Genomic DNA, 130,493 nt, shown 5'->3' with positions numbered 1-130,493 from the left:
GTCAAAGCGTCTCACTAAGCGCCCAGCAGGGCGCCTCTCTACAGGCACCAGGCCTACCAAGTGTTCCACATGCACTGTGGAAAGTATCGTAGGATACTAGACGCACATCAGACCAGCACCATTACTGCGCTTTCACCGTCAGACAGGACCAATGAATATATCCGTAACGCTTCCTGTTGTTCCCGGATTGATTTAGAGTTTCCATTATTGACGGTAGGAAATACAACCTGTAGAAGGAAAGGGCTGCAGCGGAGAAGCGTGGCGTGCTTATCTGGAAAGACCCCTCAGGAAGTCAATCACAACCCGACAACAGCTTGTTGGCGCACGCAACGCGTTCTCTGAATGCAATCTGCCACGTTGAGACGGTGTCTTTGATTCCGCACAGAAGCGCGTCCGGCTTATCAGCTGCTCGCGGGAATTTCCACCGCGCGGCCAATTCTTCTCAAGGAAAGAAGAACCACAGGTTCTGCCACAGGTTCCTATTTTAGCCCAACGCTAGCCAGGCGTGTGCGATAATGTTAACAGCTAAATCCATCACGAGTGAATCATGTTACAAAGCCGCACAATTATGTTAGAGAACTAACTGATTAGGCAAGAGATTACATCGATTTAATTAGGCTGTTTTTCACACACACACCTTTAGATTCTCCTCAGATTAACTTGCTGAGCGCAAACCTACAACAAAAACTAAGTAAATAACTTATTAAAACACGCATTCATCCCGTACTATATCAACACAGTGTGCGACTCATTTACACAATGTGTATTTGAGACATTTCCATTAAGCTTTCATCCGTTCATCTCTGCAACAAGCGTTGTGTTTGGTAGGGCGACGCGTCTCTTGGCGATCTGTGATTGTAGCAGCCGAGCTAAAAGGTTCCCCCATCCCGCTCATTCTGGTCTAACTGCTGACGGGCTGAGGGGCCCGAGGGGAGCCGAGTCTGAGGGGCCCGAGGGGAGCCGAGTCAGGCCGGCTAAGAGGAGCACACGCATGCTGAGTCAGGAGCTCCACTGAACCAGCCACATGAGAAACGTCTCTCATCTCTGGCAGGAACACGCACGCACACCGCGTCTTTCTCCAGCCTTGGTAGGAACAACACCGATAAACAGATTTAGAAATTGCTTAGAAATAAAACCATTGACCATCAATGGCAGGTGGTTTACTGAAGCACACGGTGCATATTAACCTGTTATTGTTCCTGCTGACACTTCTAACACTGTTATTAGTGCCACAACTATTACGGTCTAAATTAATGCGCATCACTAACTGACAACTGCTGCTGTGATTAGTATCACATTACCATTACTGTCACCGCAAACCAACGGCACCGCTTCTTTCCTCAAGTCTGTGCTTTCCCTCCCCACAGGTTTCTGTGGACGGTGGGTGCGCCTGACGGTGGTTGCGCCTGACGGTGGTTACGCCTGACGGTGGTTACGCCTGACGGTGGTTGTATCTGACGGTGGTGGTGGTTACGCCTGACGGTGGTTGTGCCTGACGGTGGTTACGCCTGACGGTGGTGGTATCTGACGGTGGTGGTGGTTACGCCTGACGGTGGTTGTATCTGACGGTGGTTGTGCCTGACGGTGGTTGTGCCTGACGGTGGTTGCGCCTGACGGTGGTTGCGCCTGACGGTGGTTGCGCCTGACGGTGGTTGCGCCTGACGGTGGTTGCGCCTGACGGTGGTGGTGGTTACGCCTGACGGTGGTTGTATCTGACGGTGGTTGTGCCTGACGGTGGGTGCGCCTGACGGTGGGTGCGCCTGACGGTGGTTACGCCTGACGGTGGTTGTATCTGACGGTGGTGGTGGTTACGCCTGACGGTGGTTGTCTCTGACGGTGGTTGTGCCTGACGGTGGGTGCGCCTGACGGTGGGTGCGCCTGACGGTGGTTACGCCTGACGGTGGTGGTATCTGACGGTGGTGGTGGTTACGCCTGACGGTGGGTGCGCCTGACGGTGGTGGTATCTGACGGTGGTGGTGGTTACGCCTGACGGTGGGTGCGCCTGACGGTGGTGGTATCTGACGGTGGTGGTGGTTACGCCTGACGGTGGGTGCGCCTGACGGTGGTGGTGGGTGCGCCTGACGGTGGTTACGGGTGCGCCTGACGGTGGTTACGCCTGACTGTGGGTGCGCCTGACGGTGGTTACGCCTGACGGTGGTTACGCCTGACGGTGGGTGCGCCTGACGGTGGGTGCGCCTGACGGTGGGTGCGCCTGACGGTGGTTACGCCTGACGGTGGGTGCGCCTGACGGTGGGTGTGCCTGACGGTGGGTGTGCCTGACGGTGGGTGTGCCTGACGGTGGTCCTGCCGTACACCTGGCTTACTCCACTGAATATTTGAATGATGTGTGACATAATTGAATGTATTGTACTTTGATGCGGTTCATTCCATAGACATCACATCCATTGCCGTCCGTCCATCCCGGTTGAGGGATCCTCCTGTGCCGTTCTCCCTTTTTCCCCCCACAAAAGGGTTTTTCATTTTTTGCCGATGTGAGCGTTTTGGGACGAAGGATGTTGCACGTGTACAGACTGTAAAGCCTCCCGAGGCACATTTGTGATTTTGTGCTGTATAAAATAAAATGAAGATGCAGTATGAAACACTGGAACCACCACGGGCTGTGCTGCCTGAGCCCGCCCCACGTTTACCCAGGGACCAACGCGTCACGCTGCAGATACATTCACAGCAGCGTGCTGCATCCCTTTACAACACAGGAGGAAGAAATAAATACCACATAGCGGTGTCATACATTCTTACTCACTGGCAAAATACGCAGGTAGGCCCAAACATAGCAACCGTTGCTACGACAAGGTGGGGGAGGAAACCCCGGGCCTCGCTAGGGGAGGTAACTATCTGAGCCATAGCATGACTGTAGGTCTTTGTCTGTTTTGCGATGTGCTGGGAAGATGGGCCAAGAACAATGCTTTGGGCCAGCGAATGAGTTTGACACACACGTTGGGCAGCGTGGGCCCGAGGATGCAGGGAAACTGGAAAAACACGAGTGACACCAGCTAATCCGCATAGCCAGACTGGTTTAGCTCAGAAGCGCTGAGGACTTATCGGGCCCATCTTGCTCCGTACCGGCTGAGCCGCTCGTGTGTGAAACTCGACAACTGCGGGTAATTGTGTTCACTCAGCAGCCGGCCCGAGGCCGACGCGCTCGGACCTCTTCCGTGCTGCGCCTCCAGGGCGGGGGGGCGCTGGTCACACCCGTTTGTGACTCTGGGCGGAACTACGCTGTTTATTTGGAATATTCTATATTCTTCTTGTTTCAAAGAAGCTGAATTTAACCACTTTTCCCACCTTTGTCATTTTAAGAACAGTGCAAATGGGAAGCACTGCCATACACTGCAAACATAGCACGAGGCAGTTGTCATGTTCTGTGTTCTTAAGTGCACGATGGCCAGCAGGAAAATAAAGCAGTTGACCTGAGGTCACAGAGCCAATACATCGTCTGTCACACAAGGCCTTCAAATCATCTCCTCAGAGACTGTAGACCCAACTTCAGTCTTAGCAAAGGAACCACAGCGTGTGCCTGTGCATTAGGGAGGAACTGCTGGCGTGCGGCTGTCAGCCGATCAGTGCGTGCTAGCAGAGGCCTGTACTTATCTACAAAGTACATGTATTATTCCTGCAGAAGACAATGCAAATTCAGTAGTGAATCCACCACGAAAGATGAGAAGAGACATAAATAAATGAACGGGGAGTCCCAGGTGGAGGCCGAGGACCATCCAGCTGGACAAAGAGTGACACGAGGGCTAAAGGTCAATCCACACACATTGATTTTTTAGGTTCTTGGAGCTTTTTAGCCTCCATTACACTCAACACTCAATTCATATTCTACTTTATAAATCCACAACAACGCAGAAGAAATTCTCTTTCAGGAACGTTAGTTTGAGAAATTGAACCCGTTGGAATGAACTTGCTCCCCTAAACAGAATATCAAGTGACTTCTTCTGACTCGCTTATTTCAGTCCTCTTGGTCAGACCATTGGATTTATTGAATGTTGGTATGACAACACCTTTTATAAAATACTAAAAAACGGACCGATGTCTGGTGTGAAAGTCTTTTAGCTGAATGAATCTGAATTGGACCTGAATACAGCTGTAGTCCAGATGAAACGGGCTGGATGATATTAGATCGGAATCGGTCTGACCGATGCTGCACATCCACTCTCCAGGAATTGAGATGACACGAGAAGGAGAAGTGGAAAATGTGAACCAAATCAAATGCAGCTCGTGGGAACTGGGCGGGACGGAGAGACGGCGAAGGCTTCACATACTTGGACCCGGTCAGCAGCTGAGCCCGTTACAGTAAGTGTCCAACCCTTACAAACGCTCAGAAGCCGGGCCTGCTTCCAGAGCGGGACGCAGGGACATCTGGAAGCCATAACGGGGATTATTTACAACCACAGTGAGGTAACGACACAAAAATGCCGCTTGCGAGAAGGAAAGAGGAGACGGGAGGAGGGGCGGGGTGACGTGAAGGAGGAGACCGGCAGAGACAGAGTAGAAACCCCGTGATGGCCTTTGCTTCCATGCGACCGCCTCATCAGCAGGCCGGGGACGTGAGGAGATGCTTGGCAGCACAACGAGGCGGCAGATCAGTTCGGAATAACCTTCGTGTGACAACCAACGGAAAAAGCAGATGGTAACCAAAGGAAATCCGCGGTGTAAATGACAACTAGACTTATTGAATATATTGGTAGTCAAGTAAAGGCAGTGACATCACGTGGTTGCAGTGTGACCCGATTAAAGGCTTTTCCGCGTCTCGCTCCATCTCACCACTCGTGCACAGCTGTGTGATGCCCGCAGGCGGCGCCGGAGGGATCTGGCAGAACCCGCCGTGTTACTTTATCTACAGACAATTGGGGTAAACGTGGAACATTTGGGCTTGGAGGCGAATGAGAGGAGAGCCGAGGGTTTAAGAACGGTGGCAACGGAAACACAACTAAACCAACAACCACCCGCCCGTCTTTCAGCCTCAACTAGGGTCGGTTCCTCCGGACTGCTCGTCCCCCGCTTTGCCCGGGGAGGAGCGGGGACGTCCCGGGCCGGCCGATTGTTAGCGGGACCGAGCTCAGTCTCTCCGGCAGCGCGTCGCCCGGCCGGCGGTTGAAGAGTCAAGCTTTTCCGCTACTCGTTGTTCTCGAAAAATCAGCACCAAGCCCGGCGCTTCGCCTGCTCCGCGTCCCTTGCACTTATATATATATATATATATATATATATATAAGAAAAAAAAAAAATAATAATATATATATATCACGTTCCAATTTTAATGTCTAACTATTCTGACAAATAAAACGTTATTTGTTCTTTAAAAGAGTACTTGTATCACTATGCTATTATATTGTCATTGTTATCAGTGACTTAAAGTGGTCTGAAATTGCAATAACATCTCAATAAATGTTGGTGCAATAATCGCACAACTGACGGCCCTCCTGACAGACATCGGTGAGAGGACCAACAGGGAATCACATCGTGCTTCAACTGCACACCAGCATCACCAGAACTCCCAACACAGTGTGCAATGACGTCCCCCCCCAACCACAGCCAGCCTCAGTGCCGTTTTCCTTTCCCCCTCCTCCCCACCCATCTCTCTCTCTCTCTCCATCACTCCCTCGGCCTTTGCCCCCTCCTGGCTGCTCTCAGCCCCCCCGCCGTCCTCTGGGTGGTTCTTCTTCTGTCCTGGTCGCTGCTTTGGTCCCATTGCATTAATAAGAAGGCCTGAGTGGTCAGAAGCCTTTAAACTAAACAATCTGTGCACACAAACAGGATGTTCCCAAAATATTAAAGGAACCACAAACACCCAAACCAAGAGGAGGGGGGGGAGGCAGGCCTTGCAAAACAATAGGTCAGCGGTAGTAGAGAGCACACACACACCGGGGGGCCGGGCTGCACCACGTGCTGCTTTCTGCACAGGAAGTGTTCCCAGTACTTCAAAGGCTCCCGTTCAGGTCGATTTACACAACTTCAAGCATCAAGACGGCATCCCGATGCCATCTGCAGATAAAGAGGAACGCGGCCTGCTGGGGGCCGTAGGTGGCCGGCGCAGGTGCTGCATTGTTCCTCTGCTGCGTATTCATAGGAACACACGGACGCAGGGGTGGAAGATGGCACGGTGCCGCACGACTCAAGTCACGGGGATCATCCTGAATGTGTGTTGCTGGGTGAACTGCAGAATCATTTCAACACAATATGAAGTGGCCGATGTAAAAAAAAAAAATATTAAAACAGATCATTTTTCTTTTAAATGGAGAAAAAGCTGCTCTTAGTCTCAGACCGGTCCGTATTTGTAAAATACCGGAAAAAAGTCCAAATCTGTGAATATCTTGCCAACTTTCAATACGGATCGACTTTTTGGAAAATCGAAATTATGAGGTAAGATGTGCACAGACTCCTCCATAGTGCGGTAAAGTTATTAGATATTCAGATTCAGACTGACGCATTGCTCTTAATGCGCCGGTAATGATGGTTGTAGCTGGTTGTCGTCTACGGTCCACTACGGTTACCGAAGGGGGGCGTTTGTTTTTTGACAACGTTTTATCTCATAATTTAGACTTTCTACCCCCTTTCTTCAGTGCGGAAATGAGCTTCTATAGTTGTGTGGAGGCATCACTCCAGCCAATCCAAAGACGAGGTTTCTAACCAATCAGGTGCCATTGGTGACTGGCTCCGCCCCCTCACTGTCAGAAAGAGCGAGCGCGTAGAAAACACCTTCGAGCGCGAGCTGAGACTAACCTCGCGAGCGAGGAAGTTCACGCTCCGCGAGCGAGCAAATATCTCGCGCGAGACGGACTTAATACAAAGTAAGTCATATTCCATCTGATAGTAAAACACACTAAATGTACATTTGAACACACCGTGGCAGTACTTATTTTCCAAATAATCATTTTTACTGACAGGACCTTGAATGCAATTCAATGGAACCTCTGTTATCAGCCCGTGTGTTCTATTGTACATATCACATTTCAGTGGAAGTCACAATTAAAAATATTGCTATGCGTTTAGACGGGCGTAAGATATTAAAGGCACAAAGTGAACTGTGTATTCTGCGTGATTACACTTAACATGCAACATTTGTCCACCTCCATCCTGGAAGGAGGTGCAGCCTCTGGAGGGGCCCACCAGGGAAACGGACACCGACAGCTGTGTGAATCTTGGATTTTACTGCCAGCCGAAACACTCGGCTCCATCCAAGAGGCAAATGGCTGGATATGCGGCCCCTCCGAGTGCCTTTGGGGGCCACGCTGCGGTTACAAAAACCAGAGCTAGCCGGGCGTTGTGCGCTACGGGAATGTTCCGCAACCCGGACAATATTTTCCAGCGGCGCGCGGAACAATCCTGAGCTGGCACAGCGCTCACACAAGAATGCAGGCGCTCAGCGGCACCTCGTCAGCTTCCAGCAGCGCCCGACCGGTCACATGAAAAAGGCACCGGCCACTTAAACAAAAGTAAGACTTTACTGCCAGTGTTGCTCCGGCACCAACCTGTCACAACACCCCGACAGATATAACAAAGCAGGGCCCTGCTGCCTTTTCTGGGCTCGTCTTTTCTCATTTATTTTCCACTCTGGATGGAAAATGAGGGGGGGGGGTGGGGGGGGGTCACGAAGCTGCAGCCGCCTGCCGCTCCGCTGGTACGACGACACCGACGTTGCACCATGTAAGGGTTTGATCCCCACTGGGACCACCCATGCTATAAATGAATGAAAGCTTCCACCAGGCATCTGTTGAGGCCTTTAAAGCAAGTGGATAAGAATAATAAAGAAACTTGGACTTGGTTTTGAAGCTGTAATGTGGGAACAGAAAGAGAGAGAAGAGCCAATTAACGAACAGGCCGGTACGTCGACCATATTATGGCAACACAACGGTTCTGCCCCGCGTTCCTCCCGAGACGTCGCGTCTCTCCGTGCAGCCAGGGCTGCCCGGCTGCCGCGGCACACCTTTCCGGTAAAACCCATTTTCATCAGTGGCATAAAATGGTCTGAAAATTACAATAATATAGTTGTTAATATAGTTCATTTTGTTGCAATACGCGCGTTACAAAAAGTAGTTATTGTGACAGCCATAGGGCCGAGATGCTTAATTAATTAACCCTCGTGTAGCCCAACCCCATCACTCAGGGACAAAAGCCAGACCTGGACCAGGACAGTTGATCAGCACAGTACGGTTGACCCTCCCACACTAATCACTGCCCAAGTCAGTATTTGTCCCTTTATGTTTTTATATACGAATATGCATTACCCCAAAATTCAGATCTGCTCCCCCAGTACTCAAACACAGTGGAGCCGCTCCAACTAGAGAGTCTATGCTACGTACGTTCATCTATACGCCTACACAAGTGGATATTTGTTTTATGGGATTTTCATGTAATTGTGTGTTGTTTGTAGCGTTTATTTTGAATAAAAAAGGAAACCCATTATGTCCAGTTAAATGCAATATACGTAAATAATAACTGGTTTGTTGGTTCTTCATGCATCGTCTTTATTAGGCTTTACTACGAGGATTTTTTTCGTCTCTTTTGACTTATACACACATTGGACCAATATATGATGCGTGCCTTGTTGCATTTATACTGGATGACAAAATATGTATAATGGAGAATGACATATGAGTAGGAATCAAACAAGTACGAGAAAAACTACCACTAAAAACGTTTCTTTTCTGGTCCATTGGCCATCAATGCAGGGAAAAGATTCCAGGCAACAAATTATAACATGCAGAAGAAAGGTGTCAGTGCTGGGACTTGTTACCAAAAGCATCCTGAAAGTATGCATCTGGCAACAGCTGGGCGTGTTAGGACGGGCCTTCCCTTTACAGCAGGAGCGAGCTGCACAAAAGTCGGCAGTGATACAGTGATGGACAGCGTCTCCATGTTGTTACCATGGACACGCTCCCCGTGTTGATCTCCCAAACAGATCACAGAAGAAGCTGCTGCCTACAACGAACGTGACCACGAATGACAGCGCGCGTCGTCACAAACGTCCACGAGCCACCGTCCACACCCCACCCCCACGGCGGTCCGAGCGTTAACCGGCCGGGGCTTTGTGTGAGCTCAGGCCCGACGCGGTAAGCTGCAGGAGCCGGTGGACACCGAGGCAACAGCTGACGCCACTAATGGCCTCAGCGCTAAGCAGATTGAGGCAGCGTGGGACGGCCCGTGTTTTGACGAGGACCCGAGACTCCGAGGTGATCCCATTAACCCAGGTCGAACCTGGATGATAGACCCCGGGCTAGCGTGTGCTGGACCCTATGTACATTTGAACCAAGCGGCCCCCCCGAGTACAGGTGTACCAGAGCTTCACGCTATAAAGTTTTCCCGTACCGTCACACCGCTGTCTGCTGCCGTTACTCTTCGGCGGGCTGCAGGATTTATTTTTACACCTCTCAGCTCGGCGCGATGGGAACAGTTACGTGTGTTGAGTCATGGTTACGACAATAATGAGACCAGCGATGCACCAACACAACTTGTGACACAAGAGGGGAGCTGTGTGCGTTTGGAAAATGCCATGCAAGTTAACGGTAGATCGGAAAACCATTCATGCAAAGCTCGAGGCGCTGGTATGCACTAGCAGCCTCAACAGCTAACACGCTAACTAGCTAACGCTCTAATGAGCTAACACGCTAGCCAGGCGATTGCGAGCGCGTTGGCCAGCCAGTGGTGAACAACAGGCGACTGGCATCACATTGAAAACTAGACGTTTTACAGCAAAGTTCATTATCAGCAAATGACTGAATCTCAGTTTGTTAGTGACAGACCGTTGGGGCCATTTATATAATAATAAGAGGAATCAATACCAAATGGATTAAGTTACAATAGCACTCGTTATTCTTAGTCCAAACGCCTAAGGGGGGAACAAAATTGGATTTGGTAGTGATGAAATTTAGTCATTAACAAGGAGTCAAACTGTTGTGTCTGTAATGTGACCTTCAGCACAGGAAGGAAGGCGTTATTTATAGAGGGACAACAGTGACCAGTCGCTGGAAGACAATCGAGCCATCCCAGGATATCCCCCCACCAGAGGACGGAAAGACGACTGGGGGCTTCTCCTACTGCAGGACATTTCCTGAAAAGGTGTGGAGGCACTTTCATAAAACCCACAAACGGCTCTTACGCTGCGTCTCCGCTGTGCACATACGGAGACTCGCTGTCACACGCTCTCCCTTTGAAACAGACACCACGAAACCACAAAGACACCCTCAAGTAACTAGAGCGATGAAGAGGACACATCTCCCTGGGCGCTGCAGATTATCACCCACAATCCTCACAGATGACACTGATCTAGACCTTGGCTGAGGGGGGGGTGGACTACCCAATTGCTTGCGCACCAGAGGGACCTGCGTGAGCAGACCGCCATTCGGGTCCAGACGTGGAGGCCGGCACAGCGAGCAGGACAGACATGCACGTGTGCTGCAGCGTGCATGCAGACAGGGACCTGAAAATAGATCGGGTCACCGTCAAATTCGCCACCGCAACACGAGCCAAGGTCACGGCGCCGTCGGCGTCAGCTGTTGTGAGCGGCGCTGGAGGCAGAGGCCCGACTCTGTGCGGACTCTTCACATCCACCTCTGGCCGTGAGGTTACTACGCTCACATCTCATCCACTTCACTGGCAGCAGTATCGCGTCCTGCGTCAATTTCTGTCCCTCTGACGACGGCAACATGAGAAACAACTTAATCATTCAGCGGTTTACATCCGTGACCGTCGGAAATGTCATCAGCGCATCGGTTTATCCCAACGATCCTTTGTGAGAAGTGTTAGAATGTGTATTCATGAGTCATTCCCAAAGGACCGCGGTCTGTGAGGTCACTGTGATATCTGACCTCCAACTTCTAATTAGTTCAACCTTGAGTCAAAGTCAATGTTTGTGCCAGATATGAGATTCCTGCAAAGGGTTTTGAGGTCATGAGAAAGGAATGGACGGACGAGCCCAAAGGTCAGAGCTCTTCTGTCGCCGGGCAGAAGCATGACAACCTCCACTTAACACGTCACCTCTTTTGAATGCATATTTACATGAACTGATGAAGATTGGTGGACCCTCGCATCTAAGAGCTGCATCGGTGCGTCACTGCTGATGAGACCTCTTGTCCACATTTTATGGACAGGCTGCTGGTCCCAGTCTATTCAGCCCCTGGAGTGTGCACCCACTATTTAGCATCAACCAATTCAATAGGACCAATAACCGTCCTTTTCATTTGCCATGAAGGTCGCTTTACAAGAGTGTGTGTGTGTGTGTGTGTGTGTGTGTGTGTGTGTGTGTGTTTATTGCGGATGCAGCTCAGCTCTGTGTTGTAAGAACCAACTGAACTGTCAGATCGACTCTTTTTGCACACGTCAACGCAAAATACAGCATGTATGCACATACACTCACACACACCCCCCCGCACCCTAAAGCAACGACCTGCACCCAAGGCCGGCCTTCTCGGTCACGAGGCCAAAAGTGGGATACAACCGGAGCCAGTGAGGGGGCCGAGGGGCTGGAGAGGGAGGAGAGAACCGACCAAGGAAATAAAGGAAGGAGACAGAAAAGAGGTATTAAGACAGGAGTGACGCAACGAAAAATCATCATCTTTAAGTGCCGACTGAGTGAGTGGAGGAGACAGGAAATAAAACAATCACAGCGAGAAACTCGGCAGAAGCAGACAGACAGACGGGCTGAGTAGGGCGGCCGGCCCTAGTGGACAGACGGACAGGCAGACCTGGCCTCATCTAAACAGCTGCTGTTCTCTCCAACATTGCACCTCTGCTCCACATTCCACAGGCAGCCCGGCTACGACCGGCTACGAGGGACCCGGCTACGAGGGGACCGGGCCGGCTACGAGGGGACCGGGCCGGCTACGAGGGACCCGGGCCGGCTACGAGGGACCCGGGCCGGCTACGAGGGACCCGGGCCGGCTACGAGGGACCCGGGCCGGCTACGAGGGACCCGGCTACAAGGTGACCGAGCCGGGCCGGCTACAAGGTGACCGAGCCGGGCCGGCTACGAGGTGACCGGGCCGGCTACGAGGGACCGGGCTACGAGGGGACCGGGCCGGCTACGAGGTGACCGAGCCAGCTACGAGGGGCCGATTAGATTTACGCATTGAAACACAGCAGATTTCTTGCAACACAAAGAGGTTAGAGGTTAGACCACTAGACTGGATGCATTGCAGACAGACAAGAACCAGCATCCCTACGAATCCACCAGCAATGAGCCTCCAGTGCTCGGCCCGTGCTACAGCTCAGAACAGAAGCAAAAGATTCCAACAACATGAATCGTACGTCCAAACTACGGGATGACCCAACGTTACGGCCGCGCTAGAACAGCCAGCAAGCAGCAGAGAGAAGGCGACCTGGGCCCGCCGAGGACTTCGTCCCATGCCGATGGATTTTAACCAGCAGAAACGCAGACGTTAAAGAAACTCAACTTGCATGGAGTTTTATATTCTGGGTCGTCCGCCTGCCGGCCCCGCCCACTCTGTCCGTCCGCGCCCGACCCCGTTCATAAGTACGTCCCCCCCCCCCCGGAGCTGTAACGCCGCTCATCTCAACAAAGGTTAGCTAAATAATGTCGAAGTGAGTACACACGGTTTCAATTGGATTCTACGCGGTCAAAATTGTGTCTGTGGCTTCTGCCCAGAAGGTCTTACATTCCTTAATGCCCGGATTTAACTGTAGTTAAATAAGAAGCACACTACGGGTGAACCTCTGCGCCATACAAGACACACACATTGTCATTATACCGGCGACAACAGTTCTCCTGCTACTTACGACTGGTTGAGTAGCATCATCGAGAGGCTTCGTGTTATGATGAAACTGGACTATTCTGCTTCCTATGGACCCTGTTTCTTGGTTTCATTTCAAACCTGGAGCTACGGGTTGACTACATCAGAAATTCTCTAAAAAAGAAGAGAGTTACAACTTTTCCGCGCCACCTTGCGAGCCCAAAAACTGTTTTTGAAGAGACATTTGGATGTTGTTTGGTGCGTAAGCGGTGAAACGACACGATTACTACGGCGGGCCGAGTTTAGAGAAGCAGCACGGGAGCCAACCAATGGACTCCTGCAGCCTTATTGTACCTAAAACATCAGTAACGCAGTGTGCACTGGTTCCCACGCTGAGAGGCAGCTAATCGGTCCGCGTCTGACAGGGAAATAAAGTCATTACCGATGATGTCGCCGAAGCCTCCCGACTATCATGACAACACACCCTGTTCAGTGGGGTAGAATGAGTCAATGCTTGTTAAACTGACACCGTTCCTCCATCTAGTGCACCAGTACACAGAATAATGAGCAACCAGCCAATCAAAAACATCACAGCCGTGCCTCTCAAACATCTGGAGGCCTCGCGAGCCTTCAGGGGCCTCCTCAGCTGCTCAACGTGCTGCGACAAGAGTGACGAGTATGAATCATAAACACAAAGAACTGGTGAAGAGGAGTTGAGGGGAGCAGCGTTCCGAGGGCTCCTCGATGACAGGGAGACGTTTGGGTGACTTTAGGTTTTGAAATGTTACCGATTATAGTCGTTTTGAAGGTGGATTCTTTAATACGGGACGAGGCAAAAGTACGCAGCCCAGCACCAATTAGCCGCGGGACCAATTGGGCTGAGCGGGTGGAGTGGGAGCGCACCGTGCCAACATTCACCCTTTCACAACATAGGAACATTGTGAGAAATCGACGGCGCATTGTCTGTGTGTCTGTCTGTGTCTGTGTGAGGAAGACGTACTAATTGCTCATGTGATGTCATCGCAGAGACAGCACACGGTTTATTTCACTGTGCGCAGCGACACGCTCACCAGTGGTGCAACGCGTTACAAGTAGAAAAGCAAAGCCAACGGAGCAGGTTCATTTTGGTCTGACTGAGAGGTCACATGGACCACGGCTGAGGGACACGGTCCTGGGAGGCCGGCTGATGTCCTCTGGGGGACGGAGAGGAAGCGGAGGCCTCCCCTGGCACTTTGTGATGACACGGCACAACTGCCCGTGGGCATTTCTCTGCTCCAAACGTAGACGTCATCCGTTCGACGTACAGAATTCATATGAACTCCTAAAATAAAAAACCATATACAAGCAACGAAGTAAAAAACAAAAATGAACAGGAAAGTTAGTGTTTTTAATACAGCAACACAAGATTTGAGTGTATGATGTATTTATCATACAAACACATCATTTAACCGAGGCAGTATTGGTCCCATATGAGACATATATGGGGGGGGCAACTAATGAATAACCTCACACGAAAGCTTGGCGGCCGTTTTAACGTGACCATTTATTCCAATACTTATTTTACTCCAAAATGGCCTTTTGCATTGTGGGGGAAAGTGTGCCGTTAGCGGAGGTACGGACTTCTCACATGGAGGTGTATTCTTCACGTGGAGGACTTCTCAGCCCGTCCTACACAGCTCAAAGTGAGAGAAAAATAAACCACGGTGGTCGTCAATCATCTGACCTGTAGATGCTTGACGCGGTTAACAGCAGCCTGCATTATAAACCTGAGACGCGGCATCTGAGGAAGAGTGACCGGTCGCTCGAGAATCCTAAAAAGCCGTCCAGGCTTCTGGGTGATCTTCCGTTGGTTTCATGCTCTGGGCAGACCGGCTGCGCGTGACTCGGGTTGAGCGGGGAGACCACCACCGAGGACGTAAACAAGCTGGTGACCTTGCACCTTCCCGACGACACCAGACTGTTGGGACGGCGAGCGCACACAATGCTGTACGGCTGTCCCGCTTCCTCGTATGACATCACGTTGGGACCAGCGAGCGTCCTCGTGGTTCCTTCCTGCTCTCTGGGCCCCGCCGCAAGCACCGGACGGCTGAACAGCTCGAGGATGTCCTGATAGAATCCAGCACAAACTGGATTGTCAAGTCTCATCCTAATATCACTGACCAAGACTCACCTTTAACGCAAACATTTCCCCGAAACGCCTCACATTGGAGTTTGTAAACTATGCCGTTCGGTTAGCACGGGATGACTAAACGGTCCTACACTGTAACATCACCGTAGAATTATGAGAAATTATCAACAGTAATATAGTGTTGTTCCTAAATACAGTTGGATACTGTTAAATAGAGCAAAAGTAGACGTCTGTTTACAGCACACTACCGTTTAAAGTAGCAGTACATTGAAGTATTTTGAATTTTTGTTGAATATGTTTACATTGGTTGTAATGAATCCAATTTCAACTTTAAAAAGTGATTACTGTTAGGAGAGTTTGACACTGCTTTAACTTTAATAAAAGTATATTATTTAAAGGATATCGCTCGTTTGAGTCCTTTTCATGTCAGAAATTCGAAAGGGTTTATTTTGAAATGTAACTTTTAAAATCATTCAATTACAACAGTGCTATACTGTAAATATGCATTCCACAGTACTGTACAATATTTTACAGTAATTAACTGTTAAAGGGCATTTACGGTAGGAACGGTAAAATAACGGTATAATACTGTTATGCTTCCGTGTTTATCATCCACCGTTGCTTGACAAGAAAAAGAGAAAAAACGCACAAGAGGACACCTCCTGCTCGGGCGCCCGCTACATAACTCAGCAACATGACTGTATTTCTGCAGCTGCAAGCGTTGCCAGCCTTGCATACAGCCTGGCTGGTTCCTGGTGCAATGGCCTCTAAGCGGAATCTAAAGCCGTGACACAAACACTTGGAGGTGTGCTTTTATTTATGGCAGGAATAACCTCGCTCTGTGAACTATGAGACTAGCAAAGCCACAAAAATAAGAGAGTGTGTGTGTGTGTGTGTGTGTGTGTGGCATGCTGCCAATGAAAGCCTTGCAGGGTGGAGCACACATCAGCTGCAGCTGAACAGCTGGCCTCTGCAGTCTAAAACTGAGAAAAGGTTAGGCGTCCTCCCCCATGTTTGCCAAATGTGGGTTGGCATGGCCACCGATGTCATTCAGCTGTCCGGCAATCTGGTTCCAAAAACAGGGACGGAGATCGGGACAAAACAAAAAGCAGGAAACTATGGGAGAGATTACGGAATATCAAACACAATTAAACGTTGAATGCTTGCAACTTTTTGCAGCAATCATAGCTACAAAGACAATGAGGGTACAAACAAGGAGGATGTGTTGGTGGCGGTCTGAGCCGGTCACCTGTGGGGGGGTCAGAGTACCGAGTGCCTTGTTCATTTCTCCTGTGGCTGCAGGTCATGTCGAGGTCTCTAGTTCAGCTGAAATAAAGTCACCGCGCAAGAACAGAAAACAAACCCAATACAAATGTTTGTCTTCCTCTGCGGCTCATGTACATTCTGTGGGAGAAGAAAGGGGAAGGTGGAGGCGCGGCGGCACACAGGTGGGCTTCTTCCCTTCTGTAGCCGACGAAGGCAAATCCCTCACAAGTGGAAGAGGTCTTAGATTTCACGAGGCCATCTTGAACCGTTTTTCTGTGTGTAGGATTAAACTGTTTTAAGTACGCGTCTGATCCAACCCGGGGGGGGGGGGGGGGGGGGGTTATTATTATATCGTCAGCTAACCTTTAGCTACTAATCTACAAGATACTGGAAAAAGTGTTTATCGATTGCTTCACCACACAATAGCGACGTATCGCAACGCTAAAAACAGCCGGATTTCATCGGGACTCAAACGCTTCTGCTGAGATACGTTTTTATTATTAATCCAGCGTATATTGCATAGTAACGCAAAAGAATAACGGCTGCATTAAAGCAGCGGAGCAATTGTTCACTTTGATCGGATACTTATTGCAGAATCTGAATTCTAAGACCTCAAAGTGATCTTGACCAACAGCAATAAACATCTATACAAAAACAACAATACTTTTAAATCTCTTTGTTTGGCTCCTTGCCGTAGCAGCGGTTGCCACTTACGGCAACGGGAGGAATCAGTTACCAGCGAGAGGTGAGGAGTAAGGAGCGTGTTTCTCTTCACATGGAAGTCGGTTAAGTAGAAATGATCACGGTTGTGTCAATTTATCGTACAGTAAATCGATGAAGTAAAAAAAGAATCCATACGTTGTACAATAAGTTGCTGCCGAAGTTACATTGACAGCCGTAGTTTTACTCCCCAGAAGAAAAACTACTTTTTCATTTTTGTCCGCTAATAATGCTTTTCCACCCAAAAGTCAAAAGCTTAACATGTGTTTCAACAAACGATGCAGCAAATACGCGCGACGCTTGATTGGCACCTGGTTTAAAGTCAAAGGCAGCCAACAGAAATGGTGACACAACAGATGAGCGACGCTGACAGCAGAGACACCCGAGGACCTCTTCACGTCTCGCTGCTCGACCAGGAGCCACGACACGCCACGGCGGCCATCTTTCATTTGTCGCACAGAGGAATATGCGCATCCAGGTAAAAGGACACGAGTGAAGCACCGTGGTGCACCTGCTTGGGGGGGGGGGGGGGGGGGGGGGGGTGTATGCGTGCACGTGTCGGTACGCCGGGCGGGGCTGCTGTGCGCGGCGAGGAGTGGACAATGGTAGACTTTCTTGGGGGGGGCGGCGTGCCCCCCCCTTGTTCAACGGGAGGGGAAACACTGGAAATCTTGTGTTGGAGTACAAGACATTTGAAAGAAGATCAAAAGGATTTCTATCCGCCACCGGATCAACGATCCAGTAACTCTTGTTACTTTCAGCTGCGTTGCCCTTTAGCTCAATGAAGAACGCACACGGTGTGGAATCGCCAAACTGTTCCTCAGGCAGGAAAGTACCAACAATTCACCAAATTCCAGCCACTTCCGGTGTTTAACTAGCCGGCGTAGCTCCGGTTTTAGCTCCGATAGGTTGTCCAGATGGTGGAGTAAACCAACAGCAACCACAGCCAAACTTAAACACCATGGAACTGATTCGGTTTGTTCGGTTTGCCTGCCACTGCCTTTCTACAACGCGGGCTCAGGAAGGAATAAACACAGGATACAAGATGGCAGCAAACTGCTCCTTTCCGTGTCCGCACGCACTCAGCATCATGAGCGCGTGTGGTTTCAGGGGGGCGATGACTTGCTCCGGGACGGCCTCGGACAGCACGACTCTCAGCGCTTTGAGAGACGTGCAGCTCGCCGCCGGCAGCGAGCCGGCAGCGAGCCGGGCCTCTGCACCAGATAAAAAAAAAAAAAAAAAAGTGAGTTGTTCACATTCCTGCTTCATGCAGAGACCAAACCCCCAATGTCACACACACGCATAGTCCTTTTGCACAAATGATTGAGCTGCTTTTGTGTGTGTGTGTGTGTGTGTTTCCTGACTTTGTCTCAACCAGGGGAGTGGGGAAAGGTGACTAAACCCATGGAAACATTCGGGGTACGTGATCTCTAAGCTGCTGTGCTGGAAACACACCGATCATTGCCTAACGAAGAGACGAAGACATTAGAAACCTTACCTAGAAACCTAGAAACACACACACACACACACACACACACACACACACACACACACACACACACACACACACACACACACACACACACACACACACGAGCATAACACATGGAAACAATCTGGCATGTTATGTGGAGGCAAAGAAACAACAACAAAAAGCAGACGGGGCCCAGTGCTGACCGGCAGACGTCTCCTCGACGTAAGCGGCCGTTGTCACAAGAGCAAGTGGCATCTTAATGAAACCTTTGCTGGATCCGTATCGAACCGGAGTGTCTTAGATGCTCCTCACTGCAGTGCACGTGACGAGACGTGCAGTGCACGTGACGAGACGTGTCTACTGTTTACGGTGTATTTGGTGCAACTTGTGTTGTTGGTGTGATTGGTTTGCAAGGACAGAAGGACAAAGTGTCCCTGTTTCAGTCAGAGAGGAGCGAGCAGGCCGAGGAGCCCCACTACTACTATAAAAGGAATGTGATGGAGGGTGGAGGCCGCTGCACCACCACCACCAGCACCACCACCACCAGCAGCAGCCGATCATCTTACAGCCCAAAGAAGAGCCGGGGAGGCTGAAAGAAAGGACGCAGGCTTGCTCACCCCATTCCAGGAACTCCAGGATGTTCTTCTCCCTCCTGATGGGGGAGTTGTTGCACTCGTCGTAGAGACAGACCAGGACGTCCAGCAGCGTCTCCACGCTGAGACACTGCCCGCTGGAGCGCGCCGGCCCGTCCAGCACCAGCTTCTCCAGCTTCTTCAAGCGCACCTCCCCGGACATGCTTCCTCCGGCGGGTTTTCTACGCGATGCGGAGGACGGCGGTGGAGCTCCTGCTCGGCCTGTAGCTCAAGTTCTCTCCCCTTCAACGTCTCCAGGTGTAAAAGTTTATGTTGAGGACACGCCGGGGGCTAATTGCGCGTCGCCATGGGCCAGCTCATGGTCTCCCCAGATCCAGCAACTAGGACGCGCAGAACTTCCCCATTCTGCAAACAGGAAAACACGTCGCGTCGGTCGCAGGATCGAGAGGAAAATCCCGACGCGGGTTTCTGCTCTTCTCGTTTCGACGCGGCTCAACGGACCCGCCGGAGTTGTTGTGGCGGATATTTGGGATTCTCCATTCTTGCAGTACCCCCCCTCTCCTCCCCACCCCCCCAAAAAATGAAGGGCAGATCTGCAATGCTACAAAGCCCCAGGAATGGCTCGGCTCGGCTCGGCTCGGCTAGCTAGCCGGCGAGCTAACTAGCGTTAGCTAGCGCTACTTTCCCCCGATCCCACCGGCCATCCCGCCCGCCTTTTCCCGCAGGACAAACAGCACAAGCCGGCGGAGAAGCGTCCCGGTCGGCGGCGTCGGTCGTTTTCCGGGCGAGCGCAGAATCTCCCCCTCGTTGTCACAAGTCAGCGCGGGCAGACGCGTCCTTTAAATCCCATCCTCCGCCCGAGCGTCCCGACGTCCCCCTTCTAGCTTCTCCCGGTCCCCGCACGACGTCCGCTCGCGAGTTCCAACGCAGCGAGAACGAGCGCGCCTCCTCCCGCCTGAAGGTTAACGCGGAGCTCGTTCCACGTCACGCGCGGAGCCGCAGTCTGGTCGCGCTTATTCCGAATGCGGGACGCAGCCTGAACTCTCTCGCTCTCTCTCTCTCTCCCTCTCTCTCTCCCCCCCGCCGTCCCTCGCGTCGCCTCCTCGCCGTCTTTGCGCCGAACCAGCTCGCGGCAGCAGAGACTGTCCGCGGGGAGAGACAGCCGAGGAGACAGCGCTCTCTCTCTCTCTCCGCTGCGTCGCGAGGAATTGTGGGAAGAAGGGTCCTGCTATAAATTATGAATGAGTTACAAATGGACGCTCGGCGCGCGACGCTTACTTTGACCCCCCCCTAAAAGCGCGTGCGCGCTGCTTTACTCGGCACATAAGCTCCAAGCCGCAGAGCCTCGCGTCGCGAAACCACCTCGCGTCTGCTTTAACGGAGAATAGCGCACGTTTACGTAAACGTACGACTTTCGCGCACGCGCAGAGTGCTGAATCCTCAAGCGGCCATCTTTGATGGGCCGATCGGTGACGCGCCCTGTTGGTTTAGGGCTGGCGGCGCATCTCTCAGCCTCGTAGCATCTCTGGTTGCTGCTGCAGGCAAAATCCCAGATCATCATCATGGCGCCCGGCGTAGCATCTGCTGTGCGGGGGGGGGGGGGGGGGTCAGTGTTGTGAATGGAAACTGCGGGCTGTCTGTCACTCAGCTGCTGACGTCGGGCGGAGAGGACATGTCTTCTGCAGAAGTGGGACAACAGCGACTGCTGTCCCTTTGAATGCACCCACGCACCGGTGTGGTCTGCATCACCAACGAGTCCTGGTGGCCGTTGCAGTGGGACACATTCACACATTCTCCAGACAACACATGCCCGCCATGTGCGCGGGTATCCACACCAGTCTGGCTCCGCACAGCTGATCTTCTGCCCCTTGGGCCGTGCTCATTGGTCAGAGCAGACACCGAGAGCAAACTCTTTGCACATTAACACACGCGTGTAGCCTGGGGTTTTATTTTCTGCTGACCCTTTGTTCCTGCAGGTCGTCACGCTTCTGCTATGCACAGATTCGTACACGAGGATGAATCCTGCCGGACGCTTTTGAGAGACTACCAGTGACGTTATGAAGCACTGCAGTAAACAGTGACACTGTCAGCCATCAGCCCCAGTGTGTCGCTCTGACCGGCGTCCCATCCTTGTGAGGGCTTATCGCCAATCAAAGTACATCTATTAATGGCTAACGGCCTGCAGCCGGATGGGGGGTGGAAGCCGGGTGTCTGCGCTGCACACAGCACGCCGACTTAAGAGGCTTCTCTCTGCAGGAGAAACGCACAAACACACACAACTGTGGAGAGTGATTCTTTGTAAAATGAACACTATCCTGCTCTGTTGTTATTTAGTTTCATTTTGATATAAATAAATGGGATTTTTCATTCAATTTATCGTTAAGTGTAAGAATGTACATTATGCAAGACATTCAAATAGATTTACATTCACTCTGGAGACACCAGTGCTCACTTTACTGAGAGCAGGCAGACTAATCCACATAAATGTACCGTACTATTGTAGTCATTGGTCTTTTCCACATTCCTGCAGAGGGTTTAAAAATAGAAATGAAAATAGAGAAAAACATAGACCACAATACAAAGTTTCCTTTCTCGGAAATGTTATTTATATTTTGTGAACGCGTTTCTTCACTGACTCAGTTACACAAAGCACACAGTTGTTGAGCTGGACGTTCCCCTCGCGGCCGCTCGCAGAGCGCCCCCTGCCGGGCCGCCAGCCGCCGTGCAGCCGCTCACCGGCGCGTGCGGGCCGGAGGGGGGGGGGGGGTCTCATCTGTTTTACCTTGTGGAAGTCGATGCATTTCTACTATTAGTAGACTGTTTATTTCAGCTTAGAGCGCATACGGGTATTTAACTGATCCTCCTCCAGAAGCTTATTTAAACTTATTCAATTGTGTTTGAATCCGGTTCATGGTGAGTGTCCTGCACACCAACAGTCTCGCCTGTGTCGATTAATTACACGTTAATGAAAATATGAATTGTTGGTCCTATCTAATCACGTCTGATCCCATTTGGGTGGGTCTGCGCGGGGATTAACCCCTCTGTCTCCGGGCTGATTGTCCGCCATCAGCTGCGTGAAAAGGTGATTAGACTGAAGTCCGTCTGCGCGTCGCTGCCGCTGCTCCGGGCCGTCGCGTCCTCCCCTTCAGACGCGCGATGATTATTGGACCGATCCAGACTGCGCGCGTCTCTCGGACCATCTGCAGCTGCGCTGGAGACACAAAATCAAAATATAAAGGGGGGGGGGGGGGGGGGGGGGGTCCGGGGAGCATTAAGGTGCAAAATGCAGCGGGGGCTCGTGTCCCCAAATATTTGATATTGGGATGAAGCGGGCGACGGCGGATCAGGAAGTCGGAAACAACGCAGCCACGTGAATAATGGGGGAATTTGCGCTGACCACCAACACAAGTTCAATATTGACTCTGGCGCAGCCCCGCCCCGTTGCCCGGGAGACGCCGCGCGAGACGCGGGCGTCTGATGTCCAAACATCCAGTCTGAAGACAGCCTGTAATATTTGTCTCAAGCGGCCCCGGGTCTGCAAACAGCGGTCCCGGTGAGCAAAGGGGAGCCGTGTTTCACAAATGGAAGGGAATGAGCTATAAATTGGACCGCTTTTGAATGCAAATGCATGGATGTTAATTAACACCTGAGTTGTTGATTGTAGGAGCTTGTTGGCCTTTGATTGAAAAGAAATGGCACCTGGGAGCATCATATGGAGCTTTGAACTGGGCAACTAGTCTTTGATTGGCATGGGAAGGAAGAAAGACTGAGAAATATCACACAAAGGGCATCTTAATTTCCCAAATTAGGGGTTGTAATGTGATGGGGGGAGAATGACAGGGGGGGGGGCTCCCGTGGGGGGACAGGAACTTCGACTTGGCTGCTGGCTGGACTGGACAATGAGTGCGCTCTGAATTCACATGTCTGCACCAACCATTGTGAGGCCAGGCGGCCCGGTGGAGCGGTTTGGACCTGAGCTAAGGGATTACACTCCATCAAATAACAGCTTTAAAACAAAAAAAAGAACAATGAGAGGAAGCATTGACATTTCTCATGAGTCAGGACTTCACAGGAAAATCACAGATCTCACAGTGTGGCATAATTCATCTAGAAGATACAGGATGGATTTTTTTGCTTATGTTTTAAGACAGGGGAAACGCATTTAGACGATCGACTTAAAATAGCTCTGAAAAACGTCCATCGTGGATGAGGCCGAGGATTATCCGACTCTAGCGACATTGAAACTCTCTGTTGCACGGCGGTGCAGCGGTTACCTCTGCACACACGTCTGCTGGCGTGAAGCGCGCTGCATGCTGTGACGGGCTCCTGCCGTGGGCCCCGTCCGCGTGCCGCAGCTCCGCGGCAGATCATAATTTGTCTCGGCTGCGGCGAGCGGAGGTCTGGCAGTCATCTGTCATCTGCTCTTCCTGTGTGTGTGTGCGCGCCCCTTCAGTCTGTCTGACATCTCCGAGCAAACACGGCCCCCAATACACAACGGCGGGCCGGGCCTTCTGGGCAGCCAGCGAGAGCACCCCTCTTCTAATGTTTGTGTGACAAAAAAGCCAAAGGCAAATCCTCGCAATGGAATCAGATAATCACCAACCTGTGAAGAGCCTGCCCCAATCCACATCCACCACCCCCCCTCCCCCCCCCCCCCCCCCCCCCCCCCCCGGATTAGCTGTCTGTTTGGCTAATAATTTTAATCTGCCGGTGAGGGCCGAGAAAGGGGCGACAGGGCTCGGAATAAACATCTAATCCTCTGGTCCCCCTCCTCCCGTTCGTAGAGCTCTGCGCCAACTTCGTCCTCGTCCCCTTTGTTGTAAACTGGGGCCAGAAGCGAAACCTCCCGGTTCTGTTCTGTTGCCCCGATCCTCAGTCAAACTTTTTTTTGCCAGACAGAACTTGCCCCGGGGCCACCCAGAAAGAGATAAGGCCCCGTGTGACGGACTGCTGCCAGACTGACATTGTCCAGTGGAATGTACACGTCCGAGTGCGAGGTGTGTGTGTGTGGACAAGGGTTCTACTGAAGACAGGGGCCCTTCAGGTTCACGGGGTCAGGAGAGGTCTGTCTGGGACGCATGTGGACCACCGAACACCCTTCAGACCAGAGCGCCGCCGAGACAACGGAGAAACACGACAATTTGTCGAACTGCTTCTAAATTACAAACAGTGTCCCGATCAGACTAAATGTCACGGACACACAGCGGCCTTCGGGCTGAGGACCGTAATAATCCTCTGTGTGGTCACGTACATGTTGCTGGTCCTTGTTTAATGACAATAACACTTTTCCTTTGGGCCAGTGAATGAAGAGCACACACACATCCATGATTGGACCTCTGTAGCGGATTCGGCTTGTAAGGACGCGGTTGAGCAAGCGTAGAAATAAATAAAGAGCCCAAAATAAACGCTGATACGAGTTTCTGATTCCCTACAACGGAGAGGAATCCAATTGACCTCATTTATTTACACTACAAAGAGGTGATTTTTATAGTGGAGTTGCGGTGAAGTTAGACTCCACTGTGGCACTCCAGTCTAATTGTGTCTGTTTGAAGTATGGCCGCTTAGATATCCTGCTCAGGATGGGGCTGTATTGTCGCACCTTTGTTCTGATAAGGGCCCCTGCCCCCATTGACTAAGTGCGAACGACTGGGAGGGCCGCGACGGTATAAGAGGCCGCGGGAGTGTCAGGGGGACACTGTCTGTCCTCGGGTGACTCGTGCTGCTGCGCTGCTGTTTGTCACACGGACGTTTGGACTCATGGATTTCCTCCGCGCTTGTGTCCTCTGCGGCGTCTTCCTCGGCTGCGCCAACGCCTTTACGCACCAGGATATGAAGGACGCGCTGCTGCAGAAACTCGGCTTGGACGAAGTTCCAAAGATCCATAAGCGGGATCTGGAGAATCTGGTCGTTCCGGCGCATATAAAGAACAAGTACGCATCCATGCTGAAGATGCACCAGAGCAGGAGACGCAGATCTCTGCCCAGCCTGGCGGGCATCCTCAGGGGAATCCCCGGCAACGCAGGTAAGGCGCGTTTCCATCTCAGTAATACATGTTCCAACGGAAATAACTGTGACGCAGATCCCGTTATTTCCGTGCGTAATTGTGACACGGCGAGAAGGTTTTACGCACCAAAACGCCCCCCACCAAACGGGGGTGTTGCGCCCCTCGGAGGAGACAGTCGACTCAAACGGTTTCATTGCTCCGTCTCGTAGATATTTCCGGGGAGTTTGTGTATTCTGACACCACTCGGCAACGCATGGTGTTCGAGATGGAGTCGAGGATCCCCGACAACAGCGAGGTGACCATGGCGGAGCTGAAACTCTACCAGCGGGCTTCCCACCACAAGCGCTTCGCGGCGGACAGGAAGAACCACCGGCCCGTCCACAACGCTCGGGTCAGCATCTACTGGGTGGAGGTGATGCCCAACGGATCCAACCGCACATCGCTGGTGGACTCGCGGTAAGGGACCCACCTCCACAGCTCAACACGAGTGACATCTCCACAGTCCCAGCGGCACAGTGATTCAATTCTCCCGTTAACGCGCGCTTATCTCCCGCGTTCACAGGCTGATCCCCGTTCACGAGACCGGCTGGAAGAGCTTTGATGTGACACAGGCGTTGCACTATTGGTCCAAGAGCCAGCAGAAGACACCTATGCACATGGAGGTGTGGATCGAGGGCGAGAGACCCGGCAGCTACGCGGCAGAGGTCGCCAGGAGTGTCCGCTTTACCACCCAGGAGCAGACGGGCAACACCTTGGGGAGGCCCGAGCTCATCCTCTACACACTCAACCTCGAAGAATACGGGTAAGGGCGCGAGCTTTTGATATACAGGACATTGTATCGGCGTGGCAATTGCCCCCCCCCCCCCCTTTTTTTTATTTTACCCGTCACCATTTGCATCGGGCATTGAATTTGCAGCCGTGTTGCGCGCGGGGGCGTCAAGTGAAGCGCCTCATTAAAGAGTCCGGAAAGCACCTGGAGTTAATTTAAGCGTCTCCCCACATGGCAAATGACCACATATGACGAAGTTATTGCTATTAAATGGAGTCACTAGAACGTCTGATTGCGTGGAGGGAAACAGCGTCTGACTTCTCTCCTTCCTTCCTTCCTTCCTTCCTCAGTTCTCGCGGCGACTGCGACGTCCACCAGAGCAAGGACGCGTGCTGCAGGGAGCAGTACTTCATCGACTTCCGCGCGCTCACCTGGACCCAGTACTGGATCATCGAGCCGGCCGGGTACCAGGCCTTCCGCTGCACCGGGGGCTGCAAGCAGCCCAAGCGCAACTACGGCTTCGGGGAGAGGCGGTGCACGCCGTCGGAGAGCGCCCCGTTACCCATCATGTACCTGGTGAAGAAGGGCGACTACACCGAGATAGAAGTGGCCGAGTTCCCCAACATGATCGTGGAGAGGTGCGCGTGCACCATGGACAACGTGTCCATAGTGTGAGGGACTCCTGTGGTCGCAGACTGCAGGTGGAAAAGGAACATGTGTGTTCCTCAGCAATGCGTCTAGTACTTTCTATTTAAATGGACATTTATTGGAGGTTCCTCACACGCGACATGGCATCAAACTCCCGCTCCTCCCACAAGCACTTTTATATATTTTGTACATGTTTTATATCTTTTTTTTTGAAATTCAAATGTGTATGAGTCGTCCTTCTGATTCTGCCTCATACGTTATATTTTTTTCAAGGTGTACATAATATGGATGAGTTTATGTTTGAGAAATAAAATATTTAGTTTCACTCTGTGGTCCTTGTGCCTCCCTGCTGTCCGGGCCTCCATTCTCATTCATGACCACATTCTCATGCAGGCCTCCTTCATTTACACGTGTAGGAACTTTTACAGCACAGCCGATCGTTTGCCTAATGACTTGTAGCATTCGCCGCGCCGCCGCTGTTGACAAGCCGACCCATAATGCTTTGTTTGCGGTGGGAAGGAGCTACACGGCCACATACGGAGGAACGCAAAGCCACGTCGCATTGAGCCCGAGTGTTTACATCCGACTCAGACCGGGCCAAACATTGCTAATCAGGCCCAGTGGCTAATGCGCTGTTTGCTGTCTGCGTGGGGGGTCGTGTCCTTCACTAATATGCTGCTGATGGAGGTAAACGTGCTGCCAGAGGCCAAAGGCCAAAGGCCAAAGGCAAGCAGCTGTCCGTCTGGGAGGGAAGTGGATTCTACTGTTACTCTTTAAACGTGTCCGTCTATCACACATAGTACTACTCTTTAAAACACGTCACATATAACCACGTCACATACTGTATAACCACGTCACATATAAAAAACGGATGTTATCCTGATAGGCCCAGAGCGCCTTCGAAGCCAGCTGTCACGTGATACAGTTTTTATGGATGGAATTGCTCTGGTACCCAGCAGCACCGTCAGGAATCTGGAAGTTCTCTTCGACCAGGATATGACCTTCAACTCGCATATAAAGAAGACTTCAAGGACTGCCTATTTTCATCTACGTAACATATCAAAAATCAGGAACTTCCTGTCTCAAAGTGATGCAGAAAAATGAGTTCATGCGTTTGTCACTTCTAGACTGGACTACTGTAATTCTTTATCAGGCTGCTCTTGTAAATCTCTTAAGCCTCTTAAGCCTCTCCAGCTGATTCAGAATGCTGCAGCACGTGTATTAACAAGAACTAAGAAAAGGGATCATATCACTCCTGTATTAACTTCTCTGCACTGGCTCCCTGTTAAATCAAGAATAGATTTTAAGGTACTTCTCCTCACCTACAAGGCACTTGCTGGTCGTATCTTCAAGAGCTTGTAACACCGTATTGCCCTACAAGGCAACTGCGCTCCATAGATGCTGGGTTACTTGTTGTTCCTATGGTTTTAAAAAGTAGGCTGGGGGCCAGAGGCTTCAGTTATCAAGCTCCTCTTTTGTGGAACCAGGTTCCACTTTCAGTCCGGGGGGCAGATTCGGTCAGCTCTTTTAAAGTAAAACTTAAAACGTTCCTCTTTGATTCTGCCTATAGTTAGGGCTGGCTCAGGTTAGTCCGGACCAGCCCTTAGTTAAGCTGCTATAGGCTTAGAATGCCGGGGGACTTCTTAGGACACACCGAGCTCCTCTCTCACGCTCTCGTTCTACAATAATTCACGTTTTATTAATGCACATCACTAATTTAGCTTCTTTCCGGGAGTTTTTTTTGTGCAGGCCACCATCTGTAGATGGTGGTTCTATCTGACGGTGGTTCTATCTGACGGTGGTTCTATGTGATGGTGGTTCTATGTGATGGTGGTGGTCCCTGCAGTGGTCCTGCTGTGCGTCTGGTTTACTACTCACAGTTACTTGAATCATTTCTGTCATATAGTCTCATGTATTATACATTGTTCATTCTGTCCTCATGACATCATTGTAGTCGTCCATCAGGAGACGGATCCTCCTCTGACGTTCTCACTGAGGTTTCTTCCCTTTTCTCCCTCTTGGAAGTTTTTCATTTTTGGGGAGTGTTTCCTGTGCCGATGGAGGGTTTCGGGACAGAGGATGTTGTATGTGTACAGACTGTAAAGCCCTCTGAGGCAAATTTGTAATTTGCGATTTTGGGCTCTACAAAATAAAATGAATTCAATTGAATATAACCACGTCACATACAACCACGTCACATATAACCACGTCACATACAACCACGTCACATACAACCACGTCACATACAACCACGTCACATACAACCACGTCACATATAACCACGTCACATACAACCAACGTCACATACAACCACGTCACATACAACCACGTCACATACAACCACGTCACATACAACCACGTCACATACAACCACGTCACATACAACCACGTCACATACAACCACGTCACATATAACCACGTCACATACAACCACGTCACATATAACCACGTCACATACAACCACGTCACATATAACCACGTCACATACAACCACGTCACATACAACCACGTCACATACAACCACGTCACATATAACCACGTCACATATAACCACGTCACATACAACCACGTCACATATAACCACGTCACATACAACCACGTCACATACAACCACGTCACATATAACCACGTCACATACAACCACGTCACATATAACCACGTCACATACAACCACGTCACATACAACCACGTCACATATAACCACGTCACATACAACCACGTCACATACAACCACCACCAGATAAAAGCACAAACAAACCGTTGTTATGTAGAAAGTCACACAAGTGATGCTCTCTTGAGGATCTTGCAGAGGAAGGAAGCTTGGAGAAAGATTTGGAGGTATGATTACGGTTGGAGGACTGAGGTCCCGTAATCAAAGACAGATTGATAATATCCAGTAAAGTAACTAAAGTTGTTTAATGGGAATCGGCTCGAGGAGACAGATAGAAGGTTAGAAGATAGAAGCTGTAGAAGTCAGTTCATCCAGGTCAACGGGAGAGATGCACTACAAGTGTGTCTCCAGCCCACTGCTGCCTCCAAGGTTCCTCCTGGTTGGAGGCAGCAGACCATCAGTTGTCTCTCTAATAGTTGGAATCTCATCATGAAGTCGTTACTACTGAGGTCCAAAGGAACACACGACTCGACAGAACTGTGACTCTGCTGAAGAGAAACCTGTTGTTTTAATCTTTCCTATTAACGATGAGTAACAAGCTGATGTTGCTTCACGAGCATCACTTCTTATCTGCTGTCTCGCCAAACTACACCTGGTTTATTCTAGTTTAACACCACAACCTTTCAAGCTTCCGCAGTTTTCTTAAACGTGTCTGAGGGTTTTACAGAGGAGCAAACTTCCTTCTAGCTACGTTCTCCTTTCTGGAGGAACTGTAGCGTCCAGCAGTTGCACTCTGCAAACGCACCACGAGACAAAGCTAAATCCTGCACGTAAAATACGACGACCCCAAAACCCTCAGATCAAGTCAGCTTAAGTATTATGACAGTTTTGCGTCATGTATCTGAGGGAACACGGCTTCTTTAATAATGATAAAATCAGAAGGATCGGTCCAGCGTTCCAGAGCCTGGTGAGTCCACGTCAGCCAGAAACAGCCACGAGGCAAATATGTGACACCAGAAGAGGGGAAAAACACACCACGATGTACTCAAAATACCCCTTGGATGAATGTATTGAAACTAAATACAAAATACCATACATGTATTTTGTATTTAAGATTTAGGAAATACTTTTTTCTGGATTTTCTGTGTTCTCACTATTTGGTAAAGTGGCGCATTCAGCCTCATAACGTTAATTCACACAATATTTTGGTGAACCCACAAAAAGGAAGAACAGGAAATAAGCAGAGCTATAAAGCGTTTAACGCGTCAGTCTACGAATTGGTCTCTGAGGCCTGTGGTCACATCTTTACCGCCATAATCTGTCCATTGGATTCCAGAGACTCAGCCACTCAGTTTATTTGCCTTTAACACTTTTCATTTATTTCTGGTCGTAAACTATTTTTTGAAGTATTTTTAGTATTTTAAATACAAAATTACCCCACTCTAAAGTATTTTGTTACAAAGGCCAAAATACTCAATTAAAATAGGTATTTGAAATACAAGTAATGGAAATACTGAAGAACTTCTCGGTGTACGGTGGACGTTTGTCCATCGGTCCAAGACGGATGTGATCATTTCCAAAATTGAAACCTTAAACTGCGTATGAACCCCGGGTCTTTATTCAGGGGTCAAACTGAACAGCGAGGAGACGCTCGCTGATTTCATCCAGAGTCCATTGTTAATCACGGCCTTTAAATACATCTTTAGCCTGCGAGTTATTACCATAAAATCCTTCCAGTGACGAGTAACAATAGATTCTGACAGCATTTCTTACCACACGGACCATAAACTCACAATGTTCATAAACTCTGTTTAAACACCTGCGATTTGTCCTCTAGGAAGAGTAAAGAGAAGAAGTCCTTGTTTCTTTCTAGAATTAAACAGCGTTCCAGACGGAGGACAAATAATCTTTTCTGATCTTAGAAATGTGATAAAATAAAATTTGGATATTCCCAAAGCAGAAAACTCTTTCACTGTAACAAACCACAAAGTCATCACGTAACAGTTTATTTACCTTTAATAGAGTTGAGACAAATAAAAAGACAGTCCAAGTTTTTAAAACACAAATATCAAAAACCGTAAGATAGAAAAGACAACAAATCTCTACAAGTCCCAAAGCTTTTTGCATTGTTGGTTCAATAATAAAAGACCTGATTCACAACCTGCAACATAAAGCAATAAAAATATAGTCTATTGTGTTAAAGGTTATGAAGTACGGCTCGCATCACGCATCCAGTACGAGAAAAACACGAGTGCAAGAAGTCACATTTAAATATAGTTGAAAATTCATCACAGCGTAACTGGAGCCAACTAACACGTTTTCAATCACAATACAGTTATTACTCCGAGCCAATGAATCCGTGCACGAGCTGAAATAGTGGAGACGTATTTACATGTCGATAAACACAGGAAGTAGAACCCGCCGCTGCGACGGTTCTGTCAGAGACGTGGAACACAAGCAGGGTTTCCTCTGCCAGGTGGACCAGGAGCTGCCATCACTGCAGGGGCCACGGCCCCCCACGACGGCCCCTGGGGGCGGTGCTGCGTAGCCCTCGTTCGCTGGCGAAGAGGAGGAGCCCTGCCTGCCTTCATCATTGTGCTGAAGAAGCTGCAGAGAACCAAGCGTGACGGTTCTCATTGTAAAACGGGAACTATAGCGTAGGTTCTTTAAGTGGTCCGGTCTGAATACTTAAGGACATTTAGCAGGAATACGTGGGAGGAGTTTGGTAAAGGAGGGCGGAGTCCTCACCGTTTGAAGTAGTGAACTAGGACTTTGCCCTTTCAAAGGTCTTTTACACACCTTTGAACCGAATCAAGAGTCATAAGCCAAGAAGTAAAAAGCCAATGAGTTTATTGTCTACGGAGTTTAGGTTACAGGTTCGATACTGGCAACAAAAGACAGTTCATCTGTTGCTTGGGTTCAACGGCAGACTCTTGACATGTACAGTATACGAACAGTATCATCAGCTACCATGCTCCGGCTAACAAGCCACGGTTCCTTCCAATCAAACCGTTGCTTTGCTTTTCATACAGACGAAGCCAAAAGGGAAAAAATATTTACAATTTGTAATAAAAAAAGCAACTCACAAAAATATGAAATAAATCACAGCACAGGTAAAAAGCACAGCCCTGGACAAAAAAAAAAGGGAAATAAAATAACCTGTTAGCATCTGCCCCGGGCGGGCAAAGGGGCTCCGGTTCCTAATAAACAAACATGACATATATTTTTTTTCATTTTAAAAGCACATCATTTAAAAGTGTCAAAAAAATATACATCGAAAGAAATAAAAGCGGATGATAGAATGAGACTGAACCCACGCTGCGCCCGTGTGGACAGACGCGCGGCGCCTCGTGGCGCCCGGCCGTCTCCTCCCTGATGTGGAATGTTGCTGCTGCTCCATATCGCGTTAGTCGCCATTGTCCGTTGGTGGCCTTGAGACTATTAAAAGTGGGTCCTAGAGAAAGTAAAATTGAAAAAAGCGGCGTGGAGGGATGTTCCGTGGCTAGCGGTGGGTCGGCCACCAGTCCGTCACAAGTGTCTTAGTAATATCCAGGCTGATACTGCTGGCTCCACGGCTTCTGGTTCCAGAACTGCACGGGACACACGAGGGACAACATGAGGACATGTACGCGTCGCGGAAAAAGGTTTATACTGAAAGGGGCAGAAGTTCCGTGATAATTTAAAAGCTTATTAGGATTTTGATGAACTGACCCCCTGCTGCCAGCTCTGGTTGAAGGCCTGGGCCTTGTCCATGCCGTTCCTGTTGCCAAAGTTACCGCTGTTCCTGTTGTTCCCAAAGTTGCCATTCTTGTTTCCAAAGTTGCCAAAGTTGCCACCGCGGTTACCACCTCTCTGCTGGAACTGGAGAGGGAGAAAGGCAGGACAATGGTGACCACGTTGGTGACCACAACCCCCCCACAAGGAAAGCCAGATCATCACCCCAGAACCCACCTGGTTGTGGTGTCCCCTGGATCCACCACGATGCATGTTGACTCCGCCCCCTCTGCTCATGTTTCCTCTGCTCATTGGACCCCCTCGGTTCATGTGACCCCCCCTGGGTCCCATGTTGCCTCTCATTGGTCCACCCCTGGGTGATCCCCCAAGGCTGGGAATTGGGCCACCGCCCCGATTGAAGTTCCCACGGCTATGGAAGCCCCCCCTGAAGGCCGGGGGGGGCAGGAAGCCTCGAGGTGGACGGTTGAAGCCGCCTCGGGGGCCGGGAGCTGCAACGGAATCGGAATCAACCCGTCTTTAGAACAATACGGCACGAGGGGAATAAGACGCGGTTGATTGGACAGAACACTACCTCCTCTGAAGTTGCCTCGGTTCTGGAAGCCTCCGCGAACGCTGCCTCTGGGTCCGGGTCCACTGCCACGGCCAAACTGGTTCTTGCCCCCCCGGCCGCCGCCACGCAGGCCGCCGCCTCTTTTTGGCGCCGTGCTCCCCTGGTTGGGCTTCTTCTCGGCCGGAAGCGCCGTCTTGCTCTCCTCTTTGTACTGTTCCAACAGCTTGCCGGCCTCCTCCTTCTGCAGCTCGGCGTAGACGACGCCGCTGAAGCTCTCGCCCTCCTCAGGCAGAGAGAAGAAGCCTGTCATGGAGGAACATCAAGGGGGGGTCAGAAAGGGACACGCGCAAATCCACCAGCAAGCCTTTGAGACCGGTAGAGCAACGTCTTCCTACCTTTCATTTTGAAGACTGCATGCTCGGGGACTTCCTTGCCATCGCTTTCCACCTTCTTCTGGACCCTCTGCTTGTAGTCGTCGTCGGAGGGGCAGACCACCACCGCCTTGCGCTGGAAGCCTGCAAACAGGCACATCTTCCTCTTCTGGCCGGGGGCCGACAGGTTGGTCTGCGACGGGAGGACGTTGGGAGTTTAAATTAATCCGTATGAGCCACGATAAAGAAATGGATAAATCCCCAAAAGCCACTTACGTGATCCAGGATGTAGTTTCTCTTCTTGCGGGCGGCGATCTCAATGAACTTCCCCAGGAAGAGAGGAGCTCGCTGGGAAATGGCGCTCAGCTTCGTGATGTCTTTTGACTGGCGTTTCAGGCTGTTGATCTGTTTTAAACCACAGAAGATAGAATTTCGACATTAAAATCGTAGTTTGTCAGAAACAGTAGGAACTGCAGAAAACAGAAGCTGCCTCCACACTGACCATCATCTTGTCCACAATGGTGTCACTGCCCAGGATGTAGTACTTCCCCGGGTTCTCCTGGACGTGGTTCTTCACCCACGTGGTCTTCCCTGAGCCCGGCAGGCCGACCATCACAATGATCTACATGAAGATAAAGGCCAAGTTAGACAAAAACTATCAATTGGCTGATCAATAGCTACGGAACATCTACACATTACTCGGCGTACCTCGCAGTCCGCCTTGGTCTGGGGCCCCTTGAGCCCCCGCACGCGCTCGTCCACGGGGATCTGCTGCAGGAAGGTGTAACCGGGGGGCTGAGGGAAGTACGGCGTCTCCATCTGGCCAAAGTTGAACTCCACAGCACAGTTGTGGCAGATGACGTGTGGAAAGAGGGCCTGGCCGCTCAGAGAGTCCTTCTGGACCCGGAAAGCCACGGCCGGCTCCTCGCCGTTCTTGGAGAAGGACAACACCACCTCGTCCCCCTCAAAGTCCTGAGCATAGAGGGCCATAGGATCCATTGTGAGGAAAACCAGTTGAAATGTGAACACATTTACACAAAGTTAGAGTTAAGAGTCTTACGATGAGGCAGCAGATGACATCGTTCTCCTCGTAGGTTTCTCCAAAGTCCTCGGTCACGCAGTTGGTGGTCTTCTTGGCCTTGCCAGAGTATGCATAAGAATGTTCCTCCTCACCTAAACAGCAATGGGAAAAAGCAGAATGACCTTTCTGAATGAGCTCGTCCCCGTAACCAGGACTCAATGGATCACAATGATGATGTGAGCAGGAGCAGCATTGGATTAATCGTCTCCTGCACCGGCTTGGTCACCATATTGTGTGCAAGGAGTATTCATATCCAATGGTGTTATTACTGTATTTACTGTACACCACACGTGACAAACGCGTGGGAGAAAGACACCCAGACACTGACCGAGGAGGAGGGTGCCAGTGGACAAGGACCAGCCGACCTGCACGTCGTGAATCTCCATGTTCTTGCTGGAAATGTGCTTCACTGGAATCTTCTCTGCAATCTGTTGGCATGAAGACAAACACAAAGTACCAGGATTCATTTGCAGTAATTCACTGTCACAAAGGCAAAGAACAAAGTTCCAAGTGCTCACAGCAAGTACGTTACTGATCCTGTACCTTCATCTCAAAGCACGCTTTGCCTTTGTTCACACCGTAGGTGCCCTTGCCTCCGGACCAGAGGTAAGCAAAGCTCTCCATGGTGAGGGATGAGGCGCTGTAACGGTCCCGGGACACCTTAAAATGCAGGTCGCAGTTGTCTAGAGCATAAAAAAAAAAGCACTCATCAATATCTGCATCCAGGTAAACGGGTGTGAGACTGTGGAAATGTTCTAATGACGTCATCTCTGCACTTACATTCATACCTGCAAACAAGAGGCGAACAAGGTGACAACGCCGCACCGCTAAATGACGTCATGGACTAGTTTGCAGAATTGCAATGACGCGCATGACCTTTTCGGTTCACGTTTGCAGGTATGAATATTGGTTCTCTGAATCAAGTTGGCTAAAAATGTGCTTTGAGACGTTTGCATTGGTCACTCACATGTATCCAGGCAGACCTTCGTGTCATCAAACTCCTCGTCTTCTTCCTCCAGCGGGGGCACAGGAGACTTAAATGAGGCCCTGAAAAAACATCAACTAGTCAACGGGAGGGTTCGCATCTCAATGCAGCTGCATGGAACACAAAAGATGCCTTTGGTACCACAGGCTGAGAAATATTCTTGGGAAAAAGATGGAAAGACAGACTATGGGAAGCGTTACAAAATAGGAGCAGTAAGTTGGGCAAGTGATAACTTTATTATCGGCCTTGGCAGACAGCACTTACCTCCATCATCCAGCGATATCTAAAACGTGAGGGATACAGACAGAGAGCGCCTCTGCTGTCCACCCTTTCAGACGAGGGCATTTATGATCTCCAGGGCGGCCAGTTACAATAACGGGCAGGTGCCGTTTATACTCGACTACCTACGAGCCAAAAAGTGACGACCCACTTGCGGTTCTTGAGTACGTGTGAAATGAGCCATGAGAGCTACAGCAACTTACCAACTCTGTAACCTGATACTCGGTGCACAAATCGACGATGGAGGAGTCGTTTGCTCTAATCGAGTCCAAAAGGTTTTACATGTCAACGAGGTGTCTGCATTGCCCCCCGTGATGTAATGACCCAGTGAAAGTCAGACGGGATTAATCAGATTCGGGCGAGGGGGGGGGTTGTGGCGGATCTGGAGGAAATGCTACGTTTAAGTATACGATTAAAAATCTATTGGGGAAAAGAAGAGTGTAAGCAGTTGCAATAAATATACTTGGCTGGGAAACTCAGATGGGAAAGACCGAATGAGGCGTAATACTGTATTCCAATAATTCTGGTGGAGGAACATTTTGTCCCAAGTCCCAAGTGTCCCAGACCCCCCCCCCCCCCCCCCCCAAAATAAAATTCTGTTTGACATTGGATTCTTCAAAGTGTGTCAACAACGCAATGGAAACAAAAACACTGACCAAGAGGTAAGTACACGTATGCACACAGACACACGGCCACGCGCTCCATGCATGAAGTCACCTGCACGAGGTGAAAGTATTACACGCTCTCACGCCATGATAACAAACACACACACATGATATATGAGACAAAGAGCATTTTGACGTCATACAACCAGTGATATAAAAAACGATTTAGGAAAAAAAAGAAAAAAGTAGATCACTGCGAGGTAAAACGATGGACGGTATTTAACGACCTCCCCCGTAGGCGTTCCAAACACTTTGGGCATTTTGCTAGTTCCTTGTATGCTACCCTGCAGCACTAGAACCCTCCTCCCACGTCCCAGCTGCCCCCCGTCCCTCCCTCCCTCCCTCCCTCCCTCCACTGAGTAGTTAAAAAGTGCACATCTGCCACTTCCCTCTGGGTTCTCTTGAGCAGCCTGGCTTCTCCTTCAGGACACAACTGGCTTTCCAAAAACAATAAGTGGCATGAGGAACAGATATGAGAATCCATAGAGACTTGATAGTTGCACTTCTGCTACAGAATGCAGTCACAAATGTGAGCGGGCACTGTAAAGGGTAAATGGTAGGGCTCTTTAAAGTAGTCAGGGGTGACCCTCAAAGCATGTGTGAAAGTGAGGTAATAAAGTGTAATACTTGAAAATGAGGGTTTTCCTCATGCTAGTAATGTGTGCATTGGCACTTAAAGCCAATACAGTCCAACAAAGCTATGGATGGCGCTTCAGGGATGCTGAAGGCCATTTTTGCTCTGTCCCATCCTTACCAGCTGTATTTGTTCTCTTCAATAAATTCAAAGTAGCCCCTTCCATGTTCCTCCCGGCGTCTCTTAACACCCTTCTTATTCTTCTGATCAGCATTCGTGTCTTTGTCCGCATCCCCTTTGAAAATAGAACAAAGATATAGAATGAGGTGCTCCTTTTTGTGAGAGAGGTCGGACTGGCAGTGGGGTTCTGGCCCACAAAGCCCGTTCATTAGTTACATTGTGTCGAGCATAAGCATCAATAGTAAGGTAACCAAAGAGGAAACACCTCACGATTACACTGGAATATTTAATATAAATATATACACAATCATACTACATAACTTGTAACAGCTCTAAAGACCAGATACTAATTACAATAAAGGCTGGTCCAAAAGAACATTGTGAACAGTGTTTGCTGGAGCTGGAACAACAAGTCTCTGAAAAGTAAATGGGACATTAAGCCTGGCGTAAAGGGCTTGTGTGTATTGTGTTCAGAAGTCAGCCCATTGGATTCAAGAGGACAAGTCTACTGTATCTGACAAATGCCCCATGCAACGAAGTGGGAACAGCTATGTAAACCTGACCGATGCCCCCCACATCCCAGCCTCAACCCCCCGGGTGAACGTGCGCGGTAGACGGACGTCCTCTCTACTCGTTCTGCAGGCCACGATCGTCTCTAGTCGGACCGGACCGACCACGAGGTAAACAAGCGCCTCCTGCACAGCGGGTCGGCGGGTCCAGGTGCCCGATTAGTCCGGCTGAGCTTGAAGTACCATTAACAAGATGGAAGCGGATGCAGGCGCGCTGCTACAGCCGACATGCATCTGCTTTAACGACGCGCCTTTAAGCTGCGTGCGGGCCTTGATTTAACGTAACGTGGAGTAATCTAGAGTCCCCTGCGCCTCACTACCACCCCGCTGTAAGCAACACCTCGACGTGGGACACTGAACTAACGTCAGCTAACGGGGCGGACCGCTAGTTAGCACAACGGACACAAAGAGAATGGCGGTAGCTAACAAGCTAACACGCTAACAGCGCCATGGCAAAAAGGCAGACTAAGCCAAGTTACCTCGGTGTTTAACTTCACTCAACTAACATGCTCTGGTTTCAGGGAATATGTTCGACCACTACAACATTATAACGTCAACAATTGTGAACTAGAATATCGACGCTCCTTTAAGATGATTAGCGTTAGCCATGGTGGAGGCCGATGCTAACGTCAAGTTAGCATGGCCGGCTAACGGCTCCCTCCCGCGGCTGACGCTTGCTAGTTTAGCGATCGTAGCTCAACATGGACGCCGCGTTGTGTGTAACGTTGGTGATTCCCAGCGCGCCCCCCCCCCCCCCCCCCGACGGCAGCATTAACGCCATAACAAAACCCGACGCCCGGCCACAGTCCATCCAGCCAGACACATCCAGAGATCCGGCCGACTCACCCTCAGCCGCCTGGTCCGCGGGCTCACCGTCCTCCGTGTCGATTTTCTCCATGTCGTCGACATCTCCCTTGAGCATGGGGTCCATCTCGTCGTCGTCGTCTCCATCCTCTCCCCCCTCACCCATCTCTTCGTCTACGGCAACGGCATCGGCGCCCTCATTTCCCGGCTGCTCCTCTTCTTCTTCTTCCTCCTCCTCCGCCGCCGCCACCGCTGCTGCCGCCGCCACCTCCTCCTCCTCCTCCTCCTCGTTAGCCTCCATGCTTTCTTCTACGGGCCCCTCGCCCTCCTCTTCCTCGCCCATGCCCTCCTGGCCGGAACCCTCGGCCGCTGCAGCCTCCTGGTCCGGGGGGTTTCCTGCGAGGGCCTCCTCGTCCAGCGCGGCCTGCAGGCGGTCCATCAGCTCGGCCTTCAGCCCCTTATCCGAGAGCTCGCGCTTCTTCAGCTCGTCCTTCAGCTCGTTCACTTTCAGCTTCTTCACGTTGATCGAGCTCATCGTGGATGTTTGACCGCAACGCGTGTTTTAGTCAAATCTCTCGAAGACCGAGTATTATAACAGCTGCGCGTCTTTCGTCGAGGGATATAGTTCGGTGTACTGCGCCAAATGGCACCCGCGCTGTCCGACCAATCTTTCACCGGCGAGGAGCTGCTTATCCCGGGGTGTGGGGGAGGAAAATGACGTGCTGCGTAATTACCCAGAAGGCAGCGCGGCTTGATTATACAGGCGACCATCTGTCGCTGGCGGGGCAGACGAGCGCCCCTGAACGCGTCGCTGTGGAGCAAAGTGCTGCAACACACAATGTAACATTCAGCGTGCGTTTGTTGGCCCAATGCATGCAGGTCTGCGCCATATCAGGAAAGTAAAGGGACCGCACAACACAATAATAATAATAATAATACATTTGAGGAAGAAAGATGATTGTTTGAGTTGTCTATAATGTGCATATGTAGTTGGAAATGTTCTCTAAATTGAAAGTCTCTAAAAGAAACATCTCCCATGGAGTGAAAGTCATCAGTCAACTTTATAATACAGCTATTTCAACGTTGAATAACATTTTTTTCTTTTTTCAGTCGATGTAAAAATCGACTGTAAAAATAACAAAGACAACTGTTACTCCGCATAAACCCCATGATGCTCATTTGTTGCCTTTGTTCATCTAAAGGGACGGAGGTGATCATCAGATGAAGAGGCTCCACTGTTTGACCTTAAAGTTTGGATATGTCGTCATCTCCTGCATCACTTTGTCCTGTTATCAACCTCTCCTATGCCAGTGGTCCAATAGCATCAAGGCAAAATACTAAATTCAATAATAAAATCCATGTCTGGCATTGTTCTGCATAGTTCATTATACAGATGACCTTGTGCAGCAGCAGCTTCTCCTCTTACTTATATCACTTATAAGTAGTAGTATATTATGGTCATGACTTTTTTCGTATGGCACCTTTAAAGTAAACTCTCACTAAACCACGTGGAGGACCTGCTGTGTTGGAAAGATACCTGTTGAAGTTGAGTAAATTCATTCCTAAAAGTTTCTTTTGGCTGTTTCGTGCTCGTCACTGCCTCCCAGAGGAGGCGATCATCACACAGCGAGTCCTCAGCGCGCGTCCTCCTTCTCCTCAGTGATCACCTCCTGCTCTGAGGACAGCAGCTCCAGCCTCTTTGTTCCAGAGGACAACATGTCTGCTCTTCATCCACGGGGCTCTTTTTAAAAACAAAAATTAAATTAAATGAAAAGCGCGTCCTGCCCTTTGTTCGGATCTCTTTTTAAATATTAACAAGTTGTCATGTCATCCCTGACTGGGAGAGGAGGGAGATGTCCCTCCCCGGTGCGAGGGACACGCTGGGTAAGTCCGATTTCCTCATGACGAGCCCCGCGCGGTCCCCGTCTAGTTTCAGTAGGAGAGTAACTCCTGCAGAGGCATCGAGCGTCTGGGCGCGGTAACCGGAGCCCCCCTGCATGCTTCTTCTGCTGCTTTGCAGAGCGCACAAGTGCAGCATCACTGCGAGTCGCTCGGCTCTTGCGCCCCCGGGAGGGACCGACGGCCCGAGGAGCGACCCCCGCCGGAGGGCGGCGACCGCCGCCGGAACGCGGACGCCGTCCCGCCGTACAAGTCCCCGCCGGGGACCGACGGGGACCGCGTCAGGTGCGCCATGTCCTCCGCGTGCAGGGGCGCCGTGTGCGCCCACCCCGACCCGCGGGGGTCCGGCTGGAAAGTTGCGCGTTGCGAGAAGTGCTGCGCGAGCCTGGTGTCCCTGAAGAAACAAGCCATGAGCCTGGCGGTCCACCACCGCGCCTCCTGCAAGGTCAGTCCGGCCACATCCAACTCCACATCCCGCCCAAGCGAACCCATCCCAGCCTCAGTGCTCCAGCGATCGACTGGACATGTATAGTCAATGTAACTGGTCCTGCTGATTGACACTAACGGCGCGTGTGTTGGTCAACATGGAATTGTCAGTTTGGGCTCTGGGAAAAGCAAACCTCTTTTGTTTTGCGGCCCAAAAGATTTACTAATACAAATTGAATGAATACTATAAATCAAATACAAGGAAACAAACGTAGACACGCTTAAACATATTCTGCCCGACAGAGAATGTGAAGTCAATTAAAGGTGTTTGAACGTCCAGAATGTGGCCCGTCGGTCTCAACCCGCCGCCCCTGACAGGAACGCACATTTCTGTACATCTGTCACCACCAACATCCATCAAACACACCCCAATCGACAAAGTAAACCAGTGCTGCGTGAGTGCTTCCAAATGGGCATGAATATTTAATGTCAGCCTCCCCGCGTCCTCTCCACAGACGGCTCACCGAGGGAGGACTCTTTATTTTCGTCCTCCTGGCTGGGATGGGGCAGTGTTTTCGGAGGGAGGCCACAGGGCAGAGCGAGCGATGGTATCTCGTGGCCTCAGACGCACGGTCAGAACAAAGAAATCTGATAAGCCAGCGAGCTCCATGCAGGATTATTGACCCGGGCATGATTTTTCAAAAGCGTTTGTAATGTCGTCTTTTTTGATGGGCTTGCAGTTTGGTTGAGATGGAGAGTACGGTCGCCCCGTCTGGCTACAACAGCCCCTCTATCCATTTATACATATATCTGTCATAATGTATATATGAGTAATGCAAGAGGCACAAACCTGAAGGAGACATTGGTTCAATTGTATGTAGAACAAAGATGGTTGTTGTGGTTTATGTGATGAAATGAACTCTATTGAGATTAATGAAAGCAAACATCAAATCTCTGATGCTTTTGTATTTTTAGTCATTTTGTTTGACTGTATAATGTAGAGCCCTTACAGTCCTCCTCTTGTGGGATAATCACTAGCAATTCGCTGATGGATGAAGAGGGAGTGAGTGTTAGATTTGGGTGTCAAGGGCAAACCAAACAAGTCTGGCTGCAGAGCGTCGTTGCTTTCGCAGCCTGAGTCAATACAGGCTCCTCTAAAGAGGACATTCAATGCTCGCTTTCAGGCCTTTTCATGCTTAAACGTTTAAAAAACACAAATACTTTTATTCATTTTAGCGCCTATCTCCTAAAACCACTGTTCTTGGTCAGGATCAGCTGGAAAAATGTCAAGATTCTGACATGTTGTTTTCCCTGAATCGGTGTTTCACGTCAGAGATTCATCACTCTTGTGTTCACTCTAAAGGTGCAGTAAGTTTTTGCTAACTGCACCTTTAATGATTACAGGCATTTTAATCAATACTAACTCCTTGATTACTTGGCTAAGTGCTAACATTACTTGGAGTGGCCTCCCAAGTCTCTACTTCCATTTGCACACATCAGCCATGTAATACTCTCAAGCCAGACATAAAACCAAGCAAATTCATTTTATTAGGTCTTCTCCAAAAGCTCTTCCTGGATCTCAGAACTTACTCTCTTATTTGTGAAAACATAATCACATGCTTCTTCAAGAAACTAGTGATTACTTCAAACCTGCAACTTTTAAACATTGAAATATTTCTGCAACTTTTCATTTTTAAATTGACTTTATTTGCAGGACTCAAGTGACCTGTCTGTGTTCCTTCTGGACAACCTCCGCGTCCATAGTCGGTCCACCCACGAGGCCAGGGACAGGGACAGGGAGAGGGAGCAGGGCGAGTGTGGCGCGTGCGGCGTGAACCTTCACCAGCTCAAGCAGGAGGCCGTCCACTTGGCCCTGAGCCGGGGTCAGACACTCGCCGAGCCCCCCTTTGAACCCAGCTGTAGCTCTGCCGCACTGCTGGGCCACGGCAGGACAAAGCATGGGGACCGGGCGCCATGGGAAGCTGCCCCCCCCGCGCCTCAACCGCTCAGTCGCACCCACACCCCGCACAGCCCCAGAAGCCCGAGGACGCCTCAGAGGACCCCTCAGACCCTCAGGAAGAGGGGGCCCAAGCTGCCCAACCCTGATATGGGCCGCTGGGTGGAGCAGCAGCAGCTGGTCGCTTCTAAATTTGCATCGGGCGCTGATGGTGTCACCACTTACCCTCAGCATAAGGTAACGCTAAAAGGCTTCTCTCTCACCGCTAAATCACACATAACACGTCCCTTAGCGTGCATTCCGCTTTTAATGAGCTGCGTGGATGAAGTATGTCTTTACGGTGCACATGTCAGCGGCGCTTCACAGCGGCCAATCGGAGCCAATTTAGATCCCGCAGCCCGGGACGTTGTTTAAAGGTACTTTTGCTAATGGAATGGAATGGGGTCATGATTTACCCCTGTCATAAGAGCCAGCCAGTCAAAAGCCCTCGTGATCAATAGGGGGATGGTCATATTTAACTGGGTGGCTGGTGAAATATGCATTACTGTGATGGAAGCCACCACAGTCCACCCCCCCCCCCCCCCCCCCCATAGCGCCCAGCGCCATAAACCTGAGCAGAGAGTCGTTTAGATTTTTTATATGGTGTTCTTAAAATTGCTTTTGATTTTGCTCCATATCTATACGGACATAAGGGAAATATGAGTGTCCAACCTTTTTACGTAATTGTAGATTCCATGTGACAGAATGTTCATCAACATGAACTATTCATCGCACGTCTTTCCGGAATACCGGTTAGCCAATTATAGCGTAGCAGCCTAAACTACGCACACAATGGGGCGAGACTCTTTGGTTATTTTTAAAACAGACTTAAATGAAATGAGCAGATCAGTACAGGTTCATGTGGCTGAGAGCGGAGGAAGAAGAGTAAGGGAAGAGGAGGGCGGAGGAAGAAGAGTAAGGGAAGAGGAGAGCGGAGGAAGAAGAGTAAGGGAAGAGGAGGGCGGAGGAAGAAGTGTAAGGGAAGAGGAGGGCGGAGGAAGAAGAGTAAGGGAAGAGGAGGGCGGAGGAAGAAGAGTAAGGGAAGAGGAGGGCGGAGGAAGAAGTGTAAGGGAAGAGGAGGGCGGAGGAAGAAGAGTAAGGGAAGAGGAGGGCGGAGGAAGAAGAGTAAGGGAAGAGGAGGGCGGAGGAAGAAGAGTAAGGGAAGAGGAGGGCGGAGGAAGAAGTGTAAGGGAAGAGGAGGGCGGAGGAAGAAGAGTAAGGGAAGAGGAGGGCGGAGGAAGAAGAGTAAGGGAAGAGGAGGGCGGAGAAGGAAGAGTAAGGGATGAGGAGGGCGGAGGAAGAAGAGTAAGGGAAGAGGAGGGCGGAGGAAGAAGAGTAAGGGAAGAGGAGGGCGGAGGAAGAAGAGTAAGGGAAGAGGAGGGCGGAGGAAGAAGAGTAAGGGAAGAGGAGGGCGGAGGAAGAAGAGTAAGGGAAGAGGAGGGCGGAGGAAGAAGAGTAAGGGAAGAGGAGGGCGGAGGAAGAAGAGTAAGGGATGAGGAGGGCGGAGGAAGAAGAGTAAGGGAAGAGGAGGGCGGAGGAAGAAGAGTAAGGGAAGAGGAGGGCGGAGGAAGAAGAGTAAGGGAAGAGGAGGGCGGAGGAAGAAGTGTAAGGGAAGAGGAGGGCGGAGGAAGAAGTGTAAGGGAAGAGGAGGGCGGAGGAAGAAGAGTAAGGGAAGAGGAGGGCGGAGGAAGAAGAGTTAGGGAAGAGGAGGGCGGAGGAAGAAGAGTAAGGGAAGAGGAGGGCGGAGGAAGAAGAGTAAGGGAAGAGGAGGGCGGAGGAAGAAGAGTAAGGGAAGAGGAGGGCGGAGGAAGAAGAGTAAGGGAAGAGGAGGGCGGAGGAAGAAGAGTAAGGGAAGAGGAGGGCGGAGGAAGAAGAGTAAGGGAAGAGCAGCGCGGAGGAAGAAGAGTTAGGGAAGAGGAGGGCGGAGGAAGAAGAGTAAGGGAAGAGGAGGGCGGAGGAAGAAGAGTAAGGGAAGAGGAGGGCGGAGGAAGAAGTGTAAGGGAAGAGGAGGGCGGAGGAAGAAGAGTAAGGGAAGAGGAGGGCGGAGGAAGAAGAGTAAGGGAAGAGGAGGGCGGAGGAAGAAGAGTAAGGGAAGAGGAGGGCGGAGGAAGAAGTGTAAGGGAAGAGGAGGGCGGAGGAAGAAGAGTAAGGGAAGAGGAGGGCGGAGGAAGAAGAGTAAGGGAAGAGGAGGGCGGAGGAAGAAGAGTAAGGGAAGAGGAGGGCGGAGGAAGAAGTGTAAGGGAAGAGGAGGGCGGAGGAAGAAGAGTAAGGGAAGAGGAGGGCGGAGGAAGAAGTGTAAGGGAAGAGGAGGGCGGAGGAAGAAGAGTAAGGGAAGAGGAGGGCGGAGGAAGAAGAGTAAGGGAAGAGGAGGGCGGAGGAAGAAGTGTAAGGGAAGAGGAGGGCGGAGGAAGAAGAGTAAGGGAAGAGGAGGGCGGAGGAAGAAGAGTAAGGGAAGAGGAGGGCGGAGGAAGAAGAGTAAGGGAAGAGGAGGGCGGAGGAAGAAGAGTAAGGGATGAGGAGGGCGGAGGAAGAAGAGTAAGGGAAGAGGAGGGCGGAGGAAGAAGAGTAAGGGAAGAGGAGGGCGGAGGAAGAAGAGTAAGGGAAGAGGAGGGCGGAGGAAGAAGAGTAAGGGAAGAGGAGGGCGGAGGAAGAAGAGTAAGGGAAGAGGAGGGCGGAGGAAGAAGAGTAAGGGATGAGGAGGGCGGAGGAAGAAGAGTAAGGGAAGAGGAGGGCGGAGGAAGAAGAGTAAGGGAAGAGGAGGGCGGAGGAAGAAGAGTAAGGGAAGAGAAGGGCGGAGGAAGAAGAGTAAGGGAAGAGGAGGGCGGAGGAAGAAGTGTAAGGGAAGAGGAGGGCGGAGGAAGAAGAGTAAGGGAAGAGGAGGGCGGAGGAAGAAGAGTTAGGGAAGAGGAGGGCGGAGGAAGAAGAGTAAGGGAAGAGGAGGGCGGAGGAAGAAGAGTAAGGGAAGAGGAGGGCGGAGGAAGAAGAGTAAGGGAAGAGGAGGGCGGAGGAAGAAGAGTAAGGGAAGAGGAGGGCGGAGGAAGAAGAGTAAGGGAAGAGGAGGGCGGAGGAAGAAGAGTAAGGGAAGAGGAGGGCGGAGGAAGAAGAGTAAGGGAAGAGCAGCGCGGAGGAAGAAGAGTTAGGGAAGAGGAGGGCGGAGGAAGAAGAGTAAGGGAAGAGCAGCGCGGAGGAAGAAGAGTTAGGGAAGAGGAGGGCGGAGGAAGAAGAGTAAGGGAAGAGGAGGGCGGAGGAAGAAGAGTAAGGGAAGAGGAGGGCGGAGGAAGATTATTGCAGAAACAGAGAAAAGGAAATAGTTAAGGATGGAAGGAAGGATGGAAGGAAGGAGGAAAGACAGGAAGGATGGAAGTAAAGAACTGTGGAGATGAGTGGGAGAGGAAAAAACAAGAGATAATAAACGCATAAAAACACAGAGAAATGAGAGCAGAGCGAAGATAGTGAGGATAAAATAAGGTCATGAAAAAATGTACGAGTCAACAAGAAGACAAATGAATTGGTGGGCGAGTATGTAAACACGGTCCGTATTAACTCCGGCTTCATCGATTCACGAAGCGCCCGTCTCTCCTTCCATACGAACTCCTGCAGTTCTCCCACGACTCTCAGAAGCAGTTCATGCGTGAACGTCGTTACTAGAGGAGAAGCTCGGCTGATATGAATAATGGTTCCTGTTTAAGCCACTGGGCTCTCGGCCTAGACGCCGCCGACAGAGACACGCCCCACAATCATTGTCCCCAGAGTAATTCCTGTGATAACAGCCCGTTGTGAAGTGGGTGCAGGAGTGCAATTACTGATTTCTTATTTTTCTAACGAGCTCCCCCCCCCCCCAACGAGCAGGCTGCAGACGATGCTGCAGCGGGACGTGGGGACACCGTACAAACGACCTCAAAGATCCCGCACATATCCAGAGTGGTCACCATCGCCAACACGGCTGCTATGTCCCTCTTAGCCAGGTAAATATATATATGTAACTTAGGACTAGGCAGGTTAACGCGGTATTATTACGCTTTGACGTTAACGCATTCATTTATTTGTTCTGTGTTTTTTAAAATGTGTCCGTTGCCGACGCTGAATGCACATAGAAAGAAGCCGCGGGCCACAGGGAGGGCGGTGGGGGTGGATGCTGGTTAGGATTTGGCTTGGAATGGAAACGGAAAGTAACTGGCGGAGAACGGTAGAAAATCTCCTACATGGACATTTTCAATTGAATTTAAGTGGAGTTGATGTAACCAAAGTTACTGACCTGCAATACTGAAAGTGTTTTCGGTGGTGCTGAACACATTCATATTTGATTGATTAAATAGTTATGTTGAAATTTAAAATAAATATTTTAACTGATATGGTGTGAAGGGAATACTGCCGTTACATCCCCCCTTATTTTAAGTGATTTCATTAATACAAGTTTTAAAATTAATTATTGGATTTTGCGCACCACAATGCGATTTATGGCACATTTCTTTATGTTATTGTTGCCCAGCACTAATACATGCTGCATGTATAAAATATGTTGTCTCCACTGGGATTCAGTGTTATGACATGGCGTCGATGGTTTCCTGTAGGGCTGCAGAGAAGCTCAACCTGACATCGAGGAAAAGAGGCCAGGCCTCTGATCCAGCTCCCGCTCTCTCCTCCACCTGCTTCAGGGAGTTGATCCAGAAAACCCCCCCGCCCGTCCCCCCCTGCCTGCTCCAAGCTGCCACCAGAACCAGAGACTCCCCCGCCGTTGCCAAGGTACACAGTTTGGCTCCAAATTCCAGTAGATATATTGTAGGACGCGTTGGTTTCTGTGCAATCTGTAATAATTACAGCAATTCATTACATGTGTTATTCTAATTCAAATTTGCAAATGAGAAATTGTAGAACTACATTATTATTGTCAAGTTATCAGTATAACAGTGGATATTTTACTTGTCAGTACTTTAAATACTCAATAATAATGATAACAAATTGGCAAATATGAAATACTTACGGGAATAGTTTGACATTTTGTTATTGCTGAGTTGGTCGGGACCATTGGTACCTGATGTCTCACATGAGACACGAGAGGAGCGGCACAGACAGTAACCAGTAAGCTCGGCATAGGAACTGTGTGGGGGGTAAATGGCCCCTCATTCCCTGTCAAAGCCCAACTTTCCGTTTGTGTTTGGGTTAATCTAGTTGAATATGAATATTTATTTTGGTAAACATTCAAGGTCTCTGTTATTTAATGATCTGCTCCGTTCTGTCGACGCGGAGCTCAACGTGGCTAAAACAACACTTTCGCCTGAGTTGGAAGCGGAGGGCGGGAGCCGTGCGCCCGCCAGGACGCCGCTATTGGTGGTGACTGTCGTAAACGGAAGCTTGTAGCTCGCCAGTCAAACAGAGAAACAGAGAAGCCCCCGACGTGCACCCAAGGAGACCAGACGGGCCAAAAGTAAAACATATACAACGGAAGCCGCACACAGCCGGTTTCTGCCAATGCCTGATGTAAACAGCATGGACACCACACACAGGTTTCATATCCTCAGAGAAGAATACGGCCATCTGGAATGAAGTGTCTTGTGAGACAATTGGACACCAGTGGACAAAGGCACGGGCTTGATGAGTTTACTGTTTAAATACGCTCTGGACTGCTGGTGTATCGTTGGAAACGCTGTACACCATCTTCGCCCTCCACCATCCTGGAAGGGTAAAGCGATACGCCAATTTGTAGGAGATCCTATATCCCGCCTTCTTCTGATACACTGTAATGTGGTGCTAATGTCTCCATCTCACCCCCCCTCCCTTCCACTCCCCTCCTCCGGGACAAACTGGGGGGATCAATATGGCTGCGTGTGCTCACTTTGTCTCAGATAGACGGACTCTGGGGTTGAGTCTAGTTACACATAAGACCCCCCCCCCCCCCCTCCCACCAGCCAAACCGTGTCAGAATACATATATATATATATATATATATATATATATATACACACTTATGTGAGGGCAAAGAGGGATTTCTCCACTTGTAAAATGGGTCGCTTGAATAATTCAACCCTCATAAATAAAGTTTGACACAAAGGGTGAGGGGAGCCACTTCTTGAATAAGGTATTACAATTGTGATTTCAAGCGAGAGGGGGAAAAAAATCCTTTAAAGACAACGTGGCTTTTAGACATTCAAAATGTCCATGATGGATGATGTCATCCGAGGTGAAATTCATCCCTGGACAGTTTCAGAAAAAACGCATTGGACTTGGTGTCGCGGCACACTGGGGCCAATCTAGCAGACCTGGATCCTGATTGAGAATAATAAATAAATAAATAAATGGTTTACGTCAATAGAGCGTATACTCGTTTGTGGGGTTTATTTGGCCTTGTCTTCCTGCAGACATACGATCATTTTTAAATGGCTGTCAGAGTCAAAATCTAACTTAATTTAAAACCGTAAAGCGTCTGAATCTAAAGGCTTCCTGTGGAGAGCTGCATTAAGGCTTTAATGTCATGACATGTGGAGATATAGCGCGTATATGTGTGCATGTTCATGTGAGATTTCTGCACCAACTGGATGAACTGGCTGCTAATGAAAAAAAACTAAAAAACACAGCTCATTTGTATTTGATTTGGTGGCTATAAAGCACGAGAAACCGTTCAGACATTTCAATGGTTCAGGAAAATGAGAAGCTAATTTAAAAATAGGGCAAGTGCGTTAAAGAGCCAAACGGCTAAAACTCACCTTCTGAAATCACTTAAATATCTACATGTCGCTTTGTATTCACGAATAATCAAATATATTTTCATATGTATGTCTCTGAATAGTTAAGAAATTAAAATTAAAATGTTAGCATGCTCACAATGACAACACGCTGAATGTTTAGCCTATATAACCATATTTGCCATGTTATTTTGGTTTGCTATCATGCTAACATGTGCTAATTAGCGCAAAACACACAGTACAGCTGCATGTGTTTTAATGTCATTGGTTTTGTTGGTATTTGGTCATGAACTATTGGTAAAATTGTTTTCCAAGAACGTAAAAACAAGAACGTCTTCACCAAATTGTTATTGTTACCAAATTCATCTTATAGTTGTGTAGATATTTCTGACCAAAGTGTTTAACATGTCATAACATTTTCAACATGCCACCATCTCCCATGTGAACAGGTCGTGGTGTCGCTGAGGGTGAGCCCAATGCTGTCGGAGGGCCCAGGCCACCAACGCATTGTCCATGTTGACAAGTCCAAGGGACGAGTGGCCATAATGGAACCGCAGCCTCAAGCTACGATGACGCTTGGCAGGGACGCCAAAACCCAGCTGAAGACCTTCAACTTTGACGCTGCCTATCCTCAAGAATCAAGCCAGGTTCGGTTCTTCGTCCGGCATTCGTCCGGCACGTTCTGTGTCTCCTCAAGTATTCGATGTATACTTTCCCATCCGTACACCATGGTTGGTTTTCGCTCTCTGTCTGATGACCTGAAAGCGCACTGGGCCTGGGTAGCCTCCACAATTACTCTCTCCATCAATTATACTCCAGCTCTGCTTACAGTATCTAGGCCCAGGGGAATTTACTGAATCGGTATGCATTCATTTCATTGGATGTGGCGTCTCAGGGCGGTGAATCATTACATGCTCGCCGTCCTTTGTTCTCCCTGAGCAGGCCGAGGTGTGTGCGGGCGTCCTGCCTGATGTCATCCGCTGTGTGCTCAGCGGCAGCGATGGATGCGTTCTGGGTCTGGGATGTGCTGATGTGGGTGAGTAATCGTTGGCTGTGAGGGGCCACGGGTTAAAATCTCGAGATGAGAGTGGGACGCTTCTGTCTTTGCCCCCCCCCCCCCCCCCCTCCTCCCCCCTGGTCTTCTTTCCCTGTACTGCTTCCACTCTGTCTCTCTATCCATTAAAATCCCCTTTTCTCTGTCCTCTTCTCAATTAAGATACTCTACACATTTCCACAACTGTCTTTCTTTTTACACAAATAGTGACAGAAAATAATTTCCATTCAGTCATTCCACTTTCACATGTTACTGTGTAAATAACTGTTGATTAATTATGCATCACACGCGCCTTGTCAAACGTCCGAAAGGCATTTCAGTGACTGCACAAAAGGCTGCAGCAGCACTGAGCTCCGAGGGGACCGTAAACAGAACGGACTGTAATACGTTGCTATTAGAGAAATGGAACCCTGCACTTAGCGTCGGTGAAGGGTTCAATAGATTTGCACACGCACGCACACACACACACACACACACACACACGCACACACAGCGTAAGGACAGGGTCTCCTTGGAGCTGCTTTTTCACATGACGCCATTCTCCGTAAATCTGATTAAATTAGTTGGCCGATACAAACTACATGTGGCCCCCAGCCGAGGGGCATCAATCTCCAGCACAGAATACGCTTCTCTCTGAATAACGGCAGCCAGCTCGGCCTTTAATTGGAGTAAACCAATTCTCTCATTCCTCATTCAATTAGAGTTTGGATAAGACAAGAATTGTAAAACAGGCACGTATAGCTCAAAACGTAAATGTATGGTATCAGTCCACAAAGAAGGTTATTAGTGTTTCTTTGTCTCCCATCATGCAAATGGGTCCTTCGGTATTTAAAGGAAAGAGTGTAGATGGTGTTAGTGGGAGGCCTTCGTGGCTAGAACGTTTCTGTCCATGTGTAGCATGTGTGTGCTCTGTCGTCGGCCTCAGGCTCCTGGTCCAGCATGGTGGGGAGCGGTGAGAGCATCCAGAAGGTCGGGCTCGTTCCCTGTGCCATCTCCTGGCTGTACAGCGCAATCGAGCGGCGGAGGGAGAGGACCTGGACCGACCTCACTGTGTCAGTGTCGGCCATAGAGCTCTGCTGCGGAGAGGAGGACACGGTGAGGGACCTGCTGGGGGAGGTCGTCCCCTCGGTAGGGAGCATCCAGGACAGCCCAAAGACCCATATTAGACCTCAGGAGGACCCCGTCCACGGGATACAGGTAAGAGGAAAAAGTGCTCTTCTCTTGTTTGGATGAGCTGTTGCTTCTGCAGTGTCTCTTTCTCCCTGTATGCTGTTCTTGACCCACATTGTCGGTCTGTTTAACCATTTAAACCAAGTTAGAGTTTAAAAAGGTGTGTTATTGTTATTGGTACGATTACGGACAGTCCAATCGATCTTTGGAAACATGTTGCTGACAACTGACATTGTCTTTGCTCTCCTTCAATGGAAACGTATTAAAGGTTGAATGATTCACCGTGTTATTTGATTTGTTTTAACAGCCGTGAACCAGACAATTAACCAATATGACAAAGAAACCACGCTGGCCCATTTTCATTGCCCACAAGTATGTGTATTGCACATTCATTTTCGGTGGGAGGTGTCACTGCTCTAGATGTGTCCGTTATTTCATTTTTGACAGCGCCCTCTAATTATGGTAGAATTAATATGAATGTTTATTGAGACAGTAAATTCAGATAAAGGTCTACACAAGGAAATCACACCAGGACTCAGTGAAGCTATATTCCATTGGAGATCACATCGGATTGCATTGTGACATCTTTGCAACGGCACTTCCCCAAGCCAGGGACACACTACTGTAGTATGTGTATTTCTAAAATACTTTTTGTGTTCTGGCCACGTATCGTGTGAGGAGATTCTACGTGAGATGTGTTATGACCATCCTGCCTCCTTCCTCCAGCTACGCAACCACAACAGGGTGAAGGCCCCCACTGCGGAGCGAGCCGCTTCCCTGCTGGACGCTGCGATTGCGGCACGTCGGCACAATGACTTCATTACGTACCTGTCGCACAGCTCCATAATGTTCTTCACTCTCCACGTCCAACCCCCCCGTACAGAGAGCAGCACCATTGGCAAAGGTTCTAATGAATTATTGACTTACCAGTGAGGCTTGTCCCCAGTAAATGTGATGTTTTCCCCATGAATTATTTCCCACAGTTGAACCTGATTCAGTGTAATTTCTTGTATATATTTATGTAGCTCATGTGTTCTATTCATATCTACATGTTGCTTTGCTCCCTGACTTCCATGCTTAGGTACTCGTGGCCCCACAAAGTTGACCCTGATAGATGTGTGTAGCGGTATGAGGGGTATGAGCAAGAACAAACCTCCATATTATGAAATGGGCCCTGTTGTCTTATCTCTACTAAGTGGACCCAAAGCCTCCCCCGCCAAGTAAGAATTTACCTCCAAAATATGAATTAACGTCAACTTTATCTATGGCAATTCTGTACTGTGATCTGCGTGGATTATTTGACATTGAGCTGACGTTAATTCTTGCTGTTGGTCTTACAGCTTGTTTTCTAAAATAATAAGGTATTTGCCTGTAAACCCATTTTATAGTGGCTTAAAAAGTAGTTGAGAATTGATCAAAATGACTGATGCGTCCTTTCATTAATGTCTGGAATGTCTCTTTATAGGGCCAGTAAGTTGACGATGCTCCTTCGGGAAGCACTTTCTCATGTCAATTGCCACACAAGAGTGATCGCTGAGGTTGATGACTCAATGGCACACCTTCAGGAGACCCTATCTACCATTCAGCTGGCGTCTCGCATCCGGAGAACGCAGAAGAGAACAAAGGTATCGTACACGTCCTGTAAACGTCCTTTCAGTCTTTCGCCATCTTATAATGGCATTCCAGTATGGGTGCCTTTCTAGCAAAGGTTTTGGTTTACAATGCATCCCGTTGGTTTATTTGTTGGTTTTTGTGGTCTACAGCTAACCCCACAACTCATCTCTATCCAACAGCAGTCCACTTCATGTTCTCCGTGCGGCAGGAGCCTGACCAAAGAGAGAGGGGCTCCGTCCTCGTCACTGCGGGCGTTCCACTCCACCGATGAGGTGGACGCCGACGTTCCTCGTTTCCGTTTGCGTGGTGAACAGGATGAGCATTCCAGCAGCGACCAGTCCTGTGACACAGTCATCCAAATAGACTCGGATGGCTTGGTCCACCCCAAAGCAACCTCAAGATTGGCCCAACCTGAATTTGTGCCCATCATACCTTCTTTGATTCCTAACAAGGCCGATGTAGACGACCCAGAGTTCATTGCTCTGCTCCAAGAGCTTCTGAGAATTCCTCAGCTGCAGGGAGAAAAGAAGAACGAGGAAAATGTTCCAGGGAACATCGAGGTGTTCAAAGCAGACATCAAGCAGCCGGGGAGGGACTGTTTTAAATGTGACACATTTGCTGAACTGCAAGAACGCTTGGGTTGCATTGATGGAAGTGAGGCAAAAACGGACGTGCTCAAGTCTTCCTCAAAAGGCCCGTCTGTTGACAATGTCACAGCAAGACCACAACCCCAGAAAGAAGAAGGGAAACAGCGAGACAGCAAATCGTCGGACGCACAACATAAATTATTGTTGAGTCAGGGGTCTGGCTGCAGTCGGGCCTGTGTCGGAGAAAAGCCAACAGATGGTGCATTCCCTGGGGACAGTTTTCAGCGAGAGGATTCAGGCCTGTATGACTGTGAGGAGTGCAGTGCAACCAGTTCCAGTGAAGAACTGCTAAATCAAACTCTCAGTCTCAACGTGACCTGCTGCTCTGAGCTTCCCAAAAACAAAACTCTGAAGTCAGCTGATAAACCCTCTTCTAGGAGCTGTAAAGTGGAGGCTCAGGGCACGGCTGTTACCGATTCTGCTCCCCTTCCAAAAAGGACCCAGGAGAGCCGTGAGGCTGCTGATTGGTTCAAACCTAACAACAGGACCTCGCCAATTGGAAAGAGCTCCCCGACATCTACTTCCTCCTCATGCTCCTCCTCCCACTCTTTAGCTGCCAGTGTTGTAGTCCGAGACGTTAAGGAGATGATGGCGACCATCACAGTTACCGTCCAGCAACCACTAGATCTGAAAGGTCAAGATGAACTTGTGTTCTCGATGGTGGAGGAGGTAACCATCAGTGGGGCATTGGACAGAGGGAGGGCAGGTGGAAATATTATTTGTATCAAAGACACTACTCAATCACAGGCGCATGTTCAAGGCTTTTCCAGCTGTCAACCAATCAGGATAATCAGCAATGTTAGCGAAGAAACTGCAGTCGCAGGATCATCTTACACAAACCAAAGCTCTGTAGCTCAATCTGTGGCTGCAGACACTGACACGCCCCAGTATCAAAGCAGAGGGGAAAAGAGGTTCTTACCTTCATTTATAAATCATATGCTGATTGATACGGATGTGGATTGTGAAATTGATGGTCTGAAAGAAAAGGAAAGTTCTTGTGACACTTTTACAGAAGTCCGATCACAGTCTGAGCTCCGAGGGAATAGTGTGAGATGTCCAGAAGATAGGACGGCTCTCGAGAAGAGGAGTGATGCTTTTACTAAGGCGACACATGGCAGAAGGCCTGACAAAGCATGTGACACATTGTTGAGCCAAAGTTCTTTTGACCTGATGGTCTTGGAGGATTCAGCTTTCCGCGATGAAACTGGAGAAAACCAAATGCGTGGCAAGAGACTGAGACAATCAGACAAGAGCCTCCCTGAAGACAGGGAGCATGTTTATTACACCAACACTCCAACGGGCTCAGAGAGGGGCGAAACCATTTCCAGACGTGTTGGGAATGCCCCCAAGAGAATTGGTGTTTCACCTGGTTGCCAGGAAACCGCCACGGCTTCTTTTAACACAGGCAGCTTGCCTAGAGCCTGGCAAAATGCCAACCATCCGGATCGCTACCAACACGGTCACATGGCAGACAACCGCAGAGACCCAAGGGGGGTGACGTCATCCAATCCTTGTAGCCCAGGTGCAACGCTAGAGAGGAGGCAGGGCAGGCAGCGTTCCCCAGCGGACCACAGCCTCCACGTCTCCTCTCCTCGAAAATACGGGAAAGAGTCCAAACAGCATCCTGGCAGTGGTTCTAAAAGCGTCGTCGAATCTTTGTCTGAGACCTCAAACCGAAGAAATCAACATGATTATAGGAGTGGGAGGCCGAAGTCACCCATTGAGGACAGCGGCCGACTTTTCAGTGCCAAACTAGAACAGCTGGCGACCAGGACTAACTCCCTTGGGAGAACCCCAAGAGATTTCCCAAATTTGAATAGAGGCAGTAGTAACACCTCCATGAGCTCTAAGGGGAGCTCCAAGGCAAGCACTGAAGGCGCAGGTATGGGAGGTTATAATGGAAGTAATGGGGGAGATTGTACCTTACCAAGAGCTAGCAAGAGCCCCAGGAAGAACCCTAAGACTGACCGCAGTCATCACTTCTTTCTTTCTGAAAAGCCTGTAACTCATTCTGCTCGGCATACCCATTCAAAGCTTTCTGCTGTTGGGAAACTCAAGATGGCCACCCCCAAAGTCCGTCGACTGTCTGCCCCCAGCACCAAGAACCTCAGCCTGCCCCACAAAGGCCTGCAGCAGTCCATCAAACGCAGTCCCAGTCTTTCTCCGGACTGTAAAACCGTTAGCTTTGAGCGGACCTCGTCTTTCCTCCTATCTTCCCCCACGCGGTCCTTTCACTCCATCAGTCGCACTCCGAGCCAAAGCTCCACAGGCTCATCCACAAAATCTGCTATCCAAGGGTTTGCCAATGGCCGCATCTCCGACCTGCTTAAGGAAACTGCCTCCAGCCCCCCTTCAGGAGGACTGGACCAAATAACCCCCCTTCCCTCGCCCTACAGCCGGGTAACTGCTCCCCGAACGCCTGATCACCTGAGCGGTTACGCTAGTGACACCACCAGTGTGTTGAGCGGAGATTTGCCACCAGCAATGGGGAAGACATCCCTGAATTTCTCAAACAGGGACAGTACGGTGAGCAGTGGGTATGACAGCATGTTGAGGGACAGTGAAGCCACAGGAAGCACCATCTCGAACAGAGATTCCGCCAGCAACAGGAGCAGCTCTCTTCTCAGTGTGGCTCGAAGCAGCCGATCATCTCGGAGGAGAGGCAACGCAGGTAAAACTTGTGTAACGAGCCTTTTATGAACTGATCCGAATGACTTCGTCCTCTGGAAAGATCACAACTTCATCCAAGTGTTGAGTGTATCATACGTTGTTGGTGTTAGGTTTCAAATGTCTCAAGCCAAAACCCACATTCAACGTCTCAACCGGCCATTTTAGACCAAATCATATATTTTATATAATTGTTTTTCAGTGCGGAATCATTTTCAACTGGTGTTGATGCATGGCATGTTTTTACTATTGTTGTATTGTAAGTTAGTGGAAAATATATTGATGATTTGATGTTTTGAACCTGCACTATCCTGATTACAACTCAGTGTTTCCCCTAGTTTTCCAACTTTAGGAGGGGGTGGCGGTTGCCGTGCGTGGGGTGAAATATAATTAAAAATATATATATTTTTAATGCCATTCTTTTTCAGGAGGGAGGGGGGGGGTAATTTCACGGTCCTGGGGGAGCACCCCCCTCATTTAATGGTAGGGGAAACACTGCTACTCAAATGCAATACCAGCTGAAATGCTAAATCATGTCATTTGAAAAAGTGTAACGGTGTTTCTTGTGGAAATTTCAATTCAGTTCAGAATTTATGTTGCTTCTTCCTCAGACATAATCTACAACAGAACATTTCCAAACCTTTAACCACGCAGGTTTTCTCAACGATACTGCCCTCCTAACATATTAATGTGACATAAATTAGAGTTGACACACATCTGTGGAATGCAAGCATTAAAAGCCTAATTGTGTAGGAGGTCACATTATTAATATATGAATCCAGGGACTTCGCTTTCTAATGGCAGCACAAGTGCAGAAAATAAGGTTTGTTTGGCTGGAACAGTCAATTATAAAGATGTGTGTGTGCATACTAACAATAATACTTGCTAATACTAATGGAATAATACATTGAGGAACGTCCAACGTGCCAAACTGCTAATGGAGCAATAAAAGCCGCACAAACAAATTCTACTCAATTGAAAGATTTAATTCTGTCTGTACTTAAGTGTCCCCTTACGTATTTAGCTCACCTGAATTCTAATTAAGCATTAACCATTTCTTTAGAGCTAAAACACATTTTTAAAGTTACTACAAGGAACGTTTTGCAAGTTTCAATTTAATATTGATGCCTTAACATGAGCACTAGGAGCCAGTCCTAGGAGCCAGGCCTAGGAGCAAGTCCTAGGAGCAAGTCCTAGGAGCCAGGCCTGGGAGCAAGTCCTAGGAGCCAGGCCTAGGAGCAAGTCCTAGGAGCAAGTCCTAGGAGCCAGGCCTAGGAGCAAGTCCTAGGAGCAAGTCCTAGGAGCCAGGCCTAGGAGCAAGTCCTAGGAGCAAGTCCTAGGAGCCAGGCCTAGGAGCAAGTCCTAGGAGCCAGGCCTAGGAGCCAGCACTAGGAGCAAGTCCTAGGAGCCAGGCCTAGGAGCCAGGCCTAGGAGCCAGGCCTATGAACCAGGCCTAGGAGCCAGGCCTAGGAGCCAGCCCTAGGAGCCATCCCTAGGAGCCAGGCCTTGGAGCCAGCCCTAGGAGCCAGGCCTAGGAGCCAGGCCTAAGAGCCAGGCCTAAGAGCCAGGCCTATGAGCAAGTCCTAGGAGCCAGCACTAGGAGAAAGCTCTAGGAGCCAGCCCTAGGAGCCAGCCCTAGGAGCCAGCCCCGACATCATGCTTCTGGAGGCCCAGGTTGCATTGCTGGAGGGTTGGTAAAACCGGAGCCAGCACTGAGCGAGTTGGAGTTAAATGAGAGGTTTCGTGACTCCTATGATCGTCAATACTACCCCTTTTGTCCACTGGAACCGCAAAAATTAACCAAGTCAAAGTTCCTTTAAGTAACTTTAATTTCTATGGATCCTGTTAACACAAACCAAAAAACATTTTTTCCTTCACTGACAAAGTGAGTCACTGCAAACAGAGAAAAGAACCACGTCTCCTGTCTTGACTTATGAATAATATGGTAGCCCTGCAAGCTGCAAGCTGAAACCAGTCAGAAGAATATCCAGCGTCTCACTGCACTCTCTCCCTCGCCCCGCTGTAGGTCCACACCAGCGCCGCCTCTCCCACGATGCACCCCTCTCCCTGAGACGCTCGGCTAGTGGTCCGCAGTCTGGCAGGGCGGATCGGGGGACCCCAGAGGCCTATGAGATCAAGGTGTATGAGATCGACAATGTGCTGAGGATGCAGAAAAGAGCAGGTGCTGGCAAGAAGGTGCTGTGTTTATTTTGATTTTTAGAGGTTAAAGGGCATTATGTAAAATATGACCTCTATAAATCTCTTTTTGCAACCAACGTAAAGAGCAACATTGGTCCAACAGATCTCCACACGGCCTTTTCTTCTGTTCTCTTGTCCCCTTGCTTGATTTTGGCATCAGGTTTGTAAAAAGGCCCTCGTCATTTCGCCATCAAAGCCTTCTGACAGTTGGTTCTAAGGTTAACAAATCTCATACAATTACAAGCTAACTCAGCCCAAACCTTAATTCTTAGGCGCCTGCGGTATGTAGCTTGAGTGTAAATAAAATGTAAATGTCAGTAAACATTTCATATTTCGCTGCTTTAAACATAAAATAGACTTCCACTAAAAATGCAAAACAGGCTCCTTGAGTTTTAGGTTTTCTACATTCGTGTTTTTGAAACATTGCAACCCAATTATCAACCCTGTATCCATGCGTTTCTTCTTCCAAACTATCTTTACTGTCAATCCCACATCAACTTGATTCTCTTTATAGCAGTTATGTTAGCGGTGTACGCTCACGACGTTGCTTCATGCGCTTGCTTTTGAATACTTATACACATGTTAGACACTAAATAAGATCAATTAATACATTTTGATATTCTTTTCATTTACTCTGTTCATGTTCATTAACGACATCATGTATGCTAGCTTGTCATATTAGAAATCAGTAGTCTGCAGTCATTCAGACTTCATGTGACCAAAAGTGTACAGCAGACATGCATGTTAAATAGTCCATGGACGAGTCTCGGCAAATGTATTTGGCAATCCTAATAAAAAAACCTGCAACCCACCGGTGGGTCCTGACCCAGTCTTTGGTAATGAGTCATGCATATATTTAGTTACCTCTATAGACATCTTATTGCCAACACGTGACCTTACGGAACCAAAGTGGGCCGCATGTTGCTCTGTGGACTGACCCTGGGGAGTAAACGCTTCATGAAAGATTCTACCTCACCATCGGAGTTGATATCGGCTGGAAAACCACTGTGATGCACATGCTGACGTACTGTCCCCGTGAAGAGAGGGGCCTCATGGGACTAACCCCCCTCCAGCCGTCTCAGGGACGGCAACTTTGATGCAATTTTAATGACCACATGGGGGAAATTGGGTCAGTGCTGCAGCGAAGAACAAAGAAGGACACTGCACGCGAAATGAATAGATTCTAGAAGAAATAACACTGGTTTTCACTGGGCAACATCGGGAGGACGGGGGGAAGGGATTGGGAGGTGTGGGGGGGCAGTGTGATAGTTATAGTACTGTGTGTTCCACTCTAGATCTCAAATGTAGAGTTTTCATTTTGTTCCCCATCCAAACGAAAAGGTTTTGACCATAGAACCGTTGACCATAGAAGCTGAGAGGGTTCCTGTAAACCCGTTTGGGGGTCTACAGATCTGTCTCACCCCCCGGCCGTGTCCTCCCTGCTCTAACACGCCGTTTATCAGTGTGTGGTGAGCGACTGGGGAGGAGCTGCTGTTCATTCAACCGCAAAAGCAGTGTGTGTGTGTGTGTGTGTGTTTGACACGTGATGTGTGTGCGTGTTTGACTCATGATGTGGGGACATACATTAGTTTTCCCATTGAGGGAACTCGCCCTCCTTTTGAGACAAATTGAAATGATTCTCTTTCACGGCGTGTGATTGGTTTAGAGCCAATAGAGGGGAACTCACCTGGAGCGCACCTTGAGCCCATAAAAAAAGAAAAGATATGAAAAATATTTCATTCATGATTCTGGGCCGCATGAACCTTAATGCACGTGGTGTTTCCAGGGGACGGCACGCTTCAGTGCCAGGCGGAAGTTCTTGGAGCACCGACAGTAGAGGATCTCAGAGGTCCGAGCCAGAAACAAGGACCTGAGGGGGGAGCCAGACGGGCTCAACCTCACGTGGACCCAAGAGGGTCAGTCTGCTTTTATTCAATCGAGGAAATAAACATGCACAGTGATGGTTGTTTCTTTTATAATGTTTAGAATATTGCAATGAATTAACAGTAAGTTTTTTTTAACATATACAAAATGTAAAGTTACATCTATTTGGTGGTGTTAAAAAAGCTTTGATGGAGAAGAGAATTAAGAAAATCTCCGCCGATGAATTATTACCGGTGATTTATTTTCACAATGAATTAATGATTTATGATTAGGGCCCGTTGTACTCTCTCCAAAGGCTTCTTTTGGCTAGTAGTCCAAACCCAAAGCTGAAGAATTCCTCAACATATACATAAAACCCAGGAGGAGACACCATGGAAGTAATCTGTAAATAGATTGTGTCTGGTTTATCCCCTCCGCTTCCGTAGAGGCGAGCCAACCCGTAGATCCAAACCGCTCATTCTAAGGCTTTCAATGTGATATCCCACTCGATGCTACGCATTGTTCAAGCGCTACTTTCAGTTAATGAGCAAATAATGAGATCGTAGCATGAAAACATTTTAATAGGGCGCAGCATCCTGTCGTTACCGTGGTAATATCCACAGTCCTCAGTAATTGTATTTTCCAATATTGCATATTATGTATTTTGTTGTTTGAGTGTGGTGCTTTTATGCACGTTTCCCTTTCAACATGTGCATATACATATATATATATATATATATATGTATACCCTAACCCTAACCCTATATGTATATATATATATATATATATATATATATATATATATATATATATATATATATATGACAATACAATAAATACAATTACCCCAGACAGTAAGGCTCTGCCTACTAATATCCAGTGACTAATGACTTGTCCTGTGCAATAATTCTGGTCGAAATGCTGCTACAGCCACAACTTAGTGTGAGAATAACAATAACCAAAAAGTTGAAATCCACAATAATAAAAAGAGATTTGTACCCTAGTGTGCTGTCCTCGCTAAAAGATGTTTGAAGAAAACGTGTTTCTAGCTATACAGCCAGCTTGACATGTATCTGCCCCGTAGTCTCCAGGCGCAGGGGTTAGAGAAGGTGTGCTGGGAAGCACAAGGTTGTTGGTTCGATTCCAGGCTGCCCCATGTTCCACGTCGAAGTGTCCCTGAGCAAGACACCTAACCCCTAATTGCTCCCCGGGCAAAAATGTGAAAAAGCCATGGGTTTAAAAGTGTAATGTAAGTCGCTTTGGATAAAAGCGTCTGCTAAATGACATGTAATGTAACAGACAGGTAGGAATATTTGGCAGAATTTAATGCAGGAAAATGTTGATTTTGTAAAACTTAAGTTCTTTATAAGTACAAATGATATCTATAGTTTATCAGATAACAGTAGTTCAGTACATGTAATAAAAAACTAAATACACAGTGCATTCTCTTTACTTTAGCACTGAGCTGTACCACTTAATAACACATCCACATGTAGATGACAGAGAACCAACATCAACATAAATATGTTAATATAACTGTAAATAGTAGCAAAGAGGAATATAAATCACAGGGTTATGATGATGGCGAGCTTAAAGGTGTTCATGGTCACGATGTACTTCCTGTTATTCTGAATAGTTGCTCATTCTCCACTTGGTGTCACTACAGAACACACAAATGAAACAATTTACCGGTTCCAGTCCTCCCCGAATGCAGAAGATGACTTGATTGACGCTCAAAGTTCCCGCCCATAATAACCCACGCGTTGAACCTCACTGTCCTCCAGGCGACCCGCGGCAGACCTTCGAGGTGAACTCGCGGCAGCGCCTGGAGGCCCCCGAAGAGGCGACAGCCCGGCTGCAGGCCAGACTCCACCTCTGCAAGGCCGGCGCCGTGATGGCCGCCTGCCGTGATTCCGGCACTAGGAAAGGGAAACGCAGCGGAGGAGAGAGGCTGCACGGGAAGCTGAGATGACTCACGGCAAGCAGCGGTTAAAAGCTCTTCTGTCTCCCAGACTCCGAGGAACACTTCCAACACGCTACCTCTGATCCCCTTGAGCTGCGCGGGTGCTTCACGTCGTCTTTGCTCACAGGGAGGTTAATCGTCAGAGCTCCTTACAAAGGGCCCAATGTCAAAAAACATCATGACCTCAACTATAATCCTTCATGTTATTCAGTTTCACTGCAGATCTGTTTCTTAATAAAATACCCTTATGTATATTTTAGTCTTATTTCAAACCCATTGTAGAGTGTTTTAAAAGCGACACTTCAGCTCAGTGCAGCATTTAATGCTAACCAGAGATTTCTGTGTGTCGACGGGGCAAATATTGCTCCTCCAGCAGAGAAGTAATGAAATCTGCGTCGGCTTTGGGTTCATTACCTCACAGTACTCTTCATGTTGGATAGAACTACGATAGATACTCAGCTTTAGTGCAGGTTACTCACACGCCTCTTTTTAACATGCATCTTTAGCTCAGGAGAAACACACTACATAAGATCACATACATGTATTAGCATTTTCTATGCTTTTGTTTATTGTGTTTAAAAAGAGCAAGTTCCTAAAGCACTCTGGGAGAAGTGGACGGATTACACAGCCGTAAAGTCGCTCCTGTTCATCCTCGACGAGGACGTTTGGTCTCCAACAGGGAATATGCCATTTTGTATGTAGCTAAATGCAACTATAAAAACGATTCTTTTCATTTGGAATCTTGAAACGTATCCAGTATGTTGTAGTGACTGTGAATAAATGATCTCAGCTCTCGTTATGCTCTGTGTCTGCAGACAAACGGTTCGATTTGATTTAATAGGATTTAAATCATAAAGCAATATATGCTTTCATCACATTTGCTCTATTGTTTCAACATCTAACATCTTATTACGGATGAATATTGGTCTCATGCATTAGTAGGCCTGTGGTTTAAGTCAAAATATTAGTAAAAAATAAGAAACATTTATTTGAAAAGTTTGGAATCTTTGTGCAATTTCTTTGTGCAGAGGAGCCAGAACGTCTTGTGTCAAATGTAAGCATGTTAAAGTCATATAAAGGTAACACACACACACACACACACACACACACACACACACACACACACACACACACACACACACACACACACACACACACACACACACACACATATACAAGTAGTATATATATAAACACACAAAGGAACCATTCAAAAACATCATGACCTTAAAATAGTTTGTGTTATTCACTGCAGATGTTGTGTGTATGATGTCATCTGGTCTGAACAGATGTTCGTCACGTCACCACCTGTCATCACTCTGACGTCACACTGCTCCTGTGAGGAAGTCCTTCTTTCAGGACTCTCCCTGATCTGCTGAGATGTGACTGAGTAGCAACGATGGCGCGCGTGCTCACTGTTACTGCGTCACCACAGCGGCGCCTACGTCACTACAGCGGCCAGTTTGACACAGCCGCCACAAGATGGCGACGTAACGCCACACGGCCAATCAGTCATCTTGTACAGCGCGTCCCAGCTGACATCGGGCGTCGGGGTCCCCCCCGGACCTGGACACGAACCCGGGACCTCGACAGGCGGAGCCACCACGCCGCCGCCCCCCGCTGAGATGAATACACTCACAGACAGAGAGATAGACAGAGAGACAGGGAGAGAGACTGAGAGACAGAGAGACAGAGACTGAGAGGGGAAGGGAGAGAGAGGCTGATGTGCATCCTGTGTTGACGACACGGAGGAGAACCGACAGCACGACGCCACGCTGCGGGGACATCAGCGGTGAGTGCGCGCTTAACGCTCCGTTAACTCCTATGACATGTGACGCAATAACGCTCCGTTAACTCCTATGACATGTGACGCAATAACGCTCCGTTAACTCCTATGACATGTGACGCAATAACGCTCCGTTAACTCCTATGACACGTGACGCAATAACGCTCTGTTAACTCCTATGACACGTGACGCAATAACGCTCCGTTAACTCCTATGACACGTGACGCAATAACGCTCCGTTAACTCCTATGACATGTGACGCAATAACGCTCCGTTAACTCCTATGACACGTGACGCAATAACGCTCCGTTAACTCCTATGACACGTGACGCAATAACGCTCCGTTAACTCCTATGACACGTGACGCAATAACGCTCCGTTAACTTCTATGACACGTGACGCAATAACGCTCCGTTAACTCCTATGACATGTGACGCAATAACGCTCCGTTAACTCCTATGACACGTGACGCAATAACGCTCCGTTAACTCCTATGACATGTGACGCAATAACGCTCCGTTAACTCCTATGACATGTGACGCAATAACGCTCCGTTAACTCCTATGACACGTGACGCAATAACGCTCCGTTAACTTCTATGACACGTGACGCAATAACGCTCCGTTAACTCCTATGACACGTGACGCAATAACGCTCCGTTAACTCCTATGACACGTGACGCAATAACGCTCCGTTAACTTCTATGACACGTGACGCAATAACGCTCCGTTAACTCCTATGACATGTGACGCAATAACGCTCCGTTAACTCCTATTACATGTGACGCAATAACGCTCCGTTAACTCCTATGACATGTGACGCAATAACGCTCTGTTAACTCCTATGACACGTGACGCAATAACGCTCTGTTAACTCCTATGACACGTGACGCAATAACGCTCCGTTAACTCCTATGACACGTGACGCAATAACGCTCCGTTAACTCCTATGACACGTGACGCAATAACGCTCCGTTAACTCCTATGACATGTGACGCAATAACGCGCGTGCAGAGAGGGTCGGTGCTGCTGCGGTGTTTCGCGCACGCACCTTTAATAACCACGGAGCAGCTTTACCACGCAACGCAACGCAAAAGTGCCCGCAGTGTTCATGCGTGATGCGTGTTTATGGTTGTGAAATGTCCGACTGCACGTAGGGTCATGAACGCATCCTCCATGCTGGGAACCCGACTCAACATGAGGGCAGTATATTCATCTTAATTACCATCAATTACTTAATTAATAGCATGCATTCTTGGCTCATTACTTTGTAAAGTGTTTCCACTTCTAATTTCAGAATAATAACAACAGAAGCGTAACACATTGTAACATTCTGTTCTGCAATATAAAATACGTCAATAAATAGAACATGAGGGTTTGAAGGAGTTTTTTCAGTATCAAAAAACTCGGTAGCCGGTTAGCTTAGCTTATATGTATATAATAGCATAAATAACAGAAATGTGGAAGCAGCTGGCCTGCTTACCAGCATCAGGTTCACACTAGTATCCAAAGTGAGAAGCACAAATTGTGGGTTTAAAGCAAATCACGGCGTTGACTATTTGTGAGCCGTTGGGTTAGTGTGATGATACAGGGAGAAAGAGGCAGGCTGGCTGTTTCCAGCCTTTATGCTAAGCTAACGGTCAGCTGGCCCGATGACGGTAGCTTCTGCACGACCAGCGTCCAGTGGCATTTTGTATCTATTCCTTCTCTGCACGTTTCTCTGTATCGGTTACAAAGGAACTCTTTATCAGACTAACTGCTTTGGAAAATGGTTGTTAAAAAGATTATGTGTTTGCTTTAAGTAGCCTGAGAAAACACCCGAATGGGGACGTTTACCAAGTACTGAGTCAGGAATGGTGAAGGACTTTGCTTTCCTAGTCTTGCGACGAGTCAATAGAATACAGAATAGAATAGTAGAATAAGGTAAAGGTTTACCTGGCGTTTCACAGGAGAAGCCTCGCCAGCGTCATCCTTAATTTCATCCCACGCACATGAGTCAGCCTCTCTGCGCTCCCAGCGTTTGTGCTTTAGATTCACAGCGTTCACATGACTGCCGCTGACGTACTGAGCGAGCACGGCTAGCGGACACGGGTTGATCTACAGTGCGTCAGCTGTTGTCTATTCAACCTCCACCAACTGAGCGAGGAATTCACCGTATTTTGTATAAAATTGCGCTTAATTGCGCAAATGCTGCAATTTTCGCTGTGGTTTCCACGACAGACCAACGTGGTCTCCAAAACCTGTTGGTAAACATGGATACGAAAATCTTGAACATACAAATTCGTAACAATACATAGGAACTGGCGGTGGTTAACCACGCCCCCTGAGTGAACAACATGGCGGACCATGTCGGATTCCTGAGTGAACGTCTCTCCGCCATGTTGGATTTTTTGAGGGGGTTAGGGTTATACAGCAAAATACCTCTGAAGCCACAATACTTATTTAATAAGCGACCTATCGACTAAGAAGTGCTTGGAAGCACAAGATGAAACAAGACATTTCTGTGTTTGCTATCTTTAATACCAATAACAATAATTACAGTCCCAGGGCAGGTTTAAGGTTGGGAAGAGGGCCCAGTAAAGGTCATTCGTCCCGATGAACCTTTTGTCAAACGCCATAAATGAACGCTGGCGAGCTGCCGTTAGACAAGACACTAAACGCTTACCTCATCGGAGGATATCCAGCTTAAGATGTCTCACTCTGCTGCTGAACTTATTCCATATATATAGAAGAACTGGATAATGAACCCCAGATGGTTCCAATTCAGTCCAATGGGAATTTCTCGCCTGGCACCTGTGTTATTGTCCAATGAATGCACACATTAGTGTTTCTCCTGCTGCCACTGAGCATCTTCCAGCTCGGCTCACAGACTTTGGGATGATATCTGATACCTTTAAATCTCTCTGTGCTGCTCATGGAAAATTTTACAAATAAAAAAACTTGTTTGCTTCTTGTTTAAAGCGTCACAATAATGTCAATAAGTGTCAATAATCTTAACAATTGTTACCACAGCAAGGTCGCATGAGTGTGAGCACACACAACGTGGCTTTAAAGATGCAATATCCAAATCTGTTACCAGAGGACAAATACAAGCTTTAGGTTCTTGAGTAGGATGTATTGTGTGATATATGGTTTGCATATTAACACGCTAAACTAAAATGTGAAGATATTACACGTCAAACCTGCATGCCAGAAATGTGGGGAGCCTGCTGGCGTTCAGCACAAAGCGCGGCTTGTGCAGCCTCCTGTTGGGTACAAGGCCGTGTCTGTAGGGCAAATTTATGGAATGGACATAAGTCACATGCACACATGCCCTTCAAAGCTCCTGTCTGTTAGAAGAACATGTGCGAATGGATTATTGCTCATTGTTCTAATCCACAGACTATTATGACGCGCCTCAACGGACACAAACCCTTTCAGTCAGGCAACTAACCAAAGGCTGCTTCTTCTTGCTTCCACTCTGGGTTCTCTGCTCACATGTCCTCAGAGCATCCTGTGTGAGGCCCATACCTTCTCTCTTGAAGTACGCTCCAGCTTGGAGTGGACAAATCCTCCCCGACTGCCACTCTTTACAGACCATGGTGGACATTCCAAATCCCCCTCTTTATCTCCACCCAGGAGAGGCGACGGAGGATTAAATCACATGCTCCGTCACGAGTGATGATCCTTTTACTCTCGCAAGTCCATTCGATGAAAAGTCAGGGAAATGTTTGTTTTTTCCAGGGAGGCCTTGAAACCGTAGACCACGCCGAGCCCCTCTGGTCCCAGAGGAACCGTTGGGGAACGTCGACTTGGAGGATAGGATTGGCACAGCGCCGGAGGTGATGGGGAACAAGAACACCATCCCACCGAAAGGCCCCGACCCTGGGGCAGCGCAGAGAGAGGAAGGGCTCTGCGTCGACGGGGCCGCGGGTAAAATGACGCTTCTTCACCTTGTTTTCATCCAACGCATGACTGCCGTGTGATTAGTGGGCTTGTGCCGCTGAGGTGTTGCTTTCCCTGCAGTATCAGCTAGTGTGGACTCAAAAACACATCACTCAGTCATCTAAACGTCCGTCGTCCGTCAGTTTACCACAAACTGCCGTAAAACAGAGCTTAAAATGATCGGGGCGATGCCAAGCTGTGAGGTTATGAAAACGCTACTCACCACATCCCAACGAACCCCTCTCCAGTGGATGTGAAGGAAGCAGCTGGATTTCAAAAGCAGCTTAAATGTAGTGTTTCAATGGCCGTAAACAATCAGTCTCCATCAGTGATGGACCACGATCGTCCTTCAATCACAGGATCCCTCACGAAAACGCTCCGTGCTGTTACTGTGCATCTGCCTCACACACCGCGTCCCTGAACTTCATCTCAATGAGGAAACAAACTGGCCACAGGTATTTCATTCTCCTCTGGACGTCGCCATAATGTCTCACTGTGATTTAGTGCCAGATGTCGACTCAAAGCAAAGGAGGGAGAAGTGTGTAATCCTGTCACACTGAGATTCTGCTTGTTTTGATAGAATGAAAAGATGAGTCAAAGAATAATCAAATTTAACAAAAAAAGATATCAAGATACACATTTCCAGACTTTTAGTCACTGATTTAGTCCCAAACTGTTATTATACACGTGTTTTTACAGCCTTAATACTCCTTAATACATACTGACTGTTAGATAGCTGGTGTGTTTCTTTAAGTTACTGTAGAAAGAATATGTGTTATACCATCAAGAAGACGTCTCCATCACTGGCAGAGAACATAAAAACAGACGAGAGTTGACACACCAGTGCAGCCGTGTGCTGCAGCCTTATATACAGTATAATATTTGTTTGTTTGCAGGCGGCGCCTCCAGAGATGGACCGCTGGGCCCGGAGCTGCTGGCCTCCCTGCAGTCGCTCAGAGAAACCAGCGACTACACCACGCTGCCACGCTCCCTGCACCAGGTGAGCGTCTCGGTGCGGCAGCGAGTGGGAGGCATTTTGTGTCCCAACCCTGAGGGAACATGTCTTTATATAGACAGATGTCTGTGTGTGTGTGTGTGTCAGTCCTCCCGTGTGACCTCATTCCAAACCCTCTGTAAGCTGACACACATATGACCCTGCAGCTGGTGTGTCTCAAATGGATCCGTTTGTTAGTGTTAAAGGCTTCAACCTGAAAATCCAACAAGGAAACGTCAGTGAAAGTTACTGTAACATTTTGCAGCCGTTTTACAACGCAGGTGCAGGGATTTAAACTGGCAACCCTGTGCGTGTTTTCACGTGTCTAATAAGTCTCCCCTACATCACAACTATGGTGTTCAAAGAGACGTTTTTTGTCCAGTAACCAGGGAACAAAGGAGAGGCGATGCAGAGCAATCGGGGCCGTTACCGTGAGTCCCGCGCGGTGCATCCTTACCGCCACTCACCGTCAGTGCAGCGCTAGCATGCAAACACGGAGGAAGAGGCGTGCTACTGTTAGCCAGCCAGCTTCACCCACACCCTCCTGTCACGGTGTAGGAAACAGACCGCCATAATCAGTCACTCTGCTTTTCTTTTCTTCATTGATTTGGTTAGAAATGTGAACACTAATACCAGTTAGTTTATAGCTTAATGCAAATGTTAAAGTGTGCATTTACTCATTAAATACTTTTTGTCTGTGCTCCCTTCACTACATCCCAGGTGTCGTGCACATGAGGAGATGAACATCATTGTTTAATATTGCTTGTTATACGCATATGAACAATGAAGGCATCTTACACAAAATAACACATGCTTTGTGGTTCCAGGTGCTCAATTGCAAGGATTGGAAACCTTTCTATGCAAGTGTGATGCATCCAACTTTTCCTGTTCCACTCTGAGAAATCATGAAGCTCCTTTGACATATTACAGCTATAACTCCTGTAACAAAATCAAGAAAGCAGTGAGAAACTTGGCTGACAATGAAAACAACCAGTATGGAATCACAGGAGAATATGTGAGGATGTGCATCTGGTCTACTGGGTGTGGAAGGAGGAGAATAATCCGGACCATGATTAGTCGCATGTGACGTGCTCGGCGTCTGCACGGCTCCGGCTCTTGATATGAGATGTGACTTTAAACCAAAACGTTTCATTGTTTCATAATTCTCAGTGCTTTGTGTAATATCACTGTGTGCTTTTAAGCTGCACAGGTTGTTGGTGAGATTAGTGCTAAAACACTATGGCAGTAACTCAAATAATGTGTGATTCTGTCTGCTGTAATCTAGTCGGTGTGCTAATCAATGATCTTCTCTTTCAGATCGCAGAGGCCTACTCGCTCAAGGAGGACTGTATCCTTACTCAGTGGCCTCATCTGTGTGTGTGTTCATGCATTGTGACCGTAGACTGCAACAGGGTGCCCACAACAAGAGAGGAGTCATTTTCTCATAGACTTCTATAGGACCAGAGGAGTCGCCCCCTGGTGGTCACTGCAGAGAATGGAGGTTTAACACAATAGTGCTGGAATACGAATAATAATAATAATAAGATAAGAATAAGGCTCTACAGGGAGAGGCAGTTCTTCTACCTACAGGTGGCCTCCAAACCAAACTTCTACTACGTGTCCACGGTGGGAGACACTCCAGCTCACTTCTTCTTCATGGCCACACCATCCCAGCATGTGCAGTTTATAACCCTGTTCGTTCAATGAAACATTTTGAAGGGTTATGCACATTTTTCCGTTACGAGATTCAAATGAACTGAAGCTATAATTTGGTACCTGGTATCTGGTATCTGGTAGTAAAACAAGTGGTGACAATGTTTGAACTCTGCCCCTTTTACTATAAAATAAATAAGTAGTATGCTATGATTAAATAAACATTTATTCACTTTAGGGAGGAAGAGCTTTGATGTTTTTCTGTTCCCGTGAGGGACGCAAGTGCAAAAGATTATTTACTTCACAAGTTTATGTTTCTCCTGTTAGAGGCCTGTCGGTCTGATGACGGCGATCTGATAATCAAAGAGGCACTGTGCAGTGGAAATGTTAATAAATATGCCAGAGGGAAACCATCTTTTATTCATGTTTTTTCTGTGACTGCGTCATGTTCCCTCCGTTCTTTTGTCTCTCTGTCGCACGCGGGCTGAGAGTAGTTCCTCTGTGTGCGCCGTTGTTCAGGCAACAGGGCCGGTGTGTGTTTACGGGTGAGCGCAGGGAGGAGGTCTGTTCTCTTGATTCACTGCGTGTAATCCGTCCAGGGATCAGGAGAGCTTGAATCCATGAAGAGAACGGACGAGGTTTCTTTCATTACCACAGAAACATCAAATGGAGCAAATGGGATCCATCGAAAAACGAGTATAAAGAACTAGTCTATAATAGTATAATATTATACTTTGATAGTTCATTTCTTGGCTTCCTCTTTTCTTGTAAAATGTTCGGCAGCATCTCAATCCATGGTGGCTCCCTTGCTGGCTGAAGGTCCCTTTCCTCTGCCTCTCCTTGATGTTATCTCACGTAACAATTGAGTGGAGCTTCTAATTGACCTCTTCATTATCTCACCTCTTTTTTTCCATGTACTTTGCTGCCCTCTTGTTTTGGAGGGATGTTTTCTCATATATTACTATTTTAAGTAACTACTACTTCAGTGTCTGACTTCTTAACCAACGACCACCACTACCAGACCACTGGGCCATCCAGTTCCTGCAGCTGGAGAAGCTCTACCACCAACGTCTGCTCTCCAACCTTGTCGACATGCAGGAGAACTGGGGTACGACGAGTGTTTCCTCCACTCTAGGAAATATCGCATGTCGGCGCTACGCGAAGAAATCATAGTGTTGGTTTTCGCGCCATGTGTGTTCACAGAGAGCCAGTGGAGAGAGAAGAAGAACGATGGAGGCATTTGGGCTGCTGAGACAGACGGCATCAGTCAGAAGCACATCGAGACGCTGGACCACATCTGCAGGACACACCTCCGGTAGACCTCGCCATGCAAACCCAATATCCACCGCAGGAGATGTGTGATAGCACACGTGTTTCCCTCACTTCGGTACAGATACAGACACAAACGTCTCCTCCTTCCATTTCCTCCAAACACGTCGGGCAGAAACCTCTTAGCGCCCATTTGGCGTCCATCTTTGTCTCCCATGTGGACATGCTGAGGAAACCAACCCTTTGGTAATGCGTGAGACACACTGAGGATAGAGACACACATGGGAGTCATTTGGGGAGATGAACACATCTGAAGGGGCTTAAGAGACTTCTGCAGAATGGAGAATTCAATGAGACACAGACATGCGCTGCAGGGCCGCGGGACCCCGGGACCCTCTTCATACGTTATCATTGCAGCTTATAGTCATCTGACCGAGATGGATTTAATCTGGAAAAAAAATGAAAGGCAGAAGATTTTAGCTTTTTAATATGTGAAGCTTTCACCACTCGATTTAAGTGTCTCTTTTGTCTTTGCCTGCCTTGCTGTCCTTCGTCTCTATCTGGCATCACTCAGACCCTCAATCAGTGTGGAGCAGGTGAGACATGTGAACCTTCCCTCCATGGTGATCTTCACTCAGTTTGACACATGATCATTAACTGTGTTTGATTCAACAGAACACAGTGAATCAAACAGCCAAAGACATCCAGCGCAAGGACGAGAGACTACCAACGTGTCCCGATGAAGGTAGACGTGTGTCTCTATTCTTTATACCGTACCAAGTTCTGCTTCCAGCGCTTTACTGACCGACTTCCAGCAGGCTCACAGGTAAAATGCTAACGTACTGATGCTAAACATGAACCAAAGCTCTGCTCAGATTAACATTTTGACTCGACTTTTACGACCCGCCGGGGAGAAAGAAAAATGTTCACGCCTTTTATTGAAATATCATTTTGGGACTGCTCAATCGATGCCTTTTCTAATAATGGAATCAAGTAAACCAGAGTGCATAACAAATATTTGGCAGAAATAGTCTCTTGTTAACCTTGTAATTAACATGTTTAGCACTGAACCCCTTTTCAGAATAATAACAGGTTAAAGTATTTGGCAATGAAGAGTTCCACGCTGCAACAATGAAGCACAAAGTGAGTGTAGATCTGTATGAGCCTCCTCATATCCCATGAAACGCCCTTTACTCGGTATCAGTGGCTGCGGTTGGTTTTCAACTACGGCAACAGCATCGCCATGACTCGGATTGACCGGGTGTAAGGGGACACGCACACACGCCAGAAACCAGAAATCACCAGACAGCTTGGCAGGAAAACACGGGACAACCTGGCAGGAGACAAGTGGACCTAAAGAGTGAGAGACTAACGAGGGAATGGGCAGCAGGTGAGACGGGCGTCAGCTGAGGGGGGTGAGTGCTGATTGGCGGGCGAGAGGCTGGAACTGAAATGACAGAGTTAGTGAACAGGTGAAGAGGTCTTGACTACTGTGACAGACTGAGAACACATTAATCGATATAAACAACTTACATGACTTAGAAATGACCTACAATAAACCTGGTGACGTTAATGGCCTGACCTTCTCATCAACTTCTAGACACATTAAGCTACACGGGTCCTCTGTGTCGACACACGGATGAATAACCCCGAATCCATGACCGAACTCCTGTCATGCCAGGTAACAAGACTGAAGCAACGTTCCAGGATGAAGGAAAGGAGCAAAGCGTGAAGCCACAGCTTCCACAGACAGGCCAACAGGAGGGAGGTGAGGAGGAGGAGGAGAAGCCGTGTGAGGAGACACCAGAGCAGGAGGTGAAGGTGGAGTGGCCCTCAGGAGTCCCCCAGGCTTCAGTCAAGGACCTGGCCAGGCTGTCCCACGCAGACGGGGTAGGAAAACATCTGCATTCTTTGCTGATCTTTATTACTGGGGGAGGTGCATTCTAAAAGGATCGGACAGAATATCACGCAACATGATGTGGTGATAAGAGTCCCTCTCCAGCCCCTTCCCATCTTTCCTTCCTGCCTATTTCCCTTTGTCCACTGCCCTCTGATCTCTGCTGCGTACGTCCGCCTGCATTCCCCCGAGTTCCTTTCTCTGAACCCCAGCTGGTTGTCTGTTCCGGGACACTCCCAGGAATGATCTCTGGTGAGATCATCACCATGGTCTCCCTGTCCAGAAACCTCCACCCGTGTCCACTGGTGACTGAGCCGAGGCATCGTGCTCTGACTTGAGCACTGAGCGGAGGGGCCCGGTTCTCGTGAGAGGCGGAGATGAAATCTGATACACAAACAAGCAGTAATGCTGAAGGCTGAGCATCGCTGTGATGTAATGCACAGGAGGGTCGACTGGGTGGGACTTCTTTTGGACAACTTTCCCTTTAACAGGCACCATAAGAAATGTGTCTATCTATCTGTATATGCATATGTTCCTGTATCTATATAAACTGCATACAGAATAAATCAAATGTAAATTAATGAGCTGTATAATGTAACCTGGTTGACTTGGATTTGTGAAAAGTCGATAAAAAAATAATTTGATTAAATGTTGGCGGCTGTGAATGTTTCAGTTAAATTCTGCCTGGCAACAGCTGGCTGAGAGATTATCTGTTACAAGACTACTATTGTTTCTATAAATCTCTAACCTCATGTAGAAAACGACAAACACCCCTTAGTGTTACTGATGAGCAAGTTCAAGTGGTTCCATCCTGAAGCCAGAAACTCCATCACAGAGAGCTGCTTCTGCTCCATAACCGTTCCCTCAGTGGTAGCGCTCATGGTCAATCCTCTGGTTTCTGTGTCCTCCTCAGAGCTCCTACGCTGACGGTCTGGTTTCCATCCTAAAGAGGAGGAGAGCTTCGCTGGATGGATTGCCTCCTCCGAGCGACTTTGTCACCAAAGAGAACCCGAAACGCAAAGTTCGCTTCAGTGAGCCAGAGGAAGGCCTTGAGCAAGGTGCGCTTTAACCCAGAGAACCGATGGAGTCACAGACTAAACAAAGCAGTGTGGGACAGACGTCTTCTAACGTAGAACTCCTCAGTCGCTGCAATGATTAAAGAGCAGCCGATCACAATTGGTAAACTGTGGTAAATGTTTTCAATGAGGGCGATCGATGCCGTTAAGACCGTTTCCATTGAAAGCTCATGTTCTTCTCTCCCTCTCAGACGACATGGGCGGGGATTCCTGCCTCATCCTGCTGCTGCTGTGTCTGGTTACCGTGGTGATCAGCGTAGGCGGGACGGCCCTCTACTGCACGCTGGTGGACACTTACTCCAACATCTGCACCGACTTCACCAACAACGCAGACTTCTACGTCATGAGCGTGCGGAGGTTCTTTGAAGGCCTCGCCCACTGGCTGCACCTCCCGACTTAAGACCCTCCCCACCTGCACTCCAGACCGGGATGTTCCACAACACCTGTGCTGCAGTGGACAGCGTCAACCGACGGGATGGACACGCGTAGATCTGACACCGGCGCCCGGAGCACGAGAGGCGACCTGAGCCTTGATCCCGTGGCTCACTAAGACACCTGAAACTAACCGGTGCCCAAAGACTCATGTTGTGGGTTTGAAACTTCCCTGTTCCCTATTGTTTGTGGGGATACGACACACAAGAGGGCTCCCAACTCTCTAAATGATTCCTGCTTTAAGAGAAGATGCAGCTCATGTGTGTGTGTGTGTGTGAGTGCTTCTCTGACGTCTGTAGAAGTCTAAGCTTTGTCTTTGGTTCCTCAAGCCTTCTTGTAACGTCTTCATTTCATTGGGATTAAACATGTGTGTGATTTGTTTTCAGGCAGTGATTAAGAGGCCTAAAGATGATGTTTCTTTAATTGAGGTTACAGCTGTCAAAGTGCCCAGTTAAGCACAGTATCCCAAACAGACCACATGAATGATGTGTGGCTCTTGGTCCGGAAACATCAGTTCCATCCACTTCTAACGCAGTACATTGCATAATGATGAGCATGCACTAGTCATTTAACTCTGAAAACTTAGGTCACGGTTCATGTTGTAAGAGTAACTAGATGATCAGTGTGGCCAACGGCTCCGTCAGGACATTTCAAGGTCATTAAAAAGCAGAGCAGAAAAAAGGAAGATGAAGTTAATCATTTTATCTGCACTTAGTTTTAAAGTGAGCCTTCGTTTGGGGCTGTGGGATCATCCAGTGGACGTGATGCTGTCTTCGTATTGATGCTTTGTGGACCAACAGTTGTGTTTCCTGTCTGGGACAAGAAACATTTCAACACTTTGAGACTTTCTCCTTCTAAACTCCCAATAGTTTGCAAAGTGATAAATGTTCCTTCTGTTTGTTTCTATGTATGTTCACTTTTGCCCAAAAGGGTCAATACATTTAATACATTTGCAGGAACATCTGGCATTGTGTTTTCTTTTTGCTCCTTACCATTTAATCCATTTAAGCATATTTGGCTTGTTTGACGGTTCTCTTCTACACGATGATGTAGTAGCTCAGTGTGGCCCCACGGTGTCACTGCGCACCATGAAAGGAGCCTCCACCGTCTCCTGAGGGACACCAGACTCACAGCGGCAGCGTGGGTGGAGATCTCTGGAAAGGAAAGTGTGGACCATTTAACGCCCTGAACCATGGTTCACTTTAATACTTTGATTAGAGGAGAACCTTCAGGCTTCTGTTCCAGTTTAACCTCTGTAGTGGGAGGGAGCAGTGTTGAGTCGCCTCCTCAGAGGTTCCCTCCCACCACAAAGGTCTAGATGGGACTGCGTGGTGGCCAGTTACCTGGTTGCTGAGCTCCCTTCCTGCTTGGCCAAAACACGGGTCTGAAGGTGGAGTCGCATTTATGCAAGAGGCCTGAGCCATGGACCATACCAACTGTTAATTGATTTTTTTGGTAAATATTACCTGTTCTAAAATGTTTGGGAAGATGAACCCACTTTTTTGCAGTAAAAACCTGTTTCCTTGTGCCTGGACAACCAGGGGAGGTTGAATATGAGGGAAGGTTCACAGAGCTTAGCAGCAGTGATGTCCATCATCCAGACACAGGAATGGGAAAAGGTTGCTTATGAACATAAATGTTTATTATTCATTGAAGAACCAAGAAAATGTAAGATGATACAAAACAGTAAAGTCAGAAGTTAAATCGATCAGCATACAACAAACACATGCACGTTTCATTCCACGAAAAGACAGAACATGCAGTTCTTCCCTTCCCTACCCCCAGGAGGTCACACCTGATATTCAAAGGCTCACACTATTTTCCACTACCAGTGGATCCAGGTATCTGTAGGGGACCTTGAGAGCCACGTTTCTGGCTTTGATCTCAGCTGTTAGCACTTTAAGCTCTGCTTCAAAGCGCTTTATCAGCTCGCAGGGTTGTTTCTCTCCAAAGTGTTGCTCTGGGTACTGGCCAAGAGTGACCTGATGACAATGATACATTTAAAAAAAGTGTGAATTTTGAATCAGACCTTTGACCTTTAACAACTTATACTTTAAACAACGTGAAGATGCATTTTGATTTGATTAAAGACTTGGGTACTTACAATGTCAGTGGACTGCTTGCTGAGCAGCCACAAGGTGGACATTCCCGTAACCGTCGTGTTGATATCAGGTAATGTCTGCAGCAGCGTGGCCTCGCTTGTTGTCCCCTTTGTGGTGGGCGGAGGTTGTTGTAGGGAGCTGGGAGTGTTGGGCATCCAGCCGCCGTAGTCAAACTGTGATCAATGAATGCAATAACTGAATACGCTTTGAAACGTTGGTGAAACGATAGTCATGGTCCCATGAAGATGACTTTCTCCTCGAGCCCGTACCTTCAAAAGGAATGACATTCCTATCGGCCTAATGTGTACTTTGGTTTTTTTATTAATTAAAACAAACCTTTGATGCTTGCATGTAAACACGGTTAAAGACGATTGTGAACATTATACCTTCTAACAGTCAGTATGTAGCGTTGCCACCTCACGCCCGATTGTCACGGTTTGGGTTCATGTCCTGTTTAATTTTGTAGTTTCTTGCCCCTTGTCTCCCTGGGTAACGTCACTTCCTGTGGGTGAGCACGGTCGTCCTCCAATCAGAGGGTTGTGGGTTTGATCCCAGCCCCGGGTAACCCGCATGTCGATGTGTCCTTGGGCAAGACACTTAACCCAACATTGCTCCTGTAGCTGCGACTACAGTGTGTGAATGGTAGTTACTGATGGGCAGGTGTCACTGTGTGTGGTTCTCCTGTCATCATTGTATCAATGGCTGTGAATGGGTGAATGATGTCATGTAATGTTAAAGCGCTTTGAGTGGTCAGAAGACTAGAAAAGCGCTATACAAGTACAGTCCATTTACCATTTACCATTCCTGCCTTGTCCTGTCGTCCCCTGTGATTGTCTGCCGTGTCATGATTGTTTCCACCTGTGTCCAATCACCTGCACCCTAGGGCGACTGTGGGTGAGTGGGGAGCACGGTCGTCCTCCAATCAGAGGGTTATGGGTTCGATCCCAGGCCCGGCTAACCCGCATGTCGTTGTGTCCTTGGGCAAGACACTTAACCCAACATTGCTCCTGTAGCTGCGACTACAGTGTGTGAATGGTAGTTACTGATGGCAGGTGTCACTGTGTGTGGTTCTCCTGTCATCAGTGTATGAAGGGGTGTGAATGGGTGAATGATGTCATGTAGTGTTAAAGCGCTTTGAGTGGTCGGAAGACTAGAAAAGCGCTATACAAGTACAGTCGATTTACCATTTACCTTCCCAGTGTATTTAAGCCATGTGTGTCCCTTGTCATTGTTGAATGTCCAGAAGGCCACGTTGAAGTGGTGCTGGTTCTCGTCTGTTTTTGCCCCCCTTGGAATTTAGATTTTTTGGAATTTTTTACTATTAGAGTCGCTTTGTTTTTGAAATTCTGCGTTTGAGTCCTGCCTTCCCCACCTCCGGACAACGATAGCAGTTGTTGTTCAAAGCATCACGGTGTCAAAGTGAAGCCTCACAGTCCCGCTACCATGGCCGGGCCGACAAATCTTGTTCATGTTCAACTCGCTAACAGTAAAAGCCTCATGAAATTCATTCCACAAAAATAGCACCAAGCAAATAGAAAAGTCCTTACCTGTCCACTGTTCACCGCCGAGTGCTGTCCTGAGCAAGTGAAGATCACCATGGTGACAAACTTCACCAATTCAGCCACGGTGGTAAAACTCTGGGGAATACCTGACAATAAGAGGGAATATATGTTAAAGTTGTATAGATGACACAATATAAGTTTGACTTTTATCTGCATTATGATCATATTATGGTTCTAAAATATGCATATTTTCCATCATCAACATTGAGCTTGTTGTTCAGCTCACCTGTTTGGGTTTGGGAAAGGAATCCATGTTCAAAGATGTCTGAAATCCACTTCTGCAGCTCAGAGTCCTTCTGGACCTCAGCATCATTCTTGTAGTAGAAGCTCAGCACGTCGTTCACAAACCTTTCAGAAAATGTGGATACTTTCCTTAAACCTCATTTGAATTGTTATACAATGCAGTAATATTCTTATCCAAGACATTTTCAAGGTCATTGCTTAAGAGTGATCAGTTGTGCCTTTTCTTAAAAGAATTTGGTGCAATTAGCCGTTAGCGTGTCATCAGCACCAATGATTTGTTATTTAAAGGACATCTTCCATGATGAAAGGCAGGAATGTCCCCTCACTAATCCCACAGTGGACCTCAAAGTCACGTAGGCCGGTTCATTTAGAAAATGTCATCCGTCACTCAAGAGGTGAGTCACTCATTTACTGTGTAGTCATATTTACAGGCAATATGAATCTAACTTGCAGCAGTGCCTCTGGTCTCTGCTGTGGAGCATATATTCCAAGATAATGCAATTTTCTCCTAAAAGTTTATCATGGACTGGGAAATAAACAGTTTGCAATGGGGAGCAGGTGGGGTAAACTATGCATCTTACAGCTTAACTGATCCTTTGACAACGGTCCCAAACCACCGGGCCGTGAAAAGCCCCCCATGAAAACTACAATGCACTTCTTCGTTGAGCTTTAGAGCTCTTGTTCTCCAATAACAGGATAGCTGTTCTACCTGTGGATGATACCCCAAAGCTTGAGTCCATCATCTCTGTAGTAGAAGTTGGGCACGTCCTCCAGCCCACGCTCAGCGATGTCGTCTGGAATGCAGAGGGAGCTGTAGGTCACTGAAGACCACAATCTCTTCAGGAGGGTCTTCATATCGTCTCCCCCAGAAGCCGCAATCTAGGAGACATTCAAATATGTAAGGATTAAAGTTAGACGAAAAATGAAAGAGACATTGGAATTATAAGAATACTGTATATATATCTTAAGGTATTGGTACCTTTGGAAAAACTCCAGACTCAGATATTAGAAGGTTTCGAGCGAGGTGGTTGATCTGTATAGTGTAGCGAGTGTAAGGTACAAGGAGCTGAAAAAGAGGAAAACATGACTAACTTCAGGGCACACATCTTCATGCCTCCTAGCAGGGTGAATACTTTACATTATTATTCATGAACTAGAAGACACAAACAGGAAGGATTGTCCCTCTCAGTTACCTTGTACAGCGGATGCACCATGGGCACGTTGCGCAGCAGGGACACGGCGAACACTTCAGCCAGCAAATGAGTGCGCAGCAGGTGAGTCCCGAGTTGATGCTCGTTGAAATCGGCACTTCTCACAAAGACTTTGGCCAACAACCAGTCAAACCCGTCAGTGGGAAGGAAGATGGGATTATCTTCTGCGGGACTTTGCTTCAGCTGCAGAGCAAAAAGGAGGTCTGGTTACGTCCATCTTTTCAATCACCACGTGTGGTCAATATTTCTGCTTTCAGATCTCTAAATTCATCATTACTTTAGATCCCAGGTCAGAGCACACGGTCAACTTGAGAAAAGAAGCCTTCAATGCTCTAAATTATCATACCTTTGTCAAGGAGAAAAGGGAGGAAATATGGCAATTTCAACGACAATATTTGAAAAATCTTTTCTCTGATTCACACTATTCATATACACTGCCTGGTCACCTGGATTAAACTAAGCAAATAGGTACGAGCCTCCTGTTGGATAATTACTGCATGGGCAGCAACAGTATGAGGTCAGCTGACTACCTGAATTCCATCAATGGATTTGTTCTTCCGTGATGCCATCCATCCATCCATTTTCAACCGCTTATCCGGGGTCGGGTCGCGGGGGCAACAGCTCCAGCAGGGGACCCCAAACCTCCCTTTCCCACATCTACCAGCTCTGACTGGGGGATCCCAAGGCGTTCCCAGGCCAGTGCAGAGATATAATCTCTCCACCTGGTCCTGGTCTTCCCCGGGGCCTCTTCCCAGCTGGCCGTGCCGGGAACACCTCCCTAGGGAGGCGCCCAGGGGGCATCCTCACCAGATGCCCAAACCACCTCAACTGGCTCCTTTCGACGCAAAGGAGCAGCGGCTCTACTCCGAGCTCCTCACGAATGGCTGAGCTTCTCACCCTATCCCTAAGGGAGACGCCAGCCACTCTCCTGAGGAAACCCATTTCGGCCGCTTGTACCCGTGACCTAGTTCTTTCGGTCATGACCCATCCTTCATGACCATAGGTGAGGGTAGGAACCAAGATTGACCGGTAGATCGAGAGCTTTGCCTTCCGGCTCCGCTCTCTTTTCGTAACAACGGTGCGGTAAAGCGAGTGCAACACCGCCCCCGCTGCTCCGATTCTCCGGCCAAACTCACACTCCTATTTCCCCTCACTCGTGAACAAGACCCCGAGGTACTTGAACTCCTTCACTTGGGGTAAGGACACATTCCCTACCTGGAGTAGGCAATCCATCGGTTTCCTGCTGAGAACCATGGCCTCAGATTTAGAGGTGCTAATCCTCATCCCGACCGCTTCACACTCGACTGCGAAACGCTCCAGTGAGAGTTGGAGGTCACAGACGGAAGATGCCATCAGGACCACATCATCTGCAAAAAGCAGTGATGAGATCCGCAGCCCCCCAAACTGTAGACCCTCCTCCCCCCCACTGCGCCTCGATATCCTGTCCATGAAAACCACAAACAAGATTGGTGACAAGGCGCAGCCCTGGCGAAGGCCAACCCCCACCGGAAACGCCTTCGACTTACTGCCGAGCACCCGAACACAGCTCTCGCTTTGGGCGTACAAGGATTGGATGGCCCCAAGCAAGGACCACCTCACCCCGTACTCCCGCAGCACCTCCCAAAGTATCTCTCGGGGGACCCGGTCATACGCCTTCTCCAAGTCCACAAAACACATGTAGACTGGATGAGCATACTCCCAAGCCCCCTCTATGATCCTGGAAAGAGTGAAGAGCTGGTCCGTTGTTCCACGACCAGGACGAAAACCGCATTGTTCCTCTTCAATCCTTGGTTCGACTATCGGCCGAACCCTCCTTTCCAGCACCATGGAGTAGACTTCACCCGGGAGGCTGAGTAGTGTGATACCCCTGTAATTGGCACACACTCTCTGGTCCCCCTTTTTGAAGAGGGGTACCACCACCCCGGTCTGCCACTCTTTTGGCACTGTCCCAGACTTCCACGCAATGTTGAAGAGGCGTGTCATCCAAGACAAACCCCCAACACCCATTGCTTTTAGCATCTCTGGACGAACGTTTCTTCCGTGATGGCACGGGCATATTCCAAGATGACCATGCCAGGATTCATCGAGCTCAAATTGTGAAAGAGTGGTTGAGCCAGCATGAGACATCATTTTCACACGTGGATTGGCCACCAGAGTCCAGACCTCAACCCCATTGGGAATCTTTGGGATGTGCTGGAGAAGGCTTTACGCAGCGGTCAGACTCTACCATCATCAATACAAGATCTTGGTGAGAAATAAATGCACTGGATGGAAATAAATCTGGTGACATCGCAGAAGCAAAGAAATATAGTGTGTGACCTTTTTTTGGTGGCGACGTTTCTTTTGGCCAGGCAGTGTATATAGTTAAGCAACCTAATCGTGTAATTTCTCTAAAGGTATTTTGATCTTTTCTGCACAAATGACATCTGTAGTATTGGATATCTGAAAATCAGCTATTTGAGCGCTAATCTTACCTGAATAGCAATTGGCAACAGTTTATCATGGCTTGTTTTTCGAAGCAGGACCAGGGGAGCCATCAAGTACTGCTTCTTCCCGTTGATGACGTTTGGTTTCACTCCATCCAAAAGCTTGTAGTCACACAGGAATAGGTTTCCTTTCTTTTTCAAATTCCAGTGAGGATGAGAAAAAAAGTTGACTCAGATAATATTAATCATACTAAATTAACGCGAGTGCAACATACTTTTACAGATATGATCAAATTCAAGACATTCACCTTCATTTCATCTGCCAAGCTCTGACCCCCGAGGGAGACCATGTCCTCTGTGACAGGAAAGTTCTCAGGCAGGGCTGAACAACGTCGGATCATCATGGGGTTGACCCCGTTTAGAAACTGGTAGCCAAAGAAATCATCTTCCTTCCAATTATCCCGGACATAATCTGGAAAAAAGCAGAGGTTACCATGTTGGAGTTTTAAACGTTCTGCTAGAAAATCTCTCTCTATCGCAGTTATCAGCTTGACTACTGTGAAGCAGACTTTTGGAAACAAAGTGTTGCACAGATTCAGTCACAAAGTATTTTATTCAAGTATTTATTGTATGTTCTTGTGACATTTTTCCCATATTTATAAAGCCAAGTAACAAGAACATGAGTAACATGCTTTCGGTGGCATCATGAACATGTGAATGAACACTATCAAGTATGTCATTGAACTACCCCGACAGTACCTGATATGTCAGTGTGTTTCAACCAGAACACCCGCTTGATGGAATCAATATCAGGCCAGTTCTTCCGGGAATCAGATAATCCCTTCAGCTGCAACTCGAGCAGCCTGAGAAATAAAATCAAGAAGTCAATTTCATCATTAACCCTTAAATAATTTAATAGGGAGACTTCCTTCCACAGATTCCTCACCCAGTCCCTCCTGTGTAGATAAACTCTGAAGCCTTAGTGAAGGAGAACCGGACCTCATAAGGGAGAGAAAAAGGGTCCTTTGCCTTCATGCAGTGGGTTATTCCCTCCAGATACTCATCCCAGCTGGTAAATGAAGAGCAGAGCAATGAGGAACAATGTCATATGTTGGTTGATGTTTCCCACAAAGAGTGAAGGTGAAAGTATCTTTTGGGTCCATGAAGCTGTGAAGGTCTGACTCACCGGTAGTCTTCCTCTCGCTGCTTCAGCTCCTGCATCCGACTGTATCTGCCTAGATCGTTGTCATCCTCGAAGACTCTCAGAGCTTGAAGAAATTAAAAAAACGCTTAAAATTGTTAATAAACTCAGCGTGTTGGTTACTCCAGCCTCTTTGGAGACCAGCTTTTCCTTCTGTCACGTCTTCAGCGGTCAGTGAACAGCGTACATGAGGTCTAAGTCAGATTTGCACAAACCTTTTGCCTCCCTGAAGCGGTGCACCTTACTGTCAGCGATCCAGCGATGGATGGGAAACATGTAGGTTTGACCCTCGGGGGACTTCACTTCCACCTTGGCAGGGAACCAATCATCTTCAGGCAAGATCCTGGGATGCTGCTTATCAAGCTCTATCAGAACCAGCGATCCAATAGAGACGGGGCAGGACACGGTGAATCTAGGGTTCTGGGGGTAAAGACAGGAATGGGATGGTTAGCATACAATACCGAATGGAGAAAGATGAGAATTTATTCAATGCGTCGTTGAAAGGATAGCATGATATGCAAAATTGATAATGTTGTTATATGACTTTTTAAGGACGAAGAACGGTTTAGGGTTTAGGATAAGAAAAGGGGACACAGAAATCCAAAGTGCCTATGTTTTAATCTTATAAGTATGACCAAATACCTTTTGATAAGATGCTCTGTAGATTTACCAATAGGCTTAACCTCGGTATTATAAGAGGTATAAAGTCATCCATTGACACACCTATATACAGTATGTGCAGGTGTTCTTGGTTTTTCTTATTGTGCACGTCATCTAAAACTACACAACGCTACATGTTGGTGTTGAGATACGTTTGTGTTATGAAGTGACAGCGGTTCTGCGAGGAGACGTGAGGTCCAAGTGCAGGCGGACACTTGACAGGATGATTTATTAGGCCATGAAGGTTTTTTCCACTTCTCCATGCTTTTTGGGGGCTTTCCTGAATCTCCAGACTTTCTGGTATCATAAAAGGGACAGTTCGACCGGAGACGAGAGTTATTTGGGAAGTCTTTTCATGCTTCTTGCTAGATGGGGATAGAGAAACTGTAGCTTAAGTTCTTCGGACTCCGGATCTCCGTTTTTTCTTAAGTTCTCAACACTTTTATTTCCGTTTTTTGTTCAACATTTTATCATCCTTTTTCTCAGTAACTTGTTATTATCAGATTTTTGTTATGAAGTAAATAAAACCGATTTCGCTCTGAGCCTTTTGGAGATTTTTCATTGAGCCCCACCGACCTCGGGTGCCGCTCTGGGCCGGTGTTACAGCCTGTGACAGGTTCGTCCTACGGGAGGTCTCGGAATGACGAGAATGCAGCGGTTGGTTCCATTTTACACTTTATTTTACTGTTCACAACAATCATGGACAGCCGGCTCCAGCCTCCTCGTCTGCTCAGCTCTCTCGCTGTCGCCGGATCTCTGCTACTTCAAGGCAGAACAAACACACACACTGATTAATCTCAGCTGAGGCTGATTATGCCTCGTTATGCACCGTTCCCCGAACCACTCCCTTCTCCGTCCCCTCTGCAGCCGAGCCAAACCACGCCCGCCACCACATACCCCCACCGCCCGACTTAGGCCGGGGAGCCATCCGGCCGAACCTACTCCCCCCCCCTCGAGAGGGCGGGAGAGGAAGTCTGCCACGACCATCTGCGCCCCCGGCCTATGGACCACCTTGAAATTAAAAGGCTGTAGAGCCAGATACCACCGAGTGATCCGGCCGTTGGCATCTTTCATGCCGTGGAGCCATTGGAGCGGGGCGTGGTCCGAACCAGCAACAGCTGCACCTCCAGTCACCAGTCCGTCAAGCTCCTGAAGTTTGCGGATGACACCACCCTTATTGAACTGATCTCTGGTGGGGATGAGTCCGCCTACAGGTGGAGTCTGACCATCTGGTGTCGTGGTGCAGCCAGAACAACCTGGAGCTCAACGCTCTAAAGACAGTGGAGATGGTTGTGGATTTCAGGAGGAACAGAGCCCCACCCTCCCCCATCACCCTGTGTGACTCCCCCATCACTATTGTGGATTCCTTCCGTTTCCTGGTCTCCATCATCACCCAGGACCTCAAGTGGGAGCTGAACATCAGCTCCATCACCAAGAAGGCTCAGCAGAGGTTGTTCTTCCTGAGGCAGCTGAAGAAATTCAACCTGCCAAAGACGATGATGGTCCACTTCTACACGGCCATCATGGAGTCCATCCTCTGCTCCTCCATCACCGTCTGGTACGCTGCAGCCACAGCCAAGGACAAGGGCAGGCTGCAGCGTGTCCTCCGCTCTGCAGAGAGGGTGATCGGCTGCAATCTGCCGTCCCTGCAGGACTTGTTCGCTTCCAGGTCTCTGAAGCAGCTAAAAAGATGGTAGCCGACCCCTCTCACCCCGGACAAAACCTGTTTGTGCCCCTTCCATCTGGCAGGAGGCTGAGGTCCACCAGGACTAAGACCTCCCGCCACACCTACAGTTTCTTCCCGTCGGCAGTTGGGCTCATCCACCAGGAGATGGCCTCCACCTCCGGAGGCTACGTGGTGACCGGAGGGCGGCGAGAAAGGCACTGGTTCCGGCACCGGAACTGGTTCCAGGGGAAAAACTCTGTGGAGTCCTTTTTACTTTGCGTCATTCTGTCATGAAACGGGGAAGGTAGGACCCAGACGCAGAGTTTTTGAAAACAAAAAGACTTTAATAGTCAAAATCCAGAATCAAAAGGCAAAGGGGGGCAAAACGTAGACGGGAACCAGGAACACTCAGACTTGAACATTCGGTACATTCAACAATGACGTGACAAGAGACACATATGGCTTAAATACACTGGGAAGGTGCAGGTGACACAGGTGGAAACAATCATGACACGACAGACAATCACAGGGGATGATGGGGTCGTGTCCCCCCCAATATAGAGATAATACCAATCTGCTCCCCCTCCAATATACAGCAGAAAGTATTTAAAAATATGTTCTCCTTTTATGAACCCTGTCAATGAATCGGTCTCTTGGCTCGCACACTGCTGCCGGGCATCTTTCTCTCCAACGTGCCTCACTGAGTGTAAGAGCTAAGTGTGTATATTGTTTGATGGGACTTTGTTGTATTGAGGACATTATATTGGATATATATGTTGGCATGGCCCCTTTATTTTCCTGCTTATATTGACGTCATGTTTGCAGCAGGTGCAACCTAGATGAGCTGATGAGGCACTAGTGCACAGTTTTTCTACCGTGTGACGGAATGTGCTTTTTGTGTATTTGGTTAACGCTTTTTGCTGTGGAAATAAACACCAAACGAAAAGATCTCCGGTCATTCGGGTCAAGAAAACGGACTCAGTGTGTCTCCAGATTTAAAGAACCGAGTCAGTAAAATGATCCGGACTTGCCATCACTAGTCCCGTGGAGCGGAGACATCCGCCAGGGCCGAGGTGACGGTGCAACGCGACCGGGATCCTGAGTTTCATAAACCTCTCAGGGTTTCCACTGGGAGATCTGGCGAGAAGTGTTTTTCTGCCTTACGAGAAGTTAAAGGGGAAAACCCTGCCCGTCCGAGTAAAACAAAATAAGGGGATTTAACTAAGAATAGCGTGAGATCTGGAACGGAGGATAACATCAACTTCTCTAAATTGATATTTGATTCAATAATCGTGAAATTGAGGAAGAGTGATATTCATTTAGAGAAGGACATTTCAGACTTACTGCTCCTCTGATGAAAGATAACGCTCCTTTATATCTATTGAGCTCGGTGCGTCCACTCTCCCCATCGGTGCCCACCAGCTTGATGAAGACGTTGTTTAAAGTGGCGGCGTTTGGCACGTCGGTGGTGAATACGGTCACTTTGTAATTCACCATTTTCACACTTGCAGGCAGTGGAACCCTGGGGGAGAGAAACAGAATAACCTTTCTGTTACCTGATCAACCTCAGTGCAAAGAACCTTCAACAGACTGATATCACAATGTGTATATATTACACATTGTGATATCAATCTGTGTATATATATATATATAAAGTAACATTAAAGGTTCTTGCTCACCACTCAGGCTCCTTGGATGAACTCTTGATGTATGTGTTGAAGTAACATTGACCCTTCTCTTTTTATAACACACCTCTTTGTGGGAGTTTACAGCCTGTGTGTATGGCATGTGGATATTACACAACTTTTGCCCCTCATAGCATGTCAATTATTTTGCAATCACTATCTGTAGGTGTCACCTTGCGAAGAATTCTCCTCATATCTTCCAGCTGATCAGTGTGTTTACACTAACTAATCATTAACTATAAGAGAGATAACGCACAATGGTGACCTTCAATTCCTTTCTCACATCAGCATATGAATTAAAGCCCCAACAAAGACAAACGCTATCCTCGTTTCCTTTCTTCTATCTATGAGAATGGTGGCTTGACTTTTTCATCGTGTGTGTTGTAGTCTTTCTTCCTTCAGGCGGGTGAGCTATAAAAAGAACATATACATGCAACCAGCGACCTCCGGCTCCTCTGCGCCTGACCCCGTCCCGGCTCCCTGACTCGGGTCCCGTCCCCTGGTCCTCTCCCTCCCGCCCTTTGGGGGTTTGAGGGCTGGCTGGAATCCGGCCCTTGGGGGGGGGTGGGTGTTCCGCAGCCGGCGCCTCCGAGCCCGGCTTCTGTCCGCCCACTGGGTTGACCGCCGGAGGTTCCCCGTCCGTCGTCTCGCGTCCTGCTGGGGTTCCCCTGGCTCGTCCCCTCTCCCTCCTACCCCGTTATCTGTTTTCTGCCCGTCCCGCCCGCCCTTGTGTGTCTTAGGTCCGTCTGGGATCCGTCCTTTAAGGGGGGGGTACTGTCACTGTGTCACAGGGTTACGTCACTTCCTGCCTTGTCCTGTCATCTCCTGTGATTGTCTGCCGTGTCTCTGATAGTTTCCACCTGTGTCCAATCACCTGCACTGTCCCAGTGTATTTAAGCCGTGTGTCTTTTGGGTCCCGGTTGCGTCATTGAATGTTTGAATGTTCTACGTGAATGTCTTCCCTGTTCCGGTTCCCCGTCTGCGCTTTGCCCCTCAGTTCGGTTTTAGACTCTCGCTATGCGAGCGAAACTATAGCTCCTCTTAAAAGAAGATGGACGTTCGGTTTATTTTGATACAAAATACCCCTCAAATAAAATACTAGTGCCAGAAGACCGATACATGTGTTTTGCATTTAAGATATTTGAGTGGATTTTCCATTTTCTCACAATTTGGTAAAGCCAACTGACTTTGCCCTCATCGTGAGTCTAACCAGGACGTTAAACAACTCTTCATATCTTCCAGGAGATTTTTACAGCCACTAACTGGAGGAGTAAAGCTTTCTTTGTACCTTTAGTCATTTTCAATCATTATCTGTAGGCGTCGCCTGCCACTTCCCCCTTCACCCTCCTGGGAGTACAAAGCATGACAGAAAGCGCAATCTGGCTCTTTCAGCTCACGTGTTACGGCTGTGTACCTTGTTCTCTCTCAGGTAGCTCGTGTCCTGCCTGGAACTACCAGCTCAAATGTGTTAATCATTGTGCCATTTTTCTACTGTTCGACAGTAAGTTTTGAGTTTTACGCGATACGGACGTTTTGATCTATTGTCAGATCTTTTGTTTACCAATTCCATATCTTATCGTTTGTGACTCCCTGGCTCCCCTCGACGTCAGTCGAGAAACGTAACATCCCGCAACAAGCAGTGTGCTCTTTCACCTCAGTGCGGCCATGTTTGTACAAACCTCCCCGTGCTTTTACATGGCGAAACAAAGACGCCTGAAGTGGGCGCAAAAGCGTCAGAACATGAGGCCCTGACTCTTGTTCCAAAGACCTTCTGACCCCTTTGAGCGTTGTTCACTTCTTCACTGGTTCAGACCAGTAACGTTTGTTCACCATTTGTTCATTTTGTATTACAAATGGTTTAAGCTTGGTAAGCTATAAGCTATACCATCTAATTGTTCAAAAGTTCGAGCCCTCTAATGCGACTTAGTTTGTGACTTAAGCATACCGGAGCTACATTGTATCCAATTATTTTCTTAGTTTTAAATGAAATTGAACCATTTATTTTATGTTCCATCAGTCCTGCTGACAACAATATTGTAGATAGTTTGTATTTTCTTTTAAGGATCAAGTCTGTACATCTCATTTTATACTGACTAGAGTCAGTTAGTATGGAAGCTCTCTCATAGCCAGTCTCATAAAAGACTAAATATACAATTATGGAATCACTAAGAACAAAAACATCAACGCATTACTATCATTTTTGTGTTTCTTTGGTGTTTTGTGCAATTTGAAATCGTAACTGTCAAAACTATTTGAAGCACAATCCAAGCCATTCAAAGACAGAATACAAATAAATCCCACCACCCGTCTGCCCCGCCCCTCTGCTCCACCCTTCTGGTCCACCCCTCTGCTCCGCCCCGGTCTTTCATCACAGCCACAGGTAGTGGCTCAATCTGCACCGTCAGGCACAGTGATGTAAGACGGATACACGGAGCCCGCAATCATCGCTTTGACGAGTAAATGGGAATCACTTCATTGAGCAGCATCGTCTTCCCATTTGTTTTTTTGGGGGCTTTACAGATGCTGCTTTTCAAATCTGATCAAACGACACTCATAAATACACAGGTATGATTACTGCTTACGTGGCTTCGAGCATCAAACTTGTGTGGATGGTCTGGATCCTTTACAACAGCCTAAAGGTCTCGTTGACTGTCCGGGTCCTAATCATGGACGATGCTTGTTTTTAGCACTGAGGACGTCTGCTGGACCACATCGGTGACACAGAGGTGTAACCTGAGCGGTGTTCGTCAGTAAATACCGACGTCAGAGAGAGAGAGTAGAGCAACAAAGACAGACGCGGGGCGACCAGGGTTTATTACTTTTAATCAATTCAGCCAGCAACAAAATATGCACCACTTCACAGACTGACAGGACACAGAGAGGGAGTCTTAATATTACATGCGCTGAGGACACCAATCTCACGGTTGAACCTATTGTGTCATCAGGTTTAGGTAGTAATCACCGTAGTCTAACGAGTCAATAGTTTGGCGTTTTGCTGTGCATAGCTCTAAAGTACAGAAGCAACAAAAAAACCCTTTTAAATGTACTTTTTTGTTTCATAGTATTAGTTATTCAATCGTATCATTTCTTACCAATAACAAACCACACAAGGAGATACAGGTACAGTCTTCTTAAAAAAGTAAGGTCTCTCAGAAATATGCGTCTTTGCTTACATTGCAAATGATCTTTTGTGTTTTTTTCAGAGCATTCAAATGTTACAGTAAACAACCAGTCCCCATCGTTCAGCACACAATCAACATCTTCATCATTGAGCTGCATAATCATTTAGAAAACAGGTCATTGGGTGTTTTTGCAATACAACCCCGGGTCCTCCTGGGTTTTTGTATCCCTTTTTGCATTATTTTACAACGAGATGGTCACAGTCGGTAATATATCACGACAAAAAGAGTGGCGCTATTGCAAACTTGCAGGAGTAAAGAACCATCAACTGTCCTAATACTGAGCATGCGTTGTGTGTTTGCTACTGCCACGTTATCCTTTTTTATATATATTTTTCAGACAGGTTTTATTTATAAGACTAAAAGCGACCATTTGTCATGCAGATAACGCACAATACACATCACTTGGAATGCAATGTCTAATACAGCTACAGAGAGTCTAAACGGTAGCTCAGATTGATCGCGATGGAAGAGAATGTACCGACGTCTGCCTTTTGACTGTAAGTGCTTTGTGCGATCCCATTGGTTCCCTAGTAAACCGTCTCTTTGCCTCTTTGTCCCCAGCCTCCTGCCTTTAGTCGCCACAACACCGAAATAAGAACCCTGACAGTCGCCTACATGGAATGACACAGTTCAACTAAGACCATACTGAGATACTGGAAAGAAAGAAAGGATCACAACAAACAGCCTGTATAGCATTCCTATTAAATACGTATCATCCAGAGCAGTGTACTGTATACATCACATATGTATATATATATGATATATAAAGAGAATACAAATTTCACAGGTGAGCTAAAGAGCCATCAGGTTAGCGCTATATACAACCTTTGGATAGAATGATACATGGAGAATAAGAAACCATCTTTTAGCGAGGACAATCATCTTGAAAAAGCTTGACGGACGACGTAAAGAACAACATTTATAATGTGGGTGGGGGGGGCGATATGTGCATGTGCAAACCTAGAAGGTCAATACCATGATGAAAGCATGTCAGCGCCTGTAGATGTGCGGCGTGGGACGCCGGCACGCTCCGGTCCACTGCGGGGCGTCTAACCACTGCCCAGCATCTTTGTGGCGCGCTGGTTGGCCTCGTCGATCCTGGTCTTGTTGGAATCAGCCTGAGGGAAGAGGGGACAAGGAAGGAAGGGAACACCCATCAGTCTGCATGTATTGGTTTGTTACTGTAAGTTGACGGGAACATGTATGCAGCATTCACGTTAAATCGAACAACACGATAAAGTCAACCGTGACAACATGTCGCCATGGTGATGATATAAAGTCTGCAAAATCTAATTCTAATTATTCTTTTCTTATTGGGTTCCAAATGTTGTTGCGGTAGAAAAGTCGCACATCTACAGGCGCTGACGGGCGGTATTGACCTTCTAGGTTTGTAAAAATGTGCTTCTCCTCTTTTTCATTGGAAGTGAAACAAACAGAAGAACTGCAGAGGAATTCCTCCACGTGTCAAACAGAAGGAGGACAAGAACAACATGTTGCTTGCTGCTAGGCTAAGCTGGCTGCTAGGCTACTTCCATCTCAACATCTGCCCTGCAGAGGACCACCACCGTGTCCCTAAAAGACACTGGTTTAGAAAACGTACTGGCTAAATGTGGGGACATTGTTGGCACTTCAAAGAGGTCAAATGATGGAGAGTTGAAAGCAAAGCTAAGTGCACGAGGACGACAGGTCGCTAACATGTTCCACCTCCAAGATGATCACGTGTGTGGACTTTGTGTTTAAACAATTAAACAACGGTGTCTCAAATACAGGCTTTTTAAATTGATTACTTGTTAATTTATGAAATTGATGAAAGAAAAACTTTTTTAATTGCCATTAATGAATTTCAAAACGTGAGACAAATGATCTAATTTCTTATTAATCTATTGACAGCCCTAGTTATGTTATGATATGTAGTTACCTTCATCTTTAAAACTGGCTTAAATAAAGCTGCATACTATGCATATGTTCCTAAAAATATATGTAGCTTGATAATGAATAGATGATAAAATGCTGTGAAATCCATTTATTGGTACCTTGTCCATGATCCTGTCGATCTGGCGGTTCTGGGTGTCGATCTCGTTGCCCATGTCCAGGGCCATGTGGCGCAGGTTACCGATGATGCCGCCCACCTGCTCCAGGTTCTCGTCCATCTCATTTTCCCGGGCGTCCTCTGTTACCCTAAACACACGCAGGGACACAGTGATGTTGACCAGGTCAAACACACCACCCATTGGCCACCCAGCCATGTGGGCGGGGTTCAGTGAGGCGCTGAATAAAACATTTAACCGTCACACGCTGACGCATGATTGGTGGCCTGGCCCTGTGAACTATGTCAAGCGACCTGAAACTTCAAAAAACAAAACATCTTGATTATTCGTTAGACTGCCGTTTTGCAATTTTGACCATTTTCAACTTGTGAACGGAAGTGACAGATACGGCTGTGATAGACGCAGCAACCGGTCAGTGTGTAGCTGCGCCCTGCAGCATCCCCTGCTTCATGGTCTGTTGGACTCAATTCAGTTAATTTTGTTTTGTATAGCCCAAAATCGCAAATTTGCCTCAGAGGGCTTTACAGTCTGTACACATCCGATATCCTCTGTCCCGAAACACTCACCAAAAAAAAAAACTCCCCAAAAAATGGGGAAAAAAGGGAAGAAACCTGTGACTCGACAAGGACCATAATTGACTAAATCTTGTTGACTTGAAACTAGAAATTGAGACCATAAACTCATGTTTAAAAAGTTTACTGAGGGAATGAATCAAGAGAAAAGTAGAGTCGTTTTTCTCATAGACTTCTATAGGAAACAGAGGAGTCGCCCCCTGGTGGTCAGTGGGGAGAATGCAGATTTGAGAAGGTTTCCGTCTGTTTGCTTCCGTCTTTCTTCGTGTGGGTCCTTTTCATGTTCTCTTAAGAGAACGTCTGCCCCACGGCCACATGGACGCTGGCATTCTTTCTGTCCACATCTGCGTCCCCTTACTTACTAACCCTCCATCTCCAAGAATGAAAACATGGGGCAGCTCTTACCTGCGGATGAAGCCTCCGCTGATGGCCATCTGTTCGCGCTCGTCTACCACGCGGGCTGGCTGGCTGGCCACCACCCCGTCCTGGTTTTTCCCCCAGGCCTTGCTGGCTCCGCTCTTCATCCTGGCCGCCGACAGCGAATGTGGAGCACGAGGAGGGACAGTTACTCAACAGTTTTGAGCGAGCGACACAGAATTTAGCTCAACCAGGCCCCTGCTAGACACATCCACAAAGAGAGCCTTGCATTTGGCACATAGCATATAAATGTGTGGGGGGTGATCGGCTGGTCATCTGGCTTCATGCATCTGGCAAGGAATATATGGTGGGGACTAAACTAAAGTCAAGCAAAGCATAGCGGGCACAGACTGATTGGTAGGAATTTGTAGGATCATTCTGTTACACAGTAATAATGTTATCTTGTACGTATATGATATGCTGGTCACAATCAGGCACAAGTCACAGCTGTCTGTTTCGTATAATGTGAGCATGCATTTTGACAGTGTCACACAGTGTATTCCCTTCATTCTCTTTAAATCATCCTACTGGTATTTCTTTCTGTGTGCTGATAACGACAGTTAAATGTCCCAGTACGACAGAAAACAGAGAAGAGGCAAACTTTTGGCGACATACAACAAAGAGTATACAGGACTGTCACACAGATAGAAAGGACGACGAGTATCGTGGGGAACAAACTGCCAAACGTGGAGAGGAAATCAAAAAAATCAAAAAAACTAGAGGGAGTCAACAGAGATTAACACCAGATTAACATAATTAATATTCCTAAACACACACGACCCTCGCCCTAGTTTTCTTTTTAGTCTTAAGAGCTCACTGCTGCCCTTCCGGGTCGAATTAGACGCAGCTGTCCAGACAACATCTTATGCAATTATAGCTTGGCTACTTTATTTTGGCACAAAAGGAGTCAGGATAGAGGGGAAGGAAACAGATCGAAGTTTCTTTTCTTACATTTATTCTAGTTATGGTTTTGTGCTGTTTGCACTTCCAGAATGTTAAGGATGACTGGACAGCGTAAACGCTCACAGCAATATTCCCTCCCCATCAATACATATTTTCTACCATCCAGTCAACAATTTTCCCTAATTCTTTCACTTGAACGAGAAGCTCCTTTCCTTTCCTCTCGCATCACTTTCCCTTCATTTGATATCTAGTTCGGACTGCTTCGCAGTCTGCTTCCCTGCAGTCAAAAAATGGCTGTGATGCGCTTCTTTAATCTGCTTTGCTGTGATTGAACTGAAATAATCTGATTAGACCACATGGGCATCGGGTCTCCCGTGAGCTCATTCTCTGTAATTCGTTCCACGAGCTCCTCTCCTCCAATTGAAACCCACCAACAGTGGCATGCGGAGAGCCCGGAATCCAAAAGGCATTAAGACCAGAAAACCACGAGTCAGCTGATTTGTGCCTGATGGCTGTCCATCAGGCATTAGAAACACTACGTTCCTTAGTGGGGAAAGAAATCCAACAAAAGTATGTCTATTTTTGTCTTTCTTTGCTCAGTTTGACCCAACCCCCCCGCAGGTATCGGGCCACATTCTGATATGTCTGACCCACATGTGAGCTCGGCAAACAGAAAGACTGCCTAAAGGCTCGGTGCACTCTGCAGGAGACACTGCAGTGAAGGTACAGCGTGAGCACCACAAAGTGCATGTGCCCATTTACACAGCGAACATGACTCCCACTGTGTCCTAACGCAGTTTGCAGCTCCCAGGGAGCTTCACAGATCCTGTTCCGGTTCTCCTCCAATCACAGTAATGTGTCCTTTTCCTTCTTCTGGTGATTAGTTCACTGCTTTCCATCCATTATTTGACACGGTTCTATGTAGCATTACTCTCGTCTCTTGCTTTTTTTCCCAACCATCTCTATTTTTCTAGTGAAAGAAGACAAAGTATCGTACAGAAAATTGGCATATGTATTATGTGAGTATGGCTTGACACAAACAATTTGGTCGTGAACAAATACAAGATTACCTTCAGGAAACGTATCTGAATAAGTGTTTAAATGTTTTCTTCCGAGATTTGAATTCAGACCCATCAATTTTGTCTCTCTGCTGCTGAGGAAAGCGGCCCAGGGTTAGGGTTAGGGTTCCCTAACACCCCCTTCAATGTTGTCATCAGCATCATCATGTGTGGTGCTGCGGGCAGGAGTTGCATCATCATGCATGGGCATTCAAAGGGGTCATGCTCGCCACTCATTCCATGTCATTGGCACTTCAAACCAGTGGTTGTCAGAGAGGGGGGGGGGGGGGGGGGCGTGCTCAGAGGGAAACTAAAAGGTCTTGTTGCCACAAAGAGGTGAGGCTATACTGGATGTTAGAGCGGCCGGGTGGTGGTCATGCAGATGAGGAGAAGAGTCAAACAATCCCAGACCAGGCTGACCGAAGGCATTTTGGGGCGGAGGTCACCGGAGCTCCGGCTGGAGTCGACACATCACGTGATCTTAGAGACGGCCGCAGCGAGACCCTTGTAGAAGTCTGTATTTATACTAAAACCAAACCACTCCTCTTCAGGAAGGAAGCAGTGGCTACATCCGCATGTAAATAACTCCCATTCTGAAGGTGTTTGGAGAAGTGGAAGCACAGGGGACAGGGCGCTCTGAGAAGGGTCAAAGGGTGTGAAGAGAGGCATTGAGTGGAGAGAAGCTTGTGGAGGACTGGACGTTTGGCTTTATGGGATTTGGGTCTCATTCTGCTCAACTGTGAGCCGGCAGCAAAGAAGGGGGGAAGGAGGTTCTACACGTTCTTCTTATTACAGGCCAAGAAAATGTAGAAAATGCCTCCGACTGATCGACTTTGGGATGCTTGCCAATCGTGGAGATATGAATTCTGGGATGTCTGGAGGGCAGTCTAGGGTGTCTATGTCATAAGAACACAGGACATGTGCCCATGGTTATCAGTATGAGTCCGCAGATTGTTTGGATTAGCATTAAACTGAAATTGAAATTCCTTCCCATTTGTGTGCAATGGGTGCCGCCTGACGATGTCTCTGCCGGCATCTGATTGGTGCCATAATTGGAAGAATCAGCTGTGATTTGAGCGTTCCCACATTACTCTGTGTTTTGAGTCATAATACCTGGGTAACGTATGGAGAGCTTCTGACTGCCCGTTGGTTGTGGCAGACTAGTCATTTGACACATCGGGATCCTTGACAGGGACACACCGCTAAATGTGTGTACAAGCTCAAAAATACCGTCCGGTGGGTATCAGAGGCCAGACTAGAAACTATCTGTACTACCAACAAGCTTGCTTGCTAGTTTTCGTTTTACGATAAAAACTTGCCAGCTTAATGGGTCCTGACAGATGTAGAAATGTGTAAAGTGACGGACGTCCACAATCATTATTCATCATCTAGTATCAACAGCCATTGTCCAAAAATATGTCCAAAATAGCACCGTTAAGAAATGAAAGAAAAGATTTTCCTTTCACTTTTAGTGAAGAATTCCAATTTGAGTTTGACTTAAAGTGTGCGGTGTGTTGTCTGTGTGCGTATCCTGGCCTGCATCTGGATTTGTGTGGTGATGGAGCAGAGCGGACTATTGTCTGATGGCCGTCGTGATGTCACTTCTACCCCGATCACATTCAGACTGTTATTGATATTGACTCTCCTTTCTGAATGACAGGCAGGCAGGCAGGCAGCACCTACTTGTTACATGGACAGGAGCAAAGGCCACAGAATTTCCCTAGATCGTTCAAATTCTTTTCTGCATCCTTCATGTCCTTATTGATTTGGTCCATTCCCTCCTCGATGCGCTCCAGTTGCTCTGATTAAACACAAGTCATTTATCCCCCACAGAACGAAGCACGAGAAGAGAGGGAAGGAGGAAGGAAGGAAGAGGTGAGGAAGAGAGGACAAAAGGAGAGAAGACAACATTTCAGACACTCACTGTGACGAATGAAAGTAAAAGTTTAAAAAAAGGAAAAACTGGACGCCACCACATATGTAAGAACCTTTGGGGCACATTGTCAGTACCTACTTGTTACACGGACATATGAAAAGCCCACAGCATTTCCCTAAATCTTTTAAATTTTTCTCGGCTTCCTTCATGTCTTGATTGATATGGTTCATGCCATCTTCAACACGATCGAGTTGCTCTGGTCAGGACAAAGGGATGACAGTAGTGGAATGAATTTCACCGACTGATTGACAGAAATATGAGTTAGGATGAGCAGTAATTGTCATACCCTAATGTGTGTGTGTGCATGTGTTTGGGCGACTGTGGGTCAGTGGGGAGCAGGTCGTTCTCCAATCAGAGGGTTGGCGGTTTGATCCCAGGCCCGGCTGACCCGCATGTCCATGTGTCCTTGGACACTATAGACTACAAAGTACAGTCCATTTATGGTCTGCGATTAAGTCTTTTTTTGCAGTGTGCACCTATTTGGGGGGATTGAATTAAGTTTATGGGCACTTCAGGAACTTGTTGGTCAGAAAAATGAAGTAACGTCAGTAAATAGTTTAACATGGATGGTAGGAATAGTCCAACATTTTGGGAAAGCACGCTGAGGCAGATAAGTAGGTGTTAATTGAATTCTCACCGATCTATTCATCTATCAATCATCTGGTCTAAGAGCAAATACACCCCAATTAAAACATGTCAAATTAATCCAGGAATTGTTCCTCAAGACACTTTACGTGTTGAAAGAGTAAGAGATTGCTCAGTTCAAACCTGTGTGTACAGAGCCAATATCTAATACTTTTATCAGACCAAAGCAAAGAAATGTCACTGAACGGCTGGATGTGAGCATTGAGCGACACTAAGAGCGACTTTTTTCCCCAATCCTGAAGACTTTACAATCAGGACGGTGAGATGAAGGGTTATCCATCATCTAATGTAATCCAACATCTATTTATATAAATGTTAATATGTAAATGTTCTATCTATTATTATATATTAATAGTATACACTGCAATTATTCAAATGGTATTCAAACATAACTGATTTTAATGGAGGGCCCACTATCATTTCTAAAACTCGTTTTATTCACCTAAAGTTACGTTTTGCTGCCACACAGTGGCTGCGTTGATCTGCCTGCTTTTTGTTGAAGGTGTAACTTTTTGTGTTGGAGGCCTTTCTTCAGGCTGATGTTCTGGATTGTGACTTTTCCAAAGTGGAAACTCTCCTCAAGGAGACACTCTCCTGTTTGTGATCAAAGTGGATATGGTGCAAGCAGAGTGAAAACGCGTGAAGCACACTTAAATATGATTCAAAAAGTGATTCACCGACTTTCACTGTTAGATTTGTAAAACCCCTGGTTGCCGTGTATTTACGTAAATGTAATAACAGTGAGGGTCCATGTTGAGCCGGGGGGTCACAGTGAAGTGGTCTGACGCCATTGACCATCCAACATCACAAAGCTCGTTCTGCTCTCTCTGAGCCGAACGGGAAGAGAGCCGAGTCGTCGTGGACTTGAGGGGCTTATTAACAAACGGAAGGAAACCAGGGATTGTACAAAGCAGCGAATGTGTTGATCGAGCAGCGATTGGATGTTTTGTCGACCAGCTAAATCGATCGTTTGCTTTTACTCCTCTAGACGGTCACAAAGGGGGCGGGGCCTGTTGAGCTGTTCTCACACCTGTTTGGGCCTTTGGGAGTGTTAATAGTTTAAAAGGGTTAAATGTACAAATTCAAAAAGTGATTTATTGAACAGCAGGAGCTCGATGAAACAAAGATCTGCACACTCTGCATTTTTAACCACATTTCACCATCCCTTCGATGGTCATTGTCAACTCACAAAAAAAGGTCACACATATTTATTTGTGCACAACAGTAGATTATTATCATTTACTACGTATTTTTTCCTTTTTCAAATAGTAGTTTTAGTCATATAGATGTAAAGGTTCCCTTCTCATAGAGTCTGTGTACTTCAACAGACAATAAACACTTGTTGTATTTCATAGCGGCTCTGATTTGTTTGAGTACATTTAATCTCCTCCATGGAGATTCCCCTCACCGGAGTGAGAAAAGGCTTCGTGTCCACATGTTAGTTGCTTTAATGGGCGAGATCTCTGTCTTAATAGCGAGAGAAGGAAGCAAGTGAATGCAGCCGACGCCCCGTTGGGATTGTACGTCTGGTGAGATGGACAACAGGTCAAAAGGGGAGTTTTTAATCCAGTGTGCAGATCCTTCCTTTGTCTTTGTAGAGGCGGCATTTCTGCTGCCACTTATTCCCACTAATAGACAGAATATGTCAATTCCCTGCTGGCACTGAGTTCAATAGGTGAGACGCCTCCATCACTTCTGTAATTTGATCATTTTAAGGTCCAAACCGTTTTCTTCCCAGAGGTTCAGGAGAGGATTTAAACACAAACAGATCTATGAACAGCCCAGCAGTCAATGTTGTGCATATTAGGGTTGAATGTGCACTTTTAAGATAAGATTTTCTTCAGCTGCTTTTGTTCACTGGTGAAAATGATAGAACGGTGCTGACAAATCAAGAGCAGGAAGGCGTACCAAAACTAAAGAATAATGTTAGCCAAGGAAACAAAGGTTAAAGGAAGCTGAAAGAAACGTTCCAAAAGTTAAACAAATAAACCATGCATTATATCAGAAGACTTAATCAAATCAGAAAACATGAATTAGTTTAGAAATGAGTTTAAATGAAAGCAAGCCGGTGCATATGAAACAGTCAATCAATTCACACGTGTTTTGAAGCAGGTCCCGTGTGAAACTGCTGATATGTGCATGGAACCAGAATCCAGGACTATAAAGAGTCATTAGTTGAATGTGGAGAGCTCAGCTGTGGTGTCTGTGTGCCTCTCCTCTCGTGCACACTTACCTCCCTGCTCGTCCAGCATGACCAAAGTCCTGATGCCGGCATCTTTGCTCTACTCCCACAGACAGCCGGGGACCAAGGGAGGACAAACACAGCCGGGGACCAAGGGAGGACAAACACAGCCGGGGACCAAGGGAGGACAAACACAGTCAGACACAAGTCTCACACAAATGACTCGTTACCCACATTTTCACTTTTCACCAAAAAACTCACAGTGCTTTGTCACCATTGTACATTCTGTGTTATTAGATGTAAAACGTAGGGACGAGTTTCGGTCAGGAATCAGGAAACATTTATTGCCAAAATATGTCAAACATACAAGGAATTTGTCTTGGCGGTTGGTGCGTGACAGTAGACAGTGTGACAATAGACAACAAGACAGCAGTGCACAAGTAATAAAATAAAGTAAAATGAAATGCTAATGCAAAGGGTTAGTAGAATAAGGCTATGGGTTAGTATAAAACAAGGGAATAAAGTTAGAGTTAAACATTTAAAATATTAAAAAAGTAAAAAAAATATTAAACATAAAGTGCACTAGCGAATAAGTGACAAAGTGACGAGTGACGACAAAGTAAAAAATGACAGTTAAAGTGACGTGTGCAGTGTGAAGGGGAGTGACCGGTGGAATGTTATAGTCAGTGGGGGACCGGCTCTGTTGATGAGCCCAACTGCTGTTGGTGTGGCGGGAGGTCTTAGTCCTGATGGACCTCAGCCTCCTGCCAGATGGAAGGGGCACAAACAGGTTTTGTCCGGGGTGAGAGGGGTCGGCTACCATCTTTTTAGCTGCTTCAGAGACCTGGAAGCGAACAAGTCCTGCAGGGACGGCAGATTGCAGCCGATCAGCCTCTCTGCAGAGCGGAGGACACGCTGCAGCCTGCCCTTGTCCTTGGCTGTGGCTGCAGCATACCAGACGGTGATGGAGGAGCAGAGGATGGACTCCATGATGGCCGTGTAGAAGTGGACCATCATCGTCTTTGGCAGGTTGAATTTCTTTAGCTGCCTCAGGAAGAACAACCTCTGCTGAGCCTTCTTGGTGATGGAGCTGATGTTCAGCTCCCACTTGAGGTCCTGGGTGATGATGGAGCCCAGGAAACGGAAGGAATCCACAATAGAGACGGGGGAGTCACACAGGGTGATGGGGGAGGGTGGGGCTCTGTTCTTCCTGAAATCCACAACCATCTCCACTGTCTTTAGAGCGTTGAGCTCCAGGTTGTTCTGGCTGCACCAGGACACCAGATGGTCAGACTCCACCTGTAGGCGGACTCGTCCCCACCAGAGATCAGTCCAATGAGGGTGGTGTCATCCGCAAACTTCAGGAGCTTGACGGACTGGTGGCTGGAGGTGCAGCTGTTGGTGTACAGGGAGAAGAGCAGAGGGGAGAGAACGCAGCCTTGGGGGGAACCGGTGCTGATGGTCCGAGAGGCTGAGACATGTTTCCCCAGCTTCACATGCTGCTTCCTGTCAGACAGGAAGTCAGTGATCCACTTGCAGGTGGAGTCGGGCACGCGTCGAGTTTGTGGCAAATTTAAATAGTGTCAAATAGCCAAATGCAGCAAATGCGAAAGGTGAACATTTTCAACTTTGGCGACTAAAAGGCGCGACGCTGCTGCGCGACAGCTTGTCAGCGTTGAGATGCGGCGCCCGTCGTCACTGGCGTCCTGCAGTTTTACAACATCGCATCACTGCACTGAATAAAGTGCACTATAGTCTAGTGGGGTCGCGTTTGGTGTGAGGGACACTATCTATATCTAATTTCCTCTCCCGGTCCCCATTTTAAAATGTTTAATCGTCTGTCATTCGCCGTCCAGCGTTCACATCTTGCTCTGAATCCCTCGGCCGAGCAGAGAAACTGTGGCTGTTGGTCTCTGGTGGCTGCAGGTTTCCATGCATGAGGTGTAGGATATCCACACTCTGCTCCATATAAATGCTGACATGTGCCACCTGCTAGGACTCGATAGGCATAAATAGGATTATGGTGAGTCAGTGTGCACACACACCGGCAGGTATCCTCCCCCAGCTGCCGCCTCAGCAGTTTGGGATGGATGTTTGAGCGGCGAGAGGGGGAGCAATGAGGAAACTGCTGCATAAAGGGTTCTGTAATTCAGTCCCAGAGTGGTCAAAAGGGTTCTGCACTCCAGTGGACACATTCCCGTTTGCTTTGCTGTGTGGCAACATGAACAATTTATAGTTGTAGTCAAAAACCACCTCAGGGAGGATTTTGTATTCAGAAACTACTTTTCCTTTTTTTCTATGTATCTTTGCAATCCATCGTCTCCTCAGTCACTCTTCTGACTGTGGGACGAGGAGCGGGATCGACGGCGGCCTGCAGCACGGCGTTGGGGGCGTGGCTGCGTGGTGGGGAGACGCGTCGAAGGGTGATCGATGTGACCTTGAGGGCTTGTCAGACGCCACAGCTGTCGACTCTGTCTCCCCTCGTACGTCCTCCTTCCCTCCATCTCTGTCTGCTGGTCGGAGTGTCACTCTTTCTCCTTGGCTTTCAATTTCAGTCAATCACAGCGTTATATATATATATATATATATATATTCACGGACATCTCTGTAACATCTGCTTCATTCAGCCTCACGGCGTCTTCCTCCTTTCTGTCGTTTGTCCGTATAAATGATTCTGTAGAAATTTCCCTCTTACAAGTTTGTCTGCTTTATCACAGTTTTTGGGAGAACAGCTGTTCGGGGAGCCGGCGGTCCTTTTCGGGGTCAATGAATCAATGTATTCACACATACCGGATACCGTCAGAATCTTTGTAAATACCCTGATATGGATTTCTGGCCACACCGCACAGCTCTAATTAGTTGACTTTAGCAGGTTAAAAAGTACAGATGTTCCTTTATCTCACCTGGTCCCTTCAATGACACCCAGGGTGCTAATTGTGCTTTTTCTCATAGACACCCGATTCTACCCAAACATGTGGAATTCCTCATGCACGTCATATAGTTCAGATAAGAATACTTAAATGTTCTTGGATAAGCTCAAATGTATTCAGGTACGTAGCAGCAAAGAGGTTCTAGGAAGAGTTTACATTTGGGGATATGAGCCAAATCGATAGATAATAGATAAAAAGTTCTATGTGATCAAATGTTGTATCAATGTAATTCACTTGCATACAAGCAGTAGTCTTCTAACCAAACTTTTGGCATGTTCATTTACACCGTGTGCCTGCGCTGATGGTTGGAGTCTCTGCTTTGTTTCCAAATTGCTAAAATCAGCATTTCAATGGCAGTAACAGACAGACCGGATCAAATAAAATGTCCCTCAAACCATGGACCCAAATAATGCTTTGCTCAAAGCGTGCGATGGACATGTGATCGGTGCAGCTAAAGTTGTATTAATTGTCTTACCTCTTCCACCAGCTGCAGCATACGGCGAGTGCTCTCCAGCGACTGTGAAGGAATGAAAGACACTTCAGTGACGGGACGCGATTCGCTGTTTGACATCAGGAGGGAGAATCTGGGGGAGACGGATCCCTCTTGTCTAAAGCATGTTGATTGTGTTCATGTTGATTGATAAACAAGCTCGTATCCCAACAAATGAGTCAATTCGAGCAATTAGCGGGACACAGAGGGGATCGGTCTCAGACGGTTATCGACTTCTGAGAGGCTCACTCGCATGCTGTCAATCAACTGGAGGCTGACAATGTGCTGACAGACAGGTACGTGCGTAGGAACGTCCGTGGGTACGTGTGCAGACACGTGCCACCTTGATGCTCGTTGCTCTCACCTCGTCGGCCAGCTGGTCGGCGCGTTGCTGCATGTCTGACAGCTCATTGCGCATGTCTGCGTCTTCTGCCATGGCTGCTGGATGAGGGGGGTGGAGGAGGTCTCCAACGGGGAAGAGAAGGTCCTAGTGGGAGTCAGGGGAGGGCTGGAGACAAACACAAGAGAAGGAAGATGACGCACAAACAGGTCTTTGGTTTAGTCGGCTGACTATTGAGAAAATAGGGATTGGTAATGAATCAAATCCGTGACGTCATACGTTCATGGTCTCCATTCTCAAGAGGAATACTTCAAACATGGAATGGAATTAATAGTGTGAGAAGACAGACAATATTTGATAAGGGATATCAGGCTTAACAGGGGCAATGTTGACCCAACATCTAAAGAATTACCCCAAAACACTAGATACTAACAATGGTTTAGACTCATGACTAATTATACCGTTTAAACACATCACTGCCAAGAAGCCCTTGGGCAAGGTGACACACTCCTCCTACCCATCGACTTCAAGCTGCCCTGGATAACAGCAGCAGCTGACGAGCCGACGGTGAAAAATAAAAATAAACATATTCCAGAGGGGTGAGAAGGAAAACATGAAGAGGAAAGAGCGAGAAACAAGATTAGTGGTGAATTCAGGCGGGAAGGGCTTGTTTAGTAAGAGCCAATCACCGCTAAGCTCCGTAAACCAATCGCAGCAGTGCCATCAAGCGTCTGGACTCCCCGAGGGGGGATACGCCTCACCTCATCTGGGCATCCGGGCCCCTGGTTCACCCTACAGCAGGATGGTCCCAGCCCCAACAACTTACTCTGCACTATAAATGTTTATCCCTGTTTGAATAGACCGTTGCAGAAGTTTCTCCTGACTGAATTGGAGTAATCCGAGTCTCTGATGAACCTTTTGATGGAGGCTTGAGGAGAAGCAGCAGCACTAAGGGATCAGTGGTCTGGTGTCTCAAACAGCACCACACACCAAACCGCTGGGCCTCTCCAGAGGTCGTAGGGTTTATCTTGGACTCTTGAGATGACGAGGAAACGACTTGTCACATTATTAGATGTGTCTGCTCAGTTAGAGACAAACGGGAAGACAGACATATGACAGGATCACTAGTAGTTCCACAAAAATCCACAGCAAGCTGCAGCTCTAAAGGCCCGTTACGCATCCTAACATCAACTGTAGCTGCAGCCTTCCTCCATTTTACAGCGATCTGTAGAAGCTGTGAAATCATCACAGTTCTTTCTTTTCTTCTCTGATCTGCTCTGACCTGCTGGACCACAGATTGCTTCCCAATAAAAGGTGTTACTGCTGTCTGTCCGAGACTCACGGGGTAACGCAGACATCACTGGGAAAGAAGTGACACAATATTTATGCCTTTATAAGCACAACTACTACTGAAGCAATCCCCCGTTTACCTTCACAGGATCACGTCTTTAGATCAAGTCTTTGTGAGACGTCAATACACAAACACAGAACGTCTCCCTCACTCGATGGAATGATCGCCAGCGAGCGCTGCCTGCAGACCAACAAAACGTGAGACGCGGACTCGTCGAGCAACTTGAGCGGCGCTCTGTCCCGCGGCCTGGACAGACGGATCGGTCCAGCTGGACGTGTCTCATCGTGGTGACTGAGCGAGCCGTCTGGTCCACATTCTGCCCCCCGAGGTGCCTGCTGCGCCTCGCCCTGTGTTCGCCTCACCCACTCGTGTGTTAAGAGACGATCAACAACAGCATCTGGCGACACACACACACACACACACACACACACACACACACACACACACACACACACACATAGATTCATCTGCATTCTCCTCAGGAGAAGGACTCAGGTACTCGTCCTCAGACCAGCTGCATGGAGATTAACCCCTGAGTTGTATAAAGGCTCATTCTTGTCGCAGCATTGGCTCAGAGGCCGGTCGGTAACATCCTTCTCTCTTCCTCTCTCCTTTCTCCTCCCCTCGCAGCGGCGGCCATGTTTCCTTACATAAAGTCGGACTGCGCATCGCCTCGTGTCTCAATCCGGTCGGATGCGTGGCATGTTTCTGCAGAGCGCCGCGCTGGGGGAGGAGAGGGGGAGGAGAGGGGGGGCGCAGCCCGTCCGGTTACGCAACCAAATTTGGGCAATTATGTTTAACGGGCCATGCTGAGCTTTTGCTTTACATCTCAATTACAAGCCTGGCGTTTAGCCTTTTAGCTGCCCGCGGCGCTGCCGGCTGTCGCACTAGAACAAGTTTGTCATGGAGGCTTCTCAAGCGGAGATAAAGAACACTGGTGGAGCAGCCGTTATGCAATAGCATGCTTCTACAATCAGGGCATTAATCCTTGTTCTGGGGTCGCATTATTTTATAATTAAAGTGAATGTATGATGAGATCCACCACTGCAAACTGTTAGTTGGTCCGATTAATGAACAGCGTTGATGATTAATGGCTTGTTAGTATTCGTAACCTCAGGAAAGCCTAATAAATAAAGTTAGTCTTAACTTTGCTGGACGAACAGAGGCTTTATTTTGTTTTGGTTTTATTTGATTTATTTCGATCCAGGAGGGGGGGATCCAGTTTATGCCCCCCCTTTTTTCTTTTTTGTGTCATGTCCAGGAAGCGGTGATAATCAGGTTGTCTCGTGATTTCCTCTTTTATTTTGAAAATGTCCGTCCTGCCCCTGTTTGTGCCCTGTGTGTGTGTGTATGTGTGTATATATCGTTGGCGTCTCCCTTTGTCCTGTGCCAGTTTGTCTTGTCCCATGTCACAGAGAACCATGTGTCCACCGTCCACCGCCAAGCCAACACGCTCGCTTTCTGTTTTAAATCCTTTAGATGTTATTAATTAAGCATTGGGCTTTTTTCCCCCATGAAGAGTGATTTTCATTTGCTGCCTTTTTGTTAATAAACTTTTATTGTTGTGTTGTGCATTTGGGTTCAGGTCCATCGTCCGGTCGGGACATTGTGTCAACGTAGTGGCCAATAGAACCACAAATGCCCTTTGTTCACGGAGGTTTTCTGCTACGGAGCTCAATCGCCACCAATCAGCTTCTGAATTGATGACTCAGCGGTGAAAATGGCTTCAATCCCATCAAACATCACGCGAGAGACGATGTCCACCCTGGACTGTCCCCCGTCAGTCGCTACCAGCCTGGACGAGATCGCACGAGCTTGGAGACAAACAACGTTTCCCCAAGACGAGTGTGTTCAAGGACGCTGATTGGCTAAATAGTATGTCACGCTTAAATTTAATCAGGAATTGGCTGAGGTGCTTCTTAGACCCGCCCCCAGCGCAGCTAAACGAGCCCGTCAGGTAAACGACAGTTAAGGACGTGCAGCAAAAAGTATATATTTTGCGCGGAGATCATATTTTCTAAGTATATATTATGTATATTGATAAAAAAAAAAGAAAAAATACATATTCTTTTATTTTTTGAGCTCTTTGGGCGACGCCCCATTGCCCTTCATTGGCCAGCCGCCACTGCTTGCCTGTCAATCTAATACTATCATACCTTTTGTTATATATTATATATTATTGTGCCAAATGATTATTGATGCTGCATTATATTTCATGGTATATGAAATATAACTTTTATCATGTACTCATCCACCCTGTGTCTCCTGTGTTCATCTCCACTGTGTGTTGGCGCCCACCATCCCTGTGTGCTCCACACGACGCTGACTCACCCACCTTCTGACTCTGAATACACTGAATTAAATCCAGCTACATTTCCATATATGGAAAAGAGGTAAATGAGATATATGAGCAACCTCGCAGGGCTCAGGGGACGAGTTTGTTGTAGCTGGATGAGCAGCACAGCTTGCTGTCTGCACCTGTACACTAACAAAATAACTCATCGGCGGTTCTCGCTCTCCATCTCCACCTCGTCTGCTCATGACCTCAGGAGACCATCGGGACGATGACACAAGGTGAGAAGTGTTCTTATTTGCATTCCCCCACACCGTGTCCCATGAGGACACTTTATGTCACTTTCTACCGTGAGAACTGACAAATGGCTCCACGTTTATACGCTTCACTTAAAACAGAGCAGGTACTGCATCAAACCTCTGCCAAATACGTTTAAATACACTGCGTCATCGAATATGAAAAAACCTGAACCATCCATTATGATTACCCAATAGAATATTGTACTACATTGCACCATCCAGGTACAAGTCATGTTCTGTCAGTAACATATTTATTATTTATTACACTTTACACCCAATTAAATTCATTATGTTCATTATAATGTTAACGATTGCCAAATAGTTCTTTTTATGGCCTGTGATCCCTTTGAATACTTACTGTGGACGTATTTAAAGGGCTGTGGGACAAATCGATCAATACATGAGAGCGAACGATGGATGACGTAATATAAGACGCCGTAGTGCGCTGATGAGAATCCATAAATATCCACAAAGTGGTTTGATGAAACAGCGTCTTGCTTTCTGAGAAGAGATTGACACGGCGTTCATTCAACAACAAGTGGATTTAAAGGTCACGAGGTTCCGTTTCAGTCACACAGGGTTGATGTGAATCGCCCATTAAATCATTTAACGTAACAAACTGTTACATAAAGCGATTAGGTTGTCGGGGTTACTCCGGCTGGCTGTACAAACCATCCCTCCACACAGACGACTGCAGCAACAAAAGCACTGAAGTGACGCCGATCAAGTAGGCGGCTCTTTTTTGCAACCTTTTCGAATTGTCTTTTGGCTCGAGATGAAAGCGTGTGAAATGATATCCGATGCTTTTTAAATGCTTTTATCACGTTGAGAGCGCGACGTCGAGGTGACGCTACCCTCCAAGGAACCACGGCGGGGCTGACTGACAACAACCGTGATGTAACATTACCCAGCATGCCAGTGTGTCACCTCAGCTGGAGCTCTCTCCGCAGAGGAGCGAGCATGAAGCGCCGTAGACAGTGCCGACTACCTACTCCAGACACCTCCAAAGCTCCTGAGATGACCAAAGACAATCATCTCCCTGCTGTGATGTCTCCAGAAGAGAACCGGACAATCCGTTCCAGATTGGAAGAGGAAAATGAAACTAGAGCTGAGTTAAGTATCAATCGGTCGCCCTCATCCCGCGGTCAGAAAAGCAGCCCATCACCGTACAAAGACCAGCAGCCACATGAAACGACTCTCAGAAACAAATCTGCATTCAGGGCTAAAATCCGTCAGCACTTTAAGGTGTAGCAAACGGCCGTGTGGTCAGACAAACCACGCACAGTATTTCACTGATGCTCATGCAGACGGCCCGTCTGCGGCATGATTACGTCACGCTGTTGGGACAGCTGGTAATGAGGGCGAGAACATTTGCTTTCGAAAGCACAAGAACCAGATGGATTCATGTCATATACGCAGAATTGGGGACAAGCTGTGAGTTTGGGCAAATCCTTTAAAAAGGGACTGTTTTCTCAACCTGAGCCAATATAACGCTGGCTCAAAGATCGGTGTGGTTTGGAGCGGCTTAAAGAGTTTCAGACAGAAGGTGAATACAGCGAGATGAATCAGCTGATGATGTAACAGCTTTTGCCCGGTCGGGACCGTTTCCTAAATGCTGCGAGGACGTCTTGTTGCTCACCCCGTCGCTAGTAGACCAGGACGGGGGGACGGAGGGGCTCCAGATGAGCGGCATGCGGCATGCGACACATGGTAACCGTATCGTAATGGTTTTGTCTTCCACTCTTCTCCCCGTCGTTATGTTTTACAGGGAAGACCAACTGCTCCCAAACAATCTCTGGAGAGTTTGTCCAATGTAGAGCAACAACTCGTGCCGTCACAACGCCAGGCCACAAACCGATGTGTGATGTCAGCACAACTACGTCCGCTTCGTACGTTCTCTGGCTGAACAAAGTTTTCAGTCATCTGTAGATCAATTTGAATCCGGCCTTCAAGATGGCCGCCGCTCCGACTATCCGACCACCGCGGTCCCAATGGGAATGTCTGTTCTCTCCGACTCTATTTACTGGAGAGACACACAGGAGGATCAGGTGAGAATAAAACTATGTAGGACAGTTACCGGCTGCTGCCCCGCGCTCAAAGTCACCCCTGTGGTCTCCATGGGGGGGGCACTCATTTATTACCATTTGGCCATTTCAGATAGAAGATTTGTTGGAAAGATTGCAGTGGATTTTAGCCCATTGACAACGAAAACATGAGGGGCTGTTCCTTAGCTAGAAGAAGAGGGAGGGTCCGGGTGGGGTGAGGAGGACGAGGAGGGGCTGCATGGGCGCAGATGAACACGTGACCAGCAATCCAAAAAGCCCCTCTCATGCGGCCTGTTTTGCATTAGAAACACAATCTCTTGTGTTCTACGACGCAATAAACGCAGCTGGTGTCCTTCTCATATCTGCATGTCCGATTCCAGGCAGGAAACGCCGCAGCCAGACGCACAGGCAGGACTCTGCCGATGCCACAGAAACGTGTCTCATCAGTACTGATGTCTTTCATTAGTCGTTTGGTCACATGCACGGAGAATATTGGTGCACCGAGGTGATTCCACTGAGTGACTCTCAGAGGTTTAATTCAGAACCCGTTTGACGTCTTCCACGGCGCCGAGCCACATCTCAGCCGCCGTGAAGCAAAGACATTAAGAAGCACCTTCTGACACGTTCATCATAGAAAATATCTGATTTCATCACTGTTCTTTATCAATCCAAGCTGCTAAATAACTTTAAAATAAGAAAATACGTTATATAACAATGTTATGTATTATGTTATATAATGTCCAAAAATTAATTATATAAAATTCAAGACAACTAAATATAAAAATATACATATATATACAGTAAACTGTAACAGTGCTGATGTGTAATAAAGAAGTGTCGTCTACTTTAATTTAGTCTGAAAAACAAACCTTTAGTTGTCTGTCACAGATGTGAATCATCAGAAAACACACATTGTTGTTCAGGGAATGAAAAGAGAAACTCAAGAGTGTACTGATGTGTTTACGTGTCTACGTCAAATGCTGCAGGCGGCATTGTTGACCTCCAAAAGGTCTGTGGACAACAATCAACACTCTTCTGCTGATGGAGCTTTGTAAGACATTACATGCATTGTATGTGCACATTAAGGATGTGTTCTATGAATTCATGAAAATGATAACATGTTTTTTTTTAAAGTGACAGGTTTGATATCTGCGTAGCGACTGTGAAGATAAAACCAAACTCATTACAGCGTCAAACCAGATGCATAATGCAACACGCGGCGCCGCTACACGCCGTCTCCACGCGGTGTAGTGCAGTTTTATGGGCTGCATAATGAAGCTCAAGTGTGACAAACGGGGGGAAGAAACCCCCTCTGTGCCGTTCTACGGGCTAACCTGCACCAACAGCCTCGCCCGGCTGCACTGCAGCACCATAAATTACCGGGCCAACAGCGGCCCAACGAGAGCACGCGCAACGCTCCCCCGATCCCTGAACGCAAGCCGCCCCCGCCCTCCACGCCGCGCCGCGTGTGCAGAGAACTGATACCGCTGTATTGTTCCTGCACCTGAGCACACAGCGCTGTGCAACGAAGAGGGCACATTCGTGTTGACCCGAGCAGATTGATGTGTGACTTTACGCGTCGCTGGTGCGCGGATAAGATGACCATGCTTGCTTTCTGGGGGGAAACGGGAGCTTGGGTTGTGCAGCAGTGGTTTAACAATAGAGTGTGGCTAAAGCTGTGGTGACGGTGATATGTCCATATAGATCAATACTAGACTGGAGCAGGCCGCGTCATAACACAAGCGACTGAATCCTAAAATATAAACCAGGGACCCACGTTTCTTTTTATAGCGCATACATTAGCAAAGATGTTTGAGATTTCTGGCATTTACCTCGTTCTCTATGTCTCCATGTCCTGTCCCTCCATCTCAGTCTCATTCCCTCTCTTTATAGTCACTTCCATCGCCCCACCTTCCTTTCATTAATCAAAGGAGTAACAATCTACACCCATGAGAGCGGGTGGGACAGATGGTGGAGTGGTGACGGTGGATCGGCCGCTCCGATTGCTCTCCAATAAATGTCCCTTCGACAGGTAGAAAGAGTGTTTTCAATTATCAGGACCGCAAACACTTCACAAGCTTGGGAGATAATATCAACTTCTTGTAGCTGTCCAATCACTTCTCTCTCAGAGGACACTGGTACGATGAATAATCCTGCCTTCAACTCACAGTGAAAAAGACCACAAACTATTGCGTTCGCTAAAATAAAAGACGATCTAACAATTAAAAGACTGTTGAGCAAAGAAAAGTTCCAATCTCTTTATGTCTCCGCCGTAGCTTGAAGGCCCCAGGCAGCCATTTTGTTTCTGTGTTTTTGTTCGCATGTAGGGCAGCGCGTCTCTGAGCGAGGGGCCGTCCCACGAGCGCCGACGGGTCGCTTAAAAACAGCTCGGGCCTGCGATCACATGGACCGGCCTCATTCGGTGTGCGCTCAGCTGTTCTCACCTTTTCTCACACTCACTAAGAAGAAAATCACCGCTCTTTCCCTTTTAATGGAAATGACCTCGGACTGGACGCCGTGTCCAAGTCAACGCTCCATTCCCTGCAGAGCTGTTTCCCTTTGTCTCAGTACCTGCAACTGATAGTTGAGTCTGATCTACTTTAACTCACTAAATGTCAGGAGATGAGAAGATTATCTCGTGTGGATGCTAAACATCAGTAGCTCTTTAGCTAAACTCGGTTGTTTAATCTGCTGTTGTTGGACCTTTGGACGGAGCACAGCAAGCTACTCCCACTGTCTTCATGCTAAACTAAACCATCCGGCTGCTACTTGTAGCTTCATATTTAACAGATCCGTGTAAATTTGATTTCCATAAAGTGAATAAAACTTTTTACTGAAATGTCCTTTTAGAAATGTAGAGTTGCGTCATCCTTTGTTAAGATATACAGTCAATCATATCACGTAGCTAAAGAATGTATTTCTTCTTCGTAATGAAAGCCTTGAAATGTCGAGGACTCCGCGAGAGGGGGGGGGGGTTCTAGTTCTTTGCTCAAAGGTACTTTAAAAATGCCCTCGAGCAAAGAATCCTGGATGCTCCTCTACTAGCAGGTCCAGCTGTGGTTTAGATTCCTTTGGACAGTTTGGGGAAGGTTTAACTGCGTCGGCCTGAGAGGACAGTGTGTGTGTCTGCGAGTGGCCGTGCCCGTTAAAGGCCTTTCCAACTACAAAAGCTTTAAGAACCTTGGGGCTGTCCTTTCGGCACACGTGCTTATCACTGGGCCGGCATCCATCATGGAAGCGTTGGCTCCATCTCACCGGGCTGTGGGTTCAGCGCACGGTGTTGGTGTCGTGAGTCACCATTTTCCCAGAGAGCGCCCCTTCACAGTGTAGTGCAGTAGAGGCCTGACACCCCCCCCCCCCCCCCCCCCCCTCTGTAGATCACACAGTACGTGACACAGTCATGGCAACTGGAGCGTCCTTGGGGGGCTTCACTGTGCTCTCTCTATCTACTGTAGGCTAACACCTGTCATTGTCCAGATGATTAGCTGTCGCCCCTCAGGTGACAGGAGCTTACGTCAGTGACCCGCCGCACGCGGGCGACATGGATTTCAGGTGCGACAGGGATCAACGGGGCTTCAATAGCCGAGTCCGCCGCACCGTGGAGCTCCTTCATCTCTGCATCGGGGCCCGGGTGGCCTCTGGTGCACAGGGGCGTTAATCTGGCCCACTGAAAACCAGTCACAGGCACTTTTTCTCACTAAAATGGCCAGAACTAGTGGGGGGGGGGGTGTTCATGTCATCTGTATAGAGACACATAACATGTACACGTGTGTATAGTTCTGCCGCACTGCAAAACTGCAACACACACCTGAGCGCTGCCGGATCCAGACGTGCGGGGATCGGCTGGATGACGGGCCGGAGGGGGGGGGGGGGGTTCACCGCAGTCCCCCCCGCCACGCGTATTCCCCGCTACATGAGTGAAAACAGATGGAGGCGACGCATCATGCCCCCCCCCCCCCCCGCCGCCCTGCTCCAACTCCCGACGTCCACCATGGCGCAAGTTTCCGTATCGTGACGTTCGCCCATCGGGGAGCGTGTTCCCCCCCCCCCGTCCCCCCGGTCCCCCCGGCGAGGCTCTCATTCAGCCACACGGACCTCCACAAGAACCAACGTGCCGCTGCCTGAAGGAAGAGCAGCCGTTCTTTCCCGCCAGCCTCCTCGTGGGCTTTTCCCGCGCTGTCCTAGGTGCTGAAAACTTGAAAACGCCCACAGTGGAAATATCCGCATTATAGCGCATCGAATCCGCTCACTGCCTCTTCCTCTTCCTCTTCCTCCCCCCCTCACCTCGGTGCTTCTCCCCCCTGAACAATGCCGCAGATGACCGGTTACGTGTACCCCGAACGCCTCACATCAAAGCCCGCATCCGATCCCGAACCCGCAGCCCGGTCCTCGGCCCGGTGAAGAGGAGGAGAAGCCGGTTCCGGTCTTACCTGCGCCTGATGTCGGTGTCCCGCAGACAGTAAGGGAGGAAATGTCTGAACACCCGCCTCTCTCTCCCTCTGCACAGGACTGAGATGCTGCAGAGGACTGCGCGTCGCTAGATGCCTCCTCACTTCTTCTTCAATGGGGGGGGGGGGGGCAGTGCAACATTTCGTCAAAGATGGCGGACACTTTTGACGTCAGCAGCTTTTTATGTCTGTCAGGAGGAGAGAGGCTTCCCACCACTGTTTTGTTGTGCACGTGTCCGTTGTGTACATACGCAGGTATCTATTCACCTCCACTGGGGATTCACCATTATTAGTTATTTTATTCCTCAGCGCAGAGCCGGTGTCCCGGTCGGCCCTCCAACTGTTTGAAATGTTTCAGCTTAAGCGTTGCTTTTAACATAATCATACATATGTAATACATACATATATACATCATTTAAAAATGTGGCCAGACAAATAAACTAGTTTTGCATTGTCACTGTTCTTCTCGAAGCTGGACTCCTTCTTTATGAAGCATATTAAATCGAACCCCTGTGAATCGTGTTTGCTAATCATGAGAATGGAAGTAGCCCTCGGGCCCCGGACCCCCTCACTGCCCCTGTGTGGCAGTTTATTTGTGGGTTAGTTTGATTAAGTGAAACTTTGTTTGGTACCACAATGTGACGCACACATTTAAGCATTTTGGAGCCTGATTCTGGTGTCGAGTACGTCCTCATCTAGGTAAAGGCAGCCGATACTGCGCTTTGCTCATTTGCGTTCTCATCCAGTGAGCACATAACAAACTTTAAGGCATGTTGGATTTCAAAGACAGAGTGACGGGGTAAATGGGAATCCAGAAGGGCCCGTAAGGGGATGAATCATGGAGCCAGTTAGTGGTTAAATGCTTTAGAGGAAAATGAGGCGGCCTGCAGTGTTAACAGTGTCAGCTGTACTGTGCTGCATCATCCCTGTCTGCTGTGACCTCATAGAACAATATATAACATATCGAAAGATATCTAAAGACGCGTTGCATAGCGCAGTCTTCCAGGTAGGAGATTCTCTGCCGAGGTTTTTAGACATTAATTCCCAATATGAATAATTCCCATGGAAAGAGCAAAACAACTGACGGGTTTATCGAGTATCTGTTTCATCCATTTAATCATCCTGCTGCTGTAAAGCGTCACGATAGCAACAATGTGGATTAATCCACCACAGGAAAAAGTCCCCAACCAACGCGCTGTAAGTACGAGCGTCCTCAGGAGGAGCCGCGGCCTCGGGCCGATGAGAAGATGGACTGTCGCTTCACGTCTCTTCCGTGGGATTTGAGAACAATGATAAAAACAGCTCATGCTTTAAGGCTGCGCTTGGTTTGGACTCGCAGTGTTGTCTCAAAGGCGTAACAGACGGACACTTTTGTCCTCACATGTCCTCACTGGTCCGTTGACCAGAACAGATAGTCGACCACCGTTCCGAAGCCATCGGCTGTCACTCGGCTAGGAATGAAGCTCCGGGGTGAGTCGGGTCGGTCGGGCAGACTATCGTCCCAAAGGCCGGCGCTTATCACGCTCGCGCGTTATTCAGGGCTGTCAATCATGATGTCGGCCGCTCTGATCAGCTGGTCTCTTCTAGCCAATAGCAGAATGACACAATTAGCGCCACAGACCTTTAACAGGACTGTATCACATGTCATCTGTTAGTGAACAATGATCTGACCCATTGAAATATTAACTTCAACCATCCTGTAAACGTGATCTTTACACACGGAGCATTTCTTGACTCTCACCACATGTGAGAACATGTGAGAACATGTGAGAGAAACACGCAGAATCCACACGTCCAGGCTGAACCTTCTGTGGCAGCAAGGGAAACGCCCCTGACCCCCACCCTCTCCTCCACCCTCTCATCCACCCTCTCATCCACCCTCTCCTCCACCCTCCACCCTCTCCTCCACCCTCCCCTCAACCCCCTCATCCACCCTTTCATCCACCCTCCCCTCCACCATCTCATCCACCCTCCCCTCCACCATCTCATCCACCCCTCCACCCTCTCATCCACCCTCTCATCCACCCTCCCCTCCACCCTCTCCTCCACCCTCTCCTCCACCCTACCATCCACCCTCCCCTCCACCCTTTCATCCACCCTCCCCTCCACCCTCTCCTCCACCCTCTCATCCACCCTCTCATCCACCCTGCTTGACACCATAACAAGTCTTCAATCGCTGTAAAGCCAAAGTGTCTAAATGAATCAGCTCTGAATGAAGAATCACTTGGAGGGGATCGAGAGCCAGAGGAGCAGAGAGAGGGGGGAGTGTGTGTGAGTGTGTATTCAGATACGTGTGTGTGTGTGTGTGTCTGTGTATGTGTGTGTATCTGTGTGTGTGTGTATGTGTGTGTCTGTGTGTGTGTGTGTGTGTGTGTGTGTGTGTGTGTGTTGACACAGTGAGCAGAATGAATCTAAAGGTGCTTTGTTTAATATTCATCATCCATTAAAACAATATTATAGGAAGACGCAGCGTGAATCTGTTTACTTTATCTGGATGTCCAGACCAACGTTATGTATGGAAGGACTGATATTATATATTTCTATCATGCCGCTAGAAATCAGTAATGAGATCAGAGCAGTTGTTCGGTTCTGTATTTCTTCACACATTCATTCTCTTTTTAGTTAAGAAAATAACAAAGGTCCAAAATGAAGCAGAATGGTGCAGAAGCAAAAGGTGCCGATTACAAATCTGTACTTCAGCACCCTGGACAGCGTCGTGGATCTGGTGTCAGATTTTGGAGTCTCTTTACATTCAGCTCGATGTCAAGTTATTCAGGTTCCTTTATAACTAATATCTTGTTATAAAACACAATGTATAAAACTCAATAACTCCCGTTATTCCCATTTCACATGTCACTGTATTAATAACTGGAGGATTTTAAAATAACATCATTTTCTGGTCCAGCGGGGTTATTTGAATGCCGACGCGGCGTCGTCAGCCCATTGGTCACATGTCAGGTTCTTTGTTGGGAATTTCGGTGGATTTTGTGATGAATATAACGCCTTAAGATGCAGAGATGTTGTTTTATTCAGAAGAGTTCCAAAAACTGAGAGAATAAAACTCATTGCATCTCATTTGCTTCACATTTTCTTTTCATCCATCAAAGCCTGCTGTTTTTTTCCCTTTTTATTGGGATTAAAGAGACTGACCAACTTTTCAAAAGAAGCCTTTGAAGTCAGAGTGGTGTTTGCCGGAAGGGTGTGTGTGTGCGTGTGTGTGTGTGTGTGTGTGTGTGTGTGTGCGTGTGCGTGTGCGCGTGCGCGTGCGCGTGTGCGTGTGTGTGTGTGTGTCTGTGGAAGAGGGACCTTGGCTTCGTCTCATGGTTAAAGACTAAAACAGGGGAAGAGAAGATTATCTGCAGCATCATCAGCCTGCAGACGTCCAGCTGCATCTCAGTCCCGTCCAGGTCTCAATCACAGGGGGGGGTCGTAGGGGGCAATGAGGCAGCTCCAGCGGGACCGGTGTGTGTGCAGGAGGGGGGATGAAGCCAGCCTGTGTGGGTGCGGGGGGGGGGGGGGGCGCTGCAGCAGCCTGGCAGTGACTCAGCACTAGAATCTCCCTCCCAGTCAGATATCTAACACACTAATAGGCCTCTTTGTCCTCCGTCCCAGAAGAGCCGGTCACGACAGCGTCTCGCAGGATTCGGCAGCTGTGTTAAATTGTTCCATCAGATTCAGCTCGTACGTCTTCATCATGCCTGAGTCATAAGTGCACAAAATAGCAACGAGTGCGTTTAAATCAGATTGCGTGTCTGATCACTGATTGCGGTTCCGTCGGCCTCCGGAGCTGTTTTGTCTTTACAAAGGAGCTGAACTGTGAAGGAACGCACATCTCTGATGGAGAGAGCGCTATACAATTGGATAATTGAGGTATTGAGAGAGTCGCCCACATTGACGCATGTGGGACAGAAGGACTCCGATGGTCACGATGGTCGTCAGAGAGAATTGACCCGACGCCGCAGGGTGACACCTCATGGCCTCATTTCTCCTTGTCGGTTCCTCCTCGTTCTCCTTTTCCTCAGTGACTTGCTTCCCCTTTCATTCTTCACTTGTTTTCTCTTTCGTGTTGTTGGTTTTCGCGGAGCGGAGGCTTAACTAGAGCGAAAAAACAGAGCAGCTGAATGGGCGGGAGGTGCAGGTTCATGTCCCTCCTGGCTGGCTCACAGGAAGTGGCACATTACTGCCGACTGAACTCACATCTTCTCTCAATGTGCAGATGTTGGACCAGCTGAGGTCTCCCTTCTGCGTGACTAGAGTTCAAATGCAACGATTCAGATGTTCCTGTCTTCATCACGGTGACTATACAGAACGTGACACTGGGTAGAAATAAATAGCTTCACATTTTCTAGCAATAAATAACTTCTGCTCTGTCCTCCCCCCTCGGTGTGATGCGTTGTTTGCAACGCAGCCAAAATATGACTCACCAGCTACAAAGCCCTAAACAACCTGCCCCCCCCCCCAACCTTTCAGACCTCCTCCCCCTCCACGCCCCCACCCGGTGCCTCAGGTCCGCTGAACACCCCGAAGTCCGGACCGGGGGCAACAGGCCCTTCTCGGCTGGTGTGCCCCCCCATCCACATCCGCCAGGCTCCCACGTATCATCATTCAAACAAGACCCACCTCTTCAAAGTGGCCTTCGACTGCCACCTCCTACGTGACTCATTACGCACCGTTTCTCCAGTTGTGGTTCTGTTTGTTTCTTTTGTTTCTCCTCTTTGTCTGTCGTTGGCGAATGTAAAGTCACTGAGTGGATGTATTGTTACACAATTGGCAGAATGTCTCCAAACTTCCCCGTCCGGGTGGGCGGGGGAGGAGGTGGATGGTCCATCTGTCTGTTTGTTCCCCAACGAAAAGTCTATTCGGAGGTTTTTGTCATGTGGTGTATTTCACAATATTTTCCAAAACCATATCAAGTACTTTTGTTACGTGAACCCATCTGAAAACATTTTGATTAAAAGATTAAAATAGGATACAACAGGATACAAGCTGCTGGCTTTTGTAGAACAGCAAACAAAGAATTTTAAGTGGTTTTCTTGAGATATCATGTCCACCCTTTTATGAGGATACGTTGTAAATACATTTATTTTTTACTCTTCATTTCAGATGACATTAAATCAATGGTTCTGCGTTACTTGTTCCTCGTGCTGGGAAGGCTTATGTTTGGATGACGTGAACTTGCCCCTGGTCAGTTTGCAGCTTAGCATCAGGCTACATAACTGCTTTTGATACAAAGCATTAATTAAATATATTATCAAAAGTAAATCTATATATTTTCTATAGAGTAGTTTGACCAACTTGCTCTGATTGGACTGTACTAAAAGCTGGAGGTTGGTCCTTTATTCATTATTAACTGCTCCCTGTCGACAGGTATTTTACCCTCAAATCTTAATCATGCTACTGATTGCCCCCCTTAAAGAAACCCACCTTAGTTCCCTCAGTTTTAAGTCACTTTAGACCCATTTCCAAGCTGCCATTTCTATCCAAATTTTTATAAAAGATTGTCTCCAATCATCTGATTGCATTTATGAATAACAATGACATTTTCCGTTCCTTTCACAGCACTGAGACGCTGGTCAAGGTCACACGTGACCTACACAGGCCTGTACACGTTTTAATTCTTCTTGATCTCAGCTCAGCCTTTGATACTTTGATACCACAATGTTTTAATCAGCCGTCTAAAAATTGAAGTTGGAGTCAGTGGTGCAGCATTGGACTGCTTAATAAGAGTTGAGGGTAAGAATTTTATGGATTGGAGGTTTCAACAAATGTTCGGCATGAGGGACGCGACTGACCATTCTGACTGTCCTTTCATGCTCAGGTTACCAAAGCTGTGCAGATCTGCTCCGTCCAACTGAGACAATTAAGGAAAATCAGGTCTTTCCTCTCAGCTGTAGACCTGCAAAGAGTCACCCACGTGCTCATCTAAGGCTCTGAACAATCTCGCTCCGGCCTACATCAGTGAGCTCTTGAGCCCGTACCTGAGATCTTCAGGCAGGACCTTATTAACTGTCCTCCAAGATCTCCATTGGTCACTAAAGGAGACGGGGCCTTTGTGGTCAGGGCCCCTAAACTGTGAACTTCCTGCAAACTGAGACAGACAGATTCAGTGTCCTCTTTCAAATCCCTTCTAAAGACGTTTACCAGCTGGCTTATTATTATAATTATTATTATTATTATATTTGACGGATTTTATCTTATTTATTATGAACTGATTCATTGTATTGTGTATTACTTGTGTGTGTATTGTTAAGCACTTGTTTGGAAAGGTACTATATAAATGAAAATATATTATTATTATTAGTCAGTCAGTGCTAGCGTGCTAACGCTCTCAACAAGGTAAACATTTTAAGCCCTAACATTATCATAGCGATGTTAGCATTTAGCTGGAAGAGCTGCTACCACGGATTCACGCTGTTAGAATTGAGTTGTTTTCTTTAAAAGAACATGTCAACATTTCTTAACCTAAAAGTGTACGAAGCTGAACCTCTTTCCTTTCCTTTCCTTTCCCTTCCCACTCCTCCTTCACTGGCTCTCCTCCTCTTCCTCGTGTATTTGACCCCCAGGGTACCAATCGACACCCCTTTCCCTCAGCTCCACCTAGCGCCTTTAATCTTCTGGCTCATCATTCTCCTCTTCTTCTCAACTCCCTTTCATCGTCCACTCATCCCTCTGCATATCTGATGCGCCAGGCGTTTCCCAGTGTGTGTGTGTGTGTGTGTGTGTGTGTGTGTGTGTGTGGGGCGTCAGTAAGGTCACGGTCCTGGTTGGCCAATCACATCTTATTGCCACCCTGTTCACATGTATGCGTGTATCATGACACTTGTAATGGTTTTCTGGTCAGCATCCTTCTCACTGTCTCCTAAATCTCAGTGTGGTTCTAACATGTGATTTTGTGTGTATTATGTTAAGATCACACACATAGCTTTGTTCTTGTGTTAATTTGTGTGCGTGTTTGTCCGTGTGTGTGTGTGTCTGCCATGCAGATGTTTTACCACAGAGAGAATGCAAGATGAGCTCCTGCAAGTCTTGCACCTGCCTGTTGCTATGGAAACTGGGTATCCTCTGTGCGTCACCTGTGCCCATGTTTGGTTTGGTTTCCTGCTCTCTCTCTCTCTCTCTCTCTCTCTGTGGTTCAAACACACACACACACACACACACACACACACACACACACACACACACACACACACACACACGGACGCCGCAGCCTGTAAGTTCTATGTTAAGTGGATTGGCAGTATTTGTGTAAACTTTTCCAAACGGCACTATTCATGCTGTACACACAGACACACAACACATACATTAACAATGACAAAGCGTTAAATGAACTGGAAGCTCAGGCATCATTCAGAGTAATTTATGGCTCAAACAGACGTGTTGTTCTCCATGAATCCGCAGCAGGACGCACTGATTATTCATCATCAAAGCGAGGACGGCCTTCTGCTGCAATGCTGCTCGGGGTTATTAGCTTGTGACCTAACAACTCTCCAGTTCCACTTTTCCTGCTCTGATATTAGTGCGTCCTAAACTAAGCTTCCTATTTCACCATAAATAAGTTCTATAAGCCAGCTCGATGACTGATATGCTTTAATGTGTAGGATAAACGGACTGTAACTGAGTTAGTAACAGAGTCACTTAGTTGCCTGGCAACCTCACGGTATAAACAAGACTTAAGAACACTTTAGACAATGTCATCTAACATTTTATCTATGTAATGTGTTGAAATCTGGAAATCTTGAAATCTTGAAATCTTGTAAACGCTGAATTGTGATCGGTAGCTTCCAATAGCCAATGTTAGCTAACGGTTTACGTTATTCTCCAAACGTCTTTGCTCATCACAGCAATTTGAAGCAGTCGTATCAATAACGCCGTCTTTGCTCCTCATAATTCATAATTCAGCTTTCATGAATTGTCGTTCAAATGTAAACCGTGTTGTTTTTGGTCGCTGACTGAAACAGTAACTCCAGTGGAAACTTCACAGATAATCTGCACAACACATTAAATGACCAGAGAAGAAGATTGGATTTAAATTCATACAGATCCAACAGATCGGAACAGTGGACCCAGCCTGATAGAAGAGCCCCCACCACCTTTAAATGGCCTCACACACAAACACCAGCAGAAATCTGGAGCAGTCGCACAACTGGTAACTGTCCGTCAGACGCTGATGCAATAATCAGGAGGTGCAGGTCTTCGGCAGCTCGTGAAGTGTCGGTCCAGAGAGCAGTCGTCCACAGGACAACGAGGTGAGGACAGAGACACAGAGAGTCAAGCAAAGGATACCGGACTCCGCGCTCCAGCTGGCGGGCTTCCAGCTGCTCAGAGCGGACCGAGACACAGAGCTCTCCGGCAAGACGAAGGGTGGAGGAATCTGCATTTAGGAGTGGGGACAAAGACTTGTACACAGAGTCAAAAAACAAGTTTAGCAAGGCGGTGAGAGATGCTAAACGGCTGTACTCTGAGAAACTCCAAAAAGTTCTCAGCAAGTGACTCTGCTTCAGTTTGCAGAGGCCTCAAACACCTCACCAACTACAAGCCAAAAACCCCCACTCCATGAATGACCTCCGCCTGGCAGACGAGCTCAATGAGTTCTACTGCAGATTCAAAAGACAATGTCCTGATCCCATCCCCCACAGCTCCACCAACCTGCTGCAGTCCCCCTCACCTCCCTCCCCCAGCCCATCAGGTGCTCACGCCTCTTCATCATTATCACCTTCCCCTCCCCCACCAGCAACGACCCTCTCTATTCTGGAGAGAGACGTTAACCGGCTCTTTAAAAGACTAAATCCCCGTAAGGCAGCCGGTCCGGACTCCGTCTCCCCTCACTCCCTGAAGCATTGTGCTGACCAGCTGTCTCCGGTGTTCACTGACATCTTCAACACCTCCCTGGAGACATGCCACGTACCAGCCTGCTTCAAGGCCTCCACCATCATGAAGCTGGGGAAACATGTCTCAGCCTCTCGGACCATCAGCACCGGTTCCCCCCAAGGCTGCGTTCTTTCCCCTCTGCTCTTCTCCCTGTACACCAACAGCTGCACCTCCAGCCACCAGTCCGTCAAGCTCCTGAAGTTTGCGGATGACACCACCCTCATTGGACTAATCTCTGGTGGGGACGAGTCCGCCTACAGGTGGGAGTCTGACCATCTGGTGTCGTGGTGCAGCCAGAACAACCTGGAGCTCAACGCTCTAAAGACAGTGGAGATGGTTGTGGATTTCCGGAGGAACAGAGCCCCACCCTCCCCCACCACCCTGTGTGACTCCCCCGTCACTATTGTGGACTCCTTCCGTTTCCTGGTCTCCATCATCACCCAGGACCTCAAGTGGGAGCTGAACATCAGCTCCATCACCAAGAAGCTCAGCAGAGGTTGTTCTTCCTGAGGCAGCTGAAGAAATTCAACCTGCCAAAGACGATGATGGTCCACTTCTACACGGCCATCATGGAGTCCATCCTCTGCTCCTCCATCAGCGTCTGGTACGCTGCAGCCACAGCCAAGGACAAGGGCAGGCTGCAGCGTGTCCTCCGCTCTGCAGAGAGGCTGATCGGCTGCAATCTGCCGTCCCTGTAGGACTCGTTCGCTTCCAGGTCTCTGAAGCAGCTAAAAAGATGGTAGCCGACCCCTCTCACCCCGTCACTCGTCACTTTGTCGTCACTCGTCACTTTGTCACTTGTAATAAAATATTAATTAATATTAATATCACTAAAATATTTTTAGTTTTTACCTTTAACTTTATTCTTATTTTATACTAACTCATAGCCTTATTCTACGAACCCATTGCATTAGCATTTCATTTTACCTTATTTTATTACTTGTGCACTGCTGTCTTGTTGTCTATTGTTACACTGTCTACTGTCACGCACCAACCGCCAAGACAAATTCCTTCTATGTTTGACATATTTTGGCAATAAATGTTTCCTGATTCCTGATTCCTGATATACTCCAGACAGAGAGAGAGAGAGAGAGAGAGAGAGAGAGAGAGAGAGATGGGTTCTCTCAAGGTGAGGCAGGAAGAGGAGGACAAAAAGCCTTCACTGCAGTGAAACAACCCCCCACCGGGCCAACCCCCCCCTCATCGATTCAGTGGTGCAGCAGAGGCATAACGAAATCTCAACTCCAGGCTCTGCAGTGGCAACCCTGCTTTGGGAAAACACCCCATTTTTTTGTTTTCTCCTCTAACTGCTGCGTCCTCTCAAATGCAACCCCCACCTCCCGCTTTTCACCCCTCCCACATTTGGTAAATCAGTATCCCACCCGTCCCCCTTTCTCCTCTACTCGATATTTCCCTCAGCAGCATTCACAGGCAGATTGTTGAGGCACACACTCCTTCACTACTCTTTGCACTGGTGTATCCTGTTGTCACGCACGCACACACACACACACACACACACACACACACACACACACACACACACACACACACGACCTTCGTTGCGTCGGACTTTAAAAAAGGTCGATGCTTCTCTCTTGACCTACAATAACCCTCCCACGCAGAAGCTCCCCTCTGCCTCCTGTGTTGCTGACTTTAACACTTTATTGTGCACCGTGTCGGGGAGCAAACCGACATACTGGTCCTCGCCCTGCAGCCTGTCTCCATCTTCACACGCATCATTCACGACAGGCATCCACGATAACATTGGCAACACACGAATATCCATGAGCGTCCAGTGTTGAGCGTACATTTTTTCTCTGCAGCTTTTCTGGCTTTAGCGAACTGCAGTTGTGGATTCAGCATCATCAGAGAATACGGTGGCACTGATAGATGGAATGTACAGAGCTTGAAGGTAAAGAATGCCAATGAGAAGTAAGGTCATCACATTTGTCACTAAGGATGCTGTTCTGAAACAGATTTGAATATGATTATGTTAGAATTACTACTTATACTGAAAGCTACAAGTTGGCGCCCGCCATGTGTTGAGTGGCAGGAGGAATTCTTACTTCTTGTCCCCGTCTTTTTAGAAGCATCATCTGTATTATTTATAAGCTCATCAGAAAGCCCTGCTGACAACGCCTCCCGTATACAGCATATAACACCCATATTGGATGACTGTTTCCTGGTTGAAGTTTGATTAAAATGTCGTACTGCTGAGCGATTGGCCGCTGAGGAGAACTTAATCAACAGGCAATGTGTGTGTGAGAGTGTGAAAGAGGGACCGAGGGAGTCAGTTTGAGGGGGGGGGGTGTTGCAGATGATACTGCAGTATAAAACAGAGCCAAATGTAAACCTGTGAAGGCTTCTCTGCTGTTAATTACACACAGACTGTAAACTTCTGTACATTTCTGTCCAGTTGAGGACATTATTGATCCTTATAGGAAGCCTGGTAATAACACGTGACAACACAAAGGGAATACTAGATTAAACCTGGATGAATTCATTTTGGATTTACTGAGCACACAACACTGACACGACCGCCTAATCAAGTGAGTGGGTGAACATGTTAGCATTTAGACATGTAGCAGAAACAGAGCAGCCTTAGCATTCATTTGTAGTCATCTCTCTGACCACTTGAGTGTAATATTCGCTCTGGTTTGGTCTCTACACACCTTTGAGGAACCCTTATCCGTCAGGCTAGCTGCTCGCTGGGCCTCATTTGGTGCTTGTTAGTTACCCTGCAATGGATTTCAAGAGCTTTTACAGCTGGAGGTGGAAATGATGCTGATGAGACTGTTGGGAGTGAAACATAACATTAAAGTTATGGATTGTAAAATTTAAATAAAGAGTTAAAAGATGCTCAAATACTATACATTTGAATGGAACTGCAGTGTGACCCTTCACACAACTGTTACATGTAAACATCAATTTATTGTTTACATTATTGTGTACATTATTGTGTATTGTTACAAAATTGTAGCATCACGGGGGGGTTCCTATGGACAGTTAGGTTGGGGCAGTGCAAAAATAACGTCAAACAGGACAGGATGTCAAACCGATTCTGCAGTGAAAACAGGCAGAAAAAACGACTGCAGTCACATTACATTAACATTACAATCACGTTACAGTCACGTTACAGTCACATTACAGTCACAATGCAGTGACATTACAGTAACATTACAGTAACATTGCAGTCACGTCACAGTAACGTTACAGTAACGTTACAGTAACATTACAGTCACATTACAGTAACATTACAGTCACGTTACAGTAACATTACAGTCACGTTACAGTCACATTACAGTCACAATGCAGTGACATTACAGTAACATTACAGTCACATTACAGTAACATTACAGTCACAATGCAGTCACATTACAGTGACATTACAGTCAAATTACAGTAACATTACAGTAACATTACAGTCACATTACAGTCACAATGCAGTGACATTACAGTAACGTTACAGTAACATTGCAGTCACGTCACAGTAACATTACAGTAACGTCACAGTAACATTACAGTAACATTACAGTAACGTTACAGTAACATTACAGTCACGTTACAGTCACATTACAGTAATGTTACAGTAACATTAGTCACGTTACAGTAACATTACAGTAACGTTACAGTAACGTTACAGTAACATTACAGTCACATTACAGTAACATTACAGTCACGTTACAGTAACATTACAGTAACGTTACAGTCACATTACAGTCACAATGCAGTGACATTACAGTCACAATGCAGTGACATTACAGTAACATTACAGTAATGTTACAGTAACATTACAGTCACATTACAGTAACATTACAGTCACGTTACAGTAACATTACAGTCACGTTACAGTCACATTACAGTCACAATGCAGTGACAATACAGTAACATTACAGTCACATTACAGTCACATTACAGTCACAATGCAGTCACATTACAGTGACATTACAGTCAAATTACAGTAACATTACAGTAACATTGCAGTCACATTACAGTCACATTGCAGTCATAATCACATTACAGTCACAGGTCTGTTTAGATGCGGCCTTCACCCTCATTAATGGACCAATTCAAAAAACTACAAACCCTAGTTGTCATTTCAACAGGGAAAAATAAGTTGGAAAACTATAAGTGCATTTATTATACTAAGAATAATGATGCTTTCTTTGGTAGAAATCAACTAAAAACTGATCAGTGTAATGCTGTAGCTGCTTCAATCACCCCTGCCAGATATTTATTCCATCTGTTTTTGTCTTTTTTTGTCCCAGGATTTTGTGTGTTTATCCAAGATCCAGTGCTCTGTTTGCTACCCAGCATCATTGATCTCACTATGAAATTCAAATCAATATCCTCATAATAAAGGTCCCTGGCCTGCAGCAAATTGGAATATATAGCTTGGAAAGCTGAAGAGATCTATGCAATGCTACGGCTGAACTGATGAATCACTGCAACACAATAACACACACAAGTACGTTCGCTCACTCAGTAATGCTGCGCACGTACCAAACACACACTTGAGGCCCTGTTATGTTACATATAGCCACGTTTGTGTGAAACATAAGTCCCTCATCAATAATGAATGATGAACCAGGATCTGTGCAACAGCGCCATTGTTTCTCCCGACGCAGCATTTTCAGTGCTCTGCTACTGTGTTTACAGCTGGTGGGTGAGCACCGACTCTATCGCACCATGAAATTACAGGAAATGGATGGAGGATACTGCATGTAGTCAGTATCAGCTAACCTTTAATTTATGGACATCTGCTGTACTGTGCAGAATCATTAACTAAATACATTGAATTCAAATTCACTCTGTATCTACGTATTTGGATGGACACTGCCAAATTTGTTCATCTAACAATAGGATGAATATTAACTATATTAACATGAATTATTCTTGCAGTTTGCAGTGCTATTGAACTTGACTGCATTATATTCAGATAATGATGATTTTTGCACTTCTGTCATGAAGGTTAGGGGAACGTGTTAGTATCACTAAATATTAAATTATAAATACCAAATATTACAAACACATAAGAAGTAGTGTCGGCAGATAATATATCGTCCTTCAGAGGAATTGTAGAAATCATACTTGAGATATTGCGATAGTGTGATATACGTAACTTGTTACGTATAAAGTCCCTAAATCCACAGATCAAGTTGTGAGCAGTTTTCTAGCAACTATTTCTTTTCAACAACGATTCCTACATGAAACTGCTACAACAATCAAATGGTTTTTTTAATGCGTTGTGAGAGTCACTTCCTCCCATTCTATGCCGTGCAGTGATTACTGTGTATTTTGATGGCATTCTGCTGGTAGTGTGGTTTTGTTATGGTTGGTTTGGATCGCTCACCGAGGGTGAGACCTGAGAACCTTCTCTGTTAATGGAGCAAGTCCGTATCTCAGTTCTTTGTGCTCGAGTGTTACTGCGGCGGTTACCATCTGCAGCTCTTTAAGTTTCCCTCTTTGTTTTGTTGTTTACTGACACCAACACACACCCACACTCAAAGATGGTTTAACCCGTAGCAGACATGTGTTGTATAAACGTGGTGTCTGCCGACGCAACGCATTCCTCATTCTGTAATGTTGCATCGCAACAGGTTATTGTTTCAAACAAACTGTGGTATACTTCCAAGAGTAGTTTACTTTGTGCTTAGTGTGACAATCTGGACATGTAGTATGTGCTCAAACGCACACCTTCACTGTACATCTGTATAAAAGTACCAGAACACATGCTATTTGTATTGATATCTAGTAATTGAGCCATAAGCTTTTTGAAATATTGGCAAATCCTATTAGATAGACGGGT

General features: G+C 47.8%; 7 protein-coding genes across 19 annotated transcripts in view; 3 read left to right on the top strand and 4 right to left on the bottom strand.

The window, feature by feature from the left end:
- Positions 1-20,153, bottom strand: part of cdc42bpab (CDC42 binding protein kinase alpha (DMPK-like) b) — a 52,601-nt gene extending 32,448 nt beyond the window's left edge. For all 12 annotated transcript variants that reach the window (XM_040161212.2, XM_040161215.2, XM_040161213.2 and 9 more), the window contains exon 1: positions 18,913-20,153. In XM_040161212.2, coding sequence (XP_040017146.2) covers positions 18,913-19,090 — 178 coding nt within the window. In that variant the 5' untranslated portion in view covers positions 19,091-20,153. The remainder of the gene's footprint in view (positions 1-18,912) is intronic.
- A 3,445-nt stretch (positions 20,154-23,598) lies between these two features.
- lft1 (lefty1) lies at positions 23,599-26,634 on the top strand. Its single transcript, XM_040159965.2, has 4 exons — positions 23,599-24,910; positions 25,102-25,348; positions 25,455-25,694; positions 26,012-26,634. The coding sequence occupies exons 1-4, from the start codon at positions 24,646-24,648 to the stop codon at positions 26,334-26,336; spliced, it is 1,077 nt and encodes a 358-aa protein (XP_040015899.1). The 5' UTR covers positions 23,599-24,645; the 3' UTR covers positions 26,337-26,634.
- Positions 26,635-31,753: 5,119 nt separating this feature from the next.
- On the bottom strand, positions 31,754-39,662 carry hnrnpub (heterogeneous nuclear ribonucleoprotein Ub). Its single transcript, XM_040160063.2, has 14 exons — positions 38,756-39,662; positions 37,341-37,455; positions 35,625-35,704; positions 35,201-35,340; positions 34,986-35,085; positions 34,637-34,749; positions 34,285-34,548; positions 34,079-34,198; positions 33,853-33,981; positions 33,601-33,769; positions 33,227-33,508; positions 32,872-33,143; positions 32,632-32,781; positions 31,754-32,510 (listed from the first exon to the last, which is right to left on the bottom strand). Exons 1-14 carry the CDS (start codon positions 39,246-39,248, stop codon positions 32,460-32,462), a joined length of 2,478 nt encoding a protein of 825 aa, XP_040015997.2. The 5' UTR covers positions 39,249-39,662; the 3' UTR covers positions 31,754-32,459.
- A 665-nt stretch (positions 39,663-40,327) lies between these two features.
- Positions 40,328-63,686, top strand: kif26bb (kinesin family member 26Bb). The gene is made up of 15 exons (XM_040160062.2): positions 40,328-40,597; positions 40,734-41,057; positions 42,753-43,232; positions 46,884-46,999; positions 47,606-47,777; positions 50,164-50,361; positions 50,657-50,750; positions 51,694-51,965; positions 52,665-52,842; positions 53,020-53,158; positions 53,404-53,563; positions 53,732-56,870; positions 58,893-59,048; positions 60,852-60,981; positions 62,713-63,686. The coding sequence occupies exons 1-15, from the start codon at positions 40,538-40,540 to the stop codon at positions 62,837-62,839; spliced, it is 5,745 nt and encodes a 1,914-aa protein (XP_040015996.2). The 5' UTR covers positions 40,328-40,537; the 3' UTR covers positions 62,840-63,686.
- Positions 63,687-64,208: 522 nt separating this feature from the next.
- On the top strand, positions 64,209-76,880 carry cnstb (consortin, connexin sorting protein b). Its single transcript, XM_040160813.2, has 11 exons — positions 64,209-64,683; positions 68,400-68,588; positions 69,497-69,600; positions 70,912-70,942; positions 72,269-72,355; positions 72,451-72,562; positions 73,091-73,112; positions 73,192-73,261; positions 74,198-74,406; positions 75,327-75,471; positions 75,681-76,880. Exons 2-11 carry the CDS (start codon positions 68,501-68,503, stop codon positions 75,887-75,889), a joined length of 1,077 nt encoding a protein of 358 aa, XP_040016747.2. The 5' UTR covers positions 64,209-64,683; positions 68,400-68,500; the 3' UTR covers positions 75,890-76,880.
- Positions 76,881-77,541: 661 nt separating this feature from the next.
- LOC120808152 (polyunsaturated fatty acid lipoxygenase ALOX15B) lies at positions 77,542-88,514 on the bottom strand. Its single transcript, XM_040160812.2, has 14 exons — positions 88,337-88,514; positions 84,882-85,086; positions 84,652-84,733; positions 84,412-84,534; positions 84,225-84,328; positions 83,774-83,937; positions 83,514-83,657; positions 81,022-81,222; positions 80,808-80,894; positions 80,538-80,707; positions 79,812-79,933; positions 79,571-79,671; positions 78,026-78,196; positions 77,542-77,903 (listed from the first exon to the last, which is right to left on the bottom strand). Exons 1-14 carry the CDS (start codon positions 88,487-88,489, stop codon positions 77,724-77,726), a joined length of 2,007 nt encoding a protein of 668 aa, XP_040016746.2. The 5' UTR covers positions 88,490-88,514; the 3' UTR covers positions 77,542-77,723.
- A 2,969-nt stretch (positions 88,515-91,483) lies between these two features.
- snap25a (synaptosome associated protein 25a) lies at positions 91,484-116,061 on the bottom strand. 2 transcript variants are annotated; one of them, XM_040160443.2, is made up of 8 exons: positions 115,799-116,061; positions 105,405-105,548; positions 105,026-105,067; positions 101,672-101,720; positions 98,541-98,658; positions 94,885-95,004; positions 93,893-94,037; positions 91,484-92,977 (listed from the first exon to the last, which is right to left on the bottom strand). In XM_040160443.2, exons 2-8 carry the CDS (start codon positions 105,474-105,476, stop codon positions 92,909-92,911), a joined length of 615 nt encoding a protein of 204 aa, XP_040016377.1. In that variant the 5' UTR covers positions 105,477-105,548; positions 115,799-116,061; the 3' UTR covers positions 91,484-92,908. The 2 variants fall into 2 exon arrangements, with proteins under 2 accessions (XP_040016377.1, XP_040016378.1); XM_040160444.2 differs by lacking the exon at positions 98,541-98,658 and adding an exon at positions 98,872-98,989 and having other exon boundaries at positions 115,799-115,969.
- Positions 116,062-130,493: the final 14,432 nt, after the last annotated feature.

The sequence above is a fragment of the Gasterosteus aculeatus genome, chromosome 18 (genome assembly GCF_964276395.1).
Source record: "Gasterosteus aculeatus chromosome 18, fGasAcu3.hap1.1, whole genome shotgun sequence".
Lineage (NCBI taxonomy): Eukaryota > Metazoa > Chordata > Actinopteri > Perciformes > Gasterosteidae > Gasterosteus > Gasterosteus aculeatus.
This window is presented reverse-complemented; position numbering and strand designations above follow the sequence as displayed.

Bases quoted from the DNA above. Each gene is read 5' to 3' on its own strand.
- snap25a (XM_040160443.2), bottom strand. From the start codon at position 105,476: ATGGCAGAAGACGCAGACATGCGCAATGAGCTGTCAGACATGCAGCAA. The intron at 105,068-105,404 runs GTGAGAGCAACG...ATTCCTTCACAG, and splicing joins CCGACCAGCTGGCCGACGAG to TCGCTGGAGAGCACTCGCCG. The intron at 101,721-105,025 runs GTAAGACAATTA...CTGTGGGAGTAG, and splicing joins TGCTGCAGCTGGTGGAAGAG to AGCAAAGATGCCGGCATCAG.
- kif26bb (XM_040160062.2), top strand. From the start codon at position 40,538: ATGTCATCCCTGACTGGGAGAGGAGGGAGATGTCCCTCCCCGGTGCGA. The intron at 50,751-51,693 runs GTGAGTAATCGT...CGTCGGCCTCAG, and splicing joins TCTGGGATGTGCTGATGTGG to GCTCCTGGTCCAGCATGGTG. The intron at 60,982-62,712 runs GTCAGTCTGCTT...ACTGTCCTCCAG, and splicing joins CCTCACGTGGACCCAAGAGG to GCGACCCGCGGCAGACCTTC.
- hnrnpub (XM_040160063.2), bottom strand. From the start codon at position 39,248: ATGAGCTCGATCAACGTGAAGAAGCTGAAAGTGAACGAGCTGAAGGAC. The intron at 35,341-35,624 runs GTGAGTGACCAA...TTTATGCTCTAG, and splicing joins GAAGGTCTGCCTGGATACAT to ACAACTGCGACCTGCATTTT. The intron at 35,086-35,200 runs GTACAGGATCAG...TCATGCCAACAG, and splicing joins AAGCGTGCTTTGAGATGAAG to ATTGCAGAGAAGATTCCAGT.
- LOC120808152 (XM_040160812.2), bottom strand. From the start codon at position 88,489: ATGGTGAATTACAAAGTGACCGTATTCACCACCGACGTGCCAAACGCC. The intron at 81,223-83,513 runs GTAAGATTAGCG...TTTGCTCTGCAG, and splicing joins TGTTGCCAATTGCTATTCAG to CTGAAGCAAAGTCCCGCAGA. The intron at 79,934-80,537 runs GTAGAACAGCTA...ATTTTCTGAAAG, and splicing joins CTTTGGGGTATCATCCACAG to GTTTGTGAACGACGTGCTGA.
- lft1 (XM_040159965.2), top strand. From the start codon at position 24,646: ATGGATTTCCTCCGCGCTTGTGTCCTCTGCGGCGTCTTCCTCGGCTGC. The intron at 24,911-25,101 runs GTAAGGCGCGTT...TCCGTCTCGTAG, and splicing joins GGGAATCCCCGGCAACGCAG to ATATTTCCGGGGAGTTTGTG. The intron at 25,349-25,454 runs GTAAGGGACCCA...CCGCGTTCACAG, and splicing joins ACATCGCTGGTGGACTCGCG to GCTGATCCCCGTTCACGAGA.
- cnstb (XM_040160813.2), top strand. From the start codon at position 68,501: ATGGGGAACAAGAACACCATCCCACCGAAAGGCCCCGACCCTGGGGCA. The intron at 69,601-70,911 runs GTGAGCGTCTCG...CTTCTCTTTCAG, and splicing joins TGCCACGCTCCCTGCACCAG to ATCGCAGAGGCCTACTCGCT. The intron at 74,407-75,326 runs GTAGGAAAACAT...TGTCCTCCTCAG, and splicing joins GGCTGTCCCACGCAGACGGG to AGCTCCTACGCTGACGGTCT.